We start from the raw sequence: 144,179 nt of genomic DNA, 5'->3' as shown, positions 1-144,179 counted from the left end.
AAGTAGTTTCAGTGGAGTGCTAAGTGCAAAAGCCTGATGTGAGATGATTCAAGAAATCATGTGAGAAGGAAAGTGAAGAAAGCAAACAGATACCACTCAAGCAACTTTTCTATAAAAGGGGGGAGAGAGGTAGAAGGGTAGGTAGATGAGGGCTCAGTAGTCAAGGCAGGAACTTTTTTTTTTCTTTAATGAAGAATACCATTCCATGACGTATGTTTATGAAGTCCTCCAAGAGAGAAGGAAAAAATGATGATACAAGAGTCTTCAGGTAGGCAAAAAGGGCTGGGATCCTGTGTCCTGAGGTGGAGTTCACCTAAATTAGGATCAGGGACAGTTCATCCAGTGCAACAAGAGAGAAAATAGTGGTATGGGTACAGGTCAGTAGATTTGATAGAAGGATGTGGAAGTTCTTTTCTGGTAGCTTCCATTTTCTCAGTGATAAAAGAAACAAGGTCATCAGTGGAGCATGAGTAGGGAAAAGAGAGTGTTCAAGTTGGAGGACAGCAGAGTGAGTATAAAACATTCATCTGGGAGAGCGGGAGCAGGAAAATGGAGTGACATCTGGGTACAGAGGTGATCAAGACTGGGAGTGACACATAGACTGTGATGTACCAAAGAGAGAGCCCAGCAGAGAGGGTGAGTAAGGCACAGGGAGCCTGCCTGAAGAACAGAAAAAGAAAAGGGGGATGTCCTAAATAGTCAGCGCCATCGGGAGGCTGTGTGTCTAGGAATAGAGCTTAACTCTGCGTCGTACAAGCAAAGCAGTAAAAACATCAGAGCAACGTTGGGCCCTATTGATGTGCTAAAATGAAGACAACATGTCTTTCACATGAAGAAGAGGTACTATGGCACCACAGAAAATGATGAGGTTCAAACACAATCTGAACAACTTACCTATCATATGATGTTGGATCTATTACTTATTTCTTCTGAACCTCGGATTCCTCATTTACAAAGTAAAGACGTCTGGGAATTCCCTGGTGGTCCAGTGGTTAGGACTTCATGCTTTCACTGCTGAGGGAGCAGGTTCAAACCCTGGTCGGGGAACTAAGATCCTGCATGGCCAAAAAACAAAAGAAAACAAACAAACAAAAACAAAGTAAAGATGTCATATCTCCTTTTTAAGATTGTTGTGATGGCAAGATACCTATAAATTATCTTACTGAGTACAAGTGGGACCACTAGTAAGTTAAATAAGTTAAATGTTTGGACTTCTCTTTAAAAACAGGTCAGTTTAAACATACATATCATGTTTTTACTCTCTCAGAAAAATCACAAAAACAACAGAGAAAAAAAAAAGAAAATCATAAACCCATAGGGACAAAGAGAACAGAAAATGAAACACTTTTGAAGGTGTTCTATCTGACTTACAGGAGTTGTAACCTGCATATCTTCCAAAAAGAAGCAAGCAGTTTCCAGCCACAAAGCCCCAGAAAGTCTCAATAATTGGCGATATCAAGTACATATGAAGTGGAGGTTAGACATGGGGTTGAAAAAAGGTGCAATGGATGAAATGCCCAAATAACCCACCTCTACTATATGGCACCAAATTAACATTCCTCCCCAACCCCTCAAGACAGTTTATCAAAGCATTTGAGATCTGGGTAAATTGAATCATAGAGGTTACAGTCACCAAGGACAGGTTGAGGTGAAATATCAGATTGAAAACAGAAAGATCCCAGCCCTTCATCAAACCCTCAACCCTTTAGTCACTAGATCTCTGATAATGAAGTTTCTACTCTACAAATAGGTGTTCGGTGAATTCTGTGCTTATATGACATTATTGCTTTTGTTAAAATGTTCATTTTTTAAAACCGAATGCTTTAATGTCATACAGACCTAGTTTTAGAATTGAAGTTGTTATTCTATTTCATATCCTGACCATGTGGAAAGCTTACTTGGCACATAGAAACTTTTGTGTCTATCAAACTCCATCTTTTGAAAATAAAGATGAATTTAAGAGTCTCATATGTAACATAAATCTAAGAAGGGCAGATAATCCCCAATCCAGTTCAACAATCCTGTGGTGTATGCTACTGAATAACCAGTATGATTATTGCCTTCCTGCCCTGTGTGGTTCAATATAAAGGTATGTGTTTATGGGTATTTAGAATTTTAGGAAAGGAAAGAAGATGAGAGTGGAATAGTTGGAAAAGAAAATTAATTTCAAAATATTAATTTCTGTTTTTATCAAAATAACACACATAATTTGAAATATCAAAGTTTTTGATGGAAACCACAGCCATCTACCCCTCTGTCCTGTTCCCCAGAGACAACTACCTTCAAGCCTTTGTGTTGTTCCTTATGGTCCTTACCTCTGTATTTCTGGATAATATGCTCATATTGCTATTATATTTTCTTAAATTGATTTAATCAAATTTAAATTGATTAACCACTATTAGAACCATCTATTGACCTGCTACTGTGGTAGATGAGGATATAGTTCTCTTCACTCTCCTCTCCCCCCATCAATATAGTTATATCACCTCTCTTCAATATAGTTGTGCCATAATTTTTATTAAAAACTTTATTGTTTACATTATTCCGACAATGTAATTTTTATTGCTGAGCAAAATAGGGTACTACAATTAAATTTCTTTTATAATATAAGTTATTTTCCTGTTATTAATGATTGCTAGTTTTTTCTCTTGCTAATTTTTCTGTGTTATTTCCATTAATTGTTCCCAATCCTACCAACATCGTCTCAATACAATTTTTAAAGTGATCAGATATACCTGATCATCTAGCAAATCCTTCTTCTTCTTGCCCTACCCCCATCCTCACTCCTGAAGCGCTTCATTCTCCTACTCCAGTCTAGGAATCTTTCTATCTTGATTAATGCTATCATCCTGTCACACCTGGGACTCTTAAATTCATATCTTTGTTTTCAGAAAATGGAGTTTGGTAGTCATAAAAGTTTCTATGTTCCAAGTAAGTTTTCCACATGATCAGGATCTAAAATAGAATAACAACTTCAATTGTAAAACTAGGTCTGTATGACATTAAAGCATTCAGTTAAAAAAAAAAAAAAAGACTAAACATTTTAACAAAAACACAAAACTCACCAAACCCTTATTTACAGAATTCCACAGAAGGTTATTTTTATGAATCAGTACAACCTAAAAGAAAGGCCTTGTTTTTCTCCATGCAGGGAAGCTCACCAATACCATGAAATAAAATAGAGAATGAAACAATAGGTCCATTGTCTGGAATATCATTTCCTTAAATCTGAAAGCATAAAATGCCTTTTGTGTCTTAGAATTAATCTAAGTAACCTACATTTAGATGCTGGAAAATACCTGACAGTTCTTCCCATAAAGATTAAAATCCATCTTTACTCTTCATCCTCCCTAGATCTTATGGAGGTTTTGTTTTGTTTTTTGTTCAGGATGAAAACAGCACTGAAAATTGATAACAAATCAAGCCAGCCTAATTTTCAGTCTCAAAGTTAACTGACATTACATTAAACAGATGATCAACCAACAAAATTACTACAGCAGTGTTTATTTTCCAGATCATATTTTGTAGTCTTTGAAATGTCAAATATGCATTCCCACTGAGAGGCAAATGTGGATATACATATGCAAGGATGTCATCAACGTAGAGAAGATTGAAAGCAAATTCACAAGAATTCATTGCAGAACTAATCCTTCCTAAAATTCTGATTAAACAAGGAACTGACAGGTGGCTGGATGTGGGGGGATTTGAGTTATTGATTACTGACGTAGGAACTTGATCTACTCATGGTCTGATCAATCGGAACTTCAGATTTGAAAGTGTGTGGCCTCTAGATAAAGGACATTCGTTTTGGGTGTGGTGTATTCAAACTAACATTCTACAGTCTCTTCCTACCTATAACAGACAGAGAGCTGTCACCTGAGAGCTGTATTTCTTTTTATCACATTAAAGAGCAAAAGGCCACAAACATGCTCATTAATGAGTCTAAAAGTCCCTTGAAAACATATAAATCTTTTAGAGCAATGATGGGAAACATTATCTCAGACCTCTGTGCCAATTAGTCAACCCAAACACTTAAATTTGCCTTTGCTTTGTGGCTTAGCCAACCCTCCACCTCCCCGACCTACCCCAAACACACACACTTTAAAAAGTGTCTGTAAATGTGTTTAACCATGACACACAAGTGACCGATTTCTCCTGGCAACCACCCTCCTCAATCTGTCTTGTCTTGCCCCAAGTCACAAAACACAAGGCACTAATTGGGAACAATGGCTCTCCTTCAGACTCCTTGTGCCTTTGTTCTTACACTATGCGTGAGGACAATGGCACAAGTTTCTCTTTTTACAGGGTTCATCGTTTATGTGCGGAAACAACAGCCAAACACAATTTCTGGGTAATAGCTGAGGACTAGAAGAGACTAAGCTAAGCGTGAGGGAGGAGCAGAGGGAAGGAAGGTGCTCACTCGGGCTCCAGTAGAGACTGCATTTGAGGGCAGCCTTGAAGGGCAGGGCAGGCAGGGGCGCCAGCAGGGGCCAAGGGCAACATTCCAGTCTGGGGAATAGCATCTGAACAGTGTTCTCAGGAACCCATAAATGGGTTCCGTGTAACTGAGGCCAAAATGCATTGGTAGAAAATGAAAGAGATGAGGCTGCAAAGTTGTGGGAATAAATGACAAAGGGTCTGGACTTCCCTGGTGGCGCAGTGGTTAAGAATCCGCCTGCCAATGCAGGGGACATGGGTTTGAGCCCTGGTCTGCGAAGATCCCACATGCCACAGAGCAACTAAGCCCATGTGCCACAACTACTGAGCCTGCACTCTCGAGCCCACACACCACAACTACTGAAGCCCACGCCCCTCGAGCCTGTGCTCCACAACAAGAGAAGCCACCGCAATGAGAAGCCTGTGCACCACAACAAAGAGTAGCCCACGCTCGCCGCAACTAGAGAAAGCCCGCGTGCAGCAACGAAGACCCAACGCAGCCAGAAATAAATAAATAAATTTATATATTACAAAAATGACAGAGTCTGCCATGTGCAGCTAAGGAGCTTGGATTTTTATCTTATAGGCAATAGGGAACCATTCAGAATTTTTAAGTAAGAGAATATAGTTCTAGAAGTTTCAAGATTAATCTGCTTCTTCATGTTTTACCACAAATTCGCCTAAGAAAACTCTGAAAAGGCTCTTCTCTCCATTTTAGAATTGATAGGAGGATTCACTCACCAACACAAATTTCTCTCGTGGCCTAAGATCAAGGGCCCATAAACGGAGAGAATGCTTCTCTTCTGTGTGCTTTATACTCCCTCTAATTCCACTTAGCCCTAAGCAAGGGAGCCTTAAGTGCATGCTAAATCTATTCCTAGAATTTCCTAAAGTAATCCACAGCTTCAGTTTTCTACAAATAACTTTCACCAAAGAAAACTTTCAGGAGCCTCTCCTGACTACATACTGCTTCCTTCTCTAGGACCGATGTTTCCCGATAGAAAATTTCAGTGCATTTGGATGTTTTGCCCTTTTACCAATCCAATTTGTGGTTATGTGTCATGACAATGCCTCCATTCCTTCACACTCCACCTCAGATGCAAACATTTGACCCTGGGTCACATACTAAACACAGACGAAAGTCATTTTCTTGCATTCCTGTGAAAAGAGATCCTTTTTAAAAAACATAGTAAGTGCTCAACAAATGCTAACTGCCGGACTTGTGAGTACCTCCTGCTCATTTCTCAGCAGATTAGAGGAGCAGTGGATCGGATCTCCGGACAAGGCAACGTTCCCGGGGCAGATCTAACTAGAGCACACAAAAACCATCAGCACTAAAATTAGCCTTAGCTGAATGCCGGCTGGAGATGGTTCTTTGAAGAGCTGAACCATACAGTGCCAGAGGGACAGATGTAGTTTATTCAGAAACCTCGCCAGAGAGCTCTATGCTAAAAATTGCCACTGGGGCTCAGGAGAGGTCAGTCCAGGCTTCGAGGCCACTGGCCCGAGGCCAGTGCACGTCACACTTACAGCTTTGGCTTCTCATGTTGTTGAGAAGCAGAGGGAGCTGAAGCCCAGCTGAGCCAGCATGCAGCCCCCCTGAGCCAGCCAGCACCTGTTAGCAGTGCCTTCGGCATCCTGTGGATGGAGGTGCTCTCTGGGGAACGTCACCACCTCCAGACATGGTCACACAATTAACTCTACATTGATTTTTTTTTAATTCCCCTTTACAATTTTTAACATTTTAAAGGTTATTTTTCAGCCTAATTAAAGACAGGGAATTAAACTACTTTTTTTTTGGCTGTGTTGGGTCTTTGTTTCTGTGCAAGGGCTTTCTCTAGTTGCGGTGAGCGGGGGCCACTCTTCATCGCGGTGCGCCGGCCTCTCACTGCCGCGGCCTCTCCCGTTGCGGAGCACAGGCTCCAGATGCGCAGGCTCAGTAGTTGTGGCGCACGGGCTTAGTTGCTCCGCGGCATGTGGGATCTTCCCAGACCAGGGCTCGAACCCGTGTCCCCTGCATTGGCAGGCAGATTCTTAACAACTGCGCCACCAGGGAAGCCCTAAACTACTTTTTAAAGCACTACTATATGTTTATTCCATGCATATAACGTATATAGCCTTTATGATACTGTTCCCATTCTAGAGAGGAGGAAAATAAGACTGAGAAGATAAGGGATTTGACCATCACACAGCTTTTAGGTAGTGGAACCAGGGCCACCTCTCAGATTGTTCTGTTCCCTTGGCCAAACCTTTCTCTGTGCTACACTCCCTCTTGGGACTTGCTGAGGCAAGTGGAATCAGTGAGGAACTCAGGGACAATTGGAGAGTCCCTCCTGGAGACCGCTTTCAGGTGTGTGATGATGCCCTGATAGAGAGGAGGGTGGAGCGGGGAGAGAGACCGAGAAGGGGGGAGAAGGGAAGAGGAGGGGAGGGGAATTTAACTTGCTGATTCCCACCCCTCCAAGTAGATCCTATAAAATGTTGGCACAGGATGTAGAACATGTTTCATAATTAGAAATATGTCTAGCTTCAGTCAAAGGAGCTAGAGTTTCCAAATGTGTTGAGCACCCATTTCAGGATTTTAGAGTGATTTTTATCAAACTAAGTGTTTGGGGTATTGATTTCCCTCCCTCTCTGCCATTGACCATTGTTGCCATTACTGATCTGATGGCCAACAGTGATACAGAGGAAGTTCCTGAGGCATTAGGAAACTCCATGCCAGGGGGCTGCTTAAGGCCTTGAGTGGGAGAGGAAGGGGAGTGGTTTAAGACAACAAAAAGAGGCATTAAATTTTCTTCAGCTACAGAAATCACATTTGGTTTTTCCTAAACCCTTGGCTGTGAAAAAGCCTACCATTCTTCTGCCTTTCCTCAGAACCCATGTCTTCTTCCCATGTTGTGTCCAGAAAAAAATTTTTAGGGACAATCTGACTGGGGAAATATTTTATGAAAAACAATGAATCGGGCAATCCCTAATTGCTCCTCACATAATAGAGCTTCTGGAGGCCAATCTTAGAAACATCAAATTATAAATTGTAGCCCTTCTGATTACTGAAGTATAATAATTAAATTACATAGAAATTTCCTTAACTGTAAGGTTGAAAGGAACAAAATAACTGGTAATTGGTCTCAACCGGAGTAAATAATGTCCTTCTTTTTATTTACATTTGGTTTTCCTATAAACTGCCTACTGGGTTGTGTGGAACTAAGAGGCTAGCAAAAAACTGAATCCCCATCCATCAGTATTAATCTCACACTTTACTGTGGCTCCATCCATTTATCTTTCCGACACAAATTAGAAATTCAAGAGTTTTAACAAATGAGCCTGCAAATGTAAACTTATTAGGCCATATATTTTTACTACACACTGTGCAGTGCCCTCCACAAAGCTGTCCCTTCAGAGAGCATTTTCCTATTTTGTGTTATTGATGGCAGCTAACTAATCACATTTTTAATGTTGTCTTTGGGGAGGGCTGTTTGAGTGAATGTGCAAGCTAAACTACCCAGAATAAATCTACCTTATTAAATGCTTGAAATTATGTGTCTTTTACGATAAAGAAACTCCCGAGCATTGTTACATTTGCTCACCTTTTTTCTGCAGGATTCAAAAGACTGGGATTAATTAAAATAATACATCAAAACTGGGGTGTTGTACAGAATGTGTCTATGTGTGAGGAAAGGCCAAGAAAAATTGGTTAATTGGCCTCTTCATCCCTATTCAGTCCCCTCCATCTAAATAGCTTTAAGTGTTGCTTTCTGAACGGAAACTACAATAACAGGAGGAGGAAGACTCACTCTGCCTGCTTGTACACAATGGCTGGTCCCCACCCACAGGAAATTTGTTCTAGTTTACATAGTGCCTCTCTGATTAACAAAGAACTCCAAAAAATTTGGTCTCTAGACCTAGATGCTCTAAAACATAGAGAAAGTATCAATATATTAACAGCCCAGCATTATATTTCATCTAAACAAAGATGCACTGATTTAATACCCCTGAACAATGTCATGTTTTGGAGGTGTCGAAAGAAAGCATCTGGAGGTCAATACCTCTTCCCTGGAAGCCCAGGTCCTCCTTTCCTTTAGCTATGATGAGCAATCTAATGGTGGGCCTCCCTCCATACTGTGTACAATCATTTTATTATTCTGAAGTGGTTTAATTACTGGCAGGTCCTTTATTACTGAGCTCAAGTGCTAATCTGAGCCCTGAGTGCATCTGCTTTCTACCTCTTTGCTTTGTATGTTTTGCGCTCTCAGAAGCAAATGCGTACATGGCCACAATTCTGGCTTGTCACATAAATTTCAAGGATAACAAATGATGCTTAAGCTCGAACAGAGGGAATGGAGATCATCTGGGAATCAGAGCTCTCAACAGCACAAGTGGTACGGATTTGAAAGCTGAAGCTGCATCAATACATACACTTTAGGACATAAAGAGATGTAATAGAAATTTACCTAAAAGGGAAAAAAAAAATTTCAAAGTGGGAGGTGATAAAGGAAGGACTCAAGTTTTTGCAAATTATTTTCCAATTACTTGACTGTCCCACTTGTGATGTATGCCTTTTGTAAAACTGACATTTAAACACAATAAGCATATGCTCTTCACGGAAATTAAAGTCACAAGCATTTTAAGACTGTATAATAGATGGTTTTAGTGTTCTCTTGTAATCAGAGTTCTTCTCTATTACTTAGCTTGGAGGGGACACAAACTTGATTAGTACTTAACTGGAGTGTAATGGCTGATAAATTGGCCTTAATGTTTCAAAACTAGACAACTATGCTAAGGTTGCCTGGAATTTATTTCTTGACTACACAGATACATTCATTTTTCTCACTTAGTCACAGGAATCAACAATTTAAGAATTCATTGGCTCTCTTGAAGTGTATTTCTTATTTATCTTGGATTACTTAGAGGAAAGATTTAGCTGTTATCTCTAGCAAACCTGCAAACTAAAGAGAGGTAAGGACTGATGAATTAAGAATAAAGTCATGGTCGGCAGAGGCAAAACTGACTAGAAAAGCTTTCTGCTTTAGAATTTGGTTTGAAAAATGCAAGGTATTTTTTTAGTCACTCAGCAAATATTATTGAGCACCTACTAAGAGTCCAGACCTGTGTCAGGTGTTGGAAAGACAAAGTTAACTAACATCTCCTGTCCTCAGTGACAGAGCTAGTGAAGAAGATAGCCCTGTAAGCCTGTAATTCTACTTGATAAGGGGTATTATAGAAACATAAACTAAGAGTTTGGGAGCTCAAATAATCACTAAAGAAATGTTCCTGCCTCTCAAAATTGTATTTGTTCCAATGCTTACAGTCTAAATTACACTTGCTTTCATTGCATTCACGTGGGGAAAAAAAATACCAACAACTCCATTCTGCTGTTAATGTTGATGGAAACAATATTCACATATCTTAAATATGTACATTGTTACCTTCACTGTGAAACAGGTAAAACTCCGCATCACAGAAGAGCTTCTAAAAAGCTGGGTTTACACAGAATTAAATAAATATTCATTTCAAATAGCCCATTTAAGGAATATTTACTCTTAAAGAGCACCCTGCAATTAATCCTTTATTTAAGCAAAGAATCCTTTTGCAGTTTGAGCAATCCCCATATTTATTTGCAGTATAAGCCTGGATTTTCATATATTAGGTTTGAATCACAAAAATCTTAGTGATGGGTCCCCAGGCAACATATTGTATTATCTTCTTAGCCATGACACTGCCTGTGCTTGCAGTGAATAGAGCAAAAGGCATTAAAAGCACTGATCTCTTGCCCTCAGGATAAAGTCCAAATTCTTTAACCTTTCATGGATGGTCCCTGCTTAATCCTCCAGACTCCCATTGAGTGACATAAGCTAGTGGACCTAGGTTCCTGAGTGACTACCTGGAAAAGAGACACCTCCACACCCCCGACTGTCCCTTCCTGTCATGTTGGGTATATAATGTGAACCATAAATAAATACGCCATTTTTCTTACACTCCTGAATTCAGGGCTTGTTTGTTACAGCAGCATAGCCTTTCCTGACCCTCAGCCCTCCTGCAGCCATACTAGTGTGGCCTAGAGCAATATTTTCAACACTTAAGCACTCAAGGGCTATCTTCACATTTTTTTGCAAACCTAAATACTATTTTTCATTTAAATCAATTTAATTTTATCTACCTAAAAACATTTACTTTAAAATAAAACTGTATATTCTTATTGTTTAGTAAGTAGAAAATTAACTGTAAAACCCTTAACTCTTCAAATAAGCTGCTTATTTTTGTACCACATTAAAATCTCTGATTTACCACCAGTATAGATCTAACACACCTTTAGAAATACTAGTAAAGAAAGGCATAGGCCTTGATGTCCAAGAAAATTCCATGTGAATCCCAGCTTTACCACCTACTGTGTATCCTCAGGTAAGTTACCTGACCTCCCTGAGCCATGGATATTTTATAATGTGGACAACTATTAAATAAGATTAATTTGGAGATTAAATAAGAAATGTATGTGAAATGCCTAGCACATATTTTTAAGTGCAAATTCAATGGTTTTTGGTATACTGGCGCATTTTTAATGCTCAGAGATATTGTTGTTATTATTATTATTATCATTGATGTCACATACTCCCTAGTTGTGAGCTCCCTAAGCTATGTTTATCCATCTCTGAATCTTCATCACACCTAGTACTGTCCTTTGCACATCAGAGGTGCTAAATAAATGAAGTGATCTGCATAATCAAAGATTTCTCACCTTATCTGTGGTGTTTGTTTTTCATGTATGTGTAGAATCAACTAATCAGTCAAATTACTTCTCAAGGTTTGCATGTAAATCATTTTGACTAGGCTTTGACTGATTTCCATCCATAGGCTAATCAAGGGTTCTCATTTTGTCAAACTGTTATAATTCTTCAAAATAATCTGTATCACGTCTTTTAGTTCAAAGATTTAGTTACTAATTAGTAGCAGAAAGGATCTCAAGTTTGAAATTCTGATGAATGTAATTATAGTAGAAGAAAAGGCTGGGTTTTATATTCAGACAATACAGGATTCAGGACATTCAGACATCAGTGTCAATTGCTGTGCACCTTTCACGCACACATCTGGAAGCACAAAGAACCTAAAAACAGACATATTGGGTTTGAACATTGAATTTGCCATGGAGAAGTTCCCAGACCTCTCTGTCCTTAGTTTTATTATTTGTAATATGGCCCTATTAATAAAAGTCTCCTCTTAGGATTGTCATGAGGGTTAAATGAGAGAATGTACAGAGCTCAGATGGGTTTAGAACAGGTCTTGGCATACAGAAAGAGCTTATTAAATGTTAGCTGTTATTACTACCCTGTTTATACCTATTGTTATAAAATTTTACATTCTAAGTATAAGGATTTATACTTGGAACCACTATAAACATTTCAGGTAAGTGAAGGGAGACCTGTAGGCATTCTGTAACTTGCCTTTTTTATACTTTTCAATTCAGTCATTTTATTTATCAGAATAAGCTAGATTAAGCTGCGGTTTAAAAAAAAAAAAAAAGTTCAACGAAAGTTTCTCTGTCTCTCACTCTCCCAGACAACAGACAACACACAGCACTCTGGGGCAGCTTACCTTCACATGTTGGCTTCATTATCACCTGCTTGAGTCTTACAGCATCTTCACATCAACATGCATGTCCGTGATCAATCACAATGGGAAGGACAAGCAGGTTGAAGAGTTGAGTCATTACTAACACATAGTACTTCCACTCACACGCCCTGGGAAAAGCAAATTGCATGCATACCTATCTTCAGGACAGCAGGGTGGGGAAAAGCTGCCCACCCATCTGCCTGCCCAAAGGTGAAGGAAAACCAGACATTGAAGAGGAGTGGTAATGCCTGCTGTGGTTGTGAATGATCACAATAATCACTTACTGTAGTCACTCACTACAATCACTTACTGTAGTCACTCACTACAGTGGCTGGGTCTTGGCAGTTATAATTTCTCAAAGCTTTTAATAAAAAGCTATTATTATCTTACAACCCCAATAAAACATTTAACAAAATTCTAAAGCAGATATCAAAGGTCGTGAAAAAAGAATTCTACTAAAACATTTTTAATTCACACACAATTTCAGGAATTTATGGTAGTTTCCCACTCTGAACTCTGATCTTACCTCTTGCTACAAGGAAGGGAGTTCCCTTTCTTTGCTGTCCCCAGAGCAGCAAAAAAAAGGAACCTAATTCTTGAATCTAATCCAGTGTGGGATTTGGACTTTTATTGATATTGTTTACCTAAAACAGACTGCCAGTTACTTCTCCAGCAAAAATGGATTTATTCAGGATCAGCAAAGAATTGCAATTCGTGGTCTACAACCATTGTGAGCCGTGTACAAGTCCCCACTTGACAAGAGAAGGAAAACTCTATTATAGAGGGGAAAAGGAAGTTGAGAGGACTCTAGTAAACAAAGAGTCCAATGGCTTTTCATTGGTTGAGTTGTTACCAGGAAAGAAGAGGAATCATTCTTCTTCTGTTGGGCTCCAGTATCATCACAGAAGAGCCCCTCCACTTCTCTCTCGTTTCCCCAATCTATTTTAATTGAGGTTTATGTTTATTAATTTTTTTACAATATGATCATGTGATTTGCTTTGGGCAGAGAAAGAGGTGTCCCTACTTTACTGGTCCCTCCCAATTTTCCTCCCTTTTCCTGAAAAATAATAACTTTCTTATAATTCTCCTACTTGCTCAAGCTATCTCTCTAGCTTTTCTTTCACTGTCAAAGTCCTTAAACAAGTTATATCCCCTGACTCTAGTTTATCATTTTTCATTTCCTCCTTCCATGTAACTTTCATATTTGATCTCCACACCTGCACTTCCAGTCTCAATCACCACAACTACCTATACACTACATTACTTAAATATTTTACTTTATAAATCTAGAATCACACTCAGAACTTCCCCCCAAAGCCAGCTAGCTCTGTTTCATTAGTTAATATTCTGCCCGAGTTTGAAACATCAATGAACTTTGATTTATCTTTCTGAGCTCCAAATTTTATCTGGTCTCAAGACCTATTAATTCTTTTTATGAAACCTTCATTTTATGTGCTCTTCCGTTTCCATGTTTCACCACCTTTATACTTAGTACCTCGTACCTGGACCACTGAAATCATCTTCAAACTGGTCTCTTTTTCTCCAGGCTTTTCTCTGTCCCCTAATTTCAGCACACCACCTGCACAATCATCCTAAACCAAATATTACTTTCATTAGGTTAATCTCCAGGGGGTAGGGGAGGGGGAGGCATCCCCTTCTGTAATTTGCCCCTGCACACAGTATAAACATCAACTCCTTTTCACCACTGGAGCTTTTGTCTTGGGCATGAATTTCCTCTCAAATAAAATCAAAGCATTCACTCATCTTAGGAAAGATCATCTACTTTTTCTTTCTCTGCCTTTCCCCTTCCATCACTTCTACCTAGCATATGGCCTCCTATTTTCAAGTCCTACTTGTCATTTAAAGCTTAAAACCAATGTCTTCATAAACTCTTCCTGAACCATGGCTGGTTCTGTAAACATAATTTGCATGCAAGTAGTTAGAAAGCAGCATCCCACAGAATGTCACACAGATGTATTTTGTTTCGTCAACATGGTGTTGTTGTTGTTGCTATTGATTAAATTTTAATACTTTCAGGGACCACATACACTCTTCAGTTCCCATACTGCTGAAGTTTGAAAATCCTGGTCTACGCATGTCATGCTGGTGTTATTTCCTAATCTTTATCTGTGATTTTTAAAAATGTTTTGTTTATATTTCTAACCATCTTGTAAGTTTTCTAAGGTCAGGGAAATGTTTTTATACAATTAAAAATTTAAGTAGGCCAAGATGAGTGGAAAGCACTTTGTAAACATAATTAGCCCAAGAGCTGTTGAGTCTCTTTTATCTCAAGTTCTGCTAGCTCCAAGACCAGGAGGATATATTAGAGCCATTAGGAACCAACATGGTTTCACTCACTGGGGAAGAGAAGTGATTTCATAAAAGTCTTCTCTCCTCTTTTCTGCTTTCCCCACCCAAATGACAGCTTATATTTTCATATTAACTCATGGATTCCTTCAGTATTTTATCCCAATATAAGCTTAATATTCAATAAAAAAATTCTATATACTCTTCAAATCCCAAACAAGAGTAGTCATTGAAGCAGGTGAGTCTAATATGGAGAAATGAGTAAAGATGATTTCAAAGAAAAAAATATCAAAATTCAGCAGAGAGAATAAAGAATCTCAGCATTTGCAATGGTTTGGAAATGGGAGAGGAAAAATATTTCCAGGAAATATTCTGAGAAAAGAGCAAGAGTAGGAACAGAGTAGTAATTAAAAGAGTAAATTAACTAATATTTATTGAGTGCCTAAAGCCAGCCAAGATTTCACATGCCTTAAATCACAATAACCAAACAAGTTTGGTATGGTTGCTCTTATCCTAAATGAGGAATTGAAGTTGACAGATTTCGCCTGAGGTTACCCAGCTTGGTAAATAATAACATCAGGATTTAAACCCGGATCTGTCTGACTTGAAGCCTGTATTCTTGGAACTAGGCTGTGCAGTTTCCTAATACAAAAAAAAAAAAAAATTTAATGGTAGACTTAGTAGGCAATTGATTCAATGGTTTATTTTAACTAATAAAAACTTTTAACCTTATTCAAGAAGCCACAGAAGAATAATTCTAATGGTGCCAAAAGACAGACAATGGTTAAGAAGAATTATTCTAATGTGAAATGAATAAGGGGTAACTATGCAGTAGTTTTGAGCTGGGATGCGACTTTGAGGGGATGAACACACCAAAGCAGGAAATGCAAGCAAGACCAACACTAGTGAGGGCAGAGATTGTGGTTGACATTGTAAAGTGGTTCAACTTCTTAGATGACAATTTTGCAATATAGTTCAATATTCATAAAGAGTTCATGCCATATGAAACAGGAATCTCACTCTGGAAACTTAACTCAGAGGAATAATACAAAAGGTGGGGGTAGTAGGGTAGGGGGCTTGAATGAACAGAGATACAGATAACAGTGTTTATTTATAAAAGTAAGAGGACTAGTAATAATATGAACATCCACTTGTTGGGGAAATATTGGGTAAACTATGGAATATTATATAAAACCATTAAAATACTAAATATGATTGCTCAGAAACCTTTAAAAGGTATTTAAAATAGGTCAAAGGCAAAAGTAAAGCATTAATTTTGTATGCACTACAATAATAGCTACTACTTTTGAGCACGTACTATGTGCCAAATTATAATCTAAAAGTATCACATGCATTAAGTCATTTAAACCTAATAACTAATCTGTGAGGATGGTGTTATCATCTCCAGTATGTCAAAGAGAAATCTGGAGATAACGGTGAGTTTCTCCCAAGGTCATACAGTTACTGAGAGCATGAGACAGGACTCCAACCCATGCCTGGTTCTAAACCCAAATTATTAACCACAGTGTTAATGCTACCTCCATAATTAAATGATCCATAATTAAACTAATGCAAAATGAAAATATATGTGGATAAAGGAAAAATATTACTGAAGAGGAATCAGAACAACACGGAAGTAGAATGAAGGTAGACCATGGTTTAGACTTATTAATTTATTTTGTTTCTACTCTGTAAAAGGTCCTGTGCTAAATGCTATAATAAGAGAGTTCTTTGGTAAGAGTTTCATTCAACCCTTCCTAGAGTGTTAAATTAATTTTTGTGGTCTTTTCCAGATGTTTGGTTTAGAGATATTAAAATATCTTATAATCAATATTGTTCATATGTGACTAGCCATATCTAGTTGAAATTTATACATCAGGGTCATAGAGACTTTCACCCACACAGTAAGAAATTACGATGACATAAAAATAGTGAAGTATAAACAAAATATAATAGGGATGAAATTATTCCTCTAGCTCTTAAAAAAAAAAATTTAAGTTTATCATGTATGTGTTAAAGTGGTGAGCATTTCATACCATAATTTAACTCCTTTGAACTAAAATGGGATTAAACATTGTAAAGAGATTAGTGTGCATTCAAATTTTCACGTTAGATTTAACCACTCAGCATTTTAGGGGGTTGTAGCAAAAAGAAAGATCTTCTTTTCTTTAGGATAAGACTGTATAAAATTATACCGTTCAAATATTTCTTTAATCCATTTCATATGACCTACTAAAAATAAATCCCAAAGGAATACTGCAATAAATGATGTTGCATCCAACTTTTGCAAACCACAAACTGTCACTGTAATGTCACATTTCATTTTAACCCAATTTCAAGAATATAACCCTCCAATTCTTCAAGGTAATTTAAGCTGTATTCAACCCTAAAAGGTTTCAACTTTAGTTAATGCCATCTTCTTTGTTGCTTGAACATCACATACCTAAAATATTAGAAACAAATTAATGCAGTAAAGCAATGAGAGGTATTGTTATAAATGAAAGAGACATTTTCTCGTGCGACTCCTGGAAAACAAGGTTTTTGACTTTATAGAGATACCATTATGTATTGTTTTAATGAGCATCAAGAAATTACCAACTTAATGCCTGTAAAAACAAGTTAAAGCCTCTTTATAACAAATATTGAACGAGACTGTACATAGTACACATACAAATTTTCAAAACACTCATACTACCTACCATTTAAACAGCTCATGTGATTGAGTATTGTGAGCAAAGGAATTTTATCCATTGTTTCTAATACAATTTCAAATGGAATCATTTGAAACCTTGATTAAAAATGTATACTGGTATGGCAGGTAAAGTATTACGGAACAGAAATATGCTTTTTAAGACCCATTATACAAGTTTTGTTATTTGAGGAACAGAAAGGAACAAAATAACACATAGGTTTTAAAATAACATAAAGGTTTCTACAACGCCCATTCTTAATTTTCTCCTACCAAAAGGTTATATAAAGAAATAAAATTATCAAATGGAAGAACACACAGAGGCATCCATCAGCATTGTAAAAATCAATTTAAGAAGTGCAACTGCAGTTGTCTTTCCTGGGTTTTTAATTATGTGTTTGTTTGCCATGGTGGCCTAATTTAGTCAAGAAGATGAGCCAACATTAAAAGCTGGTAGGAGAGGTAAGTAATCCCCAGGGTGGGCTGCTTGTGCTCAAGAGTTTAAAAGCTACATGTACAGAGGCAGAAGCCAAGGCACATTTGAGAAGGGGGTCCACATGACAAACAGTGAAAGGCAAGCAAATCAAATTTTTCACAATTAGTTGAACAACAACTGTGACAGGTTTAGCGCTTAGCATTTTCATTTGTGTGCTCAAATTTGGTTATCTGTCCTCTTTTATGCAAATGCGATGTGACAGGAGAAGCTGGGAGCGCTGGAGCAGGCCAATCACTCACAACAGGGGCTAGGGCAGCTCGGCTGAGAGGCCGGGATTAAATGGACTGGATGCTGATGGATGAATGACAGGAAGCGCGCTGAAAGCCTCATGAACTGATTTAAAACTTCTAAGGGAGGATGCCAAGAATATAATAATGCTTTATGCTCCAGCCTAAACTGTCAAAAATAAAAAGATAAAAGAAGAATATAAATTGTACCAAATGAATATTATCAGCATTCATAATTTAACTAAACCCAACATGTTTATCCTACATTGGAAAATAGATAAGATTGGAAAGCTGTGTTCTTGTACCACAGGCTGTAGGACTGAAGCAAAGTTTAAAATTTTTAAAGCGAAGCACAATGGAAAGAAATCCGAGACATCGCAGCTTTTCTCTTAACAGGCTTCCATCTCCAAGGCAGAGGTCCTTTCTGTAGTTAATATAGTCAGTTCATCTTCAAGTGTGTCTCTGCAAAGAGGTTCAGGTTCAGGGTGGCACCTCCTTTGTGCTCAGAACCTTGGAGAACAATCACCAGCAACCAGGAGATTCTGAGGGACAATTTCCATGAATGTGAGGGTGTTTGACCTCTGTCCCAACCAGCACAAACAGTCTATGATTCTATGAAGCCAGAAGGGTTAAAAAACACTAGAGCTTGTTACCTAGTTTGCTTCGCTGAGGCTTTATAATTCTGTAGTCTCTAAAAGTTCTCAATAAAATGCTTTACAACACCAAATTTCTCAGAGGGTAGTGTCTGCTATCTGAAAACAGGAATATGAACTATTATCCTCAGCTCCTTTTAATATCTGATTTTACAATTTCTCTAATTATCACTACACACACACACACACACACACACACACACACACACCTTTCTGGGAAGACATCACTGATTTTAGACAAAAAGACAGAAAACGGAGGACCTCCCTGGTGCCACAGTGGTTAAGAATCCGCCTGCAGGGGACATGGGTTCGATCCCTGGTCTGGGAAGATCCCACATGCCGCAGAGCAACTAAGCCTGTGCACCACAACTACTGAGCCTGCACTCTAGAGCCCACGTGCTGCAACTACTGAGCCAGCATGCCGCAACTACTGAAGCCCAGGTGCCTAGAGCCCATCCTCCGCAACAAGAGAAGCCATCGCAATGAGAAGCCTGCACACCACAATGAAGAGTAGCCCCCGCTCGCCACAACTAGAGAAAGCCCGCGCACAGCAACGAAGACCCAATGCAGCCAAAAAAAAAAAAAAAAAGACAGAAAACACCCACACATATGTACTTTATGGTTAAATATATATATATATATTTATTAAAATATATATATAAAGGGGCAATGTAATCTTAAATCTTTTTATAAAAAGGGAGGATACCAAACAATACTTTATGAAGAGATGCAGAAAGTAAAGATAGTAACAAAGGCAAACCATGTATAAATGAATTACATAGCATGTTTTACATAGACAAAGGATTAATCTCCAAAATTTACAAGCAGCTCATGCAGCTCAGTATCATAAAAACAAGCAACCCAATCCAAAAATGGGCAGAAGACCTAAATAGACATTTATCCAAAGAAGATACACAGATTGCCAACAAACAAATGAAAGGATGCTCAACATCACTAATCATTAGAAAATTGCAAATCAAAACTACAATGAGGTATTGCCTCACACCAGTCAGAATGGCCATCATCAAAAAATCTACAAACAATAAATGCTGGAGTGAGCATTTATTTGCCCTGTTGGTGAGAATGTAAATTGATACAGCCATTATGGAGAGCAGTATGGAGGTTCCTTAAAAAACTCAAAATAGAACTACCATATGATCCAGCAATCCCTCTACTGGACATATACCCTGAGAAAACCATAATTCAAAAGGAGACATGAACCACAATGTTCACTGCAGCTCTCTTTGCAATAGCCAGGACATGGAAGCAAACTAAGTGTCCATCAGATGAATGGATAATGAAGATGTGGCACATATATAAAATGGGATATTACTCAGCCATAAAAACAAACAAAATTGAGTTATTTGTAGTGAGGTGGATGGACCTAGAGACTGTCATACGGAGTGAAGTAAGTCAGAAAGAGAAAAACAAATACCGTATGCTAACACATAAATAGGGAACCTAAAAAAAAAGTGGTTCTGAAGAACCTAGGGGCAGGACAGGAATAAAGACGCAGCCTTGAGGACATGGGGACAGGGAAGGGGAAGCTGGGACGAAGTGAGAGACTGGCATGGACATATATACATGACCAAATGTAAAATAGATAGCTAGTGGGAAGCAGCCGCATAGCACAGGGAGATCAGCTTGGTGCTTTGTGACCACCTAGAGGGGTGGGATAGGGAGGGTGGGAAGGAGACACAAGAGGGAGGAGATATGGGGATATATGTATATGTATAGCTGATTCACTTTGTTACAAAGCAGAAACACACCACTGTAAAGCAATTATACTCCAATAAAGATGTTAAAAAAAAAAGAAAACGCCCACATGTATGTACTTTATGGATATATATATATAGGGGCTATATATATATATATATATATATATATATATATATATATATATAAAGGGGCAATGTAATCTTAAATTCTTTTTATAAAAAGGGAGGATACCAAACAATACAATACTTTATGAAGAGATGCAGAAAGTAAAGATAGTAACAAAGGCAAACCATGTTTAAATGAGTTACATAGTACTCATATTCAAGTAAATAAATACACAAATGTTAAAATATACTTTGTTACAGGCAACTGATACTATTAGCTAATAGATATCTTTGGCTCTGCAAGAAACTTTGACATAATTTGCTACCTTAGTCCATCTCTTAAAATCATCATTGCTTACCGCAGGATTAACTACTACAGAGAATGTCATAAAATTCAGAAAATACTAACTGGTACACACATGTATTTAATGAAAAATCAAAATAAAAATACTGATTCCTGTGCAAAATACTTGAGCCTACTATGCTAATGAGAAAGAAATCTTTAAACCTAACTTTACAAGGCTAGAATATTACAAATGTAAATGCTTGTTACTAAAACCCGTTTAAATTTTTTATAGAAGTAAAAATACATATACAGAAAAGTGCACAAATCATAAGTGTATATATCAATGACATTTAACAAAGTAAACACACCTGTGTAACCACCATTCAGATTAAAAAAAAATGCAGCATTAACAATGCCGCATAAGCCCCCGATATGCCTCTTCTCAGTGATTAACCCCTTCAAATATAACCACTCTTCCGAATTTCGTCAGCATAGCTCGGTTTTGCCTGTTTTTGAAACTCATATAAATTGAATCTTACAAAGTCTACTTTTTGTGGTCTGGCTTCTTTTTTGGGGAGGTGGGAGTGCCTGACTACTTTACTCAATATTGTTTGTGGCATTTATCTGTGTTGTGTAACAGTAGTTTATACTTTCTCATTGCATAGTATTCTGTTGTATGCACAGCATATTCTTACCGTTGGATTGCTGCTGGGAACATTCTTGTACATTTGCTTTGGTGCACATGTATTTTAATTTCTATGGAGTCTAATACCTAGAAGCAGGATTCCTGGGTCACTGGGTGTACACATATATTTGAATACGACTCTTCAGCTTTAGTAGATCCTGCCTAACAGTCTTCTAAAGCAGAACAAAGCCCTTTTTATATAGTAAGGAAATTTCACTATGTCCTATGAAATTTTCTTTTAGGTTACCAAAAAAAAAAAAAAACCAAGAAAAAGAAATTGACTAAAATTAAATACACATGCCACACATGTAATTCTCAGCCAGAAAATAACGTGCCTGAGTTGAAATCTGAATGTTAATATTTGCTAACCCTGCCAATATCGTATATGACTTGCTGTGAAAAGAAAGAGTGGCAGTCCAAGCTGCAACTCTGATGCCGTCTGCTTAAGGAGTTCATTAAATGGACTGGAAACTGATCAGTTTGTTGAGTGACTTCCCAAAAGTGTGCTACGCAACTAAAGTTAGATATAGCTGCCCACAAATCCCAATTCTATGCTGCAGACACAGGACCCACTTTATTTCATTCAGAACATGAGCTACATTTTTTTGTTTTTATTTTTGGCTGCATTGGGTCTTAGGTGCTGTGTGCGGGCTTTCCCTAGTTGCAGCGAGTGGGGGCGACTCTTCGTTGCTGTGGGTGGGCTTCTCATTGCAGTGGCTTCTCTTGTTGCGGAACACGGGCTCCAGGTGCACAGGCTCAGTAGTTGTAGCTCGAGGGATCTAGAGTGCAGGCTCAGTAGTTGTGGCGCACGGGCTTAGTTGCTCTGCGGCATGTGGGATCTTCCCGGACCAGGGATCGAACCCGTGTCCCTTGCACTGGCAGGTGGATTCTTAACCACTGCGCCACCAGGGAAGTCCATGAGCCACGTTTTTATTCATCTAACACATCTGATTTTATCCTTTTAAAACAACAAAAGACCTGTTGCACTTTCAATCTATAAATGTGCTTTTTCAGTGGGTAAATGGACAGAGTCCTCACAGTTCAGTGTCACAGCTCGTCTTGCACAGGAGAGGGCCTGGATAATACTATTAGCCAATCATTGCACGAGTAAGGCTCATCTGCTGCCCAAATGCGTACATGCAGCTTAAAAAGCAAATCCAATTGCTAACTCTACTTACCAGGCGTGCCAACACATAGTCACAACTCAGAGCATCAGCAACCAAACCCTCTGAGCAACATTTAAGTCTATTTCGGGGAAATTTACAGTCTGGTCCACTCTCACTTCTCCCCAACAGTTTTCAATAGCTCCAAGGGAGAGGGAGCTGAGATCTCGAACTACTCCCTCTAAGGAAGCACCTGGTCTGAGAATTTCCCCACTTTACCCTGGAAACCATCACAGTCTACAGAGTAAATTTTTTCTATCGTTTTTTGCAAGTATTAAAAATGAAGGCTTTGGGCTTCCCTGGTGGCGCAGTGGTTGAGAGTACGCCTGCCAGTGGACAGGGGACATGAGTTCGTGCCCCGGTCCGGGAAGATCCAAAATGCCGCGGAGCGGCTGTACCCGTAAGCCATGGCCGCTGAGCCTGTGCGTCCGGAGCCTGTGCTCTGCAACGGGAGAGGCCACAGCAGTGAGGGGCCCGCGTACCGCAAAAAAAATAAAATAAAATAAAAAATGAAGGCTTCACCAACTAATACACAGTCAGCATGTCCCTCCATGGGTTCTACATAACCTTTCTTCTGGTGACTGAGTTCTCTTGTTCACCTGACTTTTGATGGTCATTCTCATAACTTAATACTTTATTTCACTGTCATATTCCAGCATGAGATACTGCTTCCATCTCTGTATTCCTGGAGATGCTAAGTCTTTTCCTGGGAGGCCCTTGGTTTAGGACAATCCCTTTCCAAATCCTTACACAAATTCCCTGATGAACCCCTCCAACCCCCAAGCCCCTTCTCATCCAGTGTGCCCTCTACCCTTCTCTCCGAGTCTCCAGTTTTGATCAGAATGGTTCTGTCATCTCTCCTTCCAAATTGTTCCCTGCGGTTGTCATCCAGAGATATTTAAACTTCCACCTAAATGCTTCATCCCTACTCTCCCAGGCAGCCCAAATTGCATTTCCAGGCCTACATGATTTGACAATATTTTCTTAAACAAGCAAGAATAATCACTAACAATTACAGTTCAATTTTCTAGACTCTAACTTAACCAAAAAAAACCCCCAAAATACAAATAATTTGTGGGAAGGAATTCTTTTTCAACAGTGCCAAAATACCTAAGCTACCCTGCTCCACCAGACAGATTTTTATTCGCCCTTTAACATTCAGCTCAGATGTCATCTTCTGTGTGGAACCTGCAGGAACTCCTTCAGAAAAAGTTGGTCATTTCATTTTTTAAGCTTCACAAAACCATTATAGCATTTAACATATTGTATTGGAATTACCTGCTAGGATGTCTGCCTTCCCCACTGGGCCATGAACTCTACAAGAGCAAAGGCTGTGTCTATTTATCTTTCTATCCCCCAATTCAATTCAATTCAGCAAATATTCAACACCCACACTGTGACAATTTCAAAGTTGGTACTTAATATTTCATGCGATAATGAAAGCGTGAAGGGAGATAAGTTTACATTATTTTAAAACGCTTTCAAAAAAGTTCTGGCAGAAACTTCCTTTTTTATTTCTACTTCCAAAAGGAAAAATTGTGTTTTTCCAAAATCCATGTTTAGGTCAGGAAACCTCAAGATTTGTTTTTCCAGTTTGCTTTATGTTTGTAAATTAAATTTAAATGATGAATAACTTGAATTATATGGCATAGCACAAGTGGCCTTGGAGGTAAGCTAGTCTAGGGAGACAGCTAGTATCTGGCACTTACATTGCCGCTCTCCATATCCTGCACTCACAGCAGACAGCACTAATCGATCGTGGCACTCCTCATTAAGCCCAGACTCAGCCTTAGAATTTTCAACTCAGCTCTTAACAGGCTACTTTCTGGAGTTGGTGGTCAGGATGTATCCTGCTTATTCCTAGTCTGATTCATTTTCTTTTATCACAGATAAGCAAAGTCAGGTCCAGAGAGGTTAAATGACTGCCTAGGTCACAGAGTTAATTAGTAGTAGAGCCTGAACTGGAATGGAACCCTGGTCACCAAAGGCTCTTTCCACTAGAATACACGTTTTATTGTTATAGTCAGTTAATAAAAATGAACACTTCATAGAACATGTTAGTTTTGCTCATTTTATGCACATGTGCATGTTATGTATGATACGTACTAGTTTAGAACCTTCACTTATTACTTCTTAGCCGATGGTGTTATTAGTAAACCAATGTATCATAAAGACTTCCTTGGGATGTTATATCAAGACAGTCTTCCCTTAAAGCCATAGAGGCATAATTTTTCAAAAACTGACTGCAGCTAGGTCTAGCTCTCTGAGACAAATATTCCATTTTTTAAGTCAAAAAGTGAGGTACCTCTAAAAGTTTCCATAAAAAGTTATAAAGCACAAAATGATGCAATGAAAAAGAAGCACTCATCAGTTTAACTGTTTGGTATCCTTCTTATAGCTTCTTAGACTATCAAAGATGTATTTGAAAAAAATAGCTATGAAAATTAGAATATAAGCAAGACTTGTCATCTATAGTTCATTTAGTAATTTTCATTAACTTTCTCTGTATATTCACATTATCCTCTTCCATCCTGGTGTCACTGCCACCAGTACAAGCAGGTATCAGGTAGGATCCCAGAACTGTCTTAACAGTATTTTTAAACCGCTCAAATGCTGTGGTTATCCATCTTTATCACACACAAATGCTTATGTGTAAATGAATGTATGTAAAAGAAAACAAGAAATATATTAAGAAGTATGTGCAAGCCTCTGTTTTCGTTTCCAGAGCATAAGCTCAAAATTCTCCAAAGGCATAGATTTGTTTCTTCCCAGTGGGTCAGAAGGGGTATAACAAAGAAACAAAGAAAGTTGAAATGAATTAAAATCTCAGATTCCTTAGCCTCTTTTTCTTTGAGTACCATACTGAAAAATCCTCTCAAAGAATGAACACCCAGGATACCTCATTACCAGAAATAGAGAGGCAAATGAGAAAGGGTGTAAAGAAAAAGCAAACCCACAGCCTGAGAATAGATAAAAGGCGGCCAGCAAAGTTCTTGGACATGGAATCACACAAAGGTTAGCCATTTGAGGATCAGAAATGAAATGAACTATTACCAAAAACAATGATAGCCTTTGGGAAAAAGTGTCTGATTTTTGTAGACCAGGAAAAAGTAGTTGTAACTGACCTCTGGTTGATATTTGGGCAAAAAGTGTCCATTTATTTCAATGCATGACTTACAAGTGCTGCAAACATATGACAGTGGCCCTGTGGACATGCCTCTTCAAAGATCTGAGGTGTCAAAGCAAGGCATTAGCAATCCTATTTTTCCAACAATCCCTGGGAGAAATGGTGATGGCAGCTATGCTGTTATTTACCTACTGCCTCTCAGACTCAATCCAACCCCTCTATACTTGGCTTTGTAACGTTGGGTGTCTGCGAGCTACATTTCCCAGACTAACTGCCAATGGGAGGCACTACTGGGAGACTACCAGGGAAAGAAAGGAAGAAAAGAAGCTCCCACTTCCAGCTCTTGTGTGTATCCTTCCAGCATCTTTTATCACTTTCAGAATCAGCCGTGTATGAACTCCTCAGAAGTCCAAGCAGCCCCTGTGAGCCAGCCCCTCTTCCATGACAGTTAACTGTCCCCTTCTATTCTTCACTCTTGAGAGAGCAACGACCCTCTCCGCCACTTTAAAACTGCTGTAACTAGCACTTCATTACCCATTTTTGTAAACTGTTTCATGAGTCTATCACTGGGAGACAAGAAGGCAACACAACTACATGCTAATATACTGTGATAACTGATTTTTGAATCATGGCATTTGGGGACTGGCGCTATTTAAGTAAACTGTGGTAACGGAAATTTGTCCACATCTTTTAACCTTGAATAATTTTGGAATTCCTCACCAAACTCTCAAGCCAGTTTTCCCCAAGACACAGAGCTCATAGGGAGTACCTGAAGCAGCCTTAATTCCTTGCAATACAAAAAGCTCAGCTATCACTATTCCACAGGCTCCATGCCCCTTTAATTTAGGGCTCCAGAGTATTTAGAAGCAGCTGGAGTAAAGAAGGGGAAATACCGAGACTTTTCCCAGGATTCCCTACAACTAAACCAGAGCAGATGAGAAGGTAAATCCAATTCACCTTCCCAGATGAGGCACTGGGAGTGGATGATGGAACTATCCTGCATCCATTTTCATTGACCTTCCTCTGGGCCTTCCTTTCCCCCAGACAGGGAGCTCATAGGCAGTGTTTTCCAACCCCCAAGTCTTTATAAACAATTACTAATCCATTGAGTCATTGCTATGCCCCAAATAAATCCTTACTTTTTGCGGTTTCATCAGATTTTCTCAATAGTTCAGTGAGAAAGGTGCTGTTTTTAGCTCCACTTTCCATATGAGGAGACAGATCTTTACTCCAATCATTTGCTGGAGGTCACACAATTACTAAACCCAGGTGCTTCCTCTCTCTACTTACCTTACGTTACTCATTTCTAGGAAGCAGTAGCAGGAGCCAAAGTTAACAACTCTTGCCCTGGGAAGATTTTCATTACTCCAGGCATCAAGACACAGCTTGAAAGAAATAAACAGTTCAGAGTTAAAAAAAAAAAAAAAAAAGAAAGAAAGAAAGAAAGAAAAGAAAAGAAAAACCCAAAATTTTCTTTTATTCCTGGAAAGCATAGACAAACACATTTTTCTTACACAGGGTCTTTTTAATTCTGGTGCCAGGCTTTGTTATTTCATCTTTCTTCCCTTGGTATTTTCCCTCTCCTCACTACCCCTTCCTACACGTTTATTATTAATAATTTCCCTTCTCTCTTTTCCAGAAAAGTCCAGAGCAGCCTAATCCATTTGGATGCTTATTATGAGCGAAGTACTTACATTTTGTAATGGACAATTACAATATTCCAGTTGTGTTTAGATTTGTGGGGATTGGTTGCAAATGACAACCAGCATCCCCCAGCACCTGACACCTGCCTCAGTAATGACCAAAAGCACTATCAAAACTGATTTAAAATACAGAATTTGGCTAGTTCCATGCATTTCTCTCTGCCACATTCCACTTGGGCCTTGGCGACCACATTCTAGCATACTCTCATCACTCTTCTCACAACTGCTCTGTCATCCCTTTCCACGGTGTACCCTGAAACACCTTATCAATTATAAACAAATTCCCTTACATTCTTAATCTCTTCCTTCCATTGACTCTTTTCCTTCAGTCTATAAAATGAGCTCATGTTTCTGCCATTCTAAAAAGAATCAACCACCACCTTTCCTTTACCCAGCAAGCTACCACACTGAATTTTGCCTTCCACTTTTGAGTTTCCTACATTGTCTCCACCTAGCATCCCAGTTACTCTTCGTTACACATCAGTATGTCTTTTCCTTCCATTAAGCTACGTACAGACTTATGAATTGTCAATCCATCTTGACCTTACTTGACTTATTTGATTAAGCCCCCATTTGTGAAGTTCTCTCCTTCACTGGCTTTTGTGACATCACTTCAGTTTGGTCTTCTTCTAGCAACTTTTTTCATCTACTTCATGGTTACCTCCTCCTCCAGTCCTTGCAAATAATGGAGTTCACCATCCTGTCTTCCCTCTTTGAATGCTATGTGTCCTTCACTGGGAAATCTCATTCTTATATATGGTTCCCAGCCCTGTATCTGCATCCCAGACTTCTCTCCTGGGCTTCAGATAGCAGACATCTGCCCACAGGTTATTTCCATTTTGATATGCTACAGGCCCTGAAGCTCAACATGTCAGAAATGAATTCAACTTCTTTCCTTTTTTACAAGCCAGTTCCCAATCCCACAACCAGTCAGCTTTACTGCTCAGCCCAGAAACCTGGGGTTTCTCTGCCCTTGTTATGCTCACTGTCCTCCCTGCCTCCAATTCACCCTCCTTACCACTGCAAAAATGATCTTTCAAAACTGCAAATATAATCATTTAACACTACCCTGCCCTCATCCCTGTCTTCCTTTCATTCCATCACCTTCTTTCTTATAAACTTTCAAACCTTTCAGTGGCAACACCACAGTATGAAGTTCAAAGTTCTTACCATGCTCTAAACCTTACTTCTTTTCAGACTCCTTCTATCCTTCTATTTTCCTTAAAACCCTTTACATTCTAATTACTTCATGCTTTTGCCACTCCTCTGACCGCTTATTTTCATTAATTGATATTTATGAAAACTACTTTTTCGCCTAAATATAAAAAAAGAGAGTAGAAAGGGCAAAAAAAGGATTCTGAGATAGCAAGATGTTTGTTTACCCACTGGCATGAGAGGTTTAGGGCAGGAAATAGAAGAGCTGTGTTCAAGAGAGACAGGCTCTGAGCAGATGCTATACACTGGATCCCAGGAACAAAGACTGACAGAGTTGGAGAAGGGTCATTGACTTTCTCACAGCTCAGTGCAGCTCTGGTGTCCTGGGTAGGGGAGAAGGACACTATGAGGGTTACCAGTAAAGCAGTGTTTTAACAGAGGCCACATAGTGATAGAAGCCTTCGTGAAGAGTCCAGATGATTCTGGTAAGGAATAATGTGAGGGGACTAGTTAAGACTAGATATTTAGGAGATTCTCAGGTATAACTGAGAAAGATGGTAAAAGGGGGATGCTATACAGCAGTTACACAGGTGAGGGCTATGTAGCAAATGATATTCCTACTTGTAAAGAAAACTGAAGTCATTTGATGGGAACTCCTTTAATTCCATTACCAAACCTAAAATCATAATGAAATTTTCTTTCTCTCCTTGTCTCCAGTTAGTCCTCCAGTGGACGACTTGTGTGTATTACTACCTAGGAGCAGTCCTTCTAATTGTGCTTTGGATCTTTTCTCATCCCATCTTTTGGGCACCGTAAACTATCATTATTGTCTACTCTGTCTTCTAATTGGGACTCCTTTCTGCAGTGATTTAAACATGATTAGGCCTCTGGCCTCCCTTTATCTCATCTGCCTTGCAAACTACTAATCTCTCTTCTACCCTTAAAAATCTTCTCAAAAAACTTGTCTATACTCTGTCTCCATATCGTTACCCTCATTTCACTCCTTAGCCTATACATTTTGTCTCCGATATCCATCATTAAAAAGCAAATAAGCAAAACAAAAAAAGACAAAAACACATTCCAGGGTTATCAATGACTTCCTTATCCTAAAATCCAATGGACATTTTCACATTTCATCTTACTTTACCTTGCAACATTTAAAACTGTTGATCATTTCCTTATAAAGCAAAGTGGGCTTTTTTTATTTTGGCCTCTATAACTCCCATTCCTGGGTTTTTTTCTACCTCTGTCATTGCCCCTTCTAATTTTCCTTTGCAGAATCTGTCCACATTATCTGGATTAAATGTAGAGTTCCTCACTCTATACTTGACCTCTAGGAATTTCATGCTGACAGATTAAGATTTCTGTAATAAGTAATTCTCAAATTGTGTATCTCTGCCTTGTAGCCACACTGGGTTTCTCTCATTCTTCAAATGCACATCTGGTCCCTCTATAGTACTTCTGTACAAAACTGTTCACTCCCTCAAGAATATGCTCCCCCATAGTAGACTGCTTAGCTCTCATCTCAAATGAAAGATCACTTGTTACGGGAAGCCTTTCCTAAGTCAGATCCATTTGCTTTATACTTTCATGAAACTCTGTTCCTTCAGAGCATTTAAAATTTTGCTTTTGTTCTGTTTCCTTCCCCTTTTGGATGATTTCAACCCTCCTGAACTATGGTAAAGGGCAGGAAGAGTGAGATAAGAATCAATTGTTTTACTCCTCACCCACCTTTTCATAGGTAGGTGAGCTGTGCCATTTCTCAGTCTGAAGTCCCTTTCAGGCAGCAATGCTGATGGGAAGAATTAACACGCAACATATATATAGAACTACTTCATTTACTGGCACTGGCTGTGGTGTAACCAGTGAGAGAAATAAGTCTGCAGTAATTCCAAAAGTTCTCAAGTGTGCAAACTCAATTCATTGCTTTTATACACCTCAAATACTTGTTCTCAAGACCTTTTTCTTTTCTTTTGGCTGCGCCACACGGCATGCGGGATCTTAGTTCCCCGACCAGGGGACCTGTGCCCCCTGCAATGGAAGTGCGGAGTCCTAACCATTGGACCACCAGGGAATTCCCAAAACCTCATTCTTTATGGGGGGCACACATCCAAGGCATTTCCCTAGATTGCACCCTAAAATGGGACTAGTTAGATGTTATTCTGCCTTTACTGTTTTTAAAATTAAACTTTTGATTTCGAGATAATTAAAATTCACATGCAGCTGTAAGAAATAACACAGAGGTCCCATTACCCTTTACCAAATTTCTGCTAATCCAATGGTAGTATCTTGCAAAACTATAGTACAATTATCACAACCAGTATGCTTACATTGATAGATGAGAACAGTTTCCATCACCATAAGGATCCCTCGTTTCCCTTTCACAGCCACATCTGCTTTCCTCCTACCGCCACCACCTCCATAATCCCTGGCAACTACTAGTCTGTTCATCTCTATAATTTTGTCATTTCAAGAATACTATATAAGTGGAATTCACACAGTAGCTTTTTGGGGCTGGCTTATTTCATTCAGTGTAATCTCTGGAGATTCATCCCGGAGTGGCATGTATCAATAGTTTTTTTTTTTTTTTTTTACTGCTGAGTAGTATTTTCATGGAACGGATGTTATCAGTAACCATTCACCCATTGAATGCTGTGGATTATTTCCAGTTTTTTACTATTATGAATAAAGCTTCTATGAGAATGTGTACAGGTATTTGCGTGAAAATAAGTTAAATGCCCAGGAGTATAACTGCTAGTTCATATGATAGTTGTATGTTGGGCTATTTAAGAAACTGCCACACTGTTTTCCAGAGTTGCTATCCAATTCTCACCAGCAATGTACTGAGTATTTGTGATCCAGTTTCTCTGCATCCTTGACAGCATTTAGTGTTGTCACTGTTTTACTTTGGCCATTCTGATAGGTATGTAGTGATGTCACATTGTGGTTTTAATTTTCTCATTTCCCTAATGGCAAAGAATGTTGAATATCTTTTCACAAGCTTATTTGTCATCTGAATGTCATCTTTGAGGAAATGTCTCTATGTCTTTTGCCTATATTCTAATTGGATTGCTGGCTTTTTCATTGTTTTGCTTTGAGTTAATGATACAATCTAGATACCAATCCTGACACATACTAGAAATGTGGTTTGCAAGTACTTTCTTCCACTTTGTAGCTTATCTCTTTGTCCTTTTAACAGATTCTTTCACAGAGCAGAAGTTTTAAATTTTGATGAAGTTCAATCTATCATACTTCTATGGATTAAGCTTTTGGTATCTAGTCTTAAGAACTTTTTTGCCTAGCCCTAGGTTCCAAAGATTTTTCCGGATGCTTTGTTCTTCCTAAAAGTTATAGCTTTATATTTAAGTCCATGATCCATTTTGAGTTGAGTAAGGTGTGAGATTTAGGTCAGGGTTCATTTTGTTTTTGCCGAGGGATGACCAATCGTTCCAGGATTGTTTGTTGAAAAGGCAATTATTTCCTCCATTCAACTGTTTTTGCATCTTGTTAAAAATCAGTTGGGCACACTCATGTGGGTCTACTTCTGTGATCTCTATATGTCTATCCCTCCCATCAAGAACACAGTCCTGATTACTATAGTTATAAGTCTTGAAATTGGATAATTTCACCCACTTGATTCTTCTTTTAAAAAAATCATTTTAGTTATTCTAGTTCTTTTTGGCCTTTCCATATAAATTCTTGTATGATCTTGTATCTACCAAAAAGAAAATTACTTATGTCAAACCTGTGTATCAGTCTGGGGAGAAGTGACACACTTACTACATTGGGTTCTCCGACCCATGAGTCTCTCCATTTACTTAGGTCTCCTTTTCTTTTTTTTTTAATCAGCATTTTGTAGTTTTCAGCATACAAGTCCTGTACACAGTTTTTTAGATTTACACACAAGTATGTCACTTTTTCGCTTATTATAATTGGCACTGTATTTTTAATTTCAGCCTCCAGGTGTTCAGAGCTAGTATATAGAAATGCAATTGATTTTTCTAAGTTTATAGTTTGCAGTATGCCATAGTTGGGACTGCACACAGGAAGGCCCTAATTGTTCACATTGGGAATGTTCCCAGGTCCAAGTGGGTAAGGGCAGTCACAGGCAGGTTACATACATAGCAGTAAAAATCTTGGGACATTGAGTCTGGACATTAGGTCTGAGTGGCGTGGCTTACGGCTTTATGTGATAAGTTGTGCTGAGGTGCTCTTGTGGCAGATAAGAGGGAGTTATTGGGGTGGGGGGCAATGTAACTCGCTCAGGTTGCTATCATCATCCCTTCCTTAAGTGGATCCCCATGAGAAACACAAGCAGGACCTTGAATAGATGTGCCCTGGATACATGTTTTTCTATGAAATTTTCATGTCTTTTGATGCTCCATAAAGCTTATCAGTCGAGGAGAAAAATAAAAATAAAAAGTACTACTTGCTTCCAGGCTGCTTCAGTCAGAATTTTCACAAATGCAGGACTAAATCTATAATCCATCCTCCTCTTCCCATCCTTGGCACCTTACATGGCTCTATTCTTTTGTGAGCACTCCCAATCTGGGGATTCTCTCTTTTTTCACTGGAAACCTTGACAAAACAAAATTTTAACGACCTACTCCTTTTAGGTTGACCAAAAAATGGTTGGTTAGGATTATATTACATTAGTATATGCAGTTTTCATCCATTTAATATTATAAATATGATGTATGTGAGGGCTGTCATGACTAATAATCAGCTCAGTATTCAATATTTTTGTCAAAGAGTTACCTGTTTGGTTTCTATGTAAATTCTTACCTCATTCAGACATGACAATTGTTAAATGCCAGAGATCTTCCTTTTTATCATCATTCTTTAATTTCTGTTAACTCTGAATATCAACTTGATAAGAAAAAAAATATGAAGTTGGCATATTATCCAGTTATTTATCCCCCAAAAAACCCTAAACAACAACAAATACTGCATTAAACTTAGTACAAATTTGAAAGCTATCCAACTCCAAACTTGCAGACGGCTATAACTTCTAAGTATTTCTTCCTAACACTGACTTCTAATAAAAAATACAGGATTGTCTACGAAGTTTTAAATCACAGATGTTATTTTTTTTAAATAATGGGTTGGTAATGTCCCTGAAAATTCTGATTTAAATGAGATCTTAGGGACAAATGTCATTTTAAGATTAAAACACGGTTCAAAATGTGAAAGACTTTAAAGGCTTACATTTTTGTGTGTAATTTGTACCATATATAGGTATATATCTCTATATATAATTCTTTTTAATAATTTTACCAAGTATCATTATTTATTAACCAAAGTCCTCTATTTTAAGCCAGAGACTTCTACTATTTCATAACCAGATCTCTTTAACTAGATTTTTATCAAAACTTATATACTGAGATGATAATGTATTTTCTTGTAGAAGCAGTGGAAGACAGGTTATTACCAAACTTATTTAACCCAAGTTATAGATGATGGAAGGGATATCTGCAATGAAAAACAAACACAAAAAACAAATATTGCAATATTTATCATTCAATAAAAATAAATATGAAATGAACATGCTGAATGCTGGAAAAGTATATCAAATTAGATCAGGAGAAGAAATGTTCAGATGAAAACTGAAAATTATGGAGGGAAGTTCCAAAAACTTTCATTGGCCTTGGAAGTTGACAGTATAAGCACTTTATGTTTCTACTTGTGCAGTGCCCAAGGGCTGCAAGTTTTCCTTTCTATTCTATGTTACTATAATTGATGCAAAATGCAAGACAATTTTAAAAAGTTAACAACTGCTTTTAGTAAGACTATTTTATTTTAAAATTTTTCAAAATATAAAAATAATAAACATTATGGATATTTAACAAACAAAACATAATTCAACTATAAATAATAAAAATGTTGACAACCTCACATAAACACGTAATACTTATAAACATTCTAAGCATACAAGAGTAGTTTTCTAGTTCAAGTTTTACCATTTTCAGTTCAAGTTTTATTATCACTTTAAAAAATAAACAAAAAAAGCTGCTACAGCTTAACCAATTACTTTCGCTCCACTCAAAGAGCAGGGAATTTTTCCCCCATGCCAACACACATTCGTGAAATGGGATACTTATGGGCACAGGTATTAAAAACTGGAACAATCCAGTCTCCAGACAAGAAAGAACTCCTTTGGTGTTTTTCGGTTCAACAATCCACAGAAATTGAGTTAGACTAAACCACTATTAAAGGAAATCTTGTGCCAGACATGTTGTGAAGTAACATCATACCCAAAACAGGTTCAGGATTCTGAGAATCAAAAGTAAACATCTATGAATGCTTTGCTGATACTTAAAAATTGTATCTTAAGAACATTCACTAAGGTGTTGGAATGAAGTCTTGCAGATGTAGAAAACAATCTGCACATCAACACAAAACTTGTACAATGTAAATAATACATCTCTTTAGAACTTATCAAATGTTCTATAAATATTTAAGAATTACCCTGCCTCCTGTTGAGTAAAAGACAGATGGGAATTTAAAGCAGAACAGGATTACACCATATTTTAGGACTAGAAAAGTTTTCCATTTGAAATGTGGGAAAACTGAGCCATGCTGAATGTATCATTTTCTTTATTCTAGTCATATTAACACACCACTCCTTTTATCAAAAGAGCTAATGAAAAACTGAAGAAACTATTTTCTTTTGGGGAAGCTGGACACAAATTAGTATAATGTCATTCTCCATCTTATCTTTAAATTATGGGATGTTTCTAATTGGCTGGGCTCTTTACCCGACTCACCGCAGACCACTTTTATAATTATGCTGCTAGATTAGATTAAGTTATAAGCAATCATAGATTTAAGCCTAGCAAAGTCTAGATAACAGGTTGAAAATGATATTGAAAGGTTTTGTAGCACCAATGACTTTTTCCTAAGACACTTGAGGGGCTGCATCACTTTAAAGTATTATTTATCTTGTAAACAAGACCAAAAATATTCAATTGATCTGTATTTTGAGCACAAATATTTATAAACTCTATTAAAAAAAAACAAATATAGCATGACTAGGGCAGCTGATAGTGTAAAATCTAAGTATATTGAAAAATATAAAGATATATAAAAGGCTTCCATAATGCAATCATGCAGAGGTAAACTGCTTCACTCAATTACACAAAAGTGATTCTGTACAGTTATCTACACATAGCTCCGTAAGAATCCTCTTCAGGAAAATGAAATAATGAAAATCCCTATTTTTAATTAATAAACATATGGGAACTCAAATATGTACCTGACCTACCAGATCTCACAGCAATTTTCAGAAAGTACAATGATCTCAATGAGAATTAAATCATCTCGACTTCTGATTCCCAATGGCATGTTCAATTTAGTTTGTTTTTAATTTAAAAGCAAGGGGGGGGGGGGAAGATGACAAAATAAAATTGAGAGCGGTGGGATATGATCCACATCTATTAACCAACCAAAACTGTTAACAGCAAGTATGGTCCCTTCAGAGAATGTTGTTTGGGTTTTTAGCCCAGCAGGTTAGAACTATTCTATTACACAGGCAGAGAATCTTTCCTTAAAAAGAAAAAACTACTGAACTAATCTGGGAAAATATTTGTGAACTCCCAGCAACTATATGTTTGTTCATAAATGTGAACTAAAAGAGAAGTCCAATTTTTAAAATGCCCTGTAGGCTATAAGGTCATAATTATGTTAACAAGACCTTCCTTTAAACCAAGCCTACATTAACCATGCTGTCTCCAACTAACGTGGATCAAAATAGGTAACTTACATTATGTCTGACGGGTTCATTCTTTTTTTCATGAAGACAAATGCAATGCATACTCAAGAAAAAGTGCTTGCAAAATAGTTAACTTTGCACAAAAAGGTGAAAATATGAGCATGGCTGAATGAAACTAAAAAAAAACACAAAAAACAAGGGAGAAAAGCATCAAGTATAATTTGGACTTTTCTAAAGGAGTTGCTATCAAGTGTAACTTCCGACTTCTCAAATGCTAATGAGAATCTATGAAGGAATACTAAGAAATTAGTTTTCTGAAAACTTTATGGTGCCCATTATAAAGAGGGTATTTTGGGTGAATATTTAGAATAAAATTTAATCACACTCTTTATAAATAATTCCAAGCCATATTGCTTATAAATAAATGATACGGACATACACCTTTTAAGGCAGGGAAACTATAGTTTTAACAATGCTAGACACACAACACTATTTCCCCTTGCTTTTAAAATTGTCTTTGATATCTTGGTTGCAACTGAGGAAAATAAGGAAAAACTGTGTAAATTAGACATTTAATAGATATTTCTCAATATCTACAATCCACAGATCATTTTATACTACTTTAAAAGAAAGAAAATTATTTTCCTTGTTTACTTTGAAGAGTTAAGAGTTTTTTAAAAATTATTTGGGTAAGTGGCCTTGGCAGTGACTTCAATAAGTATATTTAGAAGAAACAGGCAAGTTATCACCATGTGAAAAAAGTATTTTACTAATTGTTCAAAATTGTTTTAAGTGACTATCCTAACTCCAGAAATGTATCCTAAAAACCCAGGAAAATTAAAGCCAAACCAAGGTTTAACTTTTTAATCATTTTCATCATTCTAAGTTGTTCATGCTAATGAACATAGTATCATGGCTTTACAGACTTCCTAGACACAATTTCAATTTGGCTGAGACTGAAAACTTATTTCAGGTTAGGAAAACCAGGAGGATTTTCTTTTTTTTCCTTCTTAGACTGTTTAAAAATAAATGGCTATAAAGGGGAGAAAACATTTAAGAATAAGGTCAGACAAAGCACACAATCAGATTTACTTCTGGACTCAGATGTACCCTCAAAGAACTGTAAAGATAAAATGCTAATTATGGTACATGTAAACATCTATTCAAAATGATAAAGGGCAAACATAAAACGATAGTATCATATTATTATAACAGTCGTCTCCAGACAGGAACAGGTCTTGCTGTTGTAGTCACAAAGCTAAATTCAGGCAATGATGATCTCTCTCTGCTGGAAAAAGAGAAGACTATTAAAAAAAACTGTGAAAACAGTAAATAAATCTAAAAACTGAATCATACCATACACTGAACTCTATTTTTTTTAACATTAAATAAAATCTGAGAAAGGAATCAAAATGAAAGTTCCAGACAAATTTCACAAAGATCAGCCTTGGGTTAAAATGATTTAACAAAACTTCTCTGCATCATGCTTCACTGAAACATTAAGCTGCAAAGATCACAGCTCTGCAACATGGTTACGATCTACAATTTTTGATTAGGAAATGTCATAACTGACCACATAGTAAATTTTTATCAGTGTGGGTTGGCAAAGTAGTAATTTTAAGAAATCACGAACAAATTCCAAAATATTGATATAAAATAAAAGCAAGAACAATTGTCTTAAGTTTCCCAAGGACTTCATTTCCTTAAACTCCATGTGATAACCATTTCATTCTTCAATCACAATATATGACATAAAATACTATACTAAGCATAATGATTAACAACAAAAGTAAATAAAAAGGAACATATCAAAATGAGACACTGCTTCGTATACAAAGGAAGACTAACTTGGATGATTGGGAAGATGAGAGGATGGATGAAGTAAAGTGACAGGGAGGGAGGGATGAGGAAGAAGCAAATATAATAAATTGATACAAAAAAGTAAAATAAAAATGCTTTTAATTATACTAAGTAATGAGTACATAATACTGATAAACTGTAAGAAAGTTATTAACCAAATTAGGAATTTTTCTACTGAACAAGTATGAAATTTTTCTTTGAACAAGTTTTCATTAGAAATTATTGAGTATGTCAGTCATGTTCACCAAGGTTTCTTCCTTTCTTAGGTCTTTTAGATAGCTATTTTGGAAGATAATCTGCTGTCATCTGATAGGTATACAATGATCAGAGAGAAAAAATCTACTCTTCTCTAAAAGCCTGTATGCTGTATACATACCTCGGAGCAACTAGCCAGTTCAAGAAGTTAACAAGAACAAGGTAGTTCCTGAGATCTGGGAAAAGGAAATTTTCTTTCTGCCTTACAGATACTGTATGCTGACAATTTATTCCTAGATTACATTTCTGCTTTAATTATATGGTTTTGGAAGAATGAGAAAAGCCCTGCAAAAGACCAAAAGGTGAACTAACCTAATAAGCCAGAATTTTATGCAGGACATTTTTGTTTTAAAAGGCTAAAAGACTTCTTGTAAGGGAAGAAAAAAGAAAATCTTACAAATATTTACATAAATTCTGGAAGGACTAAAACTGATTTTCTATAATTAGTTCACACTATAGGTAAGGGGAAAAAAGAAAGAAAATATAGACTGATAAAGTTTGTATAATATTCTACAATAGCCATTGATATTTCAACATACCAAACAAGCAACTGTTTGCCTTCTTTTTGTAACCCTTAGAGCCAGTGATTAGTGTTCCAAGTAAGACTGAAAATACAGTCCCCATAAAACAGTTCTAGTAACAAGAAATTTCCTTCAATTAAGCTCAGCCATACTTTCTACAGGCAATCAGCTAAAACAGTGAAGTCTTATCTTTATAGTAAACTACTGTTTGATACATTTGATTATATTACAAAATAAAACAAGAGCTATGGAATACTCTCCCATTCATGCAACATGATTTCATTAAATGCTTGAGTACTGGTTAAATACTAAAATTAATTTTTAAATGTTACAATTATCCAATAACAGTTAAAGCAACACTGCTTACGTAGAGACATAAAATATTGAGTGAAGTATGTAAAATGACAACTCAACCATCCCTTGAGGTAATCCTAATCAATCTTTTAAACCAATGATACATAATTTCCTTCAATTTTTTCCTGGAAAAAGTAGCTACCTACGTCTCAATCCCTTTTTCACTCCCACCTCAGCCCAGATCTATACTACAGCAAAGAACTTGTTAGAACTGCAAAATTTAAAAGCGTGTATCAAGTTTTAGGTAGCATACTGTAATAAGAAAGAGTTTTAAACTTTAAGTTTGGAAGTGAAACGAAAGTTAAAAGCAAGAAGAAAAAGTGTGAATACAGAAGTTAATCTACACTTCCCAGGTTAAAAGGAATTTGGGTAGCAAAGGCAAACATTTGGGAACACTATATACAAAACTGTACCAAGACACACTGTATGAATTATCATAACCAAATCTAAGTTGTTTCCACTGATAAGATGATAGAAACAGCAACAGCAACAACAGGTAGGGAGAATTGATATAGATATGTTAAATTGTTTTAGATCAAACACTAATATACTACCAGGGAAACTAAAGACGTGGAACGGACCTCAGAGATCATCTAGTCCAACCCCTTTCATTTTACAGACAAGGAAACAACCCTGGATAAGTTAAGAGACTTGTCTAAGGCCAGAGAGTCAAATCACAGAGCTAGGGACCAAAAGCTAAATCTCTTAACCCTTGTCCAGTACTCTACACTAGCTCATCTTTGGATATAAAAAATTAACCGGGATGGACTAGATTAGTGGCTCTTGACATTTCTATTCTTACACACTGATAGAAACCAAAAGGCGATTTTACTCCTGAATGGACAACATTTAAAACTCCAAAATTTTAATAGCCTACTAATTGTTATGGAAATTCCACTAAGACTACTTGTATATTCCTCCATCAGTATTTGTAACCCCCACTGGTGCAATACTTAACAGTATCAATTGTTTACTAAGACGGTCCCAATGACTGAGAAGACCTTCAAGAGAGATTTTTAGAAAATTGATAAGAATTAACAAGGGAGGTAATTGTCACTCCATTGTTGGAGATTTAAATATGCATTCATCCATTAATTCATCCAACAAACAACTGAATGCCCACTATGAGCCAGGCTTTATGATAATAACTAGAGATAAAAAGATGAATAAGACATGGTCCCCTTCCTAGAGGAGCTTGTAATCTAGTGGGGAAGACAGACATATAAACCAGATAAATTATATTACAACATAAGTACTGTAACAGAGATATGAACAAAGTGCTGTGTTAAAAGGGATGGTTAAGGTATGAACTGGCTAATGACCAAGAAGTCTACTAATTTTGTGTAACAACTACCACATTTATTGTGAACACAATCTCATGCCCAATCAATAATTAGGAAGGAGGTAGCAATGTAGAGGTTTAAAAAAAAGTTGGCACTGAAATCAGAATGCCTGCAATTCAAATTTAGTCCTTCTACTTACTAGCTGTCACTTTGGGCAAGTCATTTCATCTCTATTAGCCTAAGTTTCCTTATCTGTAAAATGGGAATTAACAACTACTTCAAAGGGATATTTTAAGTTTTAAATGAGAACACATGAAAGTACATGTAGAGTACTAGTATTTATAAACATATGCATTAATCTGAAAAAATCCAATAGCAATTTCATACTATGTAATATTTATAATTAAAATCATATTAATGATAATAAAAATATAATTATGGACCTAATGATTGTTGCTAATATTTAATCCCCATACTGCAGGACCCTATCAAAACATACTTGTCTTCTGATTCATTCAAAGCAACATGGTGTAAAACCTTTTAATTTTAGGTTACTACAGAATTTAAGATTAGGGAAAGTGATTAGCTATTTATGGGTTTAAGTAAATAGTATGTGATTTCAGTTACATTATAAGGGAATTTTACAATAATTGCAAAACATCATGCTAAAATTTACTAATCATATTATAAAGCCAAAAATCAGCATGGAGATTTAACTGGCCTTTGCAAGATTTTCTTTCTTTATAATACCTGTTTGGTGTAAAGAGAAGAAACGTGAGCCTCTGCCAATTTGGCATCTTTCACGACTACTAAAAAGAAAAGAAAACAAACTTACCTAATGAATCAGAATAGCACATAGTCAACATACAAGAGACTACATCAAAATATATCACAGCTCTAAGTAGAGTAAAGAAGTTTCAAGTAAAGTCACTATTTTGACAAAAGAAATCTGATAGTGAAATTTTAAATATAAACATGTGCATCAACTGCAAGCCAAAACATTCCTATGAAATATAATACCATCAAGAATATATATACAACTTTAACCCTAAGTGTGGGAAGAAAAGGAAAAGAGGAATAGCATCCACTAGCTATCCACTGGCAAAAGACCATGGTGGTGAAATTACAGTCTGTGATTGTGAGGACCCCAGTATGGGAAGAAAGTAATTTTTTTTTTATGTGACTTTTAATATAATCACTATATTCTCAGGAGGGGTAGAAACACTTGCAACCAAAAGGATAAACTGTAAAAGATAAATACGTAATCTTCCACCCTCCATTCTACAAAGAATGCATTTATTTCCTGGAAACTGCTGTATCAACTTTCAATGATCATGTTCACTTGTCAGAGAAAGCCACTTAAAAATCACAATATTGTTGCAAATGTCAAAGATTTTTTATACAAGTATAGGAAATGCACACTTAAAATATCAGACTGGAACACTTACCAAACAGTGTTTTCCTAAAGTAGTATCTATAGTACATTTCTTTATTCATACATCTTCAAATGGTCAAGTTTTCTTTCATACATCCAAAATGTAATGTGATGTTTTCTTATTCACCAAATGTTAGCTCTACTTGAAGTCTGGTTCCAAACTAATCAGCCTGCTTTTAATTTAAGACATCTGTTGAAAGTTTATAGGATCAAACCAAACTGAAGTGGTATAAATTTTAAACAATGGATTGAACATTATTGTAAAGGTACTGGTAACCATTATTATTATTATTAAGAATAAGTTAGTGATTATAGCTCCTTTTGTGATAATTGGGGGGAAGGGTAGATCACCATCTGGAATGGTCTATTTATTTTAATTTTTTTTTCTTTTTTTTTTTTTTCTTTTTTTAAATCAAGGAACATTGTCTTTTTTTTTTGTCATTGCTTTTTTCTTTTCTTTTCTTTTCAAGAGACCATTCCACTTTATTTTTAACATCTGAATGCATAAGGACTCAAATGCAAAGCAGTCATACACCGTTATCATTAAAACCCATATTGTAAAATACATACACAAGTCCAACAAAAGGCTAATACATAGTAAAGCCTAAGCATACTACTATGTAATATTATGAATACATAACTTGGAGACTTTAGTTAGAGTACTATGTTACCTACTCATTTTTGAAAACATTCATTAAGATCTTAAATGCAAATGCATTCCTTATTTGGAGTAAAACAAAATCCTCTAAGTTATAACAAGTATTGGTCATTAAGTCTTCAGACCTATTCATTAAATTACAAAGAACCCAAAGAATTCTGTAATGTTCAGTAGAAGTATGTAATAAAAACATTGCATATGTTTCTAGTGTGATGTCTTTACCAATTGTTTACTGAAATAAAACTCAAACATCAATCTTTCAAAATACAGGATTCAGAAGGTAGTTTTCTTCTCTTTTGTCTATTTGTGAAATCCATCTTCATCACATTTTACCAAAAATTGTTTTTACAAATATGTAAAAGTACATTAGATAATACTAATGAAACACAGGTAGAGTTCTATCATATGCAGATCAATGATCAGTCAAATCATCTTCTCCAAGAGCGAGATTCATTGTCCTCTTCTTCTTCATCATCATCTTGAAGTAATGAGTCATCCACCAAAGACTCTTCCTGAAACTTTAGGTTAAAATGCATTTAGGAATTTACCCAAAAAAAAAAAAAAGAAAAGAAAAAAGGTGACACTTTTAAACACTGATTACTCTCAACAGAGTTGAATACAAAAGGTATTTCTATAGCTAGAACATTCAAGAAACAAAGAAAAGCAATCTTTACTCAATGGTTTCTCAATACTATCTATTCTATTGCTTGCATCAAATAGACACTAAAAAAAAATCAAAGTAAGCCTTTGTACATGCCGTTTCTCCTGCCTCTCTTTATCAAATTATGCCATCTTCTATACCTACAAAACATTGCTCCACACCTTTTTTTTGTTTTAAAGAAAACATCAATAAGTCTTCTCTGACACTAAATCAACCAACAACTTGAATAAAGTTTATCAATATTTATATTTCTTTTCTGCTATATGTAACAAACATTTTCTTTTATAGCATTCTTTTCTTTTCCCCATTCCCTTCATAAAAGCTTCTCAGTCTACTTTTCAAACTTTTCAAAATACCTAATACCAGGAGCTCTCCTGCTTTTCTCCCCATTCAATTCAAACTCATGGAAGGACAAAGGTATAATCTAAAATATAAAATGACAAATCATGTATATGAGTTTCAAAATACACATTTTATTCTTGCATTTGACTATGGATATGTATAACAGCCTTGAATGCTCTTCAAACAAAATGAAGTGCCATTATGAAAATCTAACCAATGTAAAACACGGAACCATTTAGTTTCCCCACCTTACCTTTCATTCCTTAACTTCCTCAACTTTTTCCTACAGCTTATTTCATAATTAAACAAAACAGAGTTGCTTATCTTTAGGTTTTTGGTTTCAAAGGGCTCTCCACTTCACTGTTTTTCATGCTCTCACCTCTCAGCCATCAGACTACCTGCTGTTACCCAAGAAAAAATATACTCTTCCACACCTATACTTCTGCCATTTAAAATGCCTCTCTCAACTATACTCCCAGTCCCAGCTCTTGGTTATGAAAAGTTTTTTTATCACTCAGGGTTCAGCTCCACTGCCACCACCTCCTTCAAGATTCTTCTGGAAAGAAACAATCACTCCTTCCTCTGGGTTCCCACAGCATATTGTTCAAATCTTTATTTACCATATCAGTCTGCCTTTTATTATAATTAGTTTCTTATGTGTCTGTCACCACCCCCTCTTCCATATTATAAGCTCCTTGATAACAGGGACCGTGTCTTATTCATTTTTGTGCCTATCACAGTATCTACCATATAGCAGGCATTCATTCTAATGAACTAAAATGGTATGAATTAAAATGAAACCTGAAATGTTAATAAAGCAACTGAATAGAGTATATACTCTAAAACTTAAAATATCACAAGATTTCCTGTGGATAAAAATCTAATGAATAATTAATGTTTTCTAAGAGTAAATGAAAACTGAGTATATATATGATTTTCATATATTCTTTTTGGATTAGCAATCCACAGTTCTCATTAATACATAAAATTTAAAGTTGTCTGCATTTATCTGATATCCCCTGCCTGGAAGATGGCTCAGGAATAAAAGTTTTATGTTAAAATCACAGCCATAAAATCACATTTTATATAAAAACGTAAACATTTAAGGGTAAAAACAAGTGGAAAAAAAACATACTTCCTCTTCATCAGGTTCAACTTCTTCTGTTTCAACAGCTGAAATATTAGTTATTGGTTTATTCCAAGCCAGTTTTAGATCCTGCCCTTTGAAACGAGCTCCATGAACTGCAGCCTAAAACAATTAAGAACATTGGAATATAGAATATTAATAATTTGTGAAGAAAAAAATGAAATGTTATAGTACCTAATATTTAAACTAAATTAGCTAAACACAAGTGAAAGACAGTTGTGTATTTTTGCTTTGTGGTTTACTTCTTTATTTACTATTTATTATTGCAATTTATAATGTACTTTATACTGTTATTTACTTCTAAAATCAGCCTAGTGATTGTAAATTCCTTTATAAAAAGAAAACAGGAACAATTTCTCATAATCGAGTAGAGCTATTTCACTACTGGCCAATATCTGACTAGAAGAACTATGTCTCCATGTCTACAGTAAAAGGATAACTGCTACTTAAGGCAACAATCTCAAAGCACTTCAAGATTCTGGCTGTAGATCTTAATTCTTGTTAATTCACAAATGGCTCATATAATAACTATAAACTAGAAACCTTTAACAAATATAAGAATAATTTTGCATGTGTATTTATTTTTAAATTACATCAAAAAAATCAAAAAATACCATAAAATGTCTGACGTATCACTATTACAAAATATAAATATCTCAATGAAGAAGAAAAAAACAAACAAACAAAAACCCTGAACTTTTCTATTGAAAACTAAAGCACTTCCCTACAAAGCTTTCAGACCTGCATATGGTAAAACTGAGTAAACAGTCAAGTCTAAGTACTTGTTACCTTAAATGGCTGGTTTAGAAAGAATGCTTTCAAATTAAAGTAATGTGAACTAACATAAATCAATGTTAGCAACATACCAAAATAACTCATAGTCACAAAAGATTTATAGCACAATCTCAAAGTACAGCATAATGTGATATGTAGAAACAATTACAAGTTCAATGACATCTGACTATGAATTGTGTGATATTAAAGTCCCCAGGTATAAATTTTAAACCTGCACATATAAATTTATGATAAATTTAAAATATTTCATGCCTATTAAAATGCAGCTCAGGAGTTTTTAGTCCATGACCCCATCATGTCATATAACTAAAAATTTTTAAGTACTTATATATAATATTTAAGGCCAGAAACAAACTGTAATCTTTTTGAAGCTATAACTATTACATAAAAATATATTCCTGTAAGGAATTCCAATTGTCTCATGCAAAATGGCTACTCATAAAACTCATGTTTTCATCCAGCTAAAAAAGGCAAAAAATGTTAAGTGATGTTTTTTTATAGTAAGTTCTTCAAAAATTTCTTATGGGAACTTCCCTGGTGGTGCAGTGGTTAAGAATCCGCCTGACAATGCAGGGGACACGGGTTCGAGCCCTGGTCCGGGAAGAACCGACATGCCGCGGAGCAACGAACCCCATGCGCCACAACTACTGAGCCTGTGCTCTAGAGCCCACGAGCCACAGCTACTGAAGCCTGTGCACCTAGAGCCATGCTCTGCAACAAGAGAAGCCACCATAATGATAAGCCTGTGCACCACAACAAAGAGTAGCCCCTGCTCGCCGCAACTAGAGAAAGCCCGCGTACAGAAACAAAGACCCAACACAGCCATACATACATAAATTTATTTATTAAAAATTTCTTATGACCTAATTTTGTAAATCTCTATATTTAGCACATACTTCAAATTTGTAAGGTGAATCTACAACTCTCTAAAGTTTTAATTTTAAAATTATTTACTGGATGCTATCATCCAGGCTCTGTTGTTCCGTTTACAGAGCACAGGCAGAGTAGATTTAGCATAAATCTAAGGGTCCTAGGATTTTCAGAATGCTAAATGAGCTCTGGTTTCAACTTCAAGTCATCTGCTACATTAGCTCCTCACAAGAGAGTCAGCCTGACCTTTGAAGCTTTGAAACCAGGCATTGACTTCTCCTCTCTAGCTATGAATGTCCTAGATGGCACCTTCTTCCAATATAAGGCTGTTTCATCTACACTGAAAATCTGTTGTTTACAGTAGCCACCTTCATTATCTTAGCAAGATCTTCTGGATAACGCACTGCAGCTTCTATATCGGCACTTCCATTTTTATATTATGGTGACAGCTTCTTTCCTTAAACCTCATGAACCAACCTCTGCTAGCTTCAAACTTTTCCTCTGAAGCTTCCTCATCTCTCTCAGCCTTCACAAAATTGAAGAGAGTTAAGGCTCTGCTCTGGATTAGACTTTGGCTTAAGGGGATGTTGTGGTTGGTTTGATATTCTATCCAGACCACTAAAATTTTCTCCATATCAGCAATAAGGCTATTTCATATTCTTATCATTCATGTGTTCACTGGAGTAGCACTTTCAATTTCCTGCAAGAACTTTTCCTTTGCTTTCACAACTTGAATAACTGGTGCAAGAGGCCTAGCTTTCATCCTATCTTGGCTTTTGACATGCCTTCCTCACTAAGCTTAATCATTTCTAGCTTTTGATTTAAAGTGAGAGATGTGTGACTCTTCCTTTCACTTGAACGCTTAGAGGCCACTGCAGGGTTATCAACTGGCCTCATTTCAATGTTGTTTTGTCTCAGGGAATAAGGAGGCCTGAGGAGAGGGAGAGAGATGGGGAATGACTGGTCAGTGGGAGCAGTCAGAACACACATTTATTGATTAAATTTGCTGTCTTACATGGGCATGGTTTGATGGTGCCCCTAAATAACCACAGATCACCAGAACAAATATAATGAAGAAGCAAGTTTGGAATACTGCAAAAATTACCAAAATGTGATACATACAGTGAGCAAATGCTATTGGAAAAATGGCGCTGACAGACTTGCATAATGCAGGGCTGCCACAAACCTTCAATTTGTTAAAACAAACAAACAATATCTGCAAATTGCAGTAAAGCAAAGCACAATAAAACAAGGTATACCTGTATACGTGTGTGTATAAAAACCATATGGTACAGAATTAAATGGGAAATATCAGTAGGATATGTATGTATATGTACACGTGTCTATATGAACATATGCATTTTTTTCCCCACTCCCAGCTCTTACCACTGAAAAAGATTAGTTATAGTAACAAACTCAGTAGTAATGAGCATCCCTAGTACTCAGATTGTGGTCTTTAAATACCTTTCCCAGTAAAAAGAATCAGAACTCCTTAGAGAAATGGCCAGTTCCTAGTCTGGAAGAGAAAATTTATAAGATGAACCTAGAACACCTTTTCATACCAGAAAGCAGAGAAAGTATCATAACCCACTAGAGTCCTGTCAAAAGAACTCAGGAACAAACCTATATACTAGCCACTAGCCAAAGATGGGACATCAATAACTGAGGACAATGGATCAATGCCCATGAAATGTTTAAATCTATGAATTTATAATTCCACAATACCAATCAAGTTAAATCAAAATATGAATCTTATTCTGAATCCTTAAAGGAAGTAAGTAAAATATTTATAAGCAAACCAGAGAAATGTAAACGCTGGTATTTGGTAATACTTAAGGAATATTAATCATTTTTAGGTACGATAATAGTATTGTTTTATTTTTTTAAGGCTCTAATATCGAGAGAACAGGTTCAGTATAAACACTGAAAGGTTTACAGCTGAAATGATATGATGACTGGGAATGGTTCCAAAATAAGGAGGCAGAGGGTTGTTAGTGGGTGGAATACAGACAAAATAAGATTGGCCATAAGTAGATAATTGCTAAAGCTTGATGATGAGTGTGTAGAAGTTCATTTTACAATTTTCTCTCATTTCTATGCTTTGAAGTGTAAATAAAAAGTATGTTTAAAAGATGAAGCATTTTATTCATAGGCTTGCTTTAGACATTTGCCTATTTAGTCTTGCATAGTCATTCAAAGTTTGCACCATGTTAGGACGTAAGGAAAGCAGGCACACCCAGTGACAGAAGAAAAAATTTTAAAAAAGGCTTTGAAGACCTGACAAATGAAGGAAGAAAAAAAAGTATGAAAAGTAGTTATGAGGTAGGTTCCATATCTTACATGGAAAATGATTCTGGAAACAATTAACATCTGGAAAAGGCTGGATTAAGGAAAATTAAACAGGTGTGTTTGCCTTTTCAAGTCATTGAGATTATAATTCTAAATTGAATATACAAAATGCAGCTCTTCACAAATTTACTGACAAGAGAATCCTTTGCTAGAGGAGCTCCTATAGAACCAGTGTTCTGTAAAAACAATGTGGGGAAATCTGACCTAAGGCCAGAAGAGCTAAAGCTGCAAGCCTAGTGTACCTAACTTTTTTTTAGTAACCATATCGATAAAGCTATCTATAAAAGAAGGTTAAAACCAAGCTTATTAATGTTTGTAATAACCACAGTATACAATGTTTAGGCAGAAGTTACATTAAAGGACCACAAAAACATGTAAATTCTGATTTTTAGAATTTATAGGGAAAGACTACATGGCCACTGTCTCACAAGCTTCAGACTTAGATTTACTAATTCTCATAGCACAGTGCCCATCACATAGCAACACTTAATAACTATTGAGTAAATCAGCAAGAACACACACACAAAGACTGTGAGATACATGATTTGATTTCTCTTGAATGAATCCACTTATACATTTACTTCTTGCTATAAATTTACTATTTACTCAGTCAGCCCCATCAACTTCTACTCTTCATGCTGCACTATCCTCTATGAATCCAATTTTGTGCTTCTATCTTCAGGTCTAAAGAATGAGAGTTTTGAAATCACTCTATCTTGTTTGTATTCAGTTTCACTGATTTACCAATCAATTCTCATTCTTAAACATACACACACACACAAATATTAAAAATAGCTAACATTAAGAGGGTTTACTATGTTCCAGGCACTGTTCTAAGTATACCTTACAAGTTCTGAGTCAGTGAATCCACACAACTACTGGGAATTGAGGCATGGGTGTCAAAAACGCACCAGTAGAACAAGATTCTCTTTCTTTGTGATATAAAAAGCTATATACCTTCTTTGAGTTTGGGACTGTAGAGTTTCATCTTTGGGACTGATTCTTATAAAACAGGAACTTAACTATTCCTATTCTAAAACCGGATCCTGGCTTCTTACAAAAGTATAGGAACAATTCAGAGTAGGAAAACTAACATTCTAACCAGTCATGGGAAGAGGTTACTTTTTTCTGTCCTGTTTGGGTACTTATGCACCTTTAGTACATTAGGGGTGGTGACAGACAAATTGGAAAACAGAAAATAAAGCAGTAGGATCCATCTTCTAACTAACCAGAATCAAACCTTAGCCATCTTAACCCAAAGCTAAAATGGTTCTGTTTACATTATTACTCCTTAAAAGACTTCAATCTCTTTTCTGAGGAAAATTTCTTACTTTTCAGTCATATTTGAATGTCTTGATTATCTTATTCCTGTACTTTCCTTTGAAATATTATGCATCTATTGACTTAAGGAAATAGACATACATTCAGCCATCTAATACAATGATTCAGAAATTATGAACAATGAAATATTTGGAAATAAACATTAGCAAAGGTTTACAATTTTCTTTTCTTGGGAAGGACTATCCTTTACCTTGAGTTTATATCCACCTACATTTGGTATTAAATTTTTCTTTATTTTATATAATGATGGTACAATTTTTTTTGTACTTTTTAAGCATTCTTCCTTGACAAAATTAAACACTGGAAACCTAATGTCAAACACACTAGTTTTTAAATTCCTAAACCTCACTGTTCCCTAAAATCCAGAAGTTTGAAAAACACTATTTTAGCCTATATTCTGCTTGTATAAGATTAGCTTCAACTTAATTTTCTATCCTCTTCTAAAATAGAATGTTACAAAATTTTAAGAAATTTTTTTGGCTTAAGGAAATGTTTAACAACTTCTATAACCTAATTCCAAATGTTTATCATAGCAATGGTAGTTGTTCCTTTTAGTCTGTTACGTAAATCCAACTAAAATGGTATTTACCCTGAAAAGCTAACTCTCATCAGATCTAACTTAAGCTAAGTTATTCTGCCACTTATTCAACCTTCATATAATTCACTGTTAAAATCTTTCTTTATACATTAATCCCAGGTCTTTGAAATAACTGCTATTCATTTGGAAGATATATACATAGTATAAAAATATATATTAGAATTTATATCTGAGATAGAAAAAAGCAAAACCCAAGAAGATATATGTCAACAGGTCCTACTTACCAAAAGCAAAACATCCAAAAATTATTTAAGAGGCAGGAGCGTTTTTGTTTTTTTTTTCTCAGCCACATAAGTAAACAGGGACAAGTAGTAATATATATTTTTAAAGTAGTTACTAAATTCACAAACTTGGTAATACTGTAACCATTTGAACATAACAATTACCATTGTTTTATAATAAGACTACTTCCTAGAAAGTAAATAGAACATAAAAAGATGGTACTCAAGCAACGTATCCAACATTACACTGAAAACTGTCACTGAAGCTGTCATTTAAAGGAGGCTCATTCTTAACTTATATTCAATAATACCTCTCAGAGAAAACTTGATCAAAAATCTACTTTTTCAATATAACACATATACATATAAGCTTATAAGAAAGTTTTAAACTCTCATCAATTATAAATTACCTTTTATTTTCACAAAAGACCTTTAAATAGAAGATTTCTTAAAACTTAATAAAACTCTAGGATGAGGAATTCCTATTCTATAAAACTATCCACTACCCACCCGCCTAACCCTGAAACTATGTTATTCTAGGGCCCAGTTAAACACTTTTCTGAGACTTATCAGACCAACAGTCTTTTTTATAGGCTGCAATGTGCCAAGAGCAACTCCTACCAGGTAAGTTCCCAGCAATGTACCAGCAGGGAGTATTCACTACAAAGAGAATAAATCAATTTAGAAGATTTTCAAAACTTATTTAGACCACAATCATCTTAAAACTTCTGAAAACCATCCTACTCTTTCATTCACATTAGGTTAACTGGAACGCTTAACGCGTTTTTCCAAGGTCAAAATGGTACATCTATTTCTCTACAACCTTGAAGAATACTAAAAATGTTCCGATGAACCCGTTACACCTCGCACTCATTTTCCTTTTTTAAATCTTTTAAACCCAGAAGAAAGACAAGGCTGCATATACTTCTGGTCATTCTTTACAAAGATAATTCAAGATACACATTTTAAGACAACTATACTAAAAGGACCCTAAAAGCTAGCGCTATATATTCCTGTCTTGGGCAAAAAGTTGTAGAGGCCTAGTTGTGGGTATGCTGAGCTACGGACACTGTAGGGTTCAGCCAACTGGGACTAGGAAGTAGCAGATGAGGGATGGTTAAGAAGAGCAGCCATCAGGATTCTATCTCCGCTTGTATCTTACCCCTCACCACTCATTCTGCCAAAGCAGACTTGTTCTGGGCCAGCTGAGAAAGGGATAATGGAAAGTGGAGTGGCCCTATCTCCTGTGAAAGAGAATGGAAGAATTCCTGATGTCTCAAGAGAGTACAACTTGACATTCAACTTGGTGATTAACTATGTATTCTAAATATTCATGTTATATATAAAACTGCCTAACTGCTTTAGGACATTCTTTGTAGCCATGAATTCCACTTCCTATGGTCTATCTACTGTCACAGTGTAGTTCTTTAGTAAGTCAAAAAAAATTCATTTATATTAAAACTTAGAGGCAATATTTATAGAACATTTAAATCTGAATTTTAATAAATTAGAATATTTATAATACTTACTGCTTCAGCTTCTGCTCGTGTCTTGAATGTAATTACTGCATGAAGTGAAGAGTCATCAATCTGACAATCTTCAATTTCACCATATTGCTTTAAATTAAAAAAAAGTATTTCCTCCAAATAAATATTTTGAAACATCCAAAATCCTAATGGTTTTTAAAATATTAAGACACCAATAAATATAACCCAGAATGCATAACAATTCAGGGTGATTAGCAGAAAGAAATTATGAATAATTCATTTTAGGACGTAATATTGTATGATAAAGGGTGTTCCTATTTTCCAATATTATTTACAATTCTATACTTTCTAGAACCAGGGTAACTTACACTTGATTGAACTATTCTTTAAATAGGGAAACAATGGTGAAAGATTGAGCTTCCTTATTGCCATTCCTTCTATACTCATTATTCCAATTCCAGAGTATGTTAAATTCTTTCTAAAGCAGAATATTTAATCCTCAGAATATTGTGTGAGTTTTTTGTATCATTCCCAATTTAAAGATGGGGGGGGAGGTTCAGAGAATTTAAGTAATTTTTCCAAAGTAACTAAGTTAATTACCAGGATGAGAGTCCAGTTTTTCATTCAAAAGTTTTCGATTCAAAATTTTAATTGACCCTGCTTTTACTCTTACTTTACCCTCCTCTAGACCACACTCTTTTAGGACATTTAAAAGCTAAACATATTAAATTATGCTTGTTTTGGGTGTGCTGGATTTTATTTTTCCCTGTGTAGGAAGATTTTTCTGCAAACAGCAGAAAACAGCACCTTTATCACATAAAACTTTAGTCCTTTATATATCATTACTAATACCTCCTTATTTCTTACCCCCAAATAAAATTATAACCACAACCTCATTAAATACACACACTCCACACAGAAAAATTCTGTAGGGCATAGTAAAGAAAACGACCACATAATCAGTCAGATCCCAGCTCTGTTAGTACTAGCTGTGTAAACTTGAACAAGTTACTTAATCTCTTCATGCTTCATTTTCCCGATCTCTAAAGTAAGAATAAAGGTACCTACCTCATAGAGTTGTCAAAATAACTCATAATATGGTGAGTTATATAAAAAGCATTCAGAAAAATACCTGCCACAAAATAAGTGCTCTGTAAGTTTTAGCTGTAATGTTTATTACTGCTACTGGTTCCAATGGATAAATTAAAGAAAGCATTTTGTTAATCACAATTTGTAACCGTCAATGATCCTTTAGTAATGTAGATTTTTTTTCTCTGATACCTGTCATATGTTCAAATCACGGGTTGAGATAGAGAAGCTATCTTATTTAAAGACTGGCAATTTTTTAAATGTGCATTACCACTACTAACTTTGAGAAGAGTTCGAATCTCCAAATACATCCAAGAATATCCATTTAGAGGCTCTGACTGTTTCTAAAACCAAAACCATTTCAGTCTCATCAAAACACATTCCTAAACTCACCTTGTTTGTCTGGATTATTTGAGCATATCCTCTGATAATTTCCTGATTAGCTGTATAACGATATGTAGTACACCTAAGTTATCTGGATCTTCTTCCCCTTGGGAAGGTGCAGAAACAGGGTGTGTAGTAGGGAAGAATCGAGCTACAGTTATTTCCAAGCTAGAAAGCTGATTCCTTATTTTCTCCCTTTGAAGCCATAAAGCAGACTTTCCAGACTCACCATCCTTAAATAGTAATCATTTTAGTTATTTCTTAAACATATACTATTTCTTTCAATACCTCTCTATGTCCTGAAAAAGTACAGTTTTACATTTGTAACTGCAGTTAACAGTCTGGAATATAACTGTCAAATATTTAAATCTGAATATTCAAAACGTTAAATTATTTGTGTACCTATCTATAAGCTTACCTATCCCTCAAGACCCAAGCTCCAGCTTTACTACCTCTTGAAACTTTCCTCTACTGTTCTTTCACCATCATATGTCTGTGTGAAAAATACTTCTCTAAGTTACTGAAGTATTTATAGTTTTTAATAAATTTAACTTGATTTTAAATTATTTGTAGTTTAACTGGTTTGTGTTAAACCATTATATGTAAAATCCTTGAGGGTAAAGAACTGGTTATTTACTTTTTATCTCCAGAGCAATTACTCTAATGCTGCAGGCAAGACCAATGGTTAGTAACTAACCTTTGGGATACCACTAAGAATAACATTTAAGTTGAAAGGGCTTTAGGCAGATATGATCTCCATTCTGCACATGAACCCAACAGATCCCAGGAAATCCAAGTAAAATAATGGATTAGCAGGGACTAGAATCTTATTCTCCTTCCTCATAGAAGGAAGTCCATTGCAATTAGACTGACTCCCTTTAATTATACCCTGGCACCAAATAAGGCAGTGTCAAGATCGTATTCCAAAATTGTGTCTTGTGTCATTTCTAGGTTGGCTAGGTCAAGAATACAGTATTAACAAATAAAATTCCATCTTAATTTTTAAAAATATGGATGGCCCATGCAATATGCTAAATTTTTCCTAAAAGTAAATATCAAATGAAACTAAACGACAGGACTTCCCTCTCTGAAACAACAAGGTCTAAATCATTCCTTTCATAAGCTGAAAGCCTACTAAGTGTAAGAATAGTAACATTTCTTCCAGACAATGATTAAACAACCACTAGAGCTTGTTTTTTAAGTAATTAACAAAGGATTATTATAGATTAATCAAAACCTTTGGTGAGATTAATGGGCTTATTCATTTCATTTTCATACTTTCCCTTTAATATCCATTATCCCCAACAATGATTATCAGTATTTGTTTTGTTGGACAGTAAGAAAGTACCGCAAAATGAGGAAGAAGATCTTCTCTATCACTCTCTGTAAATGCAGAAATCTCCAATGCCCTGGGACGGTGATCCACCACAGCATGACCAGGCACACCTCGACCTCGACCTCGACCCCTGCCTCGGCCGTGAGCTGCCCCTCGACCTCTTGAATGAATTCCTCTACCACGACCAGATGAGAGAATCCCCCGTTTCGCAGCCTAGAAGAGATTAGACAAATAGGTTAAACATCACAATTACTAACACGAGCCAAGTGTTATACTCAGTCAGATGAGTCATACAATCTGACATGAGTTATACAATTTGATACATATTTACATATTCAAATAATGCCCTACAAAAGGATTTCATAATTTAAGTTAGGGTTTTAGTTTCTAAAGTGAAAAAAAATTTAGACAGCTAATGAATTTAGAAAACAAAGTAACATTAATTTAAGCAATGTTTTGAAATTAATAAATGTGCCTTATCTACTAAGACATCAAACTATATCACAAAAAGACCAGCAATTCTTGAGTTCCAAATAAGGCCCAGAGCTGAATGTTACTTCAAAAGTTAGTATAGGGACTTCCCTGGTGGTGCAGTGGTTAAGAAACCTCCTGCTAATGCAGGGGACACAGGTGCGAGCCCTGGTCCGGGAAGATCCTACATGCCACGGAGCAACTAAGCCCGTGCACCACAACTACTGAGCCTGCGCTCTAGAGCCCGCGAGCAACAACTACTGAGCCCGTGTGCCAAAACTACTGAAGCCCACGTGCCTACAGCCTGTGCTCCACAACAAGAGAAGCCACCGCAATGAGAAGCCCGTGCACCACAACAAAGAGTAGCCCCTGCTCGCCGCAACTAGAGAAAGCCCGGGCGCAGCAACAAAGACCCAACGCAGCCAAAAATAAACAAATAAATAAATCTATTTAAAAAAAAAGAAGTTAGCATAATGTAGACATACAAGATACCTATATATATAAGTGTATTTTTTCTAGTTATGGCTTTCAAATACAGTGTTTCCATTTGTTTGCCCGTTGACTTCAATATGTACAGTTATTTCAAATTCATCATTTTGATCATTTACACTAACACCATCATACAACCAAAGCAGCACAGTAACACATTCCACTTTATCGCTCTATATGAATAGCACACCATTCCTTCATTCCACAAATATTTAATGAGCACTTCCTGTGGTCTAGTCTTTACCCTCATGAAGCTCAAATCCTAGAAGGGTAGAGACATTAAGCAATCTAGTTATTTGATTATATTAATGAGAAGTGATTCAAAAAATGAGGAAATGCTCTACTTAAAGATTTGAATAGAATATTAAAGATCTGCAATGAATAAACTACTAGAATAAAAGTTCCATGAGGAATATTTTTCCTTGTTTTACTCTCTACTTTATCCCCAGCACCTAAAATAGCAGCTAGTAGATTGTAGAAACTTAATTATTTGTTCAATGCATCAAAGAAGGTACAAAGAACAAGCAAGGCAAGGGTGAGGGGTGGGGATTAGAGCATGAACAAAGGAACCAAGGCTGAAAGGAACTTGGTACTTCTAAGAAGGAATAAAATCCAGTACAGCTGGACCACATGTGATGAAGAGATGAGGCTAGAGAGACAGGCAGAGCCAGATAATGAACAACTTTAAGAACCACGTTGAAGATTTTGATTTTATCCCAAAAGCCATGAAAATCAATTAAAACATCTAAAGTTCAGATGTAGGGTGATGTAATCAAATCAGTGTTTAAAATATTATTCTGGTAAAAGGAAAAGAGAACAAGCTGGGAAACCAGTCAGGCTACTACAATAGTGCCAACAACTGAAGATAGAAGCTTAGTCTACAATGGTGGCCATGGAGATAGAGAGAAGTAAAATAAACACTTTCAAGACATACTGAGGAGGTTTCCCTGGTGGCGCAGTGGTTAAGAATCCACCTGCCAGTGCAGGGGACATGGGTTCAAGCCCTGGTCTGGGAAGAATCCACATGCCGCGGAGCAACTAAGCCCGTGTACCACAGCTACTGAGCCTGTGCTCTAGAGCCTGTGAGGCACAACTAATCAGCCTACGAGCCACAACTACTGAAGCCCGCGTGCCTAGAGCCCGTGCTCTGCAACAAGAGCCCGTGCTCTGCAACAAGAGAAGCCACTGAAATGAGAAGCCCGCACACTGCAATGAAGAGTAGCCCCTGGTCACCGCAATTAGAGAAAGCCCGCGCATAGCAACGAAGACCCAACGCAGCCAAAAATTAATTAATTGATTAACTAAGGAAAAAAAGATACACTGGGGAGTAATATGTATAAAACTTGGTAATTAAATGTGTATGAATACTGAAGGAAAGGGAGAAATCAATGATGACTCCCAGATTTCTGGTTTGGGTAATTGTGTAGATGAGTTTAGGGACAAAATAAGCACAATTTTGAACATGTTGAGCCTGAGGATGTGAGACATCCAAGTGAAAATGTCAAGCAGGCACCACTGCCAAAATCTCTGCAAGTATAAATATTTTAGTTTATTCATCTCAAGACAGTTCATTTTAACATTAGCTAAAGTAATCATCTAAAATCCAAATAACAAACTTCAAAGGTCAAGGATTAATGTCAATAACAGCACAGCATATACAAAAGTATACTCTTAGGAACTTCAAAATGCTCCTTAAAAAAGGGGTCCCTGGACAAGTAAGTTTGAGCAATACTGAGTATTTAAACATGTGTTTCTGGAGATTCACAGATTACAAGCCTCTAGAAAACCATATACAAAACACATGTTTATACATACACTGCCAAATGTAAAATAGATAGCTAGTGGGAAGCAGCTGCATAGCACAGGGAGATCAGCTCGGTGCTTTGTGTCCACCTAGAGGGGTGGGATAGGGAGGGTAGGAGGGAGACGCAAGAGGGAGGAGATATGGGGATGTATGTATACGTATAGCTGATTCACTTCGTTATACAGCAGAAACTAACACACCACTGTAAAGCAATTATACTCCAATAAAGATGTTAAAAAAAATAAAAAATAGAATGTGGGGAAAAAAAAAACACACGTTTACTATAACCTCTTCCAAACTTATTTGGCCTCAAAAGCTTTTTTCACTAATACCTATTAACAAAATATGGAATTGATGTGGTGAATGAACACACTCTGGCAAACACTGCATTACTGCATATACTAATATTAATTGCAAACTAAAGTTTGGCCATCATAAAAGAAAAACAGAAGATGTCATTCAGTGTTTAGCTATATCATGATAAGAATGAAAACATGGACCAATAATATAAAGGATATTAGTAATACTATTATTTATTTGCTAAAATTATGGGCCAAAATTTTAAAAATGATAATGTATTTTTTTAAAGTCGCATGAACACAGGCACGAAATCTCCAGAATGGTGAAAACACAATTTCTATATTAACATAAAAGGAACCTATCTTTTCCAAAACTTGTTATCTTAGGCAGGACACACAGACAACCATATCAGTTTTCCAGAGAACGCAAAATATATGCAGGTTTAATATACCATCCTATGGCTTCCTATGACAGACAAGACAAGAGCCTTAAGACAAGAACAATGGCTGCTAAATGTTAAAGTCTTTAATAGCTGGATACCAGTACTCAATACAGATTTCTACTATGTTGGAAAAAGAAAATCAAGTTGCTAACGAACTTGGAAAAAAAGCATTATTTTCAGATTAAGCAAAAGGAATAAGCTAAAATACAAAAAATTAAATTGTGGCAACGATAAATATAGGCAAGTACCAACTACACTAATGACATAAATGTCCCTGTACTTCAAAATGTAATTCTGATTCTTAAACATCTTTTTGCTAAATGTTAAAAATTCTCATGTATAGAGATCAATTTTACTAGATTTTTCTTATATAATCATATAACTAATTTATAAGAAGTTAGTTTTTTTTCTCTTTAACATCCACAGCACCATCTATAGGCAAAACTTAAGTAAGCATGTTCTTCAATATAATTCTACCACTAAAAGTCTGATCCTTATAGGAACTCAACGTAACATGCCTATACATGCACAGAATATCTCCCTAAGAATAAATGAAAAGGCTTTAATAGATTTTGGTCCTAAGAAGAAAAACAAACCGAAAATAGAAAAGGAACAAAATTCACTAGAAGTAGAGGGACTTGTGTATAAAAGTAGAATGGCTATCACCCCTCATTAAATACTAAGAGATTTTCTATTAGCTCTGAAAGATTTGCTAACCTCTTCCCTCTTTTCTACATCAACTCCCAACATGCCAACGACTGCTGACCAGAATGAGAGGAATGTATTTTCAAATAAACCATCAAGACTGTAACTACTCCTCTTTAGCGTACTGTGTGGCTATCATGAAACATACCTCCAGCTGTAATTCGGTATACTTTCTCCTAAGTTCAGTGACTTCTTCTCCAGCTTGCATCTTCTTATATAAATCCAGTTCTGTGTCAAGTAATTCTTTCTGCATCTACAAAATAGTAATAAATATTTTAGGTGATGACAATCAATATCCTGCATTTATACCAAACTTCTTACAAAGAATTTTTTACACATTCTCATTTAATCCGTACATTTCTTCTCTATCTCCAGTCCTACCATCCTAGTTCAAGCCACCAGTCACCTCTGGTCTACACTACTGCAACAGCTTTCTAACTTGTTCCTACTTCCACTGATTTCCCTATAATTCATTTTCCAGACAGAAGCCAGAGTGAGATTTCTACGGACTGATATGGAGTAATTTTCAGGAAATAACTGAAAAGAAAAGCAAAACACCAAGGTGTTAATGAGGAATATACAGTACGCTTTTATGTAAGAAAGAATACATACACACACACCAAGAGGGAGGGAAGAGTGGGGAACAGAGTGTCAGGGCTCAAAGGGGAATGGTTGTTTATATAAACCTTTTTATATAGTATAACTTTTGAATCATGTTAATGTTTTACTTATTCAAAAAATAAAATTAAATCAGCAAGAATGACAGGGAGAGCGATCCAAAACTGAATACAGACAGAAATAAACCTAACTTTATCAAATTAATAACATAACCACACGAACGGAAAAACACATGATCCTACACCACGGGTCTGACTCTATACTCTTAGTGGAGTATATTATGAGGTTGTAAAGAATGCAAACAAATTCTTAATTTTATATTTAGTTAGTTGTTGGAAGTGGTATTGTTTTAGCAATTCTGGAACTATTCGAATGGATTACAGGACTGTGCAAACGCATACTGTATTGATGTTAGTGGGAACCAAGTTGTCATCATGGGAACAGGGAGATAGGGCATAAGAGAAAGAAAAGAAGAACGCTGTGGTATTAGATTAGAATGAGAAATATCAATATAAACTCATAATTTTATATATATACATATATATATACACACACACATATATACATACACACACACACACAACAAATACACACATACACACACACTAAGTATAAGTATTGTATAACTCCACGGGTTTTTTTTAAATCACTTATTGTCATCTGAAATTAACTTGCTCACTTTTTTGTATCTAATCAGTTAATCTACCTGAATTTTCTCCCTTTCAATCATTCATTCTGGAGACTTCACTGGTGGCACAGTGGTTAAAGAATCTGCCTGCCAATGCAGGGGACATGGGTTCGGGACATGGTCCGGGAAGATCCCACATGCCGCATAGCAATGAAGCCCATGTGACACAACTACTGAGCCTGTGCTCTAGAGCCCGCGAGCCACAACTACTGAGCCCGTGTGCCACAACTACTGAAGCCTGTGCACCTAGAGCCCGTGCTCTGCAACAAGAGAAGCCACTGCAACGAGAAGCCCGCGCACCACAACGAAGAGTATCTCCCGCTCGCCGCAACTAGAGAAAGCCCGTGTGCAGCAATGAAGACCCAATGCAGCCAAAAAATAAAAATAAATAAATAAATTTATTAAAAGAAAATATCATTCATTCTGTACAGTGACATCAGATTGGTACTTCTCTGTTCATTAATATTTTATACCACCAATTACTTACAAAATAAATCTCAAACTCTTCAGTCAAGCATTCCAGTACCTATATTGTTTTGTCCTCTAGCTACCTTTTTAAGATTATCCATAACTATTTGTCTAATTACTGACTTTCTAACTAAAATTGACTTTCTAACTACAATGTGCAGGGTTCAAAAGATGAGTAGAGTTTGCTTGTTTGTGTTTATTTACTTATTAATTACTAGAGAAGGAGAAGAATGGTAGTATATAATGATCAAATTTTGAGCAAAGAATATTAGCTAAAGGAAAACTGAATCTTAAATAATGTAGTGTTTTAATGTTCTTTTAACAAGTAGTAATATGAATAACAATACAAATTGAAATACCTGAGTCTTGGTTTTTATACTTTTTGGAAGACAGCGTCCAGGAGAAGCAGCTTTGACCTCATCTTTCAACTTGGTAATATTTTTTGTCAAAATCTCTAAAGTTTTCATTATTTCTGCTTTATCTTCAGACTTCATTGCTTTGTTTTTCTCCAGTTTCGAAATTAACATCTGGCAAATTTTTAAAAACAAATATATGATACATTCCTACTATTATTTAAAAAGCAAACATGGCAAAGTAAATATAAATAACTGCTACTTTTAGTTTATGTATTCATGACAAGGCTTACAATCACTGAGATAGCAGAAGAGCAGATTGGTGATGCTAACTTTCTCAATTCAAGTCTTAATCTTGGTTTACGTTGTGAAGAACTATATTACTACTTAAGTCTCTTAGAACATAAGTTCAAAGCATACAACCACAAGAAATTTAATTCAATCCCTGAAAAGTTGTCATTTTGAAATAGCAACAATCTTACTTTCTAATCCACTTGCTGATATTACTGATCCTAAGTATTCCCACTCCAAACATAGTCCGTAACCCAGAAAGAATCAGAGGAAAAGTTTTACGGTTTCCCTCCATATGAGATATTAGAAAAATGGCATATTTAGTTACCTACTTTCTTTGTCAGAGGGAACAGTAACTGGCTAGGCTAAGAACAATATGCCCAACATAGATAGGAAGTAAGAAGATAAACATGGTAATATGGAGAAGACATCACAAAGTATTATAGGTTCTCTGAGTCAAGATGGTTTCAGTTTTGGGTGTAAAGCATTGTGATGTCTCTTTATCAAGTACATACAAATTTAAATTAGAAAAGACATACATTTTAAACCAAAAGGTAAAAAGTTTGTGTATTTTCAATATTTTCAAGTGTCATAACTTTTATTACCAGACATAATCAAGAACTGACACTAATTAAATGCCATAACTAGAGCAACACTGTACAAAAGAAATACTGCAAGCCATATAATTTTTAATTTTCTAGCAGCCACCTTACAAAGATAAAAGAGATACATTAAAGTTAATTAAATACATATTCTATTTAACTCATTTTATCAAAAGTAACATTTCAACAAAAACTACTGGGATGTTTTACCATTTTTCTTCATACTACGTGCTTGAAATCTGGTATGTATTTTACACTTACAGCACATCTCAATTTGGATTAGACACATTTCAAGTACCTGATAGTCAGATGTGGCTCTTAGCTGCTGTACCAGACAACATAGGACTAGAGGATCACAAGCCAATTAAAGAAAGGTACATATGTCAACAATGAGAAAAAGGTTCCATTTACTATCTATTGAACTACTGTGCAGCAACATACCTGGATAAATATTCCTTATTTTCATTTCAAGTTGATAGTCATAGCTCCATTTAAACTAATCCATTTCCCAGTCCACTGTGCAATGTATATTACACAATGTAATACACTTCATCACCAACATTTTATCAATTAATATATACATTACTATTGATAAATATTTCAGTTTTACCATTATCAATTACAGTAAATATGTTTCTCAGGACTATCTATAGAGTATAAGATTAAATTCACTAAAAATTATGACACTTATAAATATATTTTGCCAAATCTAACTTTAATATTTTACCTTCTGTGTTTCAATGTGCTTTTCTAAAATTTCTTGTTTTCTTTTCCTTACATCCTGCTGAAGTTTCAGTGCCTCCTAGAGAAGGGATCAAAAATATTATTAGAATATTTACCATGTACCTTTCCAATAAATGAAATTACCCAAGAAGACAGAACTGGTTGTAATTGAAGAAGCTTGGCAACAAAAATGAAATGCAAAGTTTTCCTATGTAAAGCTTAAATAAGTACACAAGTTTCAAAAATCAATCAGGAGAGCCTTTCATTCCAAGATGAAAATTAATATTTACTAATATACTAGGGAAAATAAAAGTTCAGTGGCAGCCAACATATACCTTTCTTTTACTCTATTTTATGATAAGCACTGAAAAAACACATACATGCAGAAAAGCTTCCCGACCTGCAAATTCTGTACACTACTATACTTACCTGTTTTTTTTTCTGTGCTTCATTATTATCAACTGCAGAGGTGGAAACAAGTAAGGTTTTTTGTGCAGCCTTCAAAGCAGCTGGATTATACACCGTTTTTGTTAGGCCAGTAGATGTAGACAACACCTACCAATACAAATTCAATTTCTCAAAAAATGTATCAAGCATTCATGATTTCCTGAGTACTATTTCCTTCAAAACTCTAAAGCACTCCTGTCAAAATCTACCACACTGAACTAAAAGTATTATATATTTGTAATAACTAAGTCACATTAGTGATTTGAAAGAAAGGGTATGAGTGAGGGATAAACTATAAAGTAAAAAAATTTTTAATTAACACCATATACCTTTAGAAGAAAAGCAAAAAGCAAACATACAGAAACTTCAGATCAATAAAAAACACTGCCATTACTGTATCACTGAGAAAATATTAGTTGTTGAATACATTACTAGTATTCCTAGTGACTAAAGCAAAAACTGTACACAAGAACACAGCACAGGAGGAAATCAGACACTGTCCTGCAAACAATTTAAAATGATCATTTGTAATTTACATTTCTGAAATTAACCTTATTGCTTTCTATCTCCATTCCTTTGCTAGCACTGCTCCTACTTTAAGTGACCTTATTCCCTTAAACTCAGCTCAGGTTCAGCACAACCACTCCAGACCTCCACAAAGCTCTAATCATTTATTTCTTCTACCTAGGTCCTTTGATGAAATATTATTCCTATTAAAATATTTAGTAAAAATGACCTGATGACATATTAATTTATTTTATATCTCTCTCCCTATCTTCACTGTAAGAGCCCTGAAACAAAAATAACATGTCTTTCTCCTCTTTGTGCTTCTTCTAGTACCTAAACCTTACTACCAACTAATTATGAGACAATGGGTAAATTCAGGTACCTTCTTGGGCCTCAGTTTGCTCATTAAATAAGAAGTTCAACCTGATGGGGCCTAATGTCCTCACAAACCCAAAAATTCATTCCATGAGGGTAGGGATTTTTTTGCTTGGTTCACTGCTTTACCTTCAGGGCCTAGAACAGCACCGGGGCACACAGCAAATACTCAATAAACACTTTTGCACCAAGTTAAAATGAAATGATGGTAGATCAGAGTGGATAATATTTTCCACACAAAGGTCAATTTAAGAAAATTAAAGTGTATAGGCTGCCTTTTTTATCCTCCGAAAGCAGAAAGTTGTAGGTTCCAAAGAGTGGTTGGTTACTGGTTCTTGGAAAGGAGTTTAGAGATCCCTTCAAAGAGAGCTATGAATGCTATAAAATCTAAACATGAAACCATGTGTGTGAAGAGTGTAACTTCCCAGAGGAAAAAACATAGTTTCCAAAGTCTTAAAGGAATTCATGACCTAAAAGAGGTTAGAAGAACTACATAAATAGAAGAGTATCAATGAGAAAAAGAGCCCTACTTTCTCGGTACTAAAATGTAAATAACTGGGTATATCAGAGAAGTAGCAATCTGGACAATACTTTCTAATCTTTTATCATGAAATTAGATTAGGGAACATCACAAAGCTTAGGCAACTCATCACTATTCTAAGTATCCAAGAATGTCTTAGCCTCTAAATGAAATAAAAACCTAGAATACTGTAATTACACTAGTTCCACATAGCACAGCTGACGTTTAAAAATAAAGGTTCTTTACAACAGTTGATGTGTATCAAACTTTGATAATTTTCTTCAATAATGAAAATACTTAAGATATCACTAACAAGTATGAAATGGTTGCATTCAGTAAAATATAAAGTAGACACAGATTTAGTTCATAGTCTAACTTGTCACATTCTCTGTAACTCTAGAGGAAAAGTTATTCCATGCTACCTTACCACACCATACAATGTCAAACTGTATGATTATATAGGGTGAGATAATAAATTTATAAAGGGAGAAACGTAAGATAATCTGCATAAGAAAGTGACTGAGTGTTTATAAACTGTTTTCGTCATGATGGTTCCATAACAAGTTGAACAGTTGTGACCAAAACAGGATTTCTATACTCAAATAAAGTTGGAAACAATATCATAACCCTACTTTCTAGTTTCAAAATGTATATTATCGTAAGAGCTGTGAGAAAGCCAGAAGTAAAGAAACCTATATAATTTGTTTAATTCAGCATTTCTCCAATTTCAGTGAGTAGGGAACACTCCCTTTCCAAGTACTGTTATTAACACCAGATATCACACTAAGGATTGCTGTTGCAAGGTGAATAAAAGTATATGATAGGGCTTCCCTGGTGGCGCAGTGGTTGAGAGTCCGCCTGCCGATGCAGGGGACACGGGTTCGTGCCCCGGTCCAGGAAGATCCCACGTGCCGCGGGGTGGCTAGGCCTGTGAGCCATGGCCGCTGGGCCTGCGCGTCCGGAGCCTGTGCTCCGCAATGGGAAGGGCCACGGCGGTGAGAGGCCCACATACCGCAAAAAAAAAAAAAAAAAAAGTATATGATAACAGTAAGAAGACTCCTTTATTGCTACAAGCATCTTACTTCCTTGTTTTTTCCAGGAACTTCCTTCTGTAAAAACAGAACATCAGCTAATATATTTCACTGAGCTTAAGATATCACTGCCTAGGAGACACACTGTCATTTAATATAACCCTACTAAAGGAAAAGGCTGCCAATTATAATCATAAATACCAACAACTATAAGATGTAGCCCAATTTCAGAGGTGTAAAAATGTGAAAATAAAATGTCTTAGAAACAGTGAACTATATGATTACAAATATTGCTCACTATCTGAATCTATTAGGTTCCAGAGTTTAGACAGTAAGAGTTTGAATAACAAGAAATATCTGTATTTTTCGAAAGATGAGGATAGAGTTGTCACAGAAGAGAAGAATGTAATGAACCCAAAAGAAAAGATGATGCTACGATTCTAAGAATATAATAAAAACATAGTGGTCTTTCTAAACAACCACACCTCTGTTTTCCAAAATGGTTTCTGCATGTGCTGTATTTTTACATATTGACCTTATTTCCAGTGACCTTACTGTATTCACTTATTAATTCCAATCGCCTGTGAATTCTTTTGGATTTTCTACATATACAATCATATATCATCTGTGAGTAAACACAGTTCTGTTTCTCCCTTTCCAATGTTTATGCCATTTATTTTATTTTATTTCCTTATTGTAGTGGTTAGGCCCTATACTACTGGAAAAAAGTGACAAGAGTGGACATCGTTTGCTGTTCCTGATCTCAGGGGGAAAGTATTCAATATTTCACCATTGAATATGTTAACTGTAGGGGTTTGTTATTTTGCAAATATACTTTGTCAAAATTAAGGAAGTTTTTTTCTATTCCTAGTTTGCAGAATGCTTAATGTGACTAAATAATTTTACCACATTTCTTTTCTACTGCGATAATCACATGGGGTCCTTCTCCCTCCCTCCAACATCTACCACATACCTCCTCCCAACCCTTTATTTTGTTAATATGGTGAAATAAATGATTTTCAAATGTTAAATCAACCTTGCATTTCTGGAATAAACTCTACCTGGTCAGGATGTATTATCTTTCTCATATCACTGTACATTTGCTAACATTTTACTTAGGATTTTTGCGTTTATGTTCATGAGATATTGGCTTGTAATTTTCATTTCTTGTAGTACACTTGTCAGGTCGGGTATCAAAGCTCTCTTCAATTCGTAAGATGAGCTGAAAAGTATCACACGCTTTGTTGTTAAAATATGCATCACTAATACCTCTTACTTCCCAAGATAAAAGCCAATTCTCCAATAAAATAGAGGTTATAATCCATTAACACCTCCTTATCTTACTTCCTATATAAAATATTACAAGCCATGACTATTATTAGTACTTGTAAAAAAAAAAGAAAAATAGATGTTTCTCACGGATAAAAATGGAATAAAAGAAGTATTTTGTAAAAATTACCTACTGCAAAAGAAGGTTATTACAAATTAAGTCATCCAAGTATCATTTTTTAATAACCAGTGCCCAAGTTAAAATCAAATACAAAAGAAACATAGTTAGGATGCCCCAAAGCAACACTCCCAATAAGCTAGTTCTCACAGGTGTCTAAAGCAGAAGTGCCTTGCTTAAATGCAATAAAAAGACAGTATTCTGGCTTCCCTGGTGGCGCAGTGGTTGAGAGTCCGCCTGCCGATGCAGGGGACGCAGGTTCGTGCCCTGGTCCGGGAAGATTCCACATGCCGCGGAGTGGCTAGGCCCGTGAGCCGTGGCCACTGAGCCTGCGCGTCCGGAGCCTGTGCTCCGCAACGGGAGAGGCCACAACAGTGAGAGGCCCACGTACCACAAAAAAAAAGACAGTATTCTGAGGAGTTATGTGTAGGAAACTTATTAATATATAATTACCATATAGTCAACTTTTATATTAAGTAAATAATCAGCCTTTCAATAAATCTCAATGTTCACTTATGACATTCCCTTAAAGCAGCATACAGATGTGTTTTCTGTGGCAAAACTTAACTGGGAATTCCAGTGAGGACGACAGGAGTTTACTTTAAAATTAAGTTTATCAAATATTTTCAGGAATTAACGATTTTATTTCTTACAAGAATACCAAGTAGCTTAAAAGAGACAAAGGGATTGAAGATCTTGCAGAGAAATATCTTAACATCAAAGAAAAACATGTTTAAGTCAGTAATCAATTTTTGCTACAACAGCTCGGTTCCCAGAAAATTCAGCATAGCAAATAATTTTATATAAATCATATTTCTCTGTAAGAAAAATAATCCTGGTAATAATACTGACTGAGTAATCCACAGAATAATCCTGACAGAGGCCAATCCATTTTTTAAAATTAAAATTAGTCAATAACAGTTATGAAAAGAAATGATCATACATTTCCTTAAACTTTATAATAACATAGCAAAATTACACAACAAAAATTTTAAAAATCAAAGGGTTACTTAAATGACTGTATTTTATCGTTAAGGAAACAGAGAAAGTAAGACTTATCCAGGATCATCCAGAATGTCAGCTGCTAAAACCTAACAGCCAAATTCTCTATATGACATGCAATGTTCCTTCAATTATGCCACACAATTTCCCTTTTAAAAGTTCCATGGTACAGATGTCAGCTTATCATCATGCAAGGGGACCAGGATATATTTTTAGATTACCAAAAAAAAACCCTGCTAAGGAACAATAACATCCTGTACCATAAGTATGATATACCTAAAACTGATATAAGAACATTAAATATTCAACTGATTAGTCAGTTTACCTTCTTAGAATTTAGAAGAGCTTTACGGGGATAATTTGGACAGTCTAAACCTTTTTTAAAAAACTAACCAGGACGGACTTCCCTGGTGGTGCAGTGGTTAAGAATCTGCCTGCCAATGCAGGGGACACGGGTTCGATCCCTGGTCTGGGAAGATCCCACATGCTGCAGAGCAACTAAGCCCGTGCGCCGCAATACTCTGAGCCTGTGCTCTAGAGCCTGCAAGTCACAACTATTGAGCTTGCATGCCACAACTACTGAAGCCTGTGCGCCTAAAGCCCATGCTCCACAACAAGAGAAGCCACCGCAATGAGAAGCCCGTGCACCACAATGAGAGTAGCCCCCGCTGGCCACAACTAGAGAAAGCCCGCGTGCAGCAAGAAAGACCCAATGCAGCCAAAAATAAATAAATAAATAAATTTATTTTTTAAAAAAACAAAACTAACCAGGATGGTATATGCAGGTGCCACCTTTATTCTTCATAAATCTCTCTAGAGTAAGCTGAGGCACTCAAACATCATTTTACTGATCACTCTACTCAAACAATACCTATTTAATAGCTATTACAGTATCTTAATATTTAGCAGTAAAAATTAGGTTTTAAGTTTCCTCTTTCTTAGCCCTCTCACATGCAATCTTAGAATAACAAAGAATCACTAGAGAGTTTAGTGGGTGCTATTTACAGGAAGGGGATAAAATTTTACATTTGTGTACTTGTTTGCTTTAACAATGACAAAAGGGCTTCCCCGGTGGCACAGTGGTTGAGAATCTCCCTGCCGATGCAGGGGACACGGGTTCGCGCCCCAGTCCAGGAAGATCCCACATGCCACGGAGCGGCTGCGCCCGTAAGCCATGGCCGCTGAGCCTGCGCGTCCGCTCCGCAACGTGAGAGGCCACAACAGTGAGAGGCCCGCGTACCGCAAAAACAATGACAAAAGGTATTGTTTGGATGCAAGGTTTGAGTTTTTCCCAGCCTTCAATTTAAAAAAAAAATGAAATAACATTTGATGATGGGGAACATTCTCCTACTCTTCCTAAGACTTCTCTGAATCACTGAGCTCTAAGGATTATGCAGTAAAAACCCCTATGGACTAGGGGAACAGAAATAACCAAGAATAAGCAAAAACAAAATGCTATTCTGTAAACACGTTCACTGAAGATGACAGGAAGTTACATACTTGTAAATAATTGCTTTCCTTAGAAGATTCTTTACAATATTTACTGAGTAGGTTTTTTTTCATAAATAGCCCACTACCATTAGTGATTTTTCACAAATATACTTAATGCTAACTATATTAGCAAATTTATACTATCAATTCCAAATTTGGACACCTTTCATCTAAAGCTATATAAAACACGTTAAAAAACAATAATGAGAACAAGTAGCAAAACACGCTAGAAAAGTTTTGTAAAAGCTATAATTAGTACACTTCAATTTCAGAATCCAAATCTTGACATAAACAGATCCTACACATAATCAGGGTTGTAGACCTCACCAGAATTGCTCAGCACTATACTAAGTAACAGTCCTTATATTGTTATTTTATTCCTTAGTTACTTATTATCAAGGAGGGTAAAAATAATCAAAGTAAATATTTAGATGCTGCTAAATTTAGTGGCATAGACTAAGCCACACAAATTCGGGAGGGGGGCATATATGGAAAACTCTGGAGGTTTCATAGTAGAGGTTAGAGAGATTTTCAATCTTTAAAAGAATGACTAGAAATCTGTTAGGCAGAAGGAAATTACTCCAGAAAAACCACCATCAAAAAAAAAAAAAAAAGAGGCAGGAAATAGCAAGAGACAATGAACAGAAAAGGGCTCATTAGGGTAGAAAGGAACAACTAAAGCAGAGGTAACAGAACCACAATAATTGAGGTATGATGAGTTATGAATCAAGCAAATTCAGCTGAGGAAATGAAAGTTTCTGTACGAAGTGAACATTAAAATAAGTCTGGGGCTTCCCTGGTGGCGCAGTGGTTGAGAGTCCGCCTGCTGATGCAGGGGACGTGGGTTCTGTGCCCCGGTGTGGGAAGATCCCACATGCCGCGGAGCAGCTGGGCCTGTGAGCCATGGCCGCGAAGCCTGCGTGTCCAGAGCCTGTGCTCCGCAGCGGTAGAGGCCACGACAGTGAGGGGCCCACGTACCACAAAAAAAAAAAAAAGTCTGAGAGTAGAATGGTGGCAGTGTAAACTAGAGGAGGGGGATGCCAGTCCAGAGGCCAGGGAACTGAAGGAGACAAATGGACTACAAACACAAGTGAATGACTCTAAGGCTTCTAGACTGCACAAGGAAAATGGTGGCATCACTTCCAGAGGTGGGTGGCTAGGAGGAGAAATTACTTTATAGGGGAAATAATGAATCATTTTAGGCATTTTATGCCTAAAGTAATGCTGAGGTACCCAAGAAGAAAATGTGATATACAAAATGAGATTCATACTCAAATTTCTAGAATTGCCAAAGTTTAACACAGTAAATAGGAAAATAATATACTGAAGAACCAGTGAAGAGAGCAGGTCAGCTATTTCATGGGATGCTCTAATTAACTATAATGTCAATTTCCCACGTAATCTTCATAATGGAAGGAGCCATGGACTAGAAAGAAATCAAAGACCCAGATTCCAGTCCTAGCTCAGTAACTCATAGTGTATAGGTCAATCATAAAACTATTTGGGGGTTACCTTCCTTAAGGTGAGGATAAAGAAATGAGAAAGATCATCTAATTCTAATATTCTGTGATTCGACATACCTCAAAAAAGACTAAAGATCAGGGCCATTCACTCATACCTAAACAGAAAAAAATAACACATCTACACAGAGCTATAAGACAGGTCCAAAAATGTTCTCAATTTAATCAGCATTTGCTCCCCTCATTTAAAAAAAGAAATAACTAACTATATTGTCAGGCTATACACAATAGCTGTTTGTAATAAATAAAAAACTTATTTATATCATTCTAATTTACAAAATACTCTTTAAATAATTGATTTTATTTAATCATGATAAAACCCCATAAGACAAATATTACCATCACCATTTTACTGATGAGGAAAAGGGTTCAGAAAGGTTAAGAGCACTGCCCAAAGTCATGCAGTTAGTAAGTGAAGAGCCAGAGCTCAAACTCAGGTAAAATTCCTAATTCATGGCCCTCTCTATAAGGTTGTCAGAGTTTTCAAATTAAAATGTATGATATCTCTAAAGAAAAAATAGTAAATAAAAACAAAAAGAATGGAGCATAAGGAAATACAGTGAGCAGCAAGTATTAAAATGCTGATGCAAAAAGCAAAAAGAGGTAGGCAAATATTTTTCTTTTTCAGCAAATGGAAAGCAAAAAGGTAGGAATAAAAGATACAATTAAGAAGAGTTTGGAACTATGAAAAAAATTAAAAAATTAAGATGCCACCTGAAAACATTTATGAAGCCAAGACACACACATCATGCTATTCTTCTTACCTTTTCAGTTGCTGAAACAGATGGCTTTGATACAAAACCCAACCTGTCCTTCACAGATAACTTAGTTACATTCTAAAAAAATTAAAATGGACATATTCAGTGTTTCCCCAAACATATATAAGTCTGTAGGGATTTTGAACATTCTGATTTTACTAACATATACTGACTCTGTAAGTATACTGATGTTAATAACAAAACCTTGGGCCTTCTGCAAAGACAGAGACAGAAAGAAAATGTTTGGAAAAACGAACAGTATACAGTATTACTCAATCATGGAAAATTATGATGTAAAATAAGAGATTTGAACCAGGTGGTTGCTAAAGTCCCCTCCAGTGATACAGAACCATACATTCTTAGAATCCTATGTTGACAAGTAGAAAGTTTGTACATTCTAAATATTAGATCTGAGTAGTTAAAATACATGCCTGCTTTGTGAGCTTAAAACAAATGCCATTCTTTCCTAAATTACGTTTGTTTTATAGCCAAATACACTGTATTTGGTGATGATTTGGGATAGCAGGATTGGAGGAGTTTTTTTTTAGTACCTAATAATTTACTAATTTACATTCTGCATGTTTTTGTAAAATCTCAATATCTTACTCTTCAGGAATTATCTATAAAGACTTATTTTAACAAGGTGGCATCCATTAGCTAAGTAGGATACGACATCCTAACTATTTCACACAGCAAATATTGAAACATAAGAGACTGAGGGTGCAGAAACAAGAAAGTGCCACTCAAGTGTGGAAGGGAGGGAAGGGAATGGCATATGGAGAAGAGAATTTGAGAGTCAGGAATAAGTGATGCAAAGTTCTGAGAGAGCTGCATAAGTAACTTCAAGGTTTAAGCCTTCCCTTTCCAAAAGCTTTCAGTGTAGTCTACTGCATAATTATCTCTGGAACAACATTCTAGTTAAGTAAAAGATGATGGGAAAAATAAGATTTAATGTACTAAAACTTTACATTTTAGACAGTTTTGCTGGAAAATGTCTCCTCTACAAAGTGAAAAAGTATTTATTCTCATAAATAAGTATTAGCTATATGAAAGAATTTAAGATTCAAATACTATAGGAAAAGTAGACTGTGAAAACGTTATGGTAATGGTAAAAAAAAATTTTACAAGTGGTGTTCAAATACGAATAGACAATCATATTTCTGCATAAAACGTATATATAATACATATATATATATATATATATATATATACAGACACACAATTATAATTCAAATCACCAAGGGAAACTAATTGACTGAGAACCTATTACAGGACAGGCACAGTAAGACTTTTCATTTACCTGAGGAAGTTCTGAACTGGCACTCTGGGCTTCTGCTGGTTCAACAGTACTTGAAGGTACCGGACCCAACCGCTCTTTGACTGACTGCTTCACAACAGGCAAAATGGGCTGCTGGACTAAAGGCTGCATTACCTCAGAACAAGAAAAACATGTTAAACAAGTTGATTAGTTCATGAGCATGGAAGGTAACCTTTGTTATTTTGTTACTAAGTTGCCCATGCAGAGAAAGTTTTAAAAGTGCAGCTTATAATCAAAACCTAACCACCTCCCAAATTCCTTCATGCATGTATACAGATGCATAAAATATTTACAAAGTAGAGGAAAAAAATCAAAATCTGACCTTCACTATCTTGTCTCTTTTTTTAGTTAACAGAAGAAAGATAAACAGAAAAACAAACTGCTGTAGTACACATCTGCAAACAATTAAACTTTACATATTCATTGGCTCACTGATTGAAAGAGAGAAAAAGAGAGCGAAGGAAGGATTTCCAATATGAACCCACAGTCTGAGTTTCTAGAATACACACAGCAACCATGTACTGGAGTATCTCCCATGTAACAGGGACTGTTCTATAGGCTCTACACATATCATCTTATAATTATCTAAACTAGGGATTAATGTCATAATAAAATGCGAGAACAGGTTAGAGAAGTTGCTTTTAAAAAACACTGTGCCAAGGGCTTCCCTGGTGGCGCGGTGGTTGAGAGTCCGCCTGCCAATGCAGGGGACACGGGTTCATGCCCCGGTCCGGGAGGATCCCACATGCCGCAGAGCGGCTGGGCCCGTGAGCCATGGCCGCTGAGCCTGCGCGTCTGGAGCCTGTGCTCCGCAGCGGGAGAGGCCACAACAGTGAGAGGCCTGCGTACCGCAAAAAAACAAAAACAAAAAACAAAAAAAAACACTGTGCCAAGAGCGTTCCAAGAAAAGCATTTAATTTCACACAAATTTCTCTCTTACTTTTGGAGAAGTAGTTTGTAACTGCTGGGTGCTTCCTTCTCTGTGCCAATAAACCTTAATAAAGCGATTATTTAGCACTGCTTCTGTACTTGATATTGCTTTCTTTGCTTCTTCATATGTTGCAAATTGGATAAGGGCACCTTCAGGATCACCATTATAGGCAACCTAAAATTTAAAATATTAAGCACAGTGAATTTGTGAATGAATCTATTGCTTTATACAGTAAAATTCCCCAAGAAATGAAATATTGGTCCTCCAAGTAAGAGTCTACCTTTACACTTCCTTATATCTAGATTATTACCGTAGCCTACTTTCACTCCAGAAGAAATGGTAACTGAGGACCGTTCAGAGTGGAATCAGAGCCTCCTCTATATAACACTTAGTAGAGAATGCTCACTGCACAAATGTTAAATACAAGCATTAGAATGTTTCACTTTTTACCCCCAATATTAAGGCTATGAGAAATAATCCTTATGTCACTGAGTGACATGACTTAGATCCCCAGAGTCAGAAAAAGTCAGTAAACTACTTTGAAAGGAGTGATCTCTAATTGAAAATCACAGAAAAATCCATCTGTAAAATTTTCCAAATTGGTAACCCTCACAAAAATATTTCCAAGAGCGTAAGAAAATTTAAGGTGGGCAGGGGGAGTAAGATCTACAAAACAATAGCAACAATCACATTTTACACATAAGGAAACTAAGATTCAAAGAGTGCGTGATTCTGTAGATCCATACAATGAGTAAGTAGTAGATCCAGGGCTTTTTAGTGTTCAATTTCCTGTTCTTTCAATAATACCAGTACCTTCCGAAGTATGTTATATAAACTACTGGTGATGCAAAGCAATACAAAATAAGGATTAAGCACACAGACCCTGAATCAAGCAACCTCGCTCCAGATAACAATACCCACTCAGTAGTTGTTAAGAATTAAATAGTAATTCATGTAAAACAGAGGGGGGGGCAGTTATATTAGGATAAAGCTGAAGGGTTTTTTTAAACTAACTTTCAAATATATGTATTTTATAAATAATAATGCAGGTAGTATACAGATACAGCAGTAGGACCTGTACAGAGATAAGATACCAATCTCACCAGTAACTGAGGAAATACAAGTTGAAACAATGGTGAGATACCATGTTTTAACCCTCAGCTTTAAACTTCTTTAAATTTAATATTACTAATGTAGTTAACTGTGTAAGGAAAAGAACTTTTTAAAGTCTAGATCTAAATGTGCTAGATAAATCGAATTGCCATAAAAAGATATTTAGAGATATTCAAGATGCAGTAAATAACTACAGGGTAATATGTATACTAGAGACCCACATACTTTTAAATATGTACATATTTTTAAGTTTGCATACTGATTTATAGGTAGATACATACTCACAGAAATACAAAACAAAAAATCCAAAATAACACATGGTAAATTGTTACCAATAAAGTAATAATATTATGGGTATATATGAGAAGAAGAATGGAAGAGACAGAGAGCTGAACACATTTTCTTTAAATTCTATGTAAATCTCTACTGCCCCACACTTTTTTGTTGAACTTTCTTTTCATTTTAGGGATTGACTGACTGACTGATTTGGCTGCGTTGGGTTTTCGTTGCTGCCTGAGGGCTTTCTCTAGCTGCGGCGAGCGAGGGCTACTTTTCGTTGCAGTGCGCAGGCTTCTCATTGCGGTGGCTTCTCTTGTTGCGGAGCACGTGCTCTAGGCACGTGGGCTCAGTAGTTGTGGCTCGTGGGCTCTAGAGCGCAGGCTCAGTAGTTGTGGCACACGGGCTTAGTTGCTCCGCGGCATGTGGGATCTTCCTGGACCAGGGATCAAACCCGTGTCCTATGCATTGGCAGGTGGATTCTTAACCACTGCACCACCAGAGAAGTCCCTCATCTATTACTTTTATAATATTATTTTTTAAATGGAAAGAAAACAAATTTTTCCAAATATCAACTTAAGCTGTACTCTCTAACATTTATTCTTATCCAATTATGGGAAATAATTTAGTTCAAAAGAATGCTGCACAAACTGGAGAAGAAGCCCAACATTATTTGAACTTTCAACATATTACATAATGTAAACTCAATACTAAATAACCTCACAAGTAACATACAGCTAAGCCAAGGTCTAATTTTAAGGGAAATCAAATACAAATTACACTGATATTTATCTTAAAAGATGTTCAAAAGTGGAAGAGTAAAAAGTAAATGTTTAAACTGATTATGGATTACCTGGTATCTGGGCCCCCAAAGTATCTATTAAATGTGTCCCACCATAGCGGCAGCAAAAATATCTGACTGAAGCATTCTGCTAATGTGAAACTAAGGAAATGAAAACTACTTTAAGATTAGATTTTACCACTGTGGTTATTTAACTTTGCTGTAATTTTATGATAATCTCTATTAGGTAAAAAGTGTATAATAAGATCAATCAAGTCTCCTGCCTTTTGAAAGTAAATAGTTATTCAAAATCACATTTTCCTAAAATAAAAAGTTTCACTTCATATCCATTTTTCTAAACTTAGAATATTACAAAAGTTTCCATAATATTTTCTTATAAAACTATTTTTCTTACTATATTAAGATTCCCTCTCTAGATAATTAAGCAGAGACAACAGAATCACTTCAAAGCTCTTACCTGTAAGTTAACCAAGGTTCCAAATCGACTAAAATGCTCATTAAGTTTGCTGATATTATTTAATTCTGGAGGAACTTTTCTAAGTTCAAGTTTGGTATTTTCATTTCCGAACTGAACCTTTTTCTGGAAGCCTGGGCTGTTTGTTCTATTAAAATTTGGCCTGTAACAAAAATCAAGTTAATTAATACATTCATTTATAAATCCTGATCCCTATCAAGTACAAAGGAATAAAGTTTTGCAACTTAAGTTCAATTTTTTTTTCAAAATTGAAATTGCTAGTTGATAAAGGGAATTTTTTTTTCCCTCAAAAAATGAAGTTTCCAAATGAGTAGTGTTCATTATCTTTCATGGAAGCCAAATGAGAAGGTTTCTTCCTCATCATTAGTTCCTTTTCACTTCTATTCCACTCCTACTTAAAATTCTTAGCAGAAAAGTTCTTAGCACCCTCTTTCAGTCAATTTGCCTATATAACCTTTGCCATTTCTGCAAAGGCTAACTTATTGAGATATTTCCTACTTCAAAACATTGATTAAAAGCAAGAAATGACTGTCTCGACCTCCTTCCAATTTAAAAAAAAAGTCAGAATTGTAGACCATACGTTTGACACTTGAAGAAAGGGGGTCAAAACTGTGGCCCAGGGAGGTTACATTGCTTGCCCTAAATCACAGAATTAAAGGCAGAAACAGAACTAGAAATTATCCATTATTAAACATATGTTAAAGCTCTAAAAGTGTGATCCCAGTCTTTCCTCAAACATGCAAATGAATCATCAAACACACAGCCTCCCCTACCCCCACAAAGGCTGCTTTCTAACTCCTAACAGGAACTGCCCACATGTAAAGTCTCCTCTCATACCTAACCCTTCCTTCCTTCCTTCCCTAAGAGTAGGCTCATGACTATCCTTTAAACAGCTAGTATTCAACAACATTGCTAAATTAAGGGGTGGGTTGTTGTTGTTTTTGTGAAGGTAGGGGGAGGTACAAATAGGAAAAATAATGTGCTCAACCACCACACCATTTCTATAAGAAAGTACCTTCCAAGTACCAGACTACTAACTTACATATTTTTAGAAAACAAATACTATACACTTTAGTTGGGGACTGCCTACAGAATAAATTTTATTTTGAAAGAGACCACTATACTGTCACAATAATACTGCAACGATCCTAAAGATCACTGCATAATAAAATTCCTCAATTTCCCCTGCCAGCTTACTTATCAAACCAAGTCTTCTTTGTAGGAACTCCAGGCTCCCCAGAACCAATGGTTCTTTTCCTTGACTCTGAATCCACTACTATCCTCATACTGCTTTTATTAGGAGGCTTTTCTGTTTGAAACAAAAGAAAAGAAAGCATAGATTAATATTTTCTGTTAATCGTAGCCACCTCCTTAAATCTGCATTAAAAACAAAGTTCTGGATTTTTGTCCAAATATACATTTTAGAAGAAATAGAAATATAAGTACATCTAAATACAGTCATCTAAGGGATTTTAACTTATTTTGAATTCCTTTCACGCTTAACTGAACAATAATCAGTAATTCTCATATGTCAAATTAATAATAAATAAATCATCTTGGGGCTGAGTTTATAGTTTTGAAATTAAATGCACAATCTACAAGATTTAAAATTTAACACTAGTCTAGTAATCCTAAGACTCAATAACTTGGAGTTGTGACTGAAATGAGTTGCTTATTTAAACATCAGCATATTAACAAAATAAAATCATGTTAAATTAAAAAAGGTAAATATTCAACATTGAAATGCAGTGAAGAGCTGTAAATATGTGCTACTTTCAACATTTTACATACACTTAGATGGAGTTTGACAAACACAAAACTACATTTAACCTGTTATTCCCAAATGACGCCAAAGTTTAAAACATGCTAACATTAGTCCACACGGAAAAAATATATTTTAAAACTCCTTTCTTAAAAGATGGATAAATTGGTTATATAACTCCTATTCTGAGTATTTCTAAACATATAACTAACCAAAAGAACTTAGGATCTGTTTCAGCACAATCTCTCTTATGGCTACCACTATAGTCTCCATGCAGGAGATCCTCCTACCAAATCTGTTCTTCCTCTCAATGAATGATATTATCATCTGCCTAATTATCCAAAACAGAAACCTGGTGTCTTTCATTTCACCTTCTCCATTACCCCCATTCTAAGTACCCAAATTCAATAAATTAAAGGTGTTGTCAACTCTTTCCACTAAACTTAAATCTCTTACTTCCCACTGTTACTACCCTAGTCTAGCTACTTATCATCTCTTTTCTAGAATTTTTCAAACGCCTTTAATTGGCCTCCTACCTCCCCGTTCCCATATCCCTTACTCCCTCTGTTCCTAATCAAAAAGATCTTCCAGTTTCACAAAAGTAGAACAGGATATATGTGCTTTATTGACCCCCTTTTTCCGGCTAACTCTGACTTATCCCACATCTCTACAGCAGATCAGGTGGAAACATCCAGTATCTGGCATTGCTGGCATTCACAGTGCAAGTTGTAGTTTCTTTGCCGAGTGGTATCTTCACAGGACCAGTTCTGCAACAGAATTTCTGGCCTATTCCTGCCTCCCAAACATGTTCACTAGCCCTTTTAAAGAGTCTTTGAGCTATCCAATATCCTTTTGTACTTTAATATATTCTTTATCTGAAGGTTCACCAAGAAAGGCAGTGATGTGTTTGCTCCAACTCATCTGTATTCTCTCACTCATATTCTCTTTCACTGTTATTTATTTAAAAGGAGTGCTAAACACACAGAAGCAAGTTCCTCTTGATATACAATTAGTAAATGTGTCTATTAGTTTTATTTACTGTGTTTTCCCCTGATATCTTTTTAATAAATTGTTTTTCTGCTTAACGTTTTCAGCACTGGTTTTGTTGATGGCAAATGAAAAACCACTTAGCCCTTCTTCCTACCTATCTATATCCAGTCAAGGGAGTGTCTATCAAGTTCTCCACTGCCTTAGAAATCTAGAAAGTACAATTATCACTTTTTTGATTCCAAGGCATCAAAAGGCCTAAAGTTTTTTCATTTGTTTAATAACAATAATTTCCTATAAAGTTGAAAGTATGAAGCATAAAAATATAGTTATCACATAATAGTCTGTGACAAATGTAAATGAGGCCATCTATAGGCTATTAGAAATGTATAATAATTATATAATGAACAATATTATAAACTTTTAATTATGTATATGTCCCAATCCAGGCCAGTAAATTTCAAACCAAATGGGCAATAGATGAGAACATTTTGAGGGGAGGAGGACTGAAAAAAGATAAGGCAACCAGAAGTATAGGTAATCCTCAATTTAAATGGTTTGCTAAATCAGTTGTCTGGTACATAAAAACAATGTTATTAATGGAAAATATATTCCTAAACCAGCTTACAGAAATAGTACATGATGTACCTAAAGAAATTTAAAAAGTAATAAAATAATCATTATGTATAATGATTCTATAAGAAAAGGCATTCAAATTTCTAAGTAGGCATACCAGACATTTATATCTCAATAGAGCCATTTCCTATAACTTGTAACTACATGCATGTGGAGCTGAAATTACCACAATTCCAACTTCTATATGGTAAGATTTATGTGCAAGGGGTTTGATCCTTCTGTCTTCTCTCAATCACCAGCAAAAAACTGTCCTAGATTTGGGATGGATCTAATAAATGTTGATCTATAGTGGCATACATTTATGCCACTCCAAAGCAGCAAGGTAAGAATGAGATGATTTGATGGTTCCAGCAAGAGCAAGGAATACTGGTATAATGAAAAGAAAATGAGTGCTAAGTAGTGACCCAAAGAAGGAAGGGTTTTTCTCTGAACTAGTCAGGTAGGAGACACTCAAGGGATGAGTAAATACCATGAACAGCCATAATCTTAAGTGGCTACTTTTCAATTACAAACAATCTTATTTCCCTTACATAAAAATTGTTAAGAAACCTTTTTTCTATTGCTGTTATTAATGAAAGTCATTAGAATGCCTCAAAGAGACTTTAAAAGGTGTGGGGGGAAAGGGACATCCACATGAAATGTTGTCCTGTGATCTCACAGGATAGAAATTAAAATGTTCCTCAGTCCTCCACCACAGAAAGTTCTCTGAACACTCAAAGTAGATGCTCAGAATCTGACAGTTTCTAATGAACAAACAAAAAAAGTGCAAAGTGTAAGTAAACACAAGTTTACTAAACCACATTAGGTACAGACTGTTACTTATTTAAACAAGTTGGACTTTTATTCACAACTGACAATGCATGACTTTTTTTTTTTTTTTTTACTAGAAATAAAAGATGGCAAGGAAAGATTGGAAAGAAAATGGGATTTAAAAGTTAGTTGAAGTAGTTAGGAAAAAAGATATATTTTTATTGGCCTGTACAATATTTTCTATAATGTCTGACAACATTGCTCCATCTTTCAAATTAATGTGAACTCTCCCTCCTCTGAACCTTTGTATCAGTTTGCACCTCTGTATAGCACTTTTCCTGCCCTGGCTTGTGGACCAGTCTAAATTCTATATTCTTCTCCCATTTAGAAATTATACCAAAAAGTCTGTCTCCTCTAAGAAAATTTTAAAAGCTAACAAGTCACTTTCTAAAATATAATTCTTTTTGCTTAAAGTATTATAAGCAAACCAGTATCAAATTCTAACATGTCAAAAGCAAACAAAAATAAAATATGTATCAAGCATTAAATTTGTACAGCTAATTTCATGATCTAAACTACAAAAGAATTTATCTTTAGGAATTAAAGCATTATTCTTAAAGAGTTTAAATGAACCAATTAAGACTGTAAATGATAGCATATACCCCCAAAAAGCTAGAAAATAAGGACTTTGGGGAAATTCCTTTCCCCTTGGATGACAGAATAAAATGTCACCAACACCACAAATAGGGTACCACACATTACCTTCTCTCTCATGTGAGACCAAAGGATCCAAGGAACAAACATAAGCATCATCCCTTACTCAACTCCAATAAACACAGGACCGACTGTTCTTTTCAAATGCTTTGCCACTCTTGATATTATGAAAATGATAAGAAGAAAAGATTCATCACAGTACCTCTGGGTGGCAAATCCATATCCCCTGATGTTAGTCCTATCAAGTTAGGCCTTTGTGCATGCACTCTGTGTCGATACATTGGTCTGGAAGTGTTTGTTATGCTTGGGGCTTCAGGATTGTAGCCATCTGTGTCATATGTATCTGGTAATACAAAAACTGCAATTAAAAAACAATTATAAAACTCCTCTTGGTAATTTTTTTATATTGATAATAGAAAAAGTCAACTACGTAACATATTACTAATTCATAACTAACATGCATATGTATTTTTAAAAATAGTCTTATAAAAATTAAATGTTATTAAAAACTTAGTTTTTTAAAAAGTGTAACTGAGAACTTATATTTAATGTGCATTCACCATGTCTACATTTTATTCCATATAATTTTAGTAAGAAAAACAGACTTGATAGAGCAATTCACTCTCTAGACATTTTTAAATTCCTCACCTAAAACTCTTCTCTAAACTATACTACATTATTAATACAGAGAGGGCCAAAACCGCACCTGCAGTAAAAAGAGAGGGTGGAGCAGGAGGAGGCTGGTGATGGATGCCAGTTGTTACCACAGTAGGAACAGAGCTGGTCGCAGAGTTTGGGGGAGCATCCATGCCAGATGGTTGCAAAGGAGGAAGTGGAGGTGGTGGTCCTGTCAAAACCAAAGAATAAGAAATATCATCTGAAAGCAAACAAATAAAATAAGTTATTGTATATCCAAACGTGATATTCTCCTTTAGCAAATTATAATATCTACAAACACCAAGCTCTTACAACTATATGAGTTTTTCAGGGTAAAATATTCATTTAATGTATTCCAAAACAGGTTTGTCTTAAGCTATAAAGGACTACAGATAGCTGGGATTCATCAGTAACATGCATAATTCAGGGCCACCCTAAACCACAGTAAACCATAGGTTTGGCACAGCCTGAAAAATAAGGAGTATATTCCAGATGGGAGCATCTTACTCTTAGTTCCTAACAGGCATCTATAGGATTACTTTAGATACTTTTAACAAAATCAAGCATCAAACTATCAACTTTTATAAAAGACTATGAATGGATAGATAATAAGCATAGGCAAACATATTTACTTACCTGTGACAGGTGGTAGACTGGGTGGTAATGGGCCTGGCGGTGGCACTGGGGGTCTCAGATTCACAGGTGGGGGTGTAAGAATTGGTGGTGGTGGAGGGAGTCCAGGAGGAGGTGGTCCTTCAACAACAGGAGGCTGTGCTGGGAAAGGCAGCATACCAGGAAGATTGACATCTTCTACAACTACCGGGTCACTTCCATGATCAAAAGGGCACATGTCTCCTCTCATACAGAAACCCTTTTCTGTGAGGAAGAACAATTAGAAAGAAATATGAAAACCGCTGGACATATACATTTTCTCTAAGTTAAAAAAAGTGGAGATATTTAAAAATAGGAATATTTTTAATACTGGGCAAATATAAGTAACCATATCACAAGAGCTACCTACTCATTTCCAGTAATATAAAATATATATTAAGTGAAAATATAGCTAACATACCCACTAAAAAATATTACCAAATTAAAATGAGTATACCCAGCTAGCAACATGATACAGCTTTAATACAGTTTACAAAACTTTTACAGTAAAATCTTAAAGAGTCTTCAATTCATTTATAAAATGCTTATATAGGTGATATTCACATTTCTAGGTTTTACTAACATTCTAATAACCACTGATTTCTAAAGAAGTAAGTTTTGTCAAGAATGTTTCAGTAGCCAATTCCCTGGTAGGTTACTCAGTAGATATTACTCTTGTTTGGCAAATTCCAAAAGTATGTTAAGACTTGGTGCAAATAAACACTATTTAAATTAATATTCAATAGTCAGTGGTGACTAATGAAGACTTCAGTAATATACTGAGGAATTCATGAAGTGCTTAAAACTAATTTCCCACTATTTCCAATAGGTTAAGTCTTTGAGCGTGTATAACCTAAATTTACAGAAGTTACTCAGCTGGAAATATTAATTCGATACCTCATGAAATAGTTGACAGGCTTACCATCATAGTCTCTACACCGTTTCTTTGGCATTGGTGGTCTTACATACGAGTTATGGTCCACTTGGTCTTCATGAAATTCAGACCAACTTTCGGTAGTATTATTACCATGATGAGTAGGAGCAATTACTGTAATAGTGCTGCTCAAAGTAGGTACAGGGTAGTGGCCAGATGAAATATTAGGTACCGAAGAGACTGGAGTATAATTGTTTTCTAATGCATCTGCTCTATCCAGGTCATATTTAGGTTTTACCAGATCCCTTTCTGCAATAAAATATAAATGACTTATAAAACTACACTCTATTAAACAAAAAAACAAAAAACACACATGTCCCCAAGCTAAGAAATAGATATTAGGTTCGCCAAAAGGTTCGTTTGGGTTTTTCCATAAGACGTTATGGAAAAACCCAAATGAACTTTTTGGCCAACCCAATATTTTTGCTAAACATAGAGAAAAAGTTCAAATTTTACACAATCCTCCTTTTAAAAACTATTCAATGTATATACAATGTTCCAAGATAAGCAATTTCTTTTCAATATGACCTAAACTAAAAAACCACACATAAACTTGTTGTACCTAATGAGATTTTTCTTTGAGCTTTACTTAGCAGAGAATTTTTAAATTTTCTTCATTGCAATCTTAGTATGCATAACTTTAGCCAACAAAACAAAATATACAAGTATGGTTATTTTTTCTGTGGTGAATATTTAGTTGTCATCCATTCAAAGGTCCTAGCATGGCTTTATACACTGAACACTATTTGTTGAAGATGAGAATGGATGTGTAAAGAGGAAGAAAAAGGAGTACATAATAAACACAAAGAAATTAACTGGGCCAAGAAAAGAAAATTTACCAAGGAAAGAGAAAAGACATTAAGGAGATCAGTTAAGTGAAGCAATGTGCAGAAAGGCCTAATACACCTAGATCACGGGGCGGGGAAAAACTCTAAGAGTAACAGAGAAATACAGGGCTTATACAAAAGCCATAAATATTATTTCCTAAAGACTAAAAGTAACTATACAATAAAGGTCGCAAGGGTAGTAAAAATCTAAGTTGAGGAAAGGTGTTTTACTCTTAAGGTGTTTAGTTGTTCTACTGCCTGCAATATATCCCTTTCAATAATACACATTGAAAGAAAAATATGCATGTTGGAAATGAGACACTCCTGTAAACTCACACATCTGAAATGAAAATTTTTAACTGTTTTCATAGTTTTGAGGTCTGATATATGATAAACTGAACATACTTAAAATGTACAATTTAATGAATTTTGATCGATGTATACACCTGTGAAACCAAACATCACAATCAAAATAAGGTATATACTGTACATACTCATCACCCCCAAAAAGTATCCTTGTTCCCTTTTATGATCCATCTCTCCTTTACTTTATCCCAGGCAACCACTGAGTTGTTTTCTGTCATCATAGATTAGTCTGCATTTTCTAAAATTCTACGTCTGTCTGTCTGTCTGTCTGTCTGTCTGTCTCTCTCTCTCTCTCTCTCTCTCTCACACACACACACACACACACACACACACACTTTTTTGTGTGGCTTCTTTCAATCAGCATAATTATTTTGAGATTCATGCATTTTCCTGCATGTATCAATAGTTCTTTCCTTTTTATCCATTCTATGGATATACCATAATTTGTTCATCTATTCACCTGTTGATGGACGTTTGGATTGTTTCTAGCTTTTGGCTATAACAAATGAAGCTGCCATGACCATCTGTGTATGTCTTTGTGTGGAAATACACTTTCATTTCTTTTAAGTAAACACCTAGGAGTGGAATGACTGACTGGATCATTTGGTAGGTACAGGCTTAACATTTTTAAGATACTGTTCAAGTGTTTTCCAAAGAGTTCCAGCTTATCTCCATCCTCACCAACACTGGGTAAAGCAAGTCTTTTTAATTTCAATCATTCTGATGGGTGTACAGTGGTAATTCATTGTAGCTTTAATTTGTATAAAATAAAAATTTTTAAAGAAATTTTTAAAAAGTATTCACTTGGACCCACAAAATACATCAAAATAGAAAAAAATAAAGATAACACTGACAAAATTAAAACAATTTTTAAAACCCTCAAATACAGAATTTTTTTCACAATGAAAGTGCCAACCAAAATACACATATATGTGGATTATTTACCCCTGCTTCGGGTCCTGCTTCTGCTTCTAGTCCTGCTTCTATCTCTATCCCTGTCACGAAGCCTCTCTTTACTCCAACTTCGACTCCGACTCCTGCTGTAACTGCGACTTCGCCCTCGTCTTCTATTGTACCGGTCTCTGTATGAATCTCTTCGAGGAGGGTTTCGATCATAATCTCTTTTGCGAGAACGATCATCTTTTTTCCTCTCATCACGACTTCTAAAGAAATATATGATCACTTTTATGAAAATATTTAAGTGGATACAGGAAAAACTCTAATTAAATGCAAAAGTTCTATTTTATTCTTGTACCATGATTCTTTATCCCATCATCAGAATACAAACATAGGAAACTCAAAAAACTGAAAACCTGAACATGACCTGCTAAAGTACTCTAAAACCTCTAAGGAAAAAAAGAACTCTTTTGAAGTCTTCATTTTATACACAAATGCATCTATACATTAAGGGATCTGTACATATGTCCTGTAGTATATATTGTCTTGTACACAGTCTCATACTTATAGGTATATATTACATGCACTGCACTCTAAATGCTTTTGAAGCCTTAATGGGAAAAATAATGTATTTACTCTAAAGGGAAACTTTGGGCAAAAAAGGTCTCACATTAAGACTTCACTGGAATTTGCAGTTAGGAATAAAAATAATAACAATAACCAACATATGCCAAGCACTGTTCTAAATCTCACTTCCAGGACCAACAAATCACACCTAGATATTCTTGGTAGAAAAGGAGTGAGTTATCACTTTCCTAGACCAATAAAAGAGTAGATATTACTTACCCCTATGTAAAAGAAAATCAAGTCTAAATATTCATATAAAATAAAAGTAATGTCTAAACATTGAACATGGTTCAAAGAATCAATCACCTATTTTCTCTGTATCGGGAGCTTGACTGAGGAGGACTGTGATTTAGCCTTCTAGAAAACTTCTTCTCTCGCTCTTCCTCTTTTGTGATCTGATACACAAAGAAAAATGTGTGCAAATTTAACAACAGTTATTCCTTGCCATGTTACTGTTTCAATGACTTAACTGATATTAAAATATGAGCAATAGAGTCTTCTTGTGAAAGCATTAAACAAAATAAATTTGTCTTCTAAGTACAATCATTTAATTTAACAATAAAAGACAGGCTTGCTGAAAGTTAAAGTGAACGGTAAAGAAATTCATAAATGTTTATCGTAGGTAACAGTAGCAAGAAAAACATTTTAAGCAAGTGTCCTCATTTTACACATCATTAATGGAAAGCCAATTTTATTCCTTCTTTCAAAAGTCCATTCAAGTTTTGGTTTCATGGATTTGATCTGGCACCAAACACATGAGGGACTAAAGGAGAATGCATTAGAACTAACCAAGTCATAGAAAAAGAAAACATTTGAGAAAAAAATACCTGTGAAAATAAACAAGTGAAAACAGTTCTCTAGTTTCTCACAGCAGTATGACAGCTATACATTCCTCTTTCCTACAATTCATATTATATAATTAATATAATGCAGCCCTGAAAAACATTCCCTTGATCAGTGCTACTTTCTCTAGACCAGTTTTCCATGCTGCCCAAAAAACTGGTTCCACAGGACATTAAGAGGTGTTATTAGAGAAAAAAGGATTCAGAGCATAAACAAATTCAGAAAATATTGAACATGAGCTTCTGTAAATATGATAGGGCTCAAGATTTTGCATGTTTAACAAAAACCCTAAGATATTCTTATGCACATAGTCTACAGATAGCATAAATATGTCCCAGTTTATGCCAGCTGTTTCAGCATTCCTTTGGGTAAAAGCCTCTCACTGTCAAGTGTCTCACACTGGATGATAAATTAAATGGAAATCCTATCAACAGACCAAACTCTGAGAAATAATACTTAAAAGCCTTCTTTTAACAGTTTGCCTTTTTCTTTCTTGTAAGTACTTTTTTTGTTCTACTCTTCCTATCCATTTCAACCTTCCCCCCTGCAAAAACAAAACAAAACAAAAAACCCTCCTGATGCACTTTTTCCCTTCAGTTTGCTTCCATGCACTCTTGTAAGTAAGTTAGGTTGACAGACTGTCACATTCCATGGTACCTGCCCAACTGCGAACTTTCACAACACCCACAGCATTTAAAATCCAGACTGCCATCTGACATTTCGGTTCTGAAAGATGGAGGGATAAATATCCTTCACAACTGCTCAAGACAACTGTGGTGAAATATTATTATATCAACAGATGTAAGACTAAGGCTTACTGCTTCTCAAACAAAGAGCCCATGATTTACTCAAGATTTCCAAGAATTAAAATATAATTTGCAATTATCTGGAAAAAATTCTGGAACCAATCCAGACTTCCATCAATGGGTAAAATTTAAATAAATTATTGTATATCTCTATGTTGCATAAGCAGTTGCCAAGACAATATCCACTATCCCATTCTTCCTTACTAACAGACCCCCTATACCGTTAGGTACAAAACATGCAGTTATAAAATTATTTCTGGTCTTCCTCTGAAGACAGAAGTGATGGGGGTGTCTTATGTATATGTGCATGTAACTATATATATATATATATATATATACACATGTGTGCAAATATGTTCAGATATACAGAGACAAAAATACATTTGAGAATTATATAATACATATGTAAATATATATGTAAATTACAATACATATCATACATATGTAAATATTATTATATAACACATATGTAAACATAACGAACATATATTACTTATATAATCTGGAAAAAAACAGATTATCAGGTGAAAAAAAACCAAGGGCCACAACCACACCCAACACACAACAATGTCTCAACAATAATAGCAACTATCATAACTACTTTGTGCCACACACTCTGCCAAGTGCTTCACAGACCTTATTTTACTATTCCTCACAACAGTCCTATAATATTTCCATTTCACGGCTGAGTAAACTAAGGGTTGGAAAAGTAATAATTTCAAGGTCACAAAACAGTGGTAAAATTTTTTTTTAATTAATTTTATTTATTTTTATTTTTGGCTGCATTGGGTCTTTGTTGCTGTGCACAGGCTTTTCTCTAGTTGCGGCGAGCAGAGGCTACTCTTCGTTGCAGTGCGCAGGCTTCTCATTGGCTGGCTTCTCTTGTTGCAAAGCATGGGCTCTAGGCGTGCAGGCTTCAGCAGTGTGGCACTCAGGCACAGTAGTTGTGGCTCGTGGGCTCTAGAGCGCAGGCTCAGTAGTTGTGGCACATGGGCTTCATTGCTCCGCGGCATGTGGGATCCTCCCGGACCAGGGCTTGAACCAATGTCCCCTGCATTGGCAGGCGGACTCTCAACCACTGCGCCACCAGGGAAGCCCCAAACAGTGGTAAAAATTTAACCAAGATTTGTTTGACCTAAAACTAGGCTAACCATGGATATATTATATTAATAGCTTAATTGTCAATGATTATTTTTGTTAAAATTACAATCTTTAAACATCAAACTGAGGAAATTTGAACTATTATATGATTATTAAACAAGAGGGTAATCTTGTATGAAAGGTAAACACCTCTTAAAGTATGAAGTCATTTACATTGCCCTGTGAAGGTCCTTTTATTTGACTACCTTAAAAATAGTCCCCTACAGGGCTTCCCTGGTGGCGCAGTGGTTAAGAATCTGCCTGCCAATGCAGGGGACATGGGTTCGAGCCCTGGTGTGGGAAGATCCCACATGCCGTGGAGCAACTAAGCCCATGTGCCACAACTACTGAAGCCTGCGCACCGCAACAAGAGAAGCCACTGCAATGAGAAGCCCGTGCACTGCAACGAAGAGCAGCCCCCGCTCACCACAACTAGAGAATGCCCGTGTGCAACAAGGAAGACCCAACACAGCCAAAAATAAATAATAAATAAATAAATCTATTAAAAAAAAAAAGTCCCCTACAAAATGCATGTAGGCAGAAGCAAACCGATCTACTGACAATCTAACTATTTTCATAGAACACAGATAATAAGAGTCTATACCTATAAATACTGTGCAGAAAAGAATTAAAAGCACTCCTGAGACTGTTATCTTTAGAAAGACCTGCTGATAAGGTAAGCCCTTAGCTGGCATCTGCAAACAACAATTTCTGGAAGGTTCACATCATTCCCTGATAACAATAGCTCACTATGCCTAAACTGTCTGGATAAACAATATGGTCTATGCTGAACATCTGCTTTCCTCCTCAGAGTCTGGAATTTTGGTACATATGAGGCTGAAGATGCCTATGTAACCAGCGCTAAATAAAAACCCTGGGCACTGTGTCTCTAATGAGCGCCCCTGGTTCACACATGTTGTCACTACTTGTTAAGTGCATCTGCTTTGACTCCACTGGAAGAAACCTCTGGAAATCTGTTCCTGTTTTTCCCCAGATTTTGCACCATATACGTTTTTCCCTTTGCTGATTTTGCTTTGTATCCTTTCACTGTAAGAAATCATAGCCATGAGTATGACTATACACTCTGAGTTCTGTGAGTACTCCTAGTGAAATAATCAAACCTGGAGGTGGTCTTGAGGACTCCCGACACAGATAAAAATAAACAAAACTAAAAATAAATTAAAAAAAATAAAACTCAGTTTAATCACTCCAAATATGTTTTTAAAGAACATGTAAAGTTTAACACAAATTCTTACCTCTTCTTTTTTTATATCTTTTTCTTGGTGCTGAAAAAATTCTACCTTTAAGCTTCCTGATGATGGCTGCTCTGGAGGAGGTAGATAACTCTTTGTATTCACAGCATCAAAAAGTTTTTCCACAAATATCTGTGTCTCTAAAAATAAAACCAAAACCAGCATAGATTAAAAATCATTTGCTAAGATATTTATTCTCTACTTCTCCACATCAGTATGATGAAATATGCCTTGATTTTTATAAATCTAAAAATTATACTAAGACCAACAGCTTCCCAACCAGTGTACTATGGCACAAGTCCCATGGTAATACTGATCCATTCAATTCTCAGGATGCTGAGGGCTAGAATGGCTAGAGCCTCTGGGTCAGTCGCTCCCAGCCATCACTAGTCTCCATGTATCCTGCCTAGTGTGCCAAACAGAAATATTATCATTACCTAAATGCTGGCAAGGTGAAAAAATTTGAGAAGCACTGTGCTAGACAACATCCAAAGTAGGTTCCTAAGCAGTACTATCTTTCAGTCATTTTCTTAATCTCTCAAGAAAAAAATAACAGCATTCTTTAAGAATAAGCATATGGACGTTAATGAAAGAAAAGATTTCCATTATAAATAAGCTATGGATATAATCAGTAATAATACTATTTGTTCAACTTTGTTACAGTTAGAGTCTGTCTCTTACTGAATTCCTTTAACACTCTCTGAATCTTATTTTAAATAACTTTTTAAATTAGTATTTTTAAACCAAAGATCTTACCTTTTTGAAGAAATACATCCAGTTGATCAATACATAACGCCTTTAATTCTTTTTCACTTTTGTCTTTCTTTACCAAAGCGAGAACATATTTTGCCAGGGCTGATGGATCTGCATCACAGCTGAAGAAAAAAGCAATGTTGAAGGAAATTTAACCATAAACAATTGCACATTCTACGAATTCCAGTTACAAACTAATAGCATGATAGTTAAATGAGTTAATATATGTAAAAAAGCATCTGGTTCATAGAAAGCAATGAAGAAATATCAGTTTCTCTCCCTTATCTTAATATGCTTTACGTGGTATATGTAGTCATCATTCAGTATTCTGCCAAATACACACTAATACATGTATTAAAGATTCAGTAGGCTCTATTATTAAAAAAAGAAGTTATGACAAATTATAAACAACACCAAAACATCAAAAACTAATAATTAGTGTGGTACCAATAAAAATACCAAGAGGCGGGCTTCCCTGGTGGCACAGTGGTTGAGAGTCCGCCTGCTGATGCAGAGGACACGGGTTTGTGCCCCGATCCGGGAAGATCCCACATGCCGCAGAGCAGCTGGGCCCATGAGCCATGGCCGCTGAGCCTGCGCGTCCGGAGCCCGTGCTCCACAACGGGAGAGGCCACAACAGTGAGAGGCCCGCATACCGCAAAAAAAAAAACAAAAACAAAAACAAAAAAAACCAAGAGCCTATTCTCCCCCAGAACAAGGTAAATAATGGTCAGAAAAACCCTGAAGAAGAGGACAATAAAGGGAAACTTGAAAACATACCACACAATACAGAATTTTAACGAAAGAAAAGCAAATTTAGAAATAGACCCAAATATATATAGAAACATAAATTTTATAAAGGTGACATCCAAGTCAAGGAAGAAGGGATGAACTACAAAATAAATGGTACTGAGAAAACTTGGCAGCTGTCTTTCTAAAAAATTAAGTTGGACCCATAACTTATTCCATATACCACAGTAAAAACATGAAACCATTAAAGTATTAGAAGAAAACAAGAAAAAGTTATTTTACAACTCTGGAGTAATGAAGACCTTTTGAATTATGAGAGAAAATCCATATATTGCACAAAGTAATTTGATTATACAAAAGAAGCAAAAACTTAAGAATGTAAAAAAGACTTAAAAGTCAAATGAAATACTAAACAGAAAAAGAAATAAAAATGATTCTTAAATATGAGTAAAAATATAACATCATCCATAAGAGAAATTCAAACTTAAGCTATACTGAAATATCATTTTTCTGTTATAAAGTTGATAAAATCTAAATATATGGAAACATATTCTGGAGGCAAGACAGAAACAATCAGTTTTCATACATTATTGCTGCTGAGAGTAAACTGGTAGCTCCTAGGGTATGGCAGTAAAAAGATCACAAATACAACTGACCCAGCAATTCTACTTCAATGAATTAACTTTACAGATATACTTACATGTTCAAAATGATATGTGTACAAGTCATTCAGTGTCACACTGATTGTAAAATCAAAAATCTGCAACTGTCCATTTACAGAGGACTGGAAAAAAAAAGTATACTAAATCTACACAAGGGAATGGGATACAGCAAAAGGACAAAAAAGAATGAGGAAGTTTTCATATCATGGAGAAATTTTCCTATCAATTTGTTAAGTTTAAAAAGCGAGATAGAGAAAAAACTTGTATAGCGTATTACCATTTGTGTGGGAAGAAAAGGAGATTATATATTTGGGTTGGCTTATGTCTGAATAATGAATAGCTATAAGTATAAACAAGTAACTATGGTTATTTGTTGATGGGGGTAGGGAGTAGGAAGTGAAAAAGAAACAGGGTCAGGAGGGAAGAGGGAAAGTTTTTGATGCCCAAACCATGCCCATCCAATTGCTAAAAAGCAGATAATTGTTTTTCAACTAAGCTAAAGTTGCTACCTATTTAATTAAAGATCATTTTACAAGTTAGGGTAAATAATAATAAAATAATAGCAATAGCTAAGCACTAACATTTACTGAACCCTCATTTGCACCATGAACAGTGCTCCACACTTTACATTCTATATTTAGTTCTCATTTTACTGATGAAACTGAGGCTCAGGAAAAAGTTAAGCAAACTGCCCAAGACTACATGTAAATTAGTAACAGAACCAAGATTTAAACCTAAATTTCTTACTCTAAAGTCTGCTCTCTTAACCACTACACCAAATTGCTCTTACAACAAGCTACCCAAAAACCAGACCTCCAATTTACTTACTGCTACAAACATCTAGTTACAGCCACCAACTCCCTATCCATCCTAGTAAAAGCCCCCTACAATTACCTCCCTTAGTTGCTGTCCAAGGCACAGTTCCTCTAATTTACTTCCTCTTGTACTCTCCCCTCAGAGTCCACTATTTCAAACAACCTCTAAATTCCTCAGCCACGTTTGCCTCACTTTCTTTCTACTCTTCTTCTATGCCACCAACTTGGCAAAATCCCAAGTTAGAATCCACCCCCAGCTTAGATTTAACTTCCTAGCTTCTCTTAGTTTCATGCCAGTAACATAAATAATGCTCAGTAAATTAAATTTTCAAAGGACACTGATGACACAAAAAGACTTACCAATTACAGTTTTTAAAAAAAGACAAATACATTAGGGAATTACAGTAGGGAGAGATGACTACAAATGAGGGGGAGAGACAGGATAACCTAATAGTTCATTTGAGGAAAAACAGATACATACATGATACATGACATCCTTCAATTCATTTTTATCGCTCTTTATTGTAACAACTATTAGCAATTTTAACTCTAACAATACTAAACACAAAATAGAAATTCCACATGTTCTACCAAAAGTTCAACTGCTAGAATATTAATAAGGAACTTATACACATTAAAGCTAGAAAATACTTTAATACATATACCAAAAAGTCTTAATTCCTATACATATCTGGAATGTAACAGTTTTACAGAATTATAGCAGTAACATGTCACTGAATCAAAAAGTACATCTTAAAGACACTGGACAGCTTTGGCTGCACAGGCTGCACCTATGGAAAATCTGACTGCAAGTGAATCAATAGGTCTAATACAACCATCTGCATTTTGCTTTGTTTGTTTTATAAGGGCTGTACAGATAAGTCTGATACAGTATCAGAGTTGAGAATTACTCTATTAAGGAACTAGTACAGCATTTATTATATAATGTTAAGACTCCTTAGTGTACATCTTTGTGGTGACTGTGACTTCAAACTCTTCAATCTTCCCTTCAAAAGGCAGAGCCCAATTCCCCATTCTTTGAGAGTAGGCTCAATTTAGTGCCTTGCTTCTAAACAAACAGAATATGGCAGAAGTGATGGTGTCTGATGTTTATGGTCAGACACCATCTAGGTCATTTGCAATTATATATATATTCTAGAGAAATCAGCTGCTATGTTTCAAGGACACTCAAGCAGCCTTACAGAGAGCACCATGTGGCTATGAAATGAGGGCTCCAGGGAGGACTAAGGTCTCTTGCCAAGACCCATACATGAATGAACATGGAAGCCAATTCTACAGACCCAGTGGAACCTTGAAACGACTGCAGCACTGACCAAAAGCTTGACCACAATCTCATGAAAGACTCAGAGCCAGAAATACCTAACTAACCTGCTCCAAATTTCTGACCCACAGGAATGATATATGTCATGAGATGATAAAGGTCTGCTGTGCTACTAAGTTAAGTTTCAGGGTAATCTGTTAGTAATTACATATCAACTTTTCTCATAGATCTATTTCCATTTATCTACAAAGACTTGAAGTGGGTTATAACCTAAACAGGAAAAAAAAAAAATCATTTCAATGGTACATGAGATTTTTAAACACTTTCTCTTTGAAATTTATTTCAATATATTTATTTATACCAACAATTTTTTAAATGCAGACAAAGTGATTTGTGGTAAGTTAATTTTTTCATGTTTATCACAATGAGCATTATTAAATAATGCTAATATTAATAATGCTAACGTTAATATTGTGCATTAATATTAAATGCACAATATTAAAGATAATATTCATGTTGGTAATTTTGTGAGAAAAATTTTAGAGCCTGCTTTTCACTTAATTGCTAGTGAAGGTGATGATATGACTCCAGAGACAATGGGCCATGAATTTTCCCATTTTTCTGAAACACCAATTAAACAAGGAATTTCCTTTAGCAAAAAGTCCACAGATAAGGATATAGGAAAGAGCTGGACAACGAATTCAAAGAAACTGGAGAGGCTGGGGTCAGCCTCTGTGATGAAATAAGCATGAAGAAATGGGACAATAACCTCATGATGTATCTATAGATACACTTATATCTGGCAATCTGGTAACACTGCATGAGAGACCATGAAACAGTACTTTCCCATGTTAGGTAACCTGAATAAGCACAATCAACTAAACATTAACCTAACTAGACACCAAGCTGAACATACTTCAGTTTACTGGAAATCACTGTGATACATAATACTATCACTGTGTTACACAGTTTTATTGCAACTGTTAATGAACAAATTCAGAATCTCTACATTGAGTCCAAATGCTATAGTCTGATTGAGTATTGGTTTGATTGTTGTAGTGAATTTTCAACTTAATAACAGCCTTTCTAATAACTGTCACTTTATATTTCTCTTAGCTAAACACCAAATCTATTCCATTCCCTCCATTATTTTTTAAACAGGACACTTTAAAAGTGAATTAAAATGTTAGCAGCTAAAAATGTGGAGAAAGACTTTTGCGATTTTTAAAAAATTATTGTGGCCTAGAATACAGTTTTATAAAACAGCAAGATAAACTCCTGAACAATCTTTGCTCAACATCTTCTATTAGAAGCAATTCAAACCAAATCAAGAACCAAAAAAAGCCACAACAATCATAATGAATTAACTACCATACAAAAAAATGTTAAATACTTAAAACAGTCTGAAAGGTAGATTACTTTTTAAAATTTGTTAGACTGCAAATTACACAGTAGAAGCAAGGTTTACAATTTCACATTTAACAACAGAACAGGTAAATATGCATTTGGGAGGTAATTTTTCTTAAGTCCTATAGGAAGCCACTTCATTTTTATTTTAATAACTTTTGAAAACAAAAAAAGGTATGTAGTTACAAATTATAGCTAAGTAAAAAATAATTTGAACCACAGAAGTTTAATAATATACCAAAATGTTATGGATCAGGGACAAAAGGCAAACTGTGTGTTCTCTTTTCTATTTATCTTAATTAAAAGTACCAATGCTACTTCATCTGAACATCTAGCGATAATAATCTGCTATGCAAAATTAATGAAGTAAAAATGTTTAAATTACTGAATCAAAAGAAAACTATATTCTGATAGTAAGGGGTTACTTTTAAAAACTGTCTCCATGGTAAGCAAGATTGTTCACGAGGTACTTTACTATACCAGTTGGTACTGCTGATGATAGGTTTGTGATTTGAATGACACATTATCTTGTCAAAGCTAGTCTTTACCCTCTGCTACACTGCCAGCATTCTAGAAACATGTGAAAGAAAAGTGGGGCTGAAATCTTCTTTCAGATCAGGGAAAGAGAAAAAAAGAATCAGATTTTGAAAATGTTAAGGACAAAAAAATAATACTGAAACAGTGACAAACTTCACTCCTACCTTAGAAAACAGGCTGAATTCCCACTAAGTCTCTGTTCCATAAGTACTTCTAAGCCCAGCAAAAACATAATCTGCCAATAAAGTACAATTCTGACCACAGAGTGCTCCAACTTCAATTACCCTTCTGTGTGTGTGTTGGGGGTAGGAGGGTGGAAGCAGTGAGGGGATAGAAGGAGGGGAGCAGGGAAAACACAACAAAAACCAGAAACTACAAAATAAAGAAGACATGGCTTACCAATAGCACTGTGGAAGGTGGGGTGAAGGGGAAGCAACTAAGTATTTCAACTTACAAAAGTCAAATGAGATAAAGCATTAAAATGGAGGAAAACAAATCATAACCAGAGAGGAAACAGTGCAGCTCTCCCATGCAGTAGGGAGTGCCACTGCTTTCACTTCTAGGTGCCACCTTTTATAAATATATAAACAAAGTCAAACATTCTTAGAAAATGACCAGAATGGTAAATGGATATCATTATCAGATAACTTGCTAGGGATTCTTGTGTAGCCAGACAATACACACACAGAAGGCATTCTCATATAAACAAGTGCTCCGAAGAGAAAAAAAATGCCAGGTAATGGGATAAAGTATAGAAGAAGAGGAATGAAGGGAAAAAAAGAGGAAGAAAGAAAACGGTGGGAGGAGAAGGAATGAATGAGGAGATCCTAGATAAGATTATCAGGTAAGGATATTTAAACAGGGTCAGAATTTAAATAGGGAACAGAATGTAGTGCAAGCAAGCTTTTTGGCTTTCTGGAAAAAGGTCAGCCCAGGCAGAGGGAACCAACAGGAAAGGGCTGAGGTGGGTATCTACTGATACTTGACTCTTGAGGGAAAGGAGTCCAGTGCTCCATTCCATCCAAATGTGTCATGCACATTTGGATTTCTAATCTCTCACCTTTGTTAAGGATTTAAAATTTACATCAGATCACTATGAAGTCATTCAAACCAATGATTTTAAAGGCATAAAAATAAAATTGTATCAATCTCTGAATATATTCAGTTAAGGATACAACTAATAATAATACCCTTGAAAAGCATGGGTGAATATCTAAGAGGGTCTTTCTCCTCCAGCTGTATCTGGGAAGGAGAGCACATGCACTAAATAAGTTAGAAAAGCCAAAGCAATGCAGAAAATCAAATGTTTTAATAAAATCTCCAAAAAGAACTTAATTTTCTTAAGAAAGACTTCAAAAAACATGAATCAAATAACTGAGTCACTTTGCTGTACAGCAGAGATCAGCACAACACTGTAAATCAACTATACCTCAATTAAAAAAAGAATCACCCCTAGATATAAAGGTTCTAATTAATCTTCCTAACACACTCATCATATTAGTTTTTACTTTTTAATTTAGTACTTTCAAAATAGTAACGAGACAGTGAAGCAAAAAACAAAAAGCTAACACACCAGTACAATATTTCAAAAAGAAGTTTGTTTTGTTTTGCCCAAGTTTTTTGGAGGCTTTAGAAATTCAGTGGAAGATAACTGATGAAATTTTACCCAAGCTTCCATTTTCAGTAATCTTGAGAAGGAGGAGCTGGAGGTGGCAGTGGGAATTAAAAATTAAATTTAAATATGTTAACTCAGTCACTTTAGAACACGGATATACACCCACGTCTGTTCCTACCAAATTTTCACTTTATATTCAAGAAAAATATCTAATTTACATCAAAGTCATGCAATTATATTCTGTACACAGAATTACTCTTTTAAAAACCCAAATTCCATTGCAACAAACATACTATATACATTGAAAAATTCAATTACCATAGTTTATTATACGGTTTCATCCAATTCAAAAAAAGAGTAAAACATAGATTATTTGTATGTAGTAATTAGTTACAGCAAAGGTTACTCATAAAGAATTATTACATACCCACTTTATTCTACAAAATAAAATGACCACCACAAAATAAGCATATGTAAACGTGATACATCCATGAGCATCACATGAACCACTTATCACTGCACAAACTTAGTACAAAACATGTAATTATAATGCTGAATACTATTCAGTTAGTTCCTTCATTCCCTTATATTACCCCCAAGAAATGGCAGGAATTCCTCCTTACCTTGAGAGCAGTGGTTCTCAAACTTTTTGGTCTCAGAATCTTTTTACACTTTAAAAATGACAGAGGACCCGGAAAAGCTTTTATTTAAAAGCCAGTATTTACCATATTAAAATTTAAAAATGAGAAAATTCTAAATTATTTAGTTTAAAATAACTAAATAAATCCATTATGATTTAACTATAAATACCTGGGGGTGGGGGGTAGGAGGAGTAATCAAAAGGAGGAACTTATTGATATAAATAAATGGGAAGTCCAAGAGTAGGATTGACTTTAGGCAGAGCTGGATCCAGGAGTTCAAATGATGTTACCAGGACACTCCCTTTCTATTCTGCTTTCCTTTGAACTTGCTTTATTTTGAGGCAGGCACATGTGGCAACAAAAATAGCCCTGAGCAGTTCTGGGCTTACATTATTCTGACAGCTAGTGAAGCCAGAGAAAATAGCCTCCCCTCTCTCCCAGAGCATCATATTGGTCCTTGAAAATGACTGACCTTCTCCCAGTTTGAGCTATACCCCCACTGCAATGCAGGGATGGGCAGAGCTCGATAACTAATAGCCTCACCTGAAACTAAACACAGGAATCCCCTGCTTTTCAAAAGTTTGCTTTATGCCCCTTTGTGAAGCTTTTACAGAAGACCTACATTGGTAACTACTAACCACAAGAAATTCAGAAAGAATTTTCACTTTTATGAGAAAAGGTGAAAAATATAAATAGTGTCCAGCATTTGTTTTGCAGCAAGTTGTATAGAGGTAGCCCGTATCATAAGCAGCCAGAGTGGCACTGCCCAGATCCTTCCCCAAGAACTACACTGGGCATCTCAGCATCAAGCTGCCATAGCTTTGAACTGTATCTGTGAGCAGCTATGTTTTATCTCAATTTATTTTGTGCATCCATTGACAAGATGTGTCCTAAAGTAACTACTTCTTCACTTTACGCCATTTCAGCTTACGAAAAGTTTCACAGGAACACTCTATTTCAGATATCAGGGGAAACCTGTACCCTATATTTTTTTGTGAATAAAGTTACATTCCCACACCAAAATAAAAATTTAGTAAGAAGATTGACAATGGTTCTTTTTTTTTCTTTTTTTTTGCAAATACTATTAATGTCTGCCTTAAATAATAGACTGATACTTACATCTACTTTTATATTCAATCTGTTGTGATACCCTGTTTTGGTTGAAATATAAAATCTGGCCTCACACAGGTATACAGCTGGGAAAGTGGGGACCTCACAGACTCCATGAAAGGGTCTCAGGAAGCTCTAGGAGTCCTCACACCACATTTGAGAATCGCTGCTTTAGAAGTGATTCAGAAAGTATGTGTTAAGCGTCTAATTCAAAGACAAAGTCAGTCTTCACACTCCCAAAGACCCAATAATCAGACTGTATACTGCTCAGTGCAAAAAGCAGTAGCCCAAAGAGCAAATTGAGCACAGATAGGTGTGGTTATAGAATCATGTCACAGAATTCTCTCTTAAAAGAAAAGTGGAACTGCAGATGAAATGCTGATATGGCAGCCCACAACAAAACTCCATTACTTCTTGTACGTTTTACATTCTAATTCACAGCTGAGGAAGAATCAAATTCTCTGGGAAAGGGCTCTGGGGCTTCCAAAGGCCACCCCTTCAGTTACTTATATGTGGATTCACATTTACCTAGTTACAAAACAGATTTGAAGCGCTTATTCCCTTCAGTTACTAAGAGACAGGAGAGGCTAAGGAACATTTTCTCTCTTGACCAAGAAGGGGCAGAATTATCCAAAAGAAATAGCACTAAGACTAGAAATGTGAAAAACCTAGTTCTGTCATTCTGTTTTCAACTAAATTCTTACAAACTGTTTCCTCATATATTAAAAAAAAAAAAATTCGGGCTAATGCTGTGTGGCTGTATGGTATACTTCTGGATTTTTTCCAATATTGCCACAACAGTTTTCTAATACTGCTATCAAATCACGCGAAATTTTTTCATTAAAAAGGGGATACTTTTCACCTCACAAATCTCAGGACTAAAGAAACTAAGCTTCAGTTTCCTTATCTGAGAGAACAGCTGCTCTGCCAAATTAGAAATAATTACAAATAAATATGACTGCAAATAAGAAAGCATTTTATTAACCTGCCAAACACCGGAACAAATGGACCACTAAAGAATGAAATAAAATAAAAATTTGAAGTAATAAGATGCCTATTATTGCCACCCCCTTAGAATAGGTGTTAAAATCTAGCTACTATATTTTAAGCACTATTCCCTTTCAAATCTATGTTGTCTTCTAAGCCAAACTAACAGCTTTTCCTTGAAGCAGTCTGGTATTATAAAAAAAAAAAAAAGCACAGAAATGAACTCCAAAAGCCCAGGGGTTTTCAGATTTCTAGTCTGATATCATCTTACTTTATTCATTAGTTATATAATTCTGGGTTAGCATTTTATTTCTCTAGGCTTCAGTTTTCTCATTTTTAAAACAAAGGTGCTGAACCATACAATCTGACAAAGTGGGGCATTTTTTAGGAATAAGATGCAAAGCTTTCATCGTCATTGCACTCCCCTACTCTCATTCCCAGGAACTTTAACTGAACTTAAAAATAATTCAGTATGTAATCTGAAAAAAAATTTTTTTCCTCTAGGTCTTTTTCAAAAGCCATATAATTCCCTTTTCTGAACACTCATGAGCAAAGTTTGAGCCTCTGGGAAGGATAAAGAATAACTAAATTCTACTAGGTAGAAACACTTTACATAATTTTTCTGAATTGCCAGACCTTAAGATCTGCACATATTTCTACCACTGTTCAAATGTTACTACTGGTGTGCTCGTCTGTTTCAGACTAGGTAACTATGTCTACCTTTTCCCTAGAACCAATCACACTGGTTGAGAAGTATCTACTAATTATCACAGTATGTAATAGCATACTAAGTCAGGGGCATATCAACCGAAACTCACACAAAAAAAATTCTCAGTTTAGGTCAAACCCAATTATTACAAATACAAAGGTATGCCAACAGTTTAAAAAGCTGTCACAGATACCAAAAAAGGTCAATAAAAAAGCTCACAAGCATTCTGACAAGTCCTTCCTAGTTGCTTTTTCTTCCATATTCTGACTGCTTCAATGGCCCTCATATATATCCAGTACATATGTTCTAAGTATATTACCTCTCTCTTCCTACCTCCTGCCAAAGCCCAAATTTAGGCATTTTACAACTCACTCTTAAAACTAGAATTAAAAAACGATTTAATCTTCCTTGTCTCCAAAATGTTACAACTTAATCAAATCTCTAAACACCATAGTTTCATTCTTAAAAAGAGATGTGACCAAGTTACTCTGCTACTTTAATTAACCTTCCCAGTATCCCATAATCTAGTCCCCAAAATGTCCAAACACTTCAACATGGTAATAAAATCTTTTTAATTTGAAACCAACAAAGGCTAGCTGGAGTCAAAAACCTTTTCCTACCCATAATGAACGGTCATAATTCCTCATAGAACATAACTATTCATCCAATTTGGGGCACTCAATGTCATCAGGAGCTTCAAAACTTTAACACAGGGACTTCCCCGGTGGCACAGTGGTTAAGAATTCACCTGCCAATGCAGGGGACACAGGTTCAAGCCCTGGTCTGGGAAGATCCCACATGCCGCGGAGCAACTAAGCCCGTGCGCCACAACTACTGAGCCTGTGCTCTAGAGCCCGCGAGCCACAACTACTGAGCCCATGTGCCACAACTACTGAAACCCATGCGCCTAGAGCCCATGCTCCGCAACAAGAGAAGCCACTGCAATAAGAAGCCCTCACACCGCAGCGAAGAGTAGCCCCCACTCAATTAGAGGAAGCCCACCCCCAGCAACAAAGACCCAACACAGTCATAAATTAATTAATTAATTAAAAAAAAAAACTTTAACACAATCCAATTTGAGAAAGTTCTTGAAAAACTTTCACAGCCTGGTAAGTACAAGTTTATAAAACAGTTTTCAAAATAAGATATATCTCTTTCACAGTCTGTTGTTATAAAAAATTAAACGTTTTGAAAATGTAAAATAAGTACTTCAGCTATCATTAAAGAAAATATATAAAAATAACAAGAGTCACACTGATAATTTCTTTTTAAAATGCCCTAAAAAGGTTAAGTTATAGGTTTCAAAATACTTCTTGCACTTAAACTATATTAAAAAGAGCAACAAATGATCTGCTGAACTGCTATTAGTGCTTATATGCAGGACTTGACATCATTCAAATGTTTTTTATTTATAATAACTGACTTCAAGATTTGGGGTTTTTTTTTCCGTATCAACTTTTAAACTGCCAGTAAGCAGTGGAAAATTAATAAATGGAGAATATAGGCAAAGCAGTTGTTTTGTTGCTCCTTCCCTTTTCTTTTGTAGGGTAACCACCCAATTCTCTGTGAAGGCCTGGAATGCCTAAGAGGAGTTTTGCTCAGCCCTCCTGTTCTACTCTCAGACTTTGCTAGCTGAAAGCTGGGAGTGCCTTGGTAGATCTCTTCTACTTCTCCTTCCTTGCTTGCAGAACTACTCTTGTGTTTTTAGTTGGTAAGTGTTGAGTGGTTGTACACTTAGTTGTTTTATGATATTGTTCTATTGCCACTGTCCTCCAATGATTATGAAGAGAAATTAGCGACCATTTAAGTCTTTGTTTTCCTGTATCTGTCTTTTTTTCTCCCTTTGGCTACTTTTAAGATTCTTTTTATTTGGTCAGCAGTTTGACTACAATATGCTTAAGGCTGTGTGTGTGTGTGTGTGTGTGTGTGTGTGTGTGTGTGTGTGTGTGTGTGTGTGTGTGTGTATTTTATCCTGTTTGGTTTTGCCAATTTGGATCTATGTTCTGATGTCTTTCATCAGTTTTGGAAAGTCCTTGGTCATTATGTCTTCCAACATTTTTTCTGCCTCATTTTTCTTTCCTTTTTCTAAGACTTCAGTAACTTGTATTTTAGATTACTTGATACTATCCTACAGATCTCAGATGTATCTTAAAATTACTTTTGTCCCTTTGTTTCCGGTTTGGATATTTTCTATTTTCCTACATTCAAGTTCACGGCTGTTTTTTTCCTCTATGGTGTCCAGTCTGTTGCAAAGCAGAATTCTTTATTTCTATTACAGTTTTCATTTCTAGGTTTTTCCATTAAGCTCTTTTTAATAGCTTCCGTGTATTAGCTGAAGTTCCCCATATCTTTATGCATGCTGTCCACATGTTCAAATAAATTCTTTAGCATTTTTATCATAGTTATTTTAAAGTCCTTGACTAATAATTCTATTATTTGAGTCATCTCTGGGTATGTTTCCATTGACTATTTCTTCTCATGTGGATCTTATTTTCTTACTATTTTGTGTTCCTTGTTATTTGATCTTATGTTGAACGTTTTGTGTAAAAGAACACTGAGGTGAATGGAGACTGAAGTAAATAAGATTTACCTTCAGTAAATGCCATGCCCTTTCGTCAGGCCACTAGAGTGGAGTCACTTGTTCTGTAATTGACATGGTTTGGGCTTTGTAAGAAGCTTTAGTTTGATTCAGTTCACCACTGGCTTCAAATGTTTTGAGGGCATGATCAGGATTTTCCCTTTCATAAAAACTGGAATCTCAGCATTAACAAGATTCTGGATACTTGCCTGTGCTTTACCTCCATGCTCCAAGCTTTTGAAACTAAAAGAAAAATACAAAACCAATGACATAAAGAGGGAAAGGCCAGCAAACTAAATTCAAAGTAGGAAAAAAGGAAATAATAAAAATATAATATTGAAACAGAAAACAATCAACAAAGCTAATACTGTTCTTGGAAATGATGAATAAAATTGATAAACTTAGCAAAACTGGTCAATAAAAGAGTAATATTACCAACGTCAGGTATAATTTTTAAAAGGGGAGGGAGAGCATCACAATAGATTCTAGTCATTATATGAATAGTAAGGCAACAACAGAAACAACTCTATGTCAATAAATCTGGCAACTTAAAAGGAAAATCCTTGAAAAACATAAATTACCAAAAGTGACACAAGAAGAAACAGAATACCTAAACAGACCTACACCTATTAAAGAAACTGATTTCGTAATAAAAAGTCCATTTCACAACAAAATCTTCAGTTTCAGATGGCTTCATCAGTGAAGTCTACCAAACATTTTAAAGAAAAAATAAAATGCAGATAGCTCTCATAAACAAAACCAAAACCTCTTAACAAAATATTAGCAAATCAAATCCGGTAATATGTATGAAAACGATAATACATCATGACCAAGCAGGGTTTATCTCCCGAATGCAAGGCTGGCTTAACATTTGAAAACCAATCCATGTAATACACGATATTAACAGAAAAAGAGAGAAAACCCCTATGATCATCTCAATAAATGTAGACAAAAGAATTTGACAAATTCAATACCTTTTCATGACAAAAACACTCTGCAAAGTAAGAATAAAAGAGAATTTCCTCAATCTGGTATTTAAAAGGCAGTTATAAAAAACATCTAGGGATTCCCTGCTGGCGCTGTGGTTGAGAGTCCACCTGCCAATGCAAGGGACACGGGTTCGTGCCCCGGTCCGGGAAGATCCCACATGCCGCGGAGCGGCTAGGCCCGTAAGCCATGCCCGCTAAGCCTGCGCGTCCGGAGCCTGTGCTCCGCAACGGAAGAGGCCACAACAGTGAGAGGCCTGCGTACCGCAAAAAAAAAAAAAAAAAAAATCTAGCACTGAGGACTTCCCTGGTAGTCCAGTGGTAAAGAATCTGCCTTCCAATGCAGGGGACACAGGTTCGATCCCTGGTCGGGGAACTAAGACCCCACATGCTGCAGGGCAACTAAGCCCGCACACCACAACGACTGAGCTCGCACGCCACAACTAAAGAGCCCATGCGCCCTAGAGCCCGCACAACACAACTAGAGAGAGAAAACCCGCAGGCCACAACTAGAGAGAAGCCTGCACGCCAAAACAAAAGATCCCGCATGCCTCAACAAAGATCCCGCGTGCTGCAACTAAGACCTGACACGGCCAAAAAAAACAATCTAGCACTAACATCAGTTAATACTAAAACATTAAGTCTCTCTCCCCAAAGACTGAGACAAAACAAGAATGTCCACTCTTACCACATCAATTTAACTTGTACTGTCTGTCGTTCCTAACCAGTTCAGTAAGAAATGAAGGCATAAAAAATCAGAAAGTAAAACTGTCATTAATCACAGATGACATGACTGGTAAAAGAAATTCCAAAGAATCTATAAAATAGCTACTATAACTAATAAGTGTACTTAGAAAGTTGCAGAATAAGGTCAATATGCAAAAATCAATCATATTTCTATAAATAACAAAGAAAATTGAAAAATTAAATTTTAAAATGATTTTATAAAACATCACATACCCAGCGAAAAAAAATCTAACAAAAGATTTACAAGGACTCCACACGGAGAGCTACAAAACATTGCCAGGAGAAATTAAGCTTGAATAAATGGAGAGATTACCACATTCATCAACTGGAAGACTAAATATTATGAAGATGTTCTTTCTTCTAAAATTGATCTCTACATTCAACACATCCCTATCAACAATCACACAGGCTTTCTTGCAGAAACTGAAAGGCTGATTCTCATCTTTATAAGGAAATGCCAAGAAGCCAGCATAACTCAATCTTTTAAAAGGACAAACTAGGAGGACTTATATAACCTGATTTTAAAACTTATTATAAAGGCAGTTGGCTTTAGACAGTGTGGTATAAGCATCATAATAAATAAATATCACTGGACGAAGATAGAGTCCAGAAATAGACTCATATATAGTTAATCATCAACCAACATGCCAAATATCATTGGACCAAGACAGAATCCAGAAATAGACTGATACATAACTTAATTATCAACCAACGTGCCAAGTCACCCAATGGGAAAAGGAATGTCTTTTTAGGAACCATTTCTGGAAAACTTAATATACTTATTAAAGAAAAAAAAGGAGCCATTTAGCCCTATCTCATTCCACATCCATTTTTGTTTGTTTGTTTTTCGTTTCTCGACTCCAAACAGCCTTGAGCCAGGGCAGCCAGTGCTTGTCTGGGAGTCCTTCTGAGTGCCTCTGAACGAAATGAGCTTTGGCAGCTGCTGGGGACTCAGGGAAGAGGCTGCTCCTGGCCAGGGTCAACCTGCCACAGGAATAGACTACTGGGCTGGCTCACCAAAACTGATACCAAACGCAAGTTCGTTTGTCTGAGAGACACACAGTTAGGCCAAACAAACCAAAATGTCGGAGTCTAGCACTGAGAAACGATTACTGCAGGGCCAAGTAAGAACAGGTGGCTTGTGCTCAAAAAACCCAAACTCCTCCATATGCATTTTTTTTAATTCATTTGAGATGAACAGACCTAAACATAAAACCAAGAGGCAGAAAATTTCTAGAACATAGAATATCTTTATGATGTTGGAGGAGATAAAGCCTTCTTAGACACAAAGGGCACTAACCATAAAAGAAAAATAAATTGGACTTAATAAAAATTAAAAATTTCTGCTCACGAAATGACATCATTATACAATAGTCCCCCCTTATCCATGGGGGAAATATGTTTCAAGACACCCACTGGGAGGGGGGGTGTGAAACCAGTGAAACCACAAATACACCCTATATACACTACATTTTTTCCCACACAGATATACCTATGATAAAGTTTAATATGTAAATTAGTCACAGTAAGAGATTAACAACAATAATAAAATAGAACAATTATAACAATATACTGGAATAAAAGTTATGTAAGTGTAGTCTCTCTCTCCTCCTTTCAAAATACTTTAGTACAAATTGAATGCCTTTTCCATCTTAAGCATTTATCACACACTGTTGCTGCAACTTTTTTGCAGTTTGAAGTGTGACAGCAAAACCAGAAAGAATTTTTTTCCTTCTTCACAATCTCACAGAAGATTCATTCTTACTGTAAATCTCAGTAACTTCAGTACTGAATTTTTTCTTTCCTTATCAAGTCGAGAATTTTCACCTTTTCGCTTAAAGGAAGCACGTTATGGCTTCTCTTTGGTATATCCACACTGCCAGCGTCACTGCTCTCGCGTGTTGTGGTCATTGTTAAGTAAAGTAAGGGTTACTTGAGCACAAGCGCTGCAATACCATGAGAGCTGACCTGATAACCAGGACAGCTACTAAGTGACTAACAGGTGGGATATGCTGGACAAAGGATTAATTCACATCTCGGGCAGGACAGTGCAAGATTTCATCATGCTACTCAGAACAGCATGCAATTTAAAACTTATAAATTGTTTACTTCTGGAATTTTCCATTTAATATTTTCAAACAGCAGCTCATCACAGGTAACTGAAACCACAGAAAGCAAAAGCACAGGTAAGGGGAGACTACTGTATAAAAGTCACAGAGTGGGGAAAAAATCTGCAGTACATGTATTGTATATGAATAAAGAGCTCCTATAAGTCAACAATAAAAGACAGCCCAATTTTAAAAATAAGCAAGACTTAGATACTTTACAAAAGATATGACAGTCAATAAGCACATGGAAAGGTCCTCTATAGCATTAGTCATCAGGAAAATGCAAATTAAAACCATAAAGAGAATTAAACTGTCAGTCCAAAAAAGGAAAGATGCCATTTTATACTCACTCTAAAGGTTTAAAAACAAACAACAAAAAAAAAACCCTTGACAATACTAAATATTGCTGCGGATATGGAGCAACTGGAACTCTCATAAATCACAGGTAGCAACAATTAGGCAGTTTCTTATAATAGAAAACATACATCTATCTACCCTATGATCTAGCAAATATCCTCCTAGGTATTTACCCAAAAAAAATATTTCCACAAAGACTTGAATAAGAATATTCATAGCAGCCACATTCATAATGCCAAAGTTAGAAAGTAGATGCCTTTGTTGGAGAGGGAAAGAAAAACCCAGAAAGAGGCACAAGAGAATGTTCCAGAGAATGTTCTAGATCCTGTTTTATACGGTGATTACATAGGCATATATAACTGTCAAAACTTATGCAACTGAGCTTCCCTGGTGGTGCAGTGGTTGAGAATCTGCCTGCCAATGCAGGGGACACAGGTTCGAGCCCTGGTCTGGGAAGATGCCACATGCCGCGGAGCAACTAGGCCCGTGAGCCACAACTACTGAGCCTGCACGTCTGGAGCCTGTGCTCCCAACAAGAGAGGCCGCGATAGTGAGAGGCCCAAGCACTGCGATGAAGAGTGGCCCCTGCTTGCCGCAACTAGAGAAAGCCCTTGCACAGAAACGAAGACCCAACACAGCCAAAAATAAATAAAATTAATAAATAAATTAAAATTTTAAAAAATAAAAAAGAATCTGCCAAAAAAAACCTTATGCAACTAATGTTTATGTTAAGTATAAATTGACACATGATAGATATATACACCATAGTACTATTTTTTCAGTAAATCAATAAAGGCTGGTTAAATAAATTATGGTACACACGTTACATTAAAATGCCATGCAACCGTTAAAAAGGGGGCAAGTCTCTTATGTATTATATTGAATGACCTCCAAGTATGAAACCAGTTATATAAAAAAAGAGAAAAATATATATAAACATATTTGCTTTTACATAAGCAAAATATCGCAGTGAGAACCAATGAGTAACATATCTCCAACATACTCCATTGTTTCATATACACACAAAATACTAAATATAACCCTAAGTTAAAAATAAACTTTTACCTATTTCAGAAGTTACAATCTGTAAACTGAAAAGGATTTTCCCACAGAAACAAGGTGGTAGGAGGGTAGTGAGTAAGTCTAGTAGGAAGCATTTACCATCCACTCGTTTCACTCATTCTCTATTCTCTGGGACTAAGGAAGCAGGAGGAAGAAAAAAAATTCCTAGAAGCCTACATTTAGCTCAAGTTTGAGTTATTCATTCTCAATATGTACACACCAAACACTGTAATATCTTATTTTCCATTTTGTTCATAATACTATCCCTATATCTTGATTTATGCATGTAAAATAATTCATTTGAAAAGACTGTAAGCCAAAGAAAAGGAATTGCTAAAATAGACAGAAAATGCTAAATGCATTTTAACTACTCATCACTCAGATGGAAAACCCAACTAAGGTTGCAGCAGTAAAATGTGGTAATGAAGGTCATGAAAAATATTTTAGCCAATAATTAATTACAGAAAAACTCTTCTACCAGCTGTAAAATTCATCAGACTAGAATTACCATACATAATTTTTTGTGCAGCTCCATGGAGGTGCGCAATCTAGCATACAGCAGCATTCACTAATACTTTAATGAGTAAATGTTAATACTCTTCAGTGTCCTTTCCCCCTTAAAAAAATCACTTAAGCTTTAGTAAATTTGAAACTGCTGAAAGGTAAAAATAAAGCAAAACAGGCCCTGAGATTAGTAAATCTTCAAATTGCTCACTTATCTGCTTCTCTGAAATAAAAGTTTCACAGAAATGCCTCTTCTCTATTAAGTCATGGGTGCACAAAATAGAAATTTCAACTAATGCATTTGAAACTCAGATGCACACCCCACACATGGCATTGTGCTGGGTGCTCACACAGAACAGGAGAACACTTAACCTTAAGATTTGGAGTTTATTTTCAAGGACCTTAGACTCTTAACAGTACCCTTAAAACAAGTAAGAATTAACTACTGAACAAGTTTGCAAGTGATGAGTACAAACTAGAGCTAGGAGAGGAGAGTCATGGAGGAGAGTCACTGCTTCCAACTGGATAGATGATAAATGGCTTTCTGGAAGAACTGGAATCACACTTGACCTTTGATTTCAACATATAAAAAAGAAACGGAGAAAGGCAGTACATGATAATGCACAACAAAGCTCTGGAATATAAGTGTCTTGTTTTTAATCCTGTCTCTATCATTTATAAGCTATGAATGAAGTGTATTACTTAATCTTCCTAAGAGTCAACTTCTTCATCCTTAAAATTGGTATAACAGAACCTAGCTCACATACAATGAATGCACAAGCATTAGCAAATAGCACTCAATGAAGTAGAAGCACTTACCTTCTACTTAAAGTTGAGGGGAAAAGGACAGTATGACCAATGTGATAAAGAATCAGAATGTAAAGTTCAGTTTTGCTGAAATTAAGACTTACATAAAAAGTAGGAAGATATAAACTGGAAAGATAATTTGAAACAGACATTAGAGTCCTGAAAACCAAGTTAAAAAGTATGCAATTAATTACTTAGGAGTCCTGAAGATTTTGATCTAACAATAGGATATAAACAAGTTGGGCATCCAGGCCAGAAGAACTGGAAGAGAGAAAAAGACTGGAGATAGGGAGGTCTGTTAGGAAACAAACTGCAATGGTTTAGATAAGGAGTGAAGAGTCCCCTACTGAGCACTGTCATTAGTAAGAATTATTAAAAGAAAGAGACAGAACCCAATGACCAACTCGAATGGGAGAAAAGAAATGAAGGGAGGAGAAGCCAAAAAAATGAAACTTCAAGCCCAGATAATTTGGAGAAATGAAATGGAAATAAGTGAACTTTTTATTTTCAGAAACATACAATAGTTTGAAGTTCAGATGAGAGGATCAGGTACAGAGCTAGCAATCGGAGTTAAGAGCTTAAAACTTTGAAGTGGTTAAGCCTAAACATAATTGTGTGAAAAATAAATGCATACAGGTACGTGTTGGAAAAGCTCTAAAATTCAAATGCAAATGTGTATATGCAATATCCTGGGGAAAACAGTCTTTAATCAAACTTTCAAAGCATCTACAACACACACACAAAGTTTTTAAAAACCACAGGCACGTATTACAATGGAAACCATCCATAGGAATGAATGTGAATGAGGGAGCAGGAGTAGAATGATTAAGAAAAAAAAGTCTTGGGAACAGAACTAAGAATAATACAATTCAAAGGCAAGAAAAAGAACTTAAGGAGATAGGAATGATTTGAGAAGAGAACCAAAATATTATGGATCCAAGGCATGAGAAGTTTAAAAAAAAGAAAAAGACAGCTATCAACACTGTCTAATGTTATATACAGAGGTCAAAGAATTAAAATTTATACAAAGTATTTACATTTAATAAACAAATTCATTGGTAACATTGAGGTAAGCAATTTTGGTTGAATACAAGTAGCAAGAAACTATATTACAGGCATTAAGAAGTAAATGGCTGGGGCAAATGAGTGAAAAATTAAAGGCTGACTACTGTTTCAAGATTTAACACTGACAGGAAAAGAAAGCTAGCAAAGTGACTAGAAGTATGATTTAACTTTTTGTTTTATTTTTTGCTATTGTTGCTAAACTTTTCTTCCTTAAGGAATGGGAGACTGACTCTGTGCCCAAAGGAGTCTGTAGAAAAAAAAAGATCAAGGGAGGGAAACAGGTATAAAGTTCAGAAATAACAAGATCACCTTTCAGCTCTTCTTGTAAAACTGGAACAAAAATAAATTTTAATGTGGTAAGAAAGGTTTAATAACAAGCGTGGGTGAAGAGGAAAAGACTACAAAAACTCTAGGTTTCTTTCTTAAACTCTAAAGCACTGATAACCATGATGCTTTAGAACTTTGTTCCTTTACAATAGCAGCTACTACTCCAAAAATGTAATAGTAAAAAAGTGTATAGGGCTTCCCTGGTGGCGCAGTAGTTGAGAGTCTGCCTGCCGATGCAGGGGACAGGCGTTCGTGCCCCGGTCCGGGAGGATCCCACATGCCGCGGAGCGGCTGCGCCCGTGAGCCACGGCCACTGAGCCTGCGCGCCCGGAGCCTGTGCTCCGCAACGGGAGAGGCCACAGCAGTGAGAGGCCCACGTACCGCAAAAAAAAAAAAAAAAAAAGTGTATATACACACACACAGAGTAATAGGAAACAATACATTGTATTGTGTTGTAGTAAATTAAGAACAAGGCTCCAGAGTCAAAAACTTGAGTTTAAATCACTGTTTAGTCACATGTAAAAGCTGTGACTCTGGGCAAGTATCTCAACTTCATGCTCTAGTGCCTCGGGGTCATCACTTGCAAAATGGAGGTACAGTATTTACCTCACAGAACTTGAAATACAAAACTTTAACAATGTGTTCAAATGTTAATGGTAGCAATAATAGTAATGTAACCTATTTGTGTTTAATCAATCCGGTATTTAAGAAAGGAGGGAAGGGCTAGGCTCTTTAAAATGTCTCATTTAATCCTTTCAACTACAGAAAGAAACAAGTATAATTCTCCCTATCACACCAACAAGGAAAAGGGAGGTTCATTTGCCTAGATTACTCAGTTAATAAGTGGCAGAGCTGAGATGTGAACACTGGTCTATGTGGACACAAAAATGTTCTCTTTCCACTACACAATGCTACCTCCACAGCACTACATAGTAGCAGGAGCACAAAACTAGGCGTTTTGTTCTTTACTACTAAACTCAACAAAATCTGGGCACATCATTAAGTCCATCTGTCTCTCAATTTTATTTTCTGAAAAATTAAGGGGTTTGATTAGGTTTTGAGGTTTCCCCTAAACTAAAAATAATCCATGATTTTATTAAATCACCACATTCAGTGATGTGTAAACTCAGAAAAAGTTTTAAAATACAGCAGAAAACCTCTTCTGTTTAAAAAAACAAAAAAAACATCGAAAGAAGATAGCTTAATTCTTTTCCAGGACTGCACATTATGAAAAAGAAATCAATGTAAAAGGGAAGACCAACATCTAATTTTATTATTAGCATGCATGACTAAGCAAATGTTTGGGAGAACAAAAACATCAAGTATTTCAAGATGACAATTTTAACACCTATATTTTCAATAAATTATGGAAAAAACTCAGAATCTGATATACCTACAGACCTTATAATCAAATAAAATACAGATTTACCAACTTTTATTTCATGTTGAAACTGCAACCAGGTTGACTTTTTTTTTTTTCTTAATGTCCATATGAAAACTTTCCTCCCCTAAAACCCTTCATTGGCTTCCCACTACCCTTCAATGACATCCCAAATCCTTAAAATGACTCAAGAGTCTCGTGCGATCTGGCTCCTCTCTCTGGAGCTATCCACTGGCTCTTTTTTCAGTTTCTTTCAATTCCTCCAAGACACCTCTTTTTCCCTTTATTTTAGGGCCTTCATACCATCTGTCCTCTAAAACCTTGCTGTCACAGCTCTCCATTCCCATCCTTTTGCCCCAGCAAACTGCTCTTCATCCATCCCGGTTGAGATGAAATATTATCATGCCAGGAAAGCCTTTCTTGACCTCCCAGACATATACTTTGACAGCATTCTGGATTTATAACACTCACTAGTCTTATGGTTACTTGTTCACCATCGGTCTTCCGTGCTAAGCGGTAAACAATATGAAGATGGTCATTTCATGTCATGTTTCCTACTATTTCCCCAATATCTAACACAGTGCTTAGCACAGAGTAGATTAAGTGCTCAATAAATATGTGCTGAATTAATACATTTAAACTACGAGGCAAGTCCAAAACCATCAGATACTTTACTAGCACAAATAGCTAAAAAAGTTCTATACACGTTTCGAGTTCTGTCTTATCCTTTGTGCTTCATATGGTCCTGCCTCAAATAGGTGCTATATGGCAATTACGAAGTAAAGCAAAAAAATCTCTTTAGATAACAAATACATCTTCAAGTTTCACAAAACCAAGGTTAGAAACCATAGATCTTAAATAACTGTAATCAGCGTTAAAAGTCATCTAAAAGAATGCACCTGAGGGGCTTCCCTGGTGGCGCAGTGATTGAGAGTCTGCCTGCTAATGCAGGGGACACAGGTTCGAGCCCTGGTCTGGGAGGATCCCACATGCTGTGGAGCAACTGGGCCCGTGAGCCACAACTACTGAGCCTGCGTGTTCGGAGCCTGTGCTCCGCAACAAAAGAGGCCGCGATAGTGAGAGGCCCAAGCACTGTGATGAATAGTGGCCCCCACTTGCCGCAACTAGAGAAAGCCCGTGCACAGAAACGAAGACCCAACACAGCAAAAATAAATAAATTAACGTCAGATGCAGGCTTGTTAAAAAAAAAAAAAAGTATTCACCTGAAATGCAATTAAAGGGACAGGAACTTGGATAAGGGCTCATTTTTACCACAGTAGTGTACATTATAAAAGGACCAATCCCAGCTCCTATCACTGTCTAGGTTCTACAAGTAGTGCTTTATTCCAGCAGTAATGACTGCACTGCTACAGTCATCTGAGTAGGCTATATGATACCCGAAGATGCTTTATTAAAACTCAAGAAAAATTACAAGCAAAGTAGCTATAATCTTCAATTAGTGAAAAAAAAAGGAAATGGTAATAAAGCTGATAAGTAATTTGAGAATTGAATGCTTAAAAAAGGGAATGCTAATTTTTTTTTTTGTTTTTTGCGGTACGCGGGCCTCTCACTGTTGTGGCCTCTCCCACTGCGGAGCACAGGCTCCAGACGCGCAGGCTCAGCGGCCATGGCTCATGGGCCCAGCCGCTCCACGGCATGTGGGATCTTCCCGGACCGGGGCACGACCCCGTGTCCCCTGCATCGGCAGGCAGACTCTCAACCACTGCGCCACCAGGGAAGCCCCGGGAATGCTATTTTAACTCAAAACATTCTTCTAAGTTTTCTGTTCACCGAACACTTATTGAGTGCTAATTACAAACCAGGCAGTGTTCAAAGATTTTCTTAACACATACTCATTATTTTCCCCATTTTAGACATGAGGAAGGAGGCACTGAGCTAAGTAACTTACCTAGTATCATACAGCTGGTTAAGTGGCAGAGGCAGAATTCAAAGGCAGCCATTCTGGCTCCAGGGTTCTCCCTCTCAACCACTATTACTACACTCCTGCCTACTCCCTCTCTCCAATCCACTTAAACAAGGCTTCTATCCATATCACCCTACTCCAGTGAAACTTTTCACTTAGTTCACCAATGACTTCTACCTTGACAAACCTAAGGGCCACTAATCTGCCTCCACCTTTTTCATCCATTATGCAGTATCACATCAAGTTGACAACCCTCCTCTTTTGTCATACATTTCTTTCATTAGTGACATGTATCCCAATTTTCTTCCTACCTCAGACCTGGACTCTCTTCGCTTCCCTATCTACACATTCTTCCTCAGAAACTTCCCAGTCTCACGGCTTTAAACACTATCTGCATGACTCCAAATATTTCTAGTCCTGGCCTGAGTTCTAGACTCATAACCAACTACTTATTTGACATCTCACTTAGGTATATAATACCTTACACTTAATGATCAAAACCAACCAACCTACTCTTCTCCCCTCAACCTGTTCTCTCCAACACGGATTCAGTTGCTTAGGCTAACTTCTTAGTTATCACCCTTGACTTCCCTTTCCCTTATCTCTCACACCCAATCGATCAGCAAGTTCTACCAGATCTATTCATTAAACATATTCAGTTCTGTCTCCACTATCACTCTAATGCAAACTATCTACAGCTCTGCCTACAACGTCCTTCAGAATGGTCTCCTTACTTCTCTTCTTGACCCCTTAACCTCCACGAAGCAGGCAGAGTTAAAACAAAATCAAATCAATCCCTGCCTGCTTTAAATCATCTAATGTCTTCCCATTATAGTTTAAATTAAATCCTAGCTCTTGACCACAGCCTAGAAGATCCTACATGATTTGGCCCCTGCATACTTCTCAAACTTCACAACCTTCCATCCTCTCCCCCATCACAAGGTTCCCTGCAGCCACAACTGCCTGCTTTCTCTTCCCAGATCACACCGTGATCATTTCCACTACAGAGGCTTTGCACTCGCTGTTCCTTCTGTAAGGAGCATTCTCTCTCCAGACTTTTACACAGATAGTTCCTTCTGTTCCTTAGGTGTTGCTCAAATGTCACCTCCTCTGAGAGGACTTCTAATCACTCTTTTACATGATTCTCTACTGTTACAATCATCATTACTCTTATTACCTGAAATTACCTTATTTACTTGTTTATTATGTCTTACTGATTTTGGAATTTAAAAACTTTAGCCCTGACCCTCCCACAGTACATAGAAGGAGCCTAATAAATTTATTAAATGAATGGATATTCCCCATTGTATTTTAAGCTGTTTATTGTAAATCAACCAATTTTGATAAAACACTTGGCCCATATTTTGCGTGTATTAAAAGATAAATCCTTAAAACACTCAATTTTTCCAATCTAATGCATTTCAGCACTCTGAACCCCCTCAAACACACACATGCACAGAGTCCACCTATAGAAACCTACTTAAAACTGCTAAATAGTCCATATGGATAGATTGCATTTTCTTCCTCCAACCTAAGAAACGTGTAGGTGGGAAAGGGGAATTTTACTGGGCACCTTAGCACCTGTTACATCTTCAGTTAACAGAGGTGCTGATGAGCCAGACAGCACATGGGAGACATGGCCTTTCTTTCAGGGATTGTATGTAGGTAAAACGTGAGTGGCTGAGACAAGAACTGTTCTAATCCGTAATAAGGGCTATTCACCTCATTTAAAGAAACAAAAATAGTCTAGTGGACAGCGGATTATGCTCGGATTCACCAGAAGAAATTGATCTGGGGGCCCTGGGCAAATACGAGTTGTGTGTGTAGGTTGTTGGGGTCGGTCTACAAATAACGGGAAAACAAGAGGAAGAGACATTGGTTTAAGAACCAACTCAGCGATAAGGTAAAGGTCAGCTCAGGCTCCCAGGCGTATTCTGAACCTGGGAACGAGGGTGGTAGAGGACGAGAAAACACAGAGCCCTGGGACCTGCGTTCACCGCTTCGGCCTCCACGGAAGGCACTTGAGGCAACCGTGAGGCCACCTATCTCCCACTTCCACCCCTGCAAGGAAATAGCCCCCGGATACTCACATGGGCTCGAGAGTCTTGCTGAGCCAGGACTTGAGGGCCTCGAAGTTTTCAATGATCATTTTAGAAACCATCCACAGCGGCCCAGAGGCCCGTCACACTAGTTCGCCCGCCCAGGTCGCGGTCGCTACAGCCGCCGCTGCCCCCGCCCCCTCCTCCGCGCGCCGCCCGCGTGGGCCGCGGTGGGAGGCGCCGGTGGCAGGCTCCCGCGAGCCCCGATGGGCCAACAGCTCCGGGGTCACGGCCGCAGGCCGCTAGTCCACGGGGTGCCAGGAACTTCCCCTCCCCGGACCCCGGCCCCGGCTGAGGCAGCGACTGTTTGCCCGGGCCCTCCCCCTTCTCTCCACCCCAGCGAATCTTCCTGGACCAGAGCGCGACACGCTCCTAGACCCGGGCTTTCTCTCAGCTTTGAGACCAGGTGCTGGCTGGCAACGCAGAAGAGGCAAAAGTGAAAAAAGCGAAGACGAAGGGCAGCTGAATGGGAACGGTTCGGGGGGTCTTCCCGGCTCCCAGCACCCCCAAGAAGATGGCTGCCGATAAATCTCGCGAGAATTGTTGAAGTGTCGCGGTGACTCCCGGAGCCTGCTGGGAAGAGACGTAAGATCTGCGGAGAGCGCGCTAGGCAAGTTCGGCGAGTTTTGCGTCTTTGCGTGGTTTGAGGGCCCTTTGCTTTTTCGCGCCTTGATTCTCTTAAGAAATAAAGGCTTTTTTTTTTTTGCAAGGAGGGAAAGGCCGCTGATTTCAGAATCGGCGGAAACCCCAGCCCGTCCTCTGTAACTGACGGCGTGGCGCATCGGCTGGAACGACCGACGGGAGCGCTCCTCTGAGAGCGTCCACTCGGATGTGGCGGGATGCAGGCGACCTGGGGATTACAGGTGTGCTGCGCTGTGCTGCCTCCTCCGTTTACCTCAGGGTCCTGCAGTACTATATTCTGCATGTGCTGTGGACAAGATTGGGAAGAACGGGCTGGTCTAATATAACGCGCTGAGACTGCCAGAGGCTTAGTTAAGTCTTGTCCAGAATTACTCGACTTCATGCATGGGCAGAGCACTAATGACCTAGGGATTCCTTCAACCCTTGACAGTTCTGAAATAGTTTCAAAACATCTGAAACTTTCGGACTTTTCCCCAGCCAGAAAGGAGATGAGTGTTTGTGGTTTTGGGGGGGGGGTTTGTGTTTTTTTAGTGTTAGTGTTTTTAATTCCCTCCGTTTAGAGCCGATTCAGCCCCAGATAGGGAAATTACATAATATCAAAAGAGAGCCTTCATATCAGCATCCTAAATAAAGTAACTTCCTTTTTCCTGGGTGGTCAAATAAGTTTGATTCCTGCCTCAGTTGTTCTATTTGCTATTATTTACTTCCATTAAGGTACTAGGTGGAATTTTACAAAAAGTCTAGTGCCTGTTAACTGTAATGAAAATAATTCACAATATAGACATTTAAAGTAGAACAATAAAAAGCTTTTTATGGCAGACACAGTGGTAGACTAAATTGTTAAGAACTCTGAGTTTATAATTTGCTAGAGTGAAGTGTCCTTAAGCACTAAGTGGAAAAGATTTGATAAAGTCAGAAAAGCTTGACATTTGTTTTAAAATATAGCATATAAAGCAGTATGCAAATTAGAAGGCTGCTACTGATTAACCAGGTGTTAATTAACAAGTGATTTAGCTAAGTGAAATAAGCTGGATGCAAAAGGGCAGCTATTCTGTGTTTCCACTTATGTGAGGTACCTGGAGTGGCCAAACCCCTAGAGACAGAAAAATAGAATTTTTATCAACTTGTTATCACTTAGTTGCCAGGGGCAAGAGGGGTAGGGGAGAATGGGGAGCTATTTTTTAATGAGTAAAGAATTTCAGTTTGGGTTGATGAGAAAGTTCTAGAGATAGGCGGTGTTGATGGTTGCACAATAATGTGAGTGTTGTGAACTGTACACTTAAAAATGGTTAAAGTGAGGGCTTCCCTGGTGGCTCAGTGGTTGAGAGTCCGCCTGCCGATGCAGGGGACACGGGTTTGTGCCCCAGTCCGGGAAGATCCCACATGCCGCGGAGCGGCTGGGCCCATGAGCCGTGGCCGCTGGGCCTGCGCGTCCGGAGCCTCTGCTCCGCAACAGGAGAGGCCGCAACAGTGAGAGGCCCGTGTACCACAAAAAAAAAAAAAAAAAAAGGTTAAAATGGTAAATTTTTGTATATTTTACCACAATAAAAAAATGATTTATAAATTTAATATTGCTAGGGAAAATGTAAAATCCTAATTGTTTAGCCTGCCTGTTTAATAACCTTGCCGCGGACTGACTCCACCAGTTTTCAACCTCATCACCAACTGTTGGGTAACTCTGGCTCTGCACTCCAGCTAATCATCATTCTTCTGTTAAATGCTATATAATCCACGGAAACAGATTTGCTCACCTTTCCCTCCTCCAAACATTTATTCACATCATTTCCACAGGGAATGCTTCCACTTACTTCTTTCTCTGGCTATTCAAACCTTGCCCATCCTTCTCTCTCAGTACCACTACTACTGTATTTTTGAATCCTTCCTTATTTTTCCTAAACAATAGTAACAGGCTTTTAATTTCTCTGCCTCTTAGCTGCTTTCTTATCAGTTCATCTTCAGTTGCCTTCATCATCATTGCCTTTAATAGCAGTTATTGTAAAATTTGGATCTAATCATGTTAGTTCCCTGCTTAAAATCTTCATCAACTTCCACGTTGTCTTCAGGATAAAAAATCTACATTCTTTAACATCTGTAAAGGACCTTTTAAAATCAAACTCTTCCTATATGCCTTAGAAACTTCTTTCACTGCCTTTCAGCCTTCGCTTCAGCCACCCTGAACTATTTCATGCTCCTTGAAAGAGGTGTGTTCTCTCACTAAACTGATCCATTGCAAAATGTGTTTCCCTCCCTTACACTTGAATCCTACCCGTCCATTAAATTCAGTGCATACAGCATCACCTTTAGAAAACCATCCTTGACTTCCCTGCTCTAAAGCAGGAGTCCCTCTGAGGTTTTATGACATCAGCCTGTGCTTGCATCTATTGTAACACTCATTGCTTTATTTTTGCAATTATCTGATTATCTGTTCATTAGTAGACTATGGTTTTGAATCTCCTGTTCCATGCACAGCCCCTGATATATACAGTCATTTCTCAATTTTTTGAATGATCAAATGAAGCCCTGCCAATTCCAGGAAATCTTCCCTGAACAATGTAGCTGATAGCAATCTCTTCCACCTCTAAATCCTTAGTTACAGTGCTTGTTATCACTCCACGACTAGTCATCAGTGCTTCCTAGCATGATTCTCTTTCTTAACTATTATCATTTATCCCTCATCACTTCAGTGCTTCATCTTCTTTGGCTTTGTCTTCAGAGGTGATAATTAGCTAATGTGATAAGCAGTGCAACTAAGAAAAGACTAAAACAACCCCCATAGACTACTTTATGTATTCAGTAACAAACATTTCAGAATGTCCATTATTAGGTTACCTCCTTAACATTTTCCAACATACCATGTTCCTTCAAAGCCCTGTGACTTTGTTAGCGCTGTTCCTTTTGCCTGGAATGACTTTCCTTATAGCTCAAATACCAGATGCCCTAGGCAAAGGTTGTTGCCTCTTGGCTCTTACCTGTAGAATAGGAGTTAAAACGTCTTATTTAGTTTTTCATCTGTCTGTCTAACTAGATTATGAGCTCTTTAAGGACTAGGACTCAAGTTGATTCCTGTTTGTTCTTTCTGCATGTAGCACAGTGTGTGGAACTCAGAAATGTTTGTTGAAGGATATAAGAAGGAAGTAGAGACAGGGGAAATATTTTCGATAGGCAAGTCATAATGATATACCTCCCAGTAGGCCTACATCTCCTTATAGTTTACTTAGCTGCCCTGATCCTAGGAATATTCTCTAGAGTATACTTAACTCCTCCTTAGGTTCTTCCAGTTCTCTCACCTAGCTGGTGGAGACAGTCTTATTACTCTCAGTGGTGCTTTGGGGGTCTTGATTAAACACTTAGCCTGTATTTCAACATCACAAACATATTCTGTATTTTTTCTTCTCTTGTATAGTCAGTACTCTGTCCCGAGAATCACGTTTAGGTCTATATTCTCTCTGGAATACATGCCTTTATTTGGTGTAAGGTGGGGATCTAGCCTATTTTTTCTCCAAACAGCAAGCCAATTCTTCTCTATAATTCTACTGAACAGTCTCTCCCTTCCCTATTGATTTTCAATGCCACCTTTATCATATATTCATATTTCCATTTATGTATGGCTCTGGTTCTGACCTCTTTTTCAGTTGGTCTCTTTGTCCATGATGACGCCAGTACCATGTTGTTTTTATTTACCATTGTCTTATAGACTGTCTTAATATGTAATAGTGAAAAATCCCTCCCCTTTGCTCTTGTCTTTCAAATTTGACTTAGCTAACTGTGAACCCTTGGTCTACTAAATACTTCCTAGAACAAGATTGTTGAGCTTAGCAAAAAAAAAAAAGGATCCTTTATTGAATTTATAGATTAATTTGGGTTGAATTGGCATCCTGTGTCGCAGTCACAGGTACTTTGCTCAGATCTACTTTTGAGAAAGGACTCACTGCCGAAGGCATGTAGTTAGCTGACAGCCTTCAGTCATTAACTTCTTCTGGGTTCACCTCAGCTTCCAAGCTGAAGTTACACTATTTTCAGGGCTACCCCTCTCTCCCATGCCCATCCTCAACTAAAGATTGAGTAAGGCATAGTATAAGGACCTAATGTCAACATTAGGATGACAGAGGCTTTTTCAGGCCTGCATGGCAGTCTGATGCCTCCCCCTGCCTAATCCTACTTTCTCCCTTTCTCTTTCGCAAATGCTATCCTCCAGTAAACCTTTTGTACTTCTAACTCCACCTCAACATCTACTTCCTAGAGAACCTAACCTATGACACAAGTCATCTGATTCATTCTATTTTTATAAATATTTTTTAAATTATAGTTAATAAAATCTAACCGTCCCTTCTGGCCCAATTACTTCTTTGAAACCATCCTTAGCCACCTTCATTTAATATGATGTCTCTCAGGACATACATTCTAACAAACCTTTGACTTTCTATGGCCATCATTGATTTAGCCCCTATCGTTTTATTTTTTAATGCACATATACTTTATCCCCTGTGGCCTCTTTAGTACCTTGTTTCATCAGTTACTTCCTTTTCTCATGTTTGCAACTCTTGTACTCTGTTGGGTCTTTCCAATTCATCACTCAACGAATGTTTACTGAAGGTCGGCTCTGTTTCAGATATACTACTACTTGCTGAGAATACAGTATGGACAAACAAGGCATGGTGTCTGCCCTATGGAGCTTATAGCCTAATTTAGAAAGGGAGACATTTAACGGAAAATCATATAGGAAAATTTTTTTTAATTTTTGTAATTAAATTTTAATACAAATTATATTAGGTATTATGAAAGAAAATAGAAATATGAACCATTATAACAATTTAGACTGGAAAGACTCAAGCATGGCTTCTCTTAGAATATAGTGTTTAAATGGTTAAGAAAGGGAGTAATGAGTAGAAGTTAGCCATGTGAAACAAAATAGAGACAGGAATATTCAAGGCAGACATAATAGCTTGTGGGGTGTTCCAGAGGTAAGGAAGAGCTAGGCTCTTAAAGAAAGCCAGAGAGGTAGGAGGGTATCAAGTTAGGGGGAAACATGGCTGTAGGTCAAATTAGGTAAACAAGAGCCACATTAAGATTTTTGAACTAGATTTTATTTAAAATATGATACACAACCATTGAAAAGTTTTTGAGTATGACAGGATGAATTGAAAACATGAACATATGTACATACTTCTTTTAAAAGAAAAAGCTTAATTAAATTTGGGAATTTTTAAATAAAAACAGAAGGGAGGCAAATCACTTTTAACATAATAATGCCAGGATTTTTATTTCGCTAGAAGTGAATCAAGAGCTGGACTTCCCTGGTGGCGCTGTGGTTAAGAATCCGCCCACCAATGCAGGGGACATGGATTCGAGCCCTGGTCCGGGAAGATCCGACATGCCCCAGAGCGACTAAGCCCGTGCACTACAACTACTGAGGCTGCGCTCTAGAGCCCGTGAGCCACAAGGAGAAGCATGCACACTGCAACGGAGAGTAGCCTCCGCTTGCCGCAGCTAGAGAAAGCCCGCGCGCAGCAAAGAAGACCCAAAGCAGCCAAAAGTAAATAAATTTATTTAAAAAAAAAAAGTGAATCAAGAGCATGTTAATAAAGGGAATACAGTTTTCTCATCTGAGACTAGGCACTGATGACTTGGAAAGAAAAATAATGCTTGCTGTGGTAAGGTATATCTTTAGGTAATTTAAGAGGAAACACTTCAGCAATTGCTGATAGTGTAAATTGGGATCAGAGGACATTCTATCATTTCCCCCTTAATAAGTTCAGAGCACTTCTAGTAAAAAAAGAGTTTGTGGGACAATCACCAGTTCTTCAGTGGGCACTCCATTTATACCTATAATTGCTTATAACGACTCCTATAGCAGTACTTTTATAGAAGGGACCCAAAACAGTACAGAGAAAGAAGACTAGGAGTTGTGCTATTAATACCCTGAGCTCTTTATTTTATTCCACGTAAGGAGAGGAAAATTACTAAACAAAAAAAAAAAATGCTGTGCAATAAAAATATAGTGTGAGCCACATATGTAATTTTAAGTTTTCTAGTGGTTACTTTTTCAAAAAGTAAAAAAAAGTGAAATTACTTTTAATGATATATTTTCTGTAACTTATCCACAATATTTTCACTTCACTGTGCAATTAATATAAAAATAATTGAGATATTTTACTATGTTGTTGTTACTAAGTCTTTGAAATCTGGCGTGTATTTTTACACTTACAGGTCATCTCAATTCAGACAAGCTGCATCACAAATGCTCAGTAGCCACACATTGCTAGTGGCTATGGTACTGAACAGTGCAGCTTTAAAACTTTAGAGGGTGCCTCATGTGGGCATTTAATTGTACTTGATGTCTGTTGTTTCAGTGTTATTGGTCGTTTTCCTCTGCTCAGTTTCTGCCCCCCATAAGAGTGGGCTTGAATTTCAAAAACCCTAATTAAGGTTCTACATCATTACTTTTGTAATAGACAGTTTTGTCCTAAGGCTACTAAGGAAATAAGAGCAAAATGTAGAGATGAACCTTCTTCAAAAGACTGTTTATTCCTTCCGTGTCTTCTATTAGCCATAGTAGTATTAGCCATAAGAGAGGGAAGGAGAGGATAGGGTATACATAGTTTTCTTCTAATTCTTGGCTTGAAGACAAGACAAAGACATCTCCACAATAAATATTTGTTTTTTAAAAAGCAATGGCATGGAATGATATGACAGAGTCCCCAGAGAAGCTTTCTAGGGATCAAATGCATATTACCATTGTAAATACCTACTTCTCATGGAATACCAAAGTGAAGTTTGTGAATCTGCTCTGCTCTCTCTTGGGATGGTTTTCTCGAGCTCTTTTTCCTTACAGTAGCTAGGGAGATATCATATGTAGCATAAAAGATGATCCCCAGGAACCTTGGCTCTCAGTCTAAGCTGTCAGACTCACTTAGGTTATGGTTTTTGTTCTCCAGCGTTCATTCCTTCAACAAATACACACTGAGAGCCTACTGTGTGGGTATGAACTGCTCTAGGCCCTGGAGATACAGATGTAAACAAGACGGGCAAGGTCTTTGCCTTCATGGAACTTGTATTCTAGCCAGTCTATTAGGCCCCCCAGGGATCTTTTTGTTTTCTGGGTCTCCCTACCTTAGTATATTTTTTAAAATGTTTTTTGTTATGGAAAAAATTTTAATGTATCCAAAAGCAGAAAAAAGTATAATCTTTCCTGTCATCCAGGTTTTGCTTTTGTTTTTGTTTTTGTTTTTTGCGGTACGCGGGCCTCACTGTTGTGGCCTCTCCCGTGGCGGAGCACAGGCTTTGGACGCACAGGCTCAGCGGCCATGGCTCACCGGCCCAACCGCTCCGCGGCATGTGGGATCTTCCCGGACCGGGGCACGACCCCGTGTCCCCTGCATCGGCAGGCGGACTCTCAACCACTGCCCCACCATGGAAGTCCTGTCATCCAGTTTTAACAGTAATCAACTCCTGGTCAATTTTATTTCATTGACACTCCATCTTCTCTCCTTAGCCCATTTTAAATTATTTTGACAGATTATCACATCATTTCACTGACAGATGATTTTAATAATGTTACATATTTGATTCTTCTGGAAACTGAGATTTACACCTATCATCATCTGTGGCAGTTTATATAGGAGACTTTGTAAATATGTGTGTATGTATAAATATGTAATATATGTATACATGCAACATATAGATATATGCATATATATCTTCAAACTCCATCCAATCATTTTTTTTATAACTATTTATTTGTTTGTTTTTGGCTGCATTGGGTGTTCGTTGCTGCACGTGGGCTTTCTCTGGTTGCGGCGAGCGGGAGCTACTTTTCATTGCGGTGTGCGGGCTTCTCATTACAGTGGCTTCTCTTGTTGTGGAGCACGGGCTCTAGGCACGTGGGCTTCAGTAGCTGTGGCACGTGGGCTCAGTAGTTGTGGCTCGGGGGCTCTAGAGCTCAGGCTCAGTAGTTGTGGCGCACGGGCTTAGTTGCTCTGCGGCATGTGGGATCTCCCAGGACCAGGGCTCGAACGTGTGTCCCCTGCATTGACAGGCAGATTCTTAACCACTGCGCCACCAGGGAAGCCCCATTATTATTTGAGTCTTCCTCTTAAGTACACCTAGAATCTACTCATTGTCATTCAACCTAGACTATACACTGCAGCAAAGAAATCCATAAAATCCCATTCTAATCATCTCACTACTTAAAACTTTTTATTGACTCCCCATTTCTCAGGCTGAAGAACAAATTTATTTAAAAAAATACCAAACTGAAATTTAGTGTGTTTTATATTAAGCACTGTGCTAAGCACTTTATATTTATTATGTTAATCATCACAGCTTAGCATTTCCATTTTACTGCTGAGGAAATTAAGGCTTTGAGTTGCCCAGTCATATACAGTGAGTGCCCAAGCATGGCAGAGATTGAACCCAGGTCAGTAGACAACAAAGACCACATCTTTTAACTACATCTTTTCTAGATCTTTCATTAACTGGTGCTTGCCTAGTTCTCCAGCTTTATCTCTTACCTTTCACACTCTACAGTGCTGCCACACTAAAGTATTTGTAGTTCCCTAAAGAAACAGTAGTGCATGATGCAATAGACAAACTCATATATGCTGAAGTGCCAAAGCAGGAACATGAGTATATTTTTCAGAGAATTCAAGATTTCTTTTAAAGTATTAAACTACACATGATGAGAAAAACCAGAAGGACTTTCCTACATGTATTTTATTTATTTATTTATTTATTTATTTTTAAAACATCTTTATTGGAGTACAATTGCTTTACAATGGTGTGTTAGTTTCTGCTTTATATCAAAGTGAATCAGCTATACATACACATATATCCCCATATCTCCTCCCTCTTGCATCTCCCTCCCACCCTCCCTATCCCACCCCTCTAGGTGGACACAAAGTACCAAACTGATCTCCCTGTGCTATGTGGCTGCTTCCCACTATCTACCTGTTTTACATTTGATAGTGTATATATGTCCATGCCACTCCCTCACTTCGTCCTAGCTTACCCTTCCAGCTCCCTGTGTCCTCAAGTCCATTCTCTACGTCTGTATCTTTATTCCTGTCCTGCCCCTAGGTTTTTCAGAGGCATTTTTTCTTTTAGATTCCATATATGTGTGTCAGCATATGGTATATGCATTTTTCTTTCTGACTTATTTCACTCTGTATGACACACTCTATGTCCATCCACCTCACTACAAATAACTCAATTTTGTTTCTTTTTATGGCTGAGTAATATTCCATTGTATATATGTACCACATCTTCTTTATCCATTCATCTGTCGATGGACACTTAGGGTGCTTCCGTGTCCTGGCTATTGTAAATAGTGCTGCAATGAACATTGGGGTGCATGTAGCTTTTTAAATAATGGTTTTCTCAGGGTATATGCCCAGGAGTGGGACAGCTAGGTGGTATGGTAGGTCTATTTTTAGTTTTTTAAAGACCTCCATACTGTTCTCCATAGTGGATGTATCAATTTACATTCCACCAACAGTGCAAGAGGATTCCCTTTTCTCCACACCCTCTCCAGCATTTATTGTTTGTAGATTTTTTGATGATGGCCATTCTGACCAGTGTGAGGGGATACCTCATTAGTTTTGATTTGCATTTCTCTAATGATTAGTGAAGTTGCGCATTCTTTCATGTGTTTGTTGGCAATCTGTATATCTTCTTTGGAGAAATGTCTGTGTAGGTCTGCCCATTTTTGGATTGGGTGTTTTGTTTTTTTGATATTGAGCTGCATGAGCTGCTTGTAAATTTTGGAGATTAATCCTTTGTCAGTTGCTTTGTTTGCAAATATTTTCTCCCATTCTGAGGGTTGTCTTTTAGTCTTGTTTATGGTTTCCTTTGCTTTGCAAAAGCTTTTAAGTTTCACTAGATCCCATTTGTTTATTTTTGTTTTTATTTCCATTTCTCTAGTAGGTGGGTCAAAAAGGACCTTGCTGTGATTTATGTCATAGAGGGTTCTGCCTATGTTTTCCTCTAAGAATTTTATAGTGTCTGGCCTTACATTTAGGTCTTTAATCCATCTTGAGTTTATTTTTTCTATGGTGTTAGGAAGTGTTCTAATTTCATCCTTTTACATGTAGCTGTCCACTTTTCCCAGCATCACTTATTGAACAGGCTCTCTTTTTTCCATTGTATATTCTTGCCTCCTTTATCAAAGATAAGGTGACCATATGTGTGTAGGTTTATCTCTGGGCTTTATATTCTGTCCCATTGATCTATATTTCTATTTTTGTTCCAATACCATACTGTCTTGATTACTGTAGCATCATAGTATTGAAGTCCGGGAACCTGATTCCTCCAGCTCTGTTTTTCTTTCTCAAGATTGCTTTGGCTATTCAGGGTCTTTTGTGTTTCCATACAAATTGTGAAATTTTTTGTTCTAGTTCTGCGAAAAATGCCATTGGTAGTTTCATAGGGATTGCATTGAATCTGTAGATTGCTTTGGGTAGCATGGTCATTTTCACAATGTTGATTCTTCCAATCCAAGAACATGGTATATCTCTCCATCTGTTTGTATCATCTTTAATTTCTTTCAACAGTGTCTTATAGTTTTCTGCATACAGGTCTTTTGTCTCCTTAGGTAGGTTTATTCCTAGATATTTTATTCTTTCTGTTGCAATGGTAAATGGGAGTGTTTCCTTAATTTCTGTGTCAGATTTTTCATCATTAGTGTATAGGAATGCAAGAGATTTCTGTGCATTAATTTTGTATCCTGCTACTTTACCAAATTCATTGATTAACTCTAGTAGTTTTCTGGTAGCATCTTTAGGATTCTCTATGTATAGTATCATGTCATCTGCAAACAGTGACAGCTTTACTTCTTCTTTTCTGATTTGGATTCCTTTTACTTCTTTTTCTTCTCTGATTGCTGTGACTAAAACTTCCAAAACTGTGTTGAATAATAGTGGTGAGGGTGGGCAACTTTGTCTTATTCCTGATCTTAGAGGAAATGGTTTCAGTTTTTCACCATTGAGAATGATGTTGGCTGTGGGTTTGTCATATATGGCCTTTATTATGTTGAGGTAGGTTCCCTCTACGCCTACTTTCTGGAGGGTTTTTATCATAAATGGGTGTTGAATTTTGTCGAAAGCTTTCTCTGCATCTATTGAGATGACCATATGGTTTTTCTCCTTCAATTTGTTAATATGGTGTGTCACATTGATTGATTTGCATATATTGAAGAATCCTTGCATCCCTGGGATAAACCCCACTTGATCATGGTGTATGATCCTTTTAATGTGCTGTTGGATTCTGTTTGCTAGTATTTTGTTGAGGATTTTTGCATCTATGTTCATCACTGATATTAGCCTGTAGTTTTCTTTCTTTGTGACATCTTTGTCTGGTTTTGGTATCAGGGTGATGGTGGCCTCATAGAATAAGTTTGGGAGTGTTCCTCCCTCTGCTATATTTTGGAAGAGTTTGAGAAGGAAAGGTGTTAGCTCTTCTCAAAATGTTTGATAGAATTTACCTGTGAAGCCATCTGGTCCTGGGTTTTTGTTTGTTGGAAGAATTTTAGTCAGTGTTTCAATTTCAGTGCTTGTGATGGTCTGTCTCTATTTTCTGTTTCTTCCTGGTTCAGTCTCAGAAGGTTGTGCTTTTCTAAGAATTTGTCCATTTCTTCCAGGTTGTCCATTTTATTGGTATAGAGTTGCTTGTAGTAATCTCTCATGTTCTTTTGTATTTCTGCAGTGTCAGTTGTAACTTCTCCTGTTTCATTTCTAATTCTATTGATCTGAGTCTTCTCCCTTTTTTTTTTTTTTTTTTTTTTTTTGCAGTACACGGGCCTCTCACTGTTGTGGCCTCTCCCGTTGTGGAGCACAGGCTCCGGACGCGCAGGCTCAGCGGCCATGGCTCACGGGCCTAGTCGCTCTGCGGCATGTGGGATCTTCCCAGATCGGGGCACGAACCCGTGTCCCCTGCATCGGCAGGCGGACTCTCAACCACTGCGCCACCAGGGAAGCCCCTCCCTTTTTTTCTTGATAAGTCTGGCTAATGGTTTATTGATTTTGTTTATCTTCTCAAAGAACCAGCTTTTAGTTTTATTGATCTTTGCTATTGTTTCCCTCATTTCTTTTTCATTTATTTGTGATCTGATCTTTATGATTTCTTTCCTTCTGCTAACTTTGGGGTTTTTTTGTTCTTTTTTCTCTAATTGCTTTATGTGTAAGGTTAGGTTATTTAGTTGAGATGTTTCTTGTTTCTTGGGGTAGGATTGTATTGCTATAAACTTCCCTCATAGAACTGCTTTTGCTGCATCCCATAGGTTTTGAATAATTGTGTTTTCATTGTCATTTGTTTCTAGGTATTTTTTGATTTCCTCTTTGATTTCTTCAGTGATCTCTTGGTTATTAAGTAGTGTATTGTTTAGCCTCCCTGTGTTTTTATTTTTTACAGATTTCTTCCTGTAATTGATATCTAGTCTCGTAGCGTTGTGGTCGGAAAAGATACTTGATACAATTTCAATTTTCTTAAATTTACCAAGGCTTGAGTTGTGATCCAAGATATGATCTATCCTGGAGAATGTTCCATGAGCATTTGAGAAGAAAGTGTATTCTGTTGTTTTTGGATGCAGTGTTCTATAAATATCAATTAAGTCCATCTTGTTTAATGTATCATTTATAGCTTGTGTTTCCTTATTTATTTTCATTTTGGATGCTCTGTCCATTGGTGAAAGTGGGGTGTTGAAGTCCCCTACTATGAATGTGTTACTGTCGATTTCCCCTTTTATGGCTGTTAGCATTTGCCTTATGTATTGAGGTGCTCCTCTGTTGGGTGCATAAATATTTACAATTGTTATATCTTCTTCTTGAATTGATCCACCACCCCATTATGTGGTGTCCTTCTTTGTCTCTTCTTATAGTCTTTATTTTAAAGTCCATTTTGTCTGATATGAGAATTGGTACTCCAGCTTTCTTTTGATTTCCATTTGCATGGAATATCTTTTTCCATCCCCTCACCTTCAGTCTGTATGTGTCCCTAGGTCTGAAGTGGGTCTCTTGTAGACAGCATATACAAGGGTCTTGTTTTTGTATACATTCAGCCAGTCTGTGTCTTTTTGGCTGGAGCATTTAATCCTTTTACATTTAAGGTAGTTATCAATATGTATGTTCCTATTACCATTTTCTTAATTGTTTTCGGTTTGTTGTTGTAGGTCTTTTCCTTCTCTTGTGTTTCATGCCTAGAGAAGTTCCTTTAGCAATTGTTGTAAAGCTGGTTTGGTGGTGCTGAACTCTCTCAGCTTTTGCTTGTCTGTAAAGGTTTTAATTTCTCCATCAAATCTGAATGAGATCCTTGCTGGGTAGAGTAATCTTGGTTGTAGGTTTTTCCCTTTCATCACTTTAAATATGTCCTGCCACTCTCTTCTGGCTTGTAGGGTTTCTGCTGAGAGATCAGTGTTAACCTTATGGGGATTCCTTTGTATGTTATTTGTTGTTTTTCCCTTGCTGCTTTTAATATTTTTTCTTTGTATTTAATTTTTGATAGTTTGATTAATATGTGTGTTGGCATGTTTCTCCTTGCATTTTTCCTGTATGGGACTCTCTGTGCTTCCTGGACTTGATTGACTATATCCTTTCCCATATTAGGGAAGTTTTCAACTGTAATCTCTTCAAATATTTTCTCAGTCCCTTTCTTTTTCTCTTCTTCTTCTGGAACCCCTATAATTCGAATGTTGGTGCGTTTAATGTTGTCCCAGAGGTCTCTGAGACTGTCCTCAGTTCTTTTCATTCTTTTTTCTTTATTCTGCTCTGTGGTAGTTATTTCCACTATTTTATCTTCCAGATCACTTATCTGTTCTTCTGCCTCAGTTATTCTGCTTTTGATTCCTTCTAGAGAATTTTAATTTTCATTTACTGTGTTGTTCATCATTATTTGTTTGCTCTTTAATTCTTCTAGGTCCTTGTTAAACATTTCTTGTATTTTCTCCATTCTATTTCCAAGATTTGGGGTCATCTTTACTATCATTACCCTGAAATCTTTTTCAGGTAGACTGCCTATTTCCTCTTCATCTGTTTGGTCTGCTGGGTTTTTACCTTGCTCCTTCATCTGTTGCATATTTCTCTGTCTTCCCATTTTGCTTAATTTACTCAGTTTGGGGTCTCCTTTTCGCCAGCTGCAGGTTCATAGTTCCCGTTGTTTTTGGTGTCTGCCCCCAGGGGCTAAGGTTGGTTCAGTGGGTTGGGTAGCCTTCCTGGTGGAGGGAACTGGTGCCTGTGTTCTGGTGGATGAGGCTGAATCTTTTCTTTCTGGTGGGCAGGGCTGTGTCTGGTGTGTTTTGAGGTGTCTGTGAACTTAGAATGATTTTAGGCAGCCTCTCTGCTAATGGGTAGGGTTGAGTTCCTGTCTTGCTAGTTGTTTGGCATAGGGCGTCCAGCACTGTAGCTTGCTGGTCATCGAGTGGAGCTGGGTCTTAGCGTTGAGATGGAGATCTCTGGGAGAGCTTTCGCTGTTTGATATTAAGCAGAGCCAGGAGGTCTCTGGTGGACCAATATCCTGAACTCAGCTCTCCCACCTCAGAGGCACAGGCCTGACACCCGACGGGAGCACCAAGACCCTGTCAGCCACACGGCTCTGATATTTTAAGTGCCAGAAGCCTCTTACCAGTGGTCTCAGCCACAGAGTATCCTCTTACTGACATTCTTTGCACCTTTGTAGGAGCTGCGACCCCCCGCCTGGCTGCGTGCTCTTCCAGCTCTGCACTGACCCTCCTTCCTCCAAGTGCCTGGAGGTGGTGCCCTGGGTCTTGTGTGCCTTTTTCCCTGCATGTGTTTTATAATTAGCATTAATTTTTATTTTGAATTTCAGATGGAAGAACTTAGCAGTATTCTTGATGCATGGGGCCTATAAAGTCCTTAATCTATTCCTAGCTGTCCTTTATTCTATTCCAAGCATGCTGTCCTTTATTCTCTTCTTCGAACAAGGAGCCCTTGCTGTTTAGAATGTTTACCATGCCCAACCCTATTCTTTACCTAACTCCTAATCACCCTTCAGGATTTATCCTAAAAATCACTTCCTCCAGAAAGACTTCCCTGACTAGGCCAAGTGTTCACAGTGCTTACCTTGCTTATAATTATATCACACTGTATTGTTAATATTTGTCTGTTACCACATTAAAAGATTAGGTTCCTTGAAGGCAAAAGCTTTTTCCATTCACGGTTTTATTCCCAGTGTCCAGCGTACAATAGGTAGTATTTTTTTTTTTCAAACAAAGGTTTATTAGCTTGCTGCAGCAAGGAGGTGCACACATAATGGAGAGTTCAACATTTTAACAGGTGGAAGTTAAGGAAGATTATCTACAGAGTTTGCAGGACTCTAGTTAGTCATTGGATGGCCTTGGCAGAGACAGGTCAGAATTTGTAAACTAGGAAGTTGTTGGAATAATCAGCGGTCTTATCTTTAGAAGACATGCCTTTGTGTGGAGTTATTGTTAGGTTAGTTTGTTGTCTTATTTAGAACACCATGAGATGTCGTTAAGGGTCTGAACTTAGTTTGTCTTGCATATCATGGTTTTGTACAGTTTTTCTATTTTGTGACTCATTATATAGTTTTGCAAGTTGTGGTTTCTGTTTCAGTTCCCCCCTCACATCCTAGTTGCCAGCTGAACTGGTTTTCCCTTTACCAGAAGATTAATGACAAACTTCCTGTCCTCAAGGAGTTCCCAGTCTAGGCTATTACAATATAATCTGATATGTGCTGTAATAGATATATGAGTAAGGCGTTACAGAGTTCAGGAAAAATAACTAACTTTTTTTTAAAACTACCATTTTGTTTAAATCCTGCCATATGCAAAGATCTATATACAATTATGTAGTAGGCAAGTTACATATATTATTTTATTTAATCCTCAACAATCCTATGAAATTGGTGCTATTTTTCTTATCCTCATTTTAAAGTCAAGAAATTGAGATACAGAAAGGTTAATTAAACCATTGAAGGTCACCCAGCTAAGAAGTGATAGATTGAGGACTTTATTAGACACACATTTGGTGGGTACTATTCTAGGTGGTTTATCTCATCTCCAAAATAGACTTTTGAAGTAACCACCATTCTTTATCTTATTTAACTATTGAGGAAACTGAGACATGGGGACATAAAGTAACTCATCTAAGATCACAGAGCTCATGACCACATTGTAGAGGCAGGATTCAGACCCAGGCAGCCTGGCTTCGTGGTCCATGCACATCACCACCTTTTCTGATGCTTCTCCTGAGCACTGTTATTGGGCTCTTACATTTGTTCTTAACTGCTGTGCCATTATGCCTCCCTGGCAGAGAAGAAGCTTTACAGAAGGGTTGAGTGGGCTGGTGTGGTGGATAAGTAGGATATTTCTGAATGGGTCAGAGAAACAAGGCTGTGCCGTTCTATTCGGAGGAGGAACCCTGTGAGAAGCCCTGGGAGCAGGAAAGTCTCTGCTCACTTGGGGAATGGTGAGGTTTGAGGAACTCTGAATGCATAGGATGGGGAGTGGTGACAGCTGATAGACTTGTGTATTGGGACCAGATTTGGACTTCACAGTCACCTCTCACATTTGACTAAAAGGATGCTCCTCTTCTCAGTACCACTGTTGGCTCTGAAAAACAGTTCTGGTCATAATGCATCCCCAAAGGAAAGAGATATGTCATTACCAAAGGTACTCATGCTGGAGGCAGTTACAAAAGAGAAGGTCTAGAAGTGTGTTAAGCAGAGACCTTTAGGGGAAAAGTACTACTTAGAGATATTCTTATGTCACCGCTTTCAGTCAATCCAGATTCTTGAATAGTAGCTTTTATTTATGGAGTTCTGGGATCTGACATGCATTTACTCTTTACGTCAATCCCATAAGGTAGGTATCGTTCATGACCCAACTGTATAGATGAGAGAACTGAGGCTCAGAGGACTCAGGAGTTTGGGCAGGTCACATAGTGGGAGCTGGTAGAGCCAAGATTTCAACCTGGTTTGTCTGATTCCAGAGCCTGTTCTGCCATACAGCCCCAAGAAGTGTGTGTTCTTTTAGCTTGTGAAAGTGCAGAATATTCCAAACACAGCAGGCAGTCAAATGCCATGGAGAGCTAGTAGTCAGGAGAGGCAAGAGCAGTGGTGGGACCAAGAGGAGGGGACTTGTTGGACCTTAATCCATGCACATTCTGTATCAGACCCACCCCTCTTTGCATACATCATTGGCATTTACTGGTATCGATTAAGTAGTGTCCAGTAAAATAGTAACCCAGTGTTACTCCTTGGACAGCAAGAAATAGTCCAAAAAACTAAGGCATAAAATTCTGATCCCCCTTGGGCAATGGAGCTTCCCTCAGATTTTCTGGGCTCATTAGACAATTAGCAGATGTGTTAGTGTTGACCTTTCTGTTACCAATCTAGTGATTTTCTTATTTGACTAATGACAGGTAGCCTCATTAGGAGCTGTGGGCACAGAGAAATCTTCATTGTCTCTGGACAAGTGATGATCTTTGTTAATTTGGGGTATGGCATTCTACTTCTTCACAGCGTCGGGGAAAAGGTAATGGCAGCAGCTAGTGAGCCCTAACTGTACATTCTGGAAATGAAGGAAATTATTTATTATTATTTTTTTCTGTAGAGTATGCTCATGGATTAATTGCATTAACTGGTTAACTTAACCTAAGATTGACTTGTTCCTTTGGCCCTGTGGTTGTCCCTACCAGGGGCAATGGTAGGCATGTGGCGAGCCTAAGCTGTAGTTAGGCCAGCAGGGTCTGAATCCTGATGCCTTGATTTATCTTGGACAAGTCATTTAAACTTTCTGCACATTAATTTTTTCATTTCTAAAATGGGAATAATAAGATAATACATTTTTTTAAATTGTCATTTGTCATTGGCGGGGGGGGGGCGGTTCTGTATAGTAATTGTGATGGTATTGTGCTCATGATGGTAATTGACACTTGGTCTATCTCTCAGGGTACCAGAAAGTGAAACATTAGTCACAAGAGAGATTGTTGTTTTTTTTTTTAATGGCCTTTCTTTGATATTTGTCATTCTCCCAGAGAAAGGGGAAAAAATAAAATGAACTGGTTTAAAAAAGAATTAACAAAGGTTTTTTTGGGTTTGTCTTCTATTTTAAGGAGCTAGAAAGTCAAAGGAGTTTAAAGGCTATCTCTACTCATACTTTCAAGCCCATGGTAAATTACTACAGTAATGGCCCTGCAATTTGTTCACACTTTCCATATCCACTTTCACAGTTTCCTCCCACAGCAATTTTGGACTTGGCCATGTGATTTGCTTTGACTAAATGAGATTAAAGCAAATATGCTGAGATAAATGTGATACAAGTCAATAAATTGAAAAGTACTTGCACATCCTTTTGAACCCTGAGAACCCCAGACCACCATGTGAAGAAGTCCCAACTAGATCCAGCCTGTGAACCACCAGACGTGTGAGAAAGACCATCCTAAACCACTCAGCTTCTGCCCAGCCAGCCCAAACTATAATGTCCCAGCAACTCACAGAATGATAAGAAATAATAAATGCTTTTAAGCCATTAACTTGAGGTGGTTAGTTATGTAGTGAACACTAACTGACACAGAGCCCAACAAACACATGCTCAGGCTCGTGGTCTCTATCAACATGTATTTTTCTTATGACACAGCTCTAACTTTCCTTCTATCATTCATTCAGCCAATATTCGTAGCTGATTTACTTTTATAAAAGGGGATTCAGGGCTTCCCTGGTGGCACAGTGGTTGAGAGTCTGCCTGCCGATGCAGGGGACACGGGTTCGTGCCCCGGTCCGGGAAGATCCCACATGCCGCGGAGTGGCTGGGCCCGTGAGCCACGGCCACTGAGCCTGCGCGCCCGGAGCCTGTGCTCCACAACGGGAGAGGCCACAGCAGTGAGAGGCCCGCTTACTGAAAAAAAAAAAAAGGAGATTCATGTTTTGAATGAAATTAAGGTAACTTATGGCATCAAAGAGTGCTGAACAGCAAGCCTAGGCAATAGGAACCAGCACACCTCTAAGAATCAGAGCAGCCAATATTTGTTCCTTCATGGACTTTTTCTATAGGGTGCTCCTGCATTCCAATGACACAATAGCAACCACCTACCCTGGGCTTCTCTGTTCAAGATACAAATGATCAGGATAAAGAAGCTAATCGATTGAGCTTGTGTCTATGTCTGTCTCTTCACCAAGGAAGAGGGATTTATTACCAGCGTAAATTGGAGGACAGGGCATGTAATCACAGATAACACTTTAACAGGAATCAAATTCTGATTCTTTTTCTTCAATAATTACCTTATTTGCATGTAATTTTCCAGAAGATGGATATTAATTTAATTTGGGAATTGTATGTCCAAAAGGCAAATTCAAATCACAAGTAAAACACACAAGCACCCGTATAGGCCAAACAAAACCAGTGGAAATTATCATTGTGAAAGACTTACTGGGAATTGAAGAAACAATAATGATCTATGAGAGCTTCTTAGCTGAGAGGTTCTGGATCAGGGTCTCTCGTGAAGTTGCAGTAAAGATGTCTGCTGGGGCCACAGTCTTCGAAGATTTGTCTGGGGCTAGAGAATCTTCTTCCAAAATAGCTGTTGGCAGGAGTCCTTTGTTCCACACCATGTGGGCCTCTTCATGAGGATGTTTGTGCCTCATGACATTGCAGCTGGCATCCCCCAAAGCAAGCAATCCAAGAGAGAGCAAGTAGGAAACCACAATATCTTTTATGAATTAGCTTTGGAAGTCTAATACTTTCAATTTCACCACATTTTACTCATTAGAGTCAAATACAGCCCACATTCAAGGGGGAAGGAATTAGTACTCACCTTTAGAAATGAGATGTATGAAAGAATTTGTGGACGTATTTTAAAGCTATGGCACTACCCTTGAGGCTGGGTGAATACCACATCAGTGATTCCTTCAGCAGCCTCAGCAGAGAATTGGCTGTTTGCCTGCCTATACTACCTTGTGGGATAGAGACTTTAATGATATGTTGGTTAATGTTTATCAACTGCCTTTCTAGAAAACAAAATGTATAGATACATATGTATGTATATAAGTTGTACTGATATAAAAGATGTGTAGCACACAATTTACAAATAATGAAATATACAATACTCTTTATTATAAATTCCATACAACAAATTGGTTCTCACAAAATGTTTTAGTTGATTTTTGCCAAGTGCTTATATGTGTAACATTTTCTGCATCACTTTCTTACATCTAGACAATCAACAAAACAATAAATCAAGCCCAGCTCTGTAGCACTTGCCATTTCCAAATGCTCCCACCATAGCCAATTTCAAGTTACTGACATGATGTCACTGAATGCAGAGTTGGAAAGAAATTTGCAGTAACACACCATTATACAGTATTTTCACTATACATATACAATAGATGTAAATAACCTGAGTGGCATAAATAATAATAAAATAAAGTAGAATAATTAGGAAATCAGTTTTGAGTACTTTTTTGCCTTTTTAATAGAATTAATGTTATTTTAAGTTTAGATAATTTCATTTTTAATAGAAGCTGTTTTTAACAACTAGCTTGCAAAATTCTTGAAAAATTAACAGTCACGTTTCATAAGCTGCTAACAGCTGACATCAGCACACCATTGACTAGAAACACCTTTATCTTCCACCACATGGGGAATTCCCAATATTTCAACAATCAGAATTGAACCCATGAACCAACCAACAAAAACAACATCTTACGTAAGAAGCATGAGTAATTTGAAAGAGGAATGTCAGTAGAACAAACAACTGGAAAATACAACTGATAAAACAGAAAGATGAAAACCTGAATTGCTTTTTTAAGGCATCGTTAAAGAAATTTAAGTAAAGCAGAAAATAATTAAATAATTTAGTAGATAAATAGAAGGATAAGTTGGTCACCACTGAGACACTAATCAATGGTCTGGAATATAGAAATAAAAAGAGAAGAGAAGTAGCTAGTAGTTTTGCATGGCACATCGTAATCATAGATTATGCTATCATGACAAAGAACAAAACAATATTTACAGTTACTCTAAATTGTCATGTTAATCATTGTTTATGCAAATATTTTATATTCCTTCTAACTTCAAAATATGCATATATTTTAAATCAATTAAATGTTAATATGCTAACCCAACAGGTAGGTTTTATGATTACTGTAGCTTGAAAGCCATAATAAATTTAAAAACTAAAGTTCTCTTTTACGTATTGTGGTGTATGTAGAATTCATTCCTGTACAACCCAATTATGTGGTACCATATTTAAGGATGTATTAAAGGCACATACTGAATAACGTTTTAAGATTTGTATTGAAATGCTCATCTTACTTGGCAATATTAGTGACATATTAGCAAAACTTAACATTTATAAAATTTTGGAAAACACAGTTTAGAATTACTCTCTTAAATATTGGCAAATGAATTAATGGCATTAATCATGTGCAAGTTTGTTTCTAAATAAAACCAAAATTTACTCTGATATGCTACTACAGATCCAGCAGAGGGAGCTCAAACATTTTTGTTTTGTTTTTTAACTAAAGAAACTTATTTTCTCTTTTAAAAGCTGCTGGATTCTGAAAAATGATATAGTTATTATTTAAATAATATAAATGTATTACTAAAAAGAATATCCTATTTCTTGTTAAAATAATAAATATATTCCCAAACAAAAAGAGATATCATTATCATTTATTTTACTTAGAAATGGCAGGCAATTAAAATTAATTCTGTCCATTTATTTTTCCAATAGCCTTTACTTAAAAAATTTTTTTTTCTTACCAAGATTTATGGTTCTGGTAAGGTAGACTGAACTAAAATGAAAACCTTCCAGTTGCAAATATAGAACATGATAGGTAAAATATGACACATTTTATTTTTTATTTTTTTTCTCTATTTTTCTTGACCAATATGGATAGAGGCTTATCAATTGTATTTTTTTTTAATTTCACAGTTTTTATTTAATCTTTTCTAAATATGGCGCTGGATAAATCCAGAACAAAATAACAAGATTTCCCAGCAAAGGAGCCAGGTTGGTATTAGCACTATCCCCTTTTGGCTACCTCCCCAACCTTTTGGGTTTTATTCTTTGAAATATGACACATTTTAAATGTAATTCTTTCATATGTAATAAAACATAAACATGTTTCCCTCAGCTCAATGCTCAGCCCCTCCACATTCATGGGTAAACATTCATTATTAATTTCTTATGTATCCTTCCAGAATTTCTTTATGAATATACAGATATATATGTGTCTTATTCTAATCTATTTTTTTTCTTATGCAAAAAGCACCATATCATATACCCTATTCTGTATCTTGCTTTTATTACTAATATATCTTGGAAATCTTTCCATAAATCTATTGTAGATTACTCCTTTTTTTCTTCGACATTTGTATAGTAGATAGCAAGTGCCTTTTAGGAATATATCACAATTTATTTACCAGTCCCCAGTTGATAAACTTTTGAGTTGTTTTCAGTCTTTTTCTATTGCAAATAATGCTTCAATAATAATCTTGTATACATGTGCCATGTTATACATGTGAAAATTATGTCTGAAGGATAAAGTCCCAAAAGTGGGATTGCTAGGTAAAAGGACATGTGAGTGTGTAATGTTGATGGATATTGACATCATGAAGGTTATACCAATTTATATTCCCTCAGGAGCAATGGAGCCATTTTGTTATAGTATTGCCAACTGAGTGTTACCAAACTTTTGAATTTTGCCAATCTAATAGATGAAAAATGTATCTAGTTGCAGATGTATTATATATTTCTCTTATTATGAGTGAGCTATCACTGTCGGAGTTATTTGTATTTCCTTTCCATGAGCTTACTGTTCATAATCCTTTGCTCGTTTTCTTTTGAGTTGTCAGTCCTTTTCTTATTAATTTTGTAGGCTGTCTCTCTTAATTAGGGAAATTAACCCTTTGTGATGTGTGTCACCACTTAGTTGTCTTTGGACTTATGGTATTTATTTGGCATGCGGAAAGATACAAACTTCCAGTTATAAAGTAAGTAAGTCATGCGGATGTAATGTATAGATGTAATACTGTATTACATGTTTGGGAGTTGCTAAGAAAGTGCATGGTAAAAGTTCTCATCACAAGAAAAAAACTTCTTTAACTATGTATGGTGGTGGATGTCAGCTAGACTAATTGTGGTGATAATTTCACAATACAAAGATTGAGTCACCTGAAACTAATATAATGTATGTCAATTTCGTCAATTAAAAAAAAAAGATCAGTTGACTATATTTATGTGGGTCTATTTCTGGGCTCTCTGTTCTGTTCCACTGATCTATTTGTCTAGTCTTTTACCAATACCACACTGTCTTTTTTTTTTTTTTTTTGTCGCACTGGTGGCATGCAAGATCTTAGTTCCCCGACCAAGGACTGAACCCCCAGAGTCTTAACCACTGGACCACCAGGGAAGTCCCTACTCATTTATCTTTTATTTATTTATTTTTTTGGCCACGAGGCGTGTGGGATCTTAGTTCCCTGACCAGGGATCGAACCCGAGCCCCCTCTGCCGTGGAAGCACAGAGTCCTAACCACTGGAACGCCAGGGAAGTCCCAATACCACACTGTCTTAATTACTGTAATTTTATAGTAAGTCTCGAAGCATATCAGGTAGTGTCAGTTCTCCAACTTTGTTCATTTTTTTCAGTGTTGAATTGGTTATTTTGGGGCTTAGTCTATATAAACGTTAGAATCACAAAATAACTTGCTGGGATTTTGATTGGGATTGCACTGAATCTATAGATCAAAGTGGGAAGAAATGGCATTTTCATGATGTTGAGTCTTCCTACTCATGAATATTGAATACCTCTCTATTCATGTTGTTCTTCTTTATGTCTTTCCTCAGAGTTTGGAGTTTTCCTTATATAGCTCTTGTACATATTTTGTTAGATTTATACATAAGTATTTCATTAAGGGGGATGCTAATGTAAATGATACTGTGTTTTTAATTTCAAATTCCACTTGTTCATTGCCAGTATATAGGCAATTGACTTTTGTATATTAACCTTGTATCCTGCAACCTTGATATAATAACTTATTAATTGCAGGTTATTTTTTTGTTGTTGATTTGTTTGGGTTTTCTACATGGACAATCATGTCATCTGCAAGCAACAACAGTTTCATTTCTTCCTTTCCAATCTGTATAACTTTTATTTCCTTTTCTTGTCTTACTACATTAGCTAGGATTTCCAGTATGATGTTGAAAAGCAGTGGTGAGGAGGGATATCCTTGCCTGGTATCTGATGTTATCAGGAAAGCTTTAAGTTTCTCACCATATTAGCTGTAGGTTCTTTATCAAGTTGAAGAATTTTCTCTCTATTCCTAGTTTTCTAATAGTGGTGTTTGCTCGTTTGTTTTTTAATATGTAGTTAACATAGCTGGACTCACACTCCAAAATCTGTTTTCCCCGTAGAGGGCAGCAGCTAAATTTCTGTTCAAATCTTTTGGCCTTATCTGGGCCCCTTTAATCTGTCATGTGCAAGTAGAGTTCAGGTTTCAACTATGATCTGAGCAGAGAATTTGGAACTCTCCCTTTCTGGATCTCTCTTTTAAGAGATTTTTTCTCTTTCTTTCCAGCTGCAGTGATCACCCTAAACTTGGTGCTTTGTTTCTTGTTTCTTTAAGCCAGTATGACTGTGGGTTTCCATCCAAGTTTTAGCTCCTTTACTGGAGACTGCCTGTTAAAAATCACCTGATAAAATAACCTGTTACTATCTCCTTCAAGTTCTGACTTCTCTCCAGCTTCTACCTGACTTTTGTCACTCTCCAGCTTATTTAGGTCGTTGTTTTTTTTAAGCAGTTTTTAAAATCATGATGTATATTTGAATGATAACGTTGATGCTAGTGCAGAGAATTGGGCTTAGCAAACAAAAGATTGGATGCAGGAAGCCCCAAGTAACAGACTGATGATTTCCTGAAATGGGACAATAATCATAAGAATGGAGAAGGCCAAAAAAATGAGAACATCTACAAGCTCATATTGGCGAGCTTTGTGACTCTGAGCTACCACATTTGACCCATCTAAAATTTTCTTCGTTGTATAGAAAGGATCAGAAAAGAGGTTGAAGAAGTAGCAGCCATTATTATTAATTGCTTGTCACCTAACATTCATAAATGATGCAAAAGTAAAGAGAATTACCTGTAACTTTAAGCAAAAATACTCTTGTCTCGTTTCTCTTCATTTCACAGAAAATAAATTCAGGCATCTCCTGAAGTACCATTGATGTTCAATTGCAGAGTTGTATTATATCAAGTAGGAATTTTATCAGCTACTGGCAATAAAAGCCTGACTACAGTGGCTTAAATACCTAAGAGTTTATCATTTTACGTGTAAGAAACACAAAAGTGGGCTATCCACACTGGTACGAAGTTCTACAACGACAACGGGAATCCTTTCTTAATACATGGTTTCCATCCTCAAGAGCACAAGATGGCCACTAGAATTGCAACTGTCATATGTTATTAATTCAGGAAGGAATAAGTAGAA

The 144,179-nt window shown here is 36.7% G+C and overlaps 1 protein-coding gene across 6 annotated transcripts; it reads right to left on the bottom strand.

The window, feature by feature from the left end:
* Positions 1–42,036: 42,036 nt before the first annotated feature.
* RBM26 (RNA binding motif protein 26) lies at positions 42,037–118,565 on the bottom strand. 6 transcript variants are annotated; one of them, XM_082675336.1, is made up of 23 exons: positions 118,075–118,565; positions 91,627–91,745; positions 90,874–91,010; positions 87,135–87,223; positions 86,250–86,467; positions 84,100–84,360; positions 83,163–83,402; positions 82,576–82,746; positions 82,072–82,212; positions 78,218–78,329; positions 77,003–77,162; positions 74,364–74,528; positions 73,406–73,537; positions 72,112–72,183; positions 63,437–63,562; positions 63,012–63,086; positions 61,398–61,565; positions 59,413–59,517; positions 55,066–55,266; positions 52,287–52,373; positions 44,572–44,685; positions 43,451–43,518; positions 42,037–42,951 (listed from the first exon to the last, which is right to left on the bottom strand). In XM_082675336.1, exons 1-23 carry the CDS (start codon positions 118,143–118,145, stop codon positions 42,846–42,848), a joined length of 3,138 nt encoding a protein of 1,045 aa, XP_082531462.1. In that variant the 5' UTR covers positions 118,146–118,565; the 3' UTR covers positions 42,037–42,845. The 6 variants fall into 6 exon arrangements, with proteins under 6 accessions (XP_082531462.1, XP_082531457.1, XP_082531459.1 ...); XM_082675331.1 differs by lacking the exon at positions 43,451–43,518; XM_082675333.1 differs by lacking the exon at positions 43,451–43,518 and having other exon boundaries at positions 82,576–82,716.
* Positions 118,566–144,179: the final 25,614 nt, after the last annotated feature.

Source organism: Grampus griseus (genome assembly GCF_964374135.1).
Source record: "Grampus griseus genome assembly, chromosome: 18".
Taxonomy (NCBI): Eukaryota; Metazoa; Chordata; class Mammalia; order Artiodactyla; family Delphinidae; genus Grampus; species Grampus griseus.
The sequence above is the reverse complement of the archived record's forward strand: the minus strand, read 5'-3'. Positions and strand labels throughout refer to the sequence as shown.

What these genes read in the sequence shown, in the direction of transcription:
- RBM26 (XM_082675336.1), bottom strand. Translation starts at nt 118,145, where the DNA reads ATGGTTTCTAAAATGATCATTGAAAACTTCGAGGCCCTCAAGTCCTGG. An exon ending in TCCCGATACAGAGAAAATAG is followed by an intron (nt 86,468 to 87,134) that starts GTGATTGATTCT and finishes ATATTTCTTTAG; the next exon opens with AAGTCGTGATGAGAGGAAAA. An exon ending in ACGGTGTAGAGACTATGATG is followed by an intron (nt 83,403 to 84,099) that starts GTAAGCCTGTCA and finishes TCTTCCTCACAG; the next exon opens with AAAAGGGTTTCTGTATGAGA.